Source organism: Polypterus senegalus, chromosome 10 (assembly GCF_016835505.1).
Source record: "Polypterus senegalus isolate Bchr_013 chromosome 10, ASM1683550v1, whole genome shotgun sequence".
In the NCBI taxonomy this organism is placed as follows: domain Eukaryota; kingdom Metazoa; phylum Chordata; class Cladistia; order Polypteriformes; family Polypteridae; genus Polypterus; species Polypterus senegalus.
In genome coordinates this window covers 30,379,374-30,523,552 of record NC_053163.1, presented here as the reverse complement: position 1 = coordinate 30,523,552, position 144,179 = coordinate 30,379,374, and the positions used below count along the sequence as shown (strand labels likewise).

The window sequence follows — 144,179 nt, the reverse complement described above, 5'->3', positions numbered from 1 at the left end:
GTGTGTGTGTGCGACTTAAAGTGAAACAGTGTGTGACCTTTACAGCATGGTGTTGATCAAAAGGTCATCGCAGCTCAGCTGATAATAACAGAGATTATTTCCTATAAATAGCGCTCAAGTTGTTCATCTAGAACTATAGAGAGTCGCTCCCTCTCGCTCTCCCTCTTTGCCTCTGCACATCCAGCTCTGTTTAACATTCCTCTTCTTTCTATTCTACTTTTCTACATTTCATTCCTTTCCCTGCCCATCATTTCACAATTCCTCAATCACTGTCCAGCCTGTGGTGTTTTTCCCTCCTTCCTCCTCAACTCTCTTCTTGCCTCAACTTTTCTTTCCCCTCTCCCATTCGGCTCCTCTGGACCCTCCTCCACTCTCTCTAGAGGTCTCCTTTCATATTTTTCCTTTGCTTTCAATCCCCATTCCTCCCTCCTCTCTCTCACTCACTCTCACTCTCCTGCTCTCTTTCTGTCTCCTTCCTTCCTCGTTCCTTCTCTTTCAGTTTTGCTCCCTCGCGTTTCTCTCACACTCTCTTTTCTACTTTCCTTCGGCTCTGGACACAAAAACTCCCACCTGATTTCCGCCAATGTTTAAAAATAAATTACACCAGCTGCAATTGACACACCAGTGAGGAAAGACAAGTTTCCATAGAAACACAAACTCAGTATGCCTCATATACATCTAAGAGGATTTATTTAAAAGTTCTAAGACCTGCAGCACTGAAGAGTGTAGCCTATGGGTACCCATGTGCCAGCTGAAGTCTCTATATAGAAACCAAAAAAAAAAAAAACAAAGGAAGAAAGCAGAAAGAAAACAAACATGCTTCTGAATGAAACTCTTCCCAGGATTTTGTAAATATGAACTTTGCACTTTATTGGTTGTAAATGCTTGAATGGATGGATTGGAATCCTAACTGGGATGGAGAGTGAAATCTTACCCAGCCTGGAGGCCATAGTGAACAGAGTACATGAGTGGAGGTGCAACCCACCCAGGATAACTCTAGGTTCCTATCCCAGATGGGAAAATCATATAACGGATGAATCGGGAGAGACTGGCTATCAAAGGCAGGAAGAAAGTTAGCAATTTTACACCCCAGTGTGGTCTCCTGCAGGGTTTAATGAGAACTTTAAATCATAAGGGCAACCCTGTCGGGATCCCTGATTGCCACCAGAGGACACTGCTGGGAGAAGGTCACCCTAGTTTGGGGAGCTTCTGCATGATCCGGAAGTGCTTCCGTCAAGCTATGTTGTGACACTGGTATTACTCTCAATTCCAACATAAAATATGATCTCATTGGAAGAATCAGAATGTGGAGGCAGAGGGCGACTCTCAAAAGAAGGAGTGTAAGGAGAGGAAGGAGCGACACTTGATTTGATTATAATGGTGGTTGGTCAATTTTGCACACTTGGTGACTTATTATAATAAAATATTTTATTTGAACCTGGGACTGTGTGGAGTACTATTGTGTCTGTGGGACTCTGTGGTGCCCCCGGGTGGTTACATGGTAAAAATAGTAACTTTTATTAATTACAATGAAAATATAAATGAAACAAACAATCTGATTGTTCAACTAACTTTAAAAAAATTAATAGTAAACACCAAATATTTGAAGAGTTTATTTACTGTTAATTATATTAAAAATTGTTTTAATTGGCCGTTACTAATTTCCTCCTATATTTGCCTTTATACGATTGTCCTGTCACACATTGTAGAACTGTCTTGTAACATTTATTTTCACCATTTCACCCTAACCCTATCCCTAACCATTTTCAATTTTCACTGATCTGGGCCACTTGGAGCCTGTCTATGTACACACACATATACTGTATGTGTTATATATACTCAGTGGCCTCTTTATTAGATCCACCTTTCTAGTTCTCCCTCCACCATCTGAAGTATTGAAGGCCGGCTTGAGTTCATGCTGTTTACACCAAACTGAGACTTTGACCTCCAGGAGACACCTCGTGCATTTACATGCATACAGAGAAATAGTATAAGGTGAGTAACATGGTAAAGGCAGAAACCTCATTTCTTAAAAACCCCATTTACACATGAAAGTCTACTTGGCACAACACTCCGACGTCGTTAATTGGCACAAATAAAGAGATAAAACATGGAGCCTGAGTCTCCTGAGATTGTACTGCTGAGCTTAGCACTGTACCTTCAGGTCAGCATAAAGTTATTTCTGAAATCTTGTGACAGATTATTTCAATCAGGAGAAGTAATAATGTGATCTCTTAAACATTTTCTTGCAGGAAATTTACCTTTGTTGATGCTTCTGCCATTTTCTACTTGTGGTTGCTGAAGCGTGTGTGAAGAAAAGGCTGGTGGAGAAGAGTTGTTTTGAAAAAACTAAAGACAATGAATAGACGTGCGCAGACAACAAAATCATTAACTGCTACCTGGTTAAAGATTTCCATGGCTATATCCGGGTTACACACAGAGGAATTTAAGTGTGTTAACCTATGTGGTCGAGTAAAGGAATTGCAAGTAAACAAAGGAAAATGTTGGGGTGCCAAACCTGTCATCGCCATTTAATTTGAAACAAAGGCTTCATTTAACTCAATGAAAATTTGGGGCTGCTATGCATGCCAAAAGAAAAAGCTTTCAAAATAAGATTGACATCAGGCTAGGTAATGGAAAAATAGTTAGGAACGAACTCCATCCTGTGTTGGGTTTGGTGCAAAACTGAACACCTTCTCCTGGCAACAGCTGGATTTATAGCCTGAGGAAGGGGCAGAGTCAGCTGACCTCACCAAATGTCTTCTCTGTGCTAAGGAGGGAACAAAAGTAGAGAATGTTAGCATCAGTGCTAACCCAGAGTGTTATTAAATACCTCTGATGAGCCTGAAGAGTGGTCCACAGACACGTATGCGTGACATTGAGTTTATGTCCACACTACTACATTTTTATTTAAACACAGACAATAGTCTCAATTTTTACCTTTTTTCCATACTACCCTGGTGTTTTTAACCTCTGAAAATGAACACTTTTGAAAACATTCTCTGTATCTTTATATTTCTGACAATGCTGGCTCAGCATTGCAATGCGGATGAGTGAAAACACAAAGTTCTGAAAATGAATACTCTAATTGCGCTCTGATTTGTTTCTGCTTATTATATGGTGTGGTTCATGGCTGGCCATTTATCCCGGCCAATACCCCCAGGCCACCAGAGGGAGCCCTCCCTGGAACATGGAGATGCCCCGGGTTCAAGCAGAGCATCATGGACCTTGTAGATTTTTATAAACAGCCCTGCTGGATACCATGTGGACCACCAGAAGTCGCTGTATGGAGGCTTGGGGAGTGCCACGTACCCTATAACCCGGAAGTACGTCCTGGTTACATGAGCAGTAGGAGCAGGACGTGCTTCTGGGGTGAAGAAAAGGACTTTGTATCTGACCGGGAAATGATAGGGAATCTCATGGACTGTTTGGTGGATTCACTTCTGGGTCAGGAGATATAAAACGACGATGGGAAACCCAGACGAGTGAGCTGAGCTGGGAGGAAGGGTGGCTAAGTGTCTGGGAGAGGAGGATTGTGGATTAATTAAAGTTTTGTACGAGTAGTGTGGATTGGTGGGTGCTTGGTGCACATAATTATTATAATAAAAATAATTATTATTGAACTTTTACCTGGTGTTTGGCGTGGTACCTAAGGGTTCAAGGGAGCAATAGCGCCCCCATCTGCTACAATGGCTTTTCTCTGATTGGATCTTGTTCATTACAATGTATCTTTCTCTGACTGGTCACCGTTCATAAAAGAAAACCCTATTCCAACATAGCAGACATAGAGGAGTTGTTTTCATGATGGTTGTTGTGTGGGTTACCTGTATGCATTTAAATTTAGCATTCTACAGTTTGAGTTCTGTATACATGCACAAAAGGCAAAATAATTACTGGTCACTACAATTTTGTGATAAATCCATGGTTGGTCACGTAACCATCCCTTCATGGAGGAAACTTCTTTCTGTTTTAGCTGATGTGCTCATGTCCAATGTTGACGAACAGCTATGTCATATAAATTTTGGGATGTTTTAGTGTGGGCAGAGATACTATTGTAAATGATATGAAAACAGTGGTCTGGACAAAGATCATTTCCATTTAAAAATACCATTTTTTAAATAAAAATAGTAGTGGGGCAATGGTTTTGGTTTAAAGAGCTGCTATCTGATTGTCTCAGTCCCCATGGGTCGGGTGACTGTGGTGAAAGTGGCTCCATGTTCCCTGACTTTGCAAAAGGTCAGAATCTGCGAATTGCTGGATCCTGGTTCCAGCACCCTGAATAAGAATAAACTGAATTTAAATATTGGCTGGAATGTCTGATTTGACAACACCCACAGGTTCTAAGTTGAGTTTTGGATCTCTTCAAGTGAGTTCTGATTAAAAGTAATTATTATAAATTTGATGTGTTTGACCCTCACCCTCACTATAAGTGATTATTAGATCAGGATACAATTTCACATCTCAAGCACCTGGCATGTGAGTGCTACATGACTGCTAAACCTCGATTTTAGTGGCTCACTCAAGACTGATAATGTAAAATATTTTAAGACTTGAACACTACTGGTGTCTTGATTTGCGACAGTTCACCACTGAGTTGTACTCTTCTCCATGAATGCTCGCACTGCCAGAAAAAGTTTAGGAAGTCAATAATTTATCTGACAGAAGCTGTGTGCACATCATCCTCTTGAGTCTAAACGTCAGGAGGTCTGGGCTGTTTTTAAGTGAGCACCTCATACTGTGACAAGGAGACCTGAGATAAAGCCAATGTAATAATTAGGCTGTCTTTTATCAAATCCTGCTATGGCGACCAACCTTGACCCTTTTGTTTATCCAAGACTTCATTAAAGTTCAGCCGCAAAAGTCAAAGTCATGACCAAATGTGGGAAAAAAAATGGTCAGTTAATGTAGGAAGATCTCCCATGAGCACAATGTGAAAGGCTCTGGCCGGCCTCAGTGAAGTGAACTCCTTTCATTTTTTTTAATCTTCATTCATAATTTTATTATGCTGGCTCTGAATCCTATGGAGACATTAACTTTGTATTCCATTCTAGCTTTGTACCAAACTTACAAGCACATCATCCAAAACTAGAGAGAAATATACAGCACCATGGAGACTCTGGGACTTATTTATCAAATAAAAGTGCTCCCAGGGCAGTGCTTTCCAAGGCAAAGCAGTGAGAGTGACAGAAGTTAAACAAGGAGAAAAAGTAACTCAGTTCATCAAACAGAAATGCACACAATACCAACATCTTGATGGTTATTCATCTGTGCATTATACTGATTAGCATTATACATGAACAAACTGTTGGGCAGAGTTAACTTTACAAAGAAAGAAAGAAAGAAAGAAAGAAAGAAACCAGTCATGACCCAAGTTCAACAAGGTGCTGAATTAGATGTAATTTTCCATTAGAAACTCAATTGTTTTAACACACAATAGTCTTCTTCTGGGCCCAAACGCATCTTTGCAAAGTAGTTGCCAACTCTGAGCATATCCATATTTGTTTGGCCAACTACTTTCACATTGATGAGGAATCATGTTGAAAACAAATTCATTTTTTGGTTAATTGTTTAGAAAACATCGTTAATCATCCGATTTTCATTTTTATGTAATGACAAAACAGCGAGTGAAAATAAGAAAACAGGCCTGAGGATGAATTGCAAGAATCCTGGAATGTATGGCTGTGTCTAAGAAGAAAGAAGCTCCTATTTGCAAACAGGTAAATAGTTCTAAGAATGGTAATATCTGATGGGACTTGCGATTATGAAATCAAAATGAGGATCAGTGTGGCTAATTCATTAAGCTGAGGAATGTTCTTTGCGGTAGCAAGAAACTAAGTTTTGAGAACTCTTTCAGATTGGACAAGAATGGCCAGTTTGAAGATGACCATTGTCACCAATGTCCCATTTGGATATGATACCTAGTACTAGTATTATATTAGTAGTTGATGACATTCAGAGTACAGTGAATGATTGTCGAAGTGTGCTAAATTAATTGGCAGCCCATCCATAGTCAGTTCTGGAATTGTGCCCAATACTAGAGGAATATGTTTTAGTCAGCAGAAACAAGTCAAAGGAATACTGGTGCAATAGTTCTTTGTAAAGATTTATTGGGAATTTGTTCATGCTATTTTTTTTGCACTGTTGAATTTTTGTTGTATGACAGTGACATCACCATAGTGCAATCTATTGTGAATAACAGTGAAAAGGATGAGAAGTCCTACTAATACCACGACCAGACCAGACCAGACCAGACCAGACCAGGACCAGGACCAGGACCACCAACCAGGCCAGGGGCCTCATGTATAAATGGTGCGTATTCTCAAAAATGTTGTGTAAGAACGGTTCCGCATTCAAATCGTGATGTATAAAACCTAAACTTGCTGTAAAGCCACGCCCATTTCCACAGTAGCTCATACCCTGTCGTACGCAAGTTCTGCGCTCGGTATTGCAGACTGGCGGCACCCAGTGTCAAAGCAGATCTACTGTTCCTGTGTGGTTTTCCTTTCTTTTTTATATCCACATCCCTGACGTGGCTTTATAAATACACTGAAATTAAGCGCATATTGTTTATTAGTTTAATGCATCTGAGTGTAATTAACCTGTAACAATATAATGGTTCGCAGAATGGTCAAACTATTCCAAATACCATAACTGCTTTAGCGTTGTTACTCTTACTGCACCTTTTTCTTCTTCTTTTTTCAGCTGCTTCCGTTAGGGGTTTTCACAGCGGATCATCTTTTTCCATATTACTCTCACTGCACCGCTTGGAGTATTTATATCACTGTATCTGAGTGTGAATCACAGCTGTACAACAGCTGATCGGAAAGAGAATTATCAGTATACAGCATCAAGCATATGCTGCCTCAGCCATGCTGTCTATTGAACTGCTCCCATACGGCAAACGATTCTGAGCCTTTCCCGTACGGACCTCGCGGTTCAGAAACAGTTTCATCCCAAGAACTCTAAACGCACTCAATCAGTCCATCAAGTGCTCCTTGTAGAACTGTTTGTACTTATAAGTAGAATTACCTCACTGTAAACATGCACTACAGTTATAATATTGCACAACCTGAGCCACTTTATAAAGCGCGTATTTACATATGATGAAGATATCATTTTTAAGATGAAATGCAGCAAAATATGTTTATTATATTATACAGATAAAACTTTAACTTCATTTAAATAATCTATATTGTTAATAATTAAACATGTGAGGACACGGTGCCGCAGCATCCGTTCACGGATTGTTCCTGCCTCACGCTGTATATTTGGATTGGGATGGATAGATGGATAGAATAATTAAACACGTACTATGAAGATATTTCAATGTTCCTTTAAAGTTTTGAAGAATCAGCATTCTAAGCTTACAGATGGCTTAATGTCTACTACAGAGCTGATTGTGTGGCGATTGGGTATTTGGAGAAAGAAAAGTAAGGACAGGAATTGGAGGTTAGTACGTTTGAAAGAGACAGTACTGCTACAATAAAGTATTTCATCGAAGATTGCGCACGGCACAGCAAGCATCTTGCGTGAGGCATGAACAATCAATGCGCCACCGTGTTCCAATGTTTAAAAACATGCTTTAACTCCTATCATCATGAAAATTATATCATGTATACATCTCAGTATTTTAATTATTCAGTGAGCTGTAATAACACGAATGTAATGGATTTTGTGTCCTGTCAGAGGAAGAGAAAGCTCGGATTCATGTAGTGATTCACACACATGGAGCACATTAAAGATCAAATACAAAACGAAGCATTTAACTTGCTACTTTAATTATGATGGGATTTGAGAAACTAGTCAATTAAACGATTTTAAGATTAAGTTTATGATGTTCTACTTTAATGACAAAATAAACCTTGTGATTAAAGTGAAAATTTCGAAATTAAAGTTGACATTTCGTGTTTTTTCCCCACTGTGTGCCATTTTATTTTCTCTGTACCCTAATAAGTTTTCATATGACACTCAGATGGTGGGCTATGACTCGCCTTTTCACTGTGACTTTGTTATCTGACAACTTCTTTTTTATTTCGGGCACTGTGCGACTTTGTGAACTTGAGCTTTCGAGTTTCTCCGACACGCTATGTCACTCAATTAACTTCCTTTTGTTGTTTACCACTGTTTAAGCCAACAAATAGTATGGTTTTCCTTGCCTCCACTTGGTATTCGCTGAAATTCTATTTTCTCTCATTCTTTTGCCAATGGCCTTTCACAGAAAACTGAGCATAAGGGCTAGTTATATTGATTTGCATATTCAAAGAGGCGTAATTCTGGGAGGAGTTGGGGTGGAGCAGCAGGCGCGTGCGTCAATTTTCATGCTGACCAGGATTTATGTAGTGAAGGAACGTGGAAGTTGGCAAACGCACAGATTTATGCATCTGTATTTTTTTATGCATAAGCATATTTTGGCTTTTGTGCTTATGTCATGTTATACCTGTAGTGCAAATTCTACGCACAGCATTATGCATGAGGCCCCAGGACTTCACTGAGTCTGACCTTAAAACAGGCCTCACTCCTGGCAGCCATGCCCCAAAACTGAAGAGACAGTCTTTTAATAGTCCAATATGTTATAACTATTATTTCTTCAAAAATTTTTTACTTCCTTTTCCTTAATGAATTCTGCCTAGTCATATGTCTGTTCTGAGGTTTTAGAATGCGGGGATTCTATTTCTGGAGTCTGATTTAAGGTTTAATGCATTCTGAGAAATTTATAATTTATTAGTGTTTTTCTGCAAGACCAATTTAATTTTTCAATTTTGTGGATGTTGCAAGTTTATGATGTAGGTCCTGGTTGCGGTAGGAGTGGTATCTGGGATCACATCATCAAGGGGTCAATTTGTGAGATGTTAAAAGGTATCTCAACCTTCATTTACATGCAGATTTTCTGATCACAAACCTTTTCTTTGCGACATTCAAGACCTTTATTTTTTGATTTCCCAGTTCTTGAATCTGTGCTCTTGTCCTCATCATTTTATTTTTATAGTGTTTTGGCTTTATTGATAGGTCGGATTGACTTGGCTATTTTTTAACTTTACATTTGTCTTCTGCACCTTTACATAAAACCTATACTATATCACTCTCTGAGTCAGTAAACCATATTGTACAAAAAGAGTCCAAAAACAGTCTACATATTAAAAAATACACAAAAATGCCCTTCAAGGGAAAGGCTGACTGCAAACTTATGGCTTGAAAAGACAAAGATGAACCAAGATCCTTTATAAATAAAGTTTATTTATATGAAGAAAAAGACAACATAACAGAGAAAAGGGCAAAACAAGATCAAATTAGGAATCCAGCAATCAAAATCCAAGAATGAGAGACAAAAATCAAAACTTCATGAGAATCAAGAACAATTCTTACTAAAGAAATGTTCTTCACCACAGTCATTTAACCATTCTTCCTTCCAACCACTGCTGGGAAAATTTCCTTCAACCCAAGGCTGAGAGGGGTCCCACCAGTAGTGATGTTATGTTAGTCGTGCCTCTTGGGGTTCCACTCTTTAAAAACAAGTAATGTAGCTTAAAGACAAGAATCAACAATGCATGACTACTATGGAAGGCAGTATGGCATAGTCGTTTTGGTTTGCCCATGAGCAAGTCACTTCATCTGGACAGGTTTATCTAAAATGTTGCAAGTTGCTTTTAATAAAGACACCATCCAAGAAGTAATAAAAAACATTTAAATTAAATAATATTCACATAATTAACATAATAACCAAAAGACATGAAAAACAGTTCAAAATTAAGACAAATGACAAACACGTAGAGCATATAAGCTGGGGAATTGCAACCCGTCATTTGCGCGATAGACATATGCGCGCCATCAAAATCGCCCCAACAAAATCGCGAAAGTTTAATTAAATATGAATTACTAATTTAAAGCATATATAATAGTGTTTATTTTAGAAGTCAATATTATGAGACGCAGCATGCCATCAGCACGGCACGCAGATATTCCTTAAGATCACGCCCTGCATATGTAGGAAGGATTGCAGCATGGGCGTCCCACTCTCTTGGCCTCTCTCGCGATTTTGTCGGCGTGCATTTGTCGAAAACCAGTTAGCGGCTTTGTCGGGGCTCATTTGTCGGTTGCGGTTTTGTCGGGGCGCATATGTCTTATTGCGCTTTTGTCGGTGAACCCAGGGAATAAATGCTGGTTGACACTTTAGAGCAGCGTTTCTCAACCTTTAAGTATTTGCGATCCAAGTTTTCATAACAGTTTTAATCACACCCCACTAATTTTTTTTTGAAAGGAGCCCACTAATACCAACTTGTTCGTTTTAATTAATGATATATCATAGGTACATATTTTATTATACCTATACTTAACTTTTTTAACAAACTCTATATTTATTTTTCTAGTATCAGAATATACACGTAGTTTAAGTTAATTTGTTTTGGTTTCAATAGATGTATTTTTCATATTTTTGATTCTTGTTTTCTTTTTTTCACATCTTCGTGCCCCCCTTTTGTTACTTCGTGTCCCCCTGGGGGACCCACCCCACAGTTTGACAACCACTACATTAGACCATAGGTACCCAACCTTTTTTGGGTCAGAGCCCAAGTTTTCAAAGAATGATTCGATAGTGCCCCCTTTGGGTGAACTATACGATAATATATATTGAAAAACGAGGACAGATTTTTAAAATTATTTTATTAGAGTATATTAAAAATATTGGTGTATTGCTCAAAGTATGATTAAAATATATATATTATTAAAAAATTAATATAATATTATTAGTGAGAGGGCTGAGCTTGGTGTGATGACACTAATTTTTCGATGTTTGGTGCCATTTTTGTCATCAGCAATCTTAAATTGCCACATTCCACTATAGACAATCTGTTCGTTTTTTTGTTAATAGATTGTTGACCATGCTAAATCCTCTTTTGGCTAAATATGATGATGGGAGACTTGTAGGTTGTCTAATTCAAGTTGCCATCAGGAAAAAGTAGCGTTTCTTCCCAGTGAAGAAGAATATCCACGAGATTTTTTGTTTAGTGAAAGTGAAGTCCACATACGCGAGAGGCAGAGATGTGAAGTGGCTGGCGCGTTGTACAGGCCGGGGGGGTTGGCGAGCAAAAAGAGCAGGGGGTGAAGCTCCCTAGTTGGTCCATGTAAGTTTTCCTTTAAATGTGATCTCACATGTACCTCACTGTAATCTTAGCATTATACTTGCTCTGAAGGAATTCTGAAACAATCTGGTATTGATAAAAAATCTTCTCACATATTTAGAGTAATGTTCAATGAACCTGTCAAAACATGCATACAGTAGATTCAGTCCTCTGCACGTGCGTTAATCTTGTAAGAAATTGAATGATCTGAGAATGCATGACTTGTGCAAACTTGTAAATATAATGTACCAATACCTATTATTTAATACGGACGGGTCTTTTTTAATGGACATTTAGAATAATTGGTTGAAACATGCGTTCGATGATTTTTAGTACTAATCAAACTTTTCAGCTCTTTCTTGCGAGTATTGCATAAGGGGGCAACACCCCCTTAATATGTCTTGGACCAGAAATACCTCCTTAGATTTCTTCAGCGCCCACCAGTGGGCAGTACTGCCCCGTTGGGAACCTTAGCATTAGACCGTCTTAGGTGAGTTTTTGCTGCAGTTGCCACCATTGTCTGATGCTTCCTTATGTCCATGTCATTTGCAGTCAACCATAAGATGGTAGCACACATCAATTAAAATCAAAGCTTTGGATCAAAATGGATCAAAACATATACTTTGTTGTAGTACTAATTGAGAGAACAATTCCAAGATAGCTTTGGGTACTCTGGTTTGAAGACTCCCATTTTCAAATGACTTGTTTTTGGTTTTCACTCTGGTTGTGGAGTTTTGGATTTCATTCAGCTTCCAATTTTTTTTAATCCTGTCCTTTTTAGGAAGAGTTTGCTCTTCATTTCATTCTCCCGTTTTTTCTCTAGTACTGAAGATAAAAATAATTTGGAAAATTTAACACTCATTGTTTTTCTGTTGTTCATAATAATTAGAAAATAGAAAACTGACCAGTCATCCTAATAGGTAGAAACTGCTTAGGAGGGTCCAGAGATTTGTAGGTTTGTTATTTTTCTTTTTCTATACTTCTGTCTCAAAATTCCTGCAATTTTCTTATAATTTATTATTTTCTCTTACAGAAAAAAAAAATCTTGTAGTTTGGCCTACTTTCCTTCATTTGGGTCCCGGAATGTGCTCATGAGCATCACCTTAAGTTTGCTCTATATGCGTATGCATATTTAATTCTTTCTAAATATTTTTCAGATAAAGAAATGTCTGAAGAAGAAGAAGAGACACTAAATCTGAAGGGATTAGTCAGAAAGTGACTTTCAAAAATAATAATAATAATAATAATACCACTGTGATAAACAGTGGCAGTACCTCCTCATTGAAAACACCTCTGATATGATCTTTGAGAGTTCATTTGGCTGAAAGCCTCTCCAATGCAGTGCAAAATTTAAAAATGAGTCAAATAACAAAGTAAAATATGATTCATGGGCTTGCTAACACAGAATGAGTAGCAGTGATGAAAAAATACAATGTTGAATATTAACATTTACCACTGAAATCAGCTGGCTGAGGGCAACACTGAACTCCGCTTCACTAGAACCTTTAATATTTGAAAATGAGACCCAATGTCAACAGCAGAGGTAACACTGAAAATTAAGAACTTCTACTTGAATGCATTTGGGAATATGAGTTGTAGAAGGGGCTACACGGTCCACACGTCAAGCCTTCATCTAGTTACTTAATTATGTCTGAGTAGTGCGTTTCTGCAGCACAATAATGGTAAAATGGGGCGAAGGCCACAGACTTAACAAATGCCAGATGAGATTCCACTACATCTGTGCTTCAGAAGTACATTTTGCTCCTGTAGCCTTCCCCCAAAATCAAACAGCAAGGATAGGCTTATTAAAACTGTTACAGTATTACATTTTCTTCTTCTTCTTCTTTCAGCTGCTCCTGTTAGGGGTTACCACAGTGGATCATATCTTCCTGTCCTCTGCATCTTGTTCTGTGACACCCATCACCTGCATGTCCTCTCTCCCCACATCCATAAACCTTCTCTTTGGCCTTCATCTTTTCACCTTGCCTGGCAGCTCTATCCTTAATATTCTTTTCCCAGTATACTCAGCATCTCTCCTCTGCACATGTCCAAACCATCACTAGTATTCCCACATGAATAGTATGGCATGCTGTAACGTGTTGTCCCATGATACAGTCCGGTGGGATTCTTTGGAGGCTGCCGGAGGGGCTAAAGGGAGTAACAATCAATTCTTTGCAAGACTTCCAATCGGCCCAGAAGTACTAGGGTTATGCCTGAGCACATGAAATACTCCTGGATTCAAGATAAAAGAGACCATTCAAGCTCATCCAGGGAGATGGAGTCAGGAGGAAGGACATAGCTCACCTGGAAGGTGTGGAGAAAGAGAGAGAAGAAAAGAAGTGCATTATGGTTTGTTTATGCCTTGTTTAAACCTTTGCTCAAGATATTTATAAGAATAAACCTTTTATTCATATTGGGACTTGTGTCGGTGAGGTTGTGTCTGAGGTTTGGGGTGCTCCCTCACCCCCTGGTGGTCACAATTGATAGAACTTTATCTGTCCCCAGGTGGAAATTTTGACTTTTTACAGAAGCTCTTTAAATAAATAAATGCATTAATAGGTAGATAAGTGCACAAATAAATAAATAAATATAAAGACATGTTTGTTTGAACACAGACCACAATGATTATAAAGCAAGAAAATTAAAAAGTAAGAAAACTTCTGCCTTGACAGTCTCAGTCACAGTGAGTCGTTTTATTGGCGTATTGCTGTTGGTATAAAGAAGCGCCCAGTAATGTTTTATGACACACTTCTACTGAAGATTTGTTTGCTGAAAGTCCTCAGTGTTGGTGTGTCTGAGACAGGATGTGCAGCATTGTTCATAATGGCAATCAGTTTTGTTTTAATTGTCTCCTTCAGTATGACCACCAGGGGATCCAGTGTGCATCCCATAATTGAGCCTGCCCTTTTAATTAGTTTGCTGATTCAGTGGGCTGCTCTTAAAGTGGCGTTACCAGCCCAACATGACACCCTGTTGAAAATCACACTGGCCATCAGAGAGTTATAGAAGATGTGAAGGAGGTCATTTACCACATTAAAGGAATGCAATCTCCTAAGGCAGTGGTTCCCAAAGTGTGCGCTGTGGCTTTCTCACAGAGGTGCCGCAAAATTTTCATTATTTTATTTCCATTTTCAATTCAGTGAGATAGGACGTGACATCTGGTGGACCTGATGCAAACCAGTAACTCACTTAGTAACGACTGTTTGCGGAAGCCTCTACAAATGGTTACTAGATGATGTGCTACAATAATTAAGTTTCTCGATTGTTTTATTAGTTTGTCTGACGTTCTCGGTACTTTGTGTTCGTATATAAATAGTTGTCGGTTTTGCCCTGTCTTAGTGTTGATTCAGTTTTCGGCGATTGTATCAACTGTATATTGTTGTGATTAAATCAAGTGAAGTTTTTGAAGTATTTCTTCTCGTATGTTTTTTAAAAATAGATCGGTTTTTACTAAACAGTAATAAGCGTTGTAAGAGTGAAAATAAAGAGGGCATACCATCAACCAGTGGCAACGTCAAATAGAGTGCAAATAAGTGCAAATATTGAAAATATAATGACAGTTATTTGGGCTTTGGTTACACGTTGACAGAAGTCAGTGTTGAAGGCAGGCCGTATTGTGTACTTTGTATGAAAGTTTTGCCACCAGAGTGCATGCTACTAAGTAAGTTGAAACGGCATTTAGAAACCAATCATTCCAACATGATTAGCAAATCTCATGACTACTTTACCAGAAAGTTAAAAGAGTTAAATCAACAAAAAGGTAGTTTTTATAAGCAGGCATCAATACAAGCAATTCATTGCTAGCATCTTACAAGGTGGCACATAGAATTGCGCTGACTTCTCTCATTCATGCTGGCTGGCTGGTGGGCTCGTCCTCTTTCTTTCACCCCAAATTCCACGCTCTCACTCTCCAAGCCTTTGTCTTTTCCTTTTCGTCTCTTTTTTTTCTCCCTCTCCTTCTATGCCGGCCCATTCTTATATGCCTCCGCGGACGCAGTGTCTGAATTGAGTTCAATTACATTTTTTTGTGATCTTAAATACGTGTTTTATTTATTTTTACTTAACCCCTTAATTAAAAAAAAAATTATTGGCTATTTGCAAATTAGAATTTGACAGGGTCTTGGGTGTGCACCTTGGGAAAACCTGGATTCAGCAAGGGCGGCGAGAATCGAAAAGAGCCTGCTCTGCCCTTTCTTATATAATTCCTCTGTGTTCTGAGATCAGTTCAGCCTGCCATTAATGTGAGTATTGACATGCTATAGAACTGATCTTTGGTTTTTACGTTCTGCTTGGTCACATTACTTCTCCTGGTAATTTCCCTTTAAAATTGATAACCTTTCCTATGTTATGGCTAACATTCTAGAGCAGCACTATTTTAACAACCTTACATAATGATCACCTAAATCTGTCTTTTCTTAGAATTCTATTTAGGAAATCAATGCAGCTCACTGAAACTGGCTGAAAAATTAACTCTGGACATTTTTTCATACATATACACTGTTGTTCATGTTGCTGGAAGCTAACACTCTTTCACATTAGGAGGGACTCCTAACTGACACATTTATTATTCGTCTAATGGTGGTGGCATCCATCCAGGAATGATTTGATAAAGAGCCCAGAGTCAGGCTGCAGTGTATCAGAGCGAATGGCAAATCTTTAGGTGCTGGGAATAATGTAATCACAACAGACAGACGCACAGATAGACAGGTTTCCTTTGTTACCAATGAAGTGTTATAAGCAAATTTATCCAAGAAACACCATGTCTTCCATTAGGTCATCTATGTTACCATAGTTGTCCCAGCAGCAGGGAGCATCAATTCAACAATATAGGCATAAGCAAGGGCTTTGGGCCAATTTAATGTTATATTCTAACATGAACAATTAAGTTTTTAAATATAGCAGGAGCCAAAAAATTCAATTTAATTAAACTACATGCTCTCTGAAAGTTCAACATAGCACCTGTATAATGTGAATAAACAGAGCCTTTGTATTTTTGATTATGAAATGTACAATATTTTGGACAACTGTTGGCTGCTGGTTTGAGTCACTAAGAGTTCTAGGGGAGTAAGACTGAAATGTGAAGCTTGCCCTGGAGAAATCAAAGGAGATAGAAACATCAGGTTTCCAGCAAGAACCTAAGGATGTCTTTGCAGCCATTGTGTGTTGACAAAATAGCCTCTGCTGGATAGAAGTGTGAAGGAGAGTCAAAAGATTCTGGAAGGAAAAGGATCTTAATCTAAAAGGCAGTTGAGAGAAATGAAGTGATTGACAACCACAAAGTTGACATTCAACAGCATTCCCAACACTCCCAAAATATGCAATAAAGTTCCTACACTTTTAAAAATGCTGTTTATTTAACTCTTTTAGGACTGATGTCAACAGCAGGAGTTGAGGCTGGATGTTGACTTTAGCTGACATCCTGGGGCAGAAGGTAATAATCAACATTCCACAAAATTCACCATCACATTACAGGTAGACCCTCTTTGCTAGGAGGACTGTTAGACTCATTGACTTGACATCGAATCCCTGTGTATGTGTGAGTAAACAACGTCCAGAATGGCATTGATGTCGGGCAAAAGAGCAAAGCGAATGTACAAAGCAAAATACTCTGTTGCCATTATTCATTTTTTGTGTTTTGCATATTATTGCTAAATCAGACTCTGATGTTGATGCAAGTGATCTGGAAATCATAAACGAAAGGCAGGTAGCTGTTTCTTTTCCAGAAAGTGCCTTTCAGAATATAAATAGTTAGACAAACAGTTATGTAGTAAGTATGTAAGCAGTGTTGCAGCTGATCTTAGAAAGCTAATGTTTAATATTCAGATCTGAGAGAAAATTAAAAAAAATAATTAGCCTTGAAAGAGTTAACAGCATTTTATTTTTCTTTACTGGGCTGTGTGGTTCCTTGTGGAATCATTGCTTGACAAAGCACAATTTAATTCTGGAAAGGGTTCCCTGTATATGAATTTGGTCTGTGTGCGTTGAAAAACTTCTTAATAGAAAAAAAGAAAAAAAAAACTAAAATCTTTCTTGCATGGTAGGCTACCATCAGATTAAGGAAACCTGGATTGTGTAATTGTATGCAGCAAGTGTAATTTTAAAATCATGAGCCATTAGTATTTCACTATGAAGATAATTTCATGGTTATTTACTACAAGGACCCTGTTACAGATCTACAGTAAATACATTGAGGTGTTCTTTCTGGAACTATTATGAGGATGGGCTTTGTGGGAACCAAAAAGGGTTCCTCCATGGCATTTCTCTGCAGAACCACTCTGGCACCTTTATTTTTAAGAGTGTGGGATGCTCGCCTGGCAGAAAGGACAACACGAATCAGTGGAGAGACCCATGGCAAAATGCTTCCAGTGAACCAAATAAGTGATGAACAATCCTAAATTGAGTGTTCTGAAGACTGATATGTTTAGACAAAAATAAAGTATTACTTATAATAGATTTCCAAGAAAGTAGAGTTGTTGAGGAAAAGTCCCTCTGCCAAGCAGAGATAATTAGTAAAGGTCAATTTGAAGCTTTACACAGAAGATAATTTGGAGATGCCACAGGTTTCATGGTAGAGGATAAAAAGTTGCAGAAATTATTAAATGGATTTGGGCAAAGGGGTGAAGATAGTGATACATTGCATGTTTTGAGAACAGGCTTTAGTTATCAGTAAAAAAAAAGGAGGAATTCCAAAAATAGACATCAAGGACTGGAATCTCCACAGCCCAGTATTGTTAAAAATGTCACCAACACCACAGAGACCCAGGAGGGAAATGAAGTGGGACAAAGCAAGATTGTTGAAGATGGGAGTCTGCAAGTGCCACCATCCTCAAATGTTTCTTCTTCTCCTACTTCTCATATACTCGCTACCCTTGTGACTCTAGACTGGATAATATGGTTAAAATGACATGAATGGATGGATTAGAATGATCTGAGACTACAACTGATAATTATGAAAACATCATCAACGGACTTAATAAGATTTGTTTAAAATAATATTTTTGGGGTGCACTGTCACAGTTAAAAATAATTTTAGAGCAAAATAACATTCAGTGATTGCTTTATTATTTAAAATTTGGAAATATAAATAATATTAACTTGCTTAATTCAATTCAGGGTCATGAGGGAACAGCATTTATTTCAGCAGTATCAGGCTCAAGTTAGGCTCAACTGTTAATGGAGGTCCAGGCTGCCGCTGGGCACACTCACTCATTCGGTGTCAATTTTGAGTAATTAGGACGAAGATGGAAGACTGGAGTATCCAGGTAAAAATTCAGTCAGACAGGAAGAACGTGCAAACTTCACACTGACAATGACTAGGCTGCAATCTACACCTGTGCCTGTAATTATAAAGTGTTTCAAAGTAGGAAAATCAGTCTGAACTGGCACAAAAATCTCAGAGTGATGCAAATTTGGGTAATCTTAAAAGTATGAGTAAAAGCATTTTGTGAGGTTTTCTAGTTTAGGACACAACTTCTAACTTCACTAGGATTTAGGAGAACTTGTGTGCTGTCCTAACTCACTAGGAGCTATCAGAAGATGGTATTCAGGTAGAGATCAGCAAGCACATCCCAGAAAGGGGTGAATATTTTGCAAAAAAAGCAGCTGCACTCTTAAAAATGTTGATTATATGTCTCATTCATTTTGTGAGCTGGAATGTTAAAGGTCTCAATCACGAATTAAAGAGAAAGAAAGTATTCTCTCATTTAACAGGTCTAAACTCTAAAATAGTATATTAACAGGAGACCCACTTATTAAGGTTATTCTGGCTGCACAGAGATTGGACTGGTCAAATATTCCATTCCACACTAGAGGTGTGGGAATTCTTATACATAGAACAATCTAATTTGTAGTATCAGATGTAGTATCTGATCCTGAAGGGTGATATGTCATCGTCATGGGTAATTTATTTAACTGTAAAGTAATTTTGATAAATATCTATGCACCAAATGTGAATGATAGGGACTTCATCCAAAACGGATTTGCATCCATTATCAATGTGAACACTCATAACATTATGACAACTGGTTACTTTAATTGTGTTTTAAATTCATACCTAGATACTGTAGGTCTCCTGCCATATTCCTTCTACTCACCAGTGCATCACTGTTACTCAAGAATTGATCATTTCTTTATAGATAATAATTTCTTCCCAATGATTAAATCTTGAAAGTATGACACTATTGTTATTGCTGACCATACCCCTTTGATCATGGAGCTCAAATCATTCTTCCCCACATTCTCATCTCGCAGCTGCCGTCTTAACCAACTTTTATTAGCAGATAAGAACTGTAAAGATTTTATATCCAAGCAAATTGTTTTTTTAGAGACAAATACATCCTTAGATGTCTCTCCAGGAATAGTCTGGGAAACTATGAAGGTTTTCTTAAGAGGACAGATTATTTCATATGTTTCCCACAAAAATAAATCAGAAAGTAATAAGGTATCCAAGCTAATCAGTGAAATTACTATAATAGATCAAGAACATGCCAGGTCTCCAAATGAGGCACTTCATAGGAAAAGATAGGCTTTGGATTCAGAACTCAACCTCTTGGCAACAAAAGAAACAGAACAACTCATTTTTAAGTCAAGACATCATTACTGTGAACAAAGAGAGAAGGCTAATAAGATCTTAGCTCAACAAATCCACAAGCAGGAAGTTTGCAATGCAATACCAGTAATCAACAATAAAGATTGAGACAAAATCATTGACCATAAAAATATAATGCACATATTTAGAGACTACTATAAGTCCTTATATTCTACGGCGTTTAAAGAAGACAAGACACAACTTAATGCATTTTGGAACTATTACAGATACCACAACTAAATACTCTCAGTGCAAAGGAATTGGAATTAGATTTTTTTCCAATTTCAAATAGTACATAACATCAGTTACCCACTGACTTAAAAGAGGTTGGCTAGGATTCTTCCAGTTGAGCAAGATAAGTCTACGTGCTAATTAAGTAAAAGCAATGACCGTTTGTTTATCCTTCTCCAATTTAAGCTCATCTGGGAGTCCACTAAACACAGCTGTTAATGGGTTAGGAGTGATTTTGACACCAAGGTTGTCTGATAGGCATTTTTGTTCAAAATGATGCCTTGCACCCTGTACTGACTGGGATTGGCTCCAGAAGACCCCCATGACCCAGTGTTAGGATATAGCAGGTTGGGAAATGAATGATGTTAATTTGGTACACACACAAAACATGTGGCCTAGTGAAGCTGGAGCTCGATTGCAACGTTCGCAGGTTGGATCTTAACCTGGAAACATTTTGGACAATTGTAAGTGAGACAGATGTGCGCAATAAAAGATTTTAAGTTGAATAATTGAATGTTCTGCACATATGTAGCTTGAGTGAATTCTGTGCCTGGCTGCCTTCTAGTCCATTTCTGAAATGTTGAGTAAAACAGCGTTTCTCAACCTTTAAGTATTTGTGACCTGAGTTTTCATAACAGCACCCCTAACATTTTTTGAAACGTAGATGCATATTTTATTAAACCTACTTAACTTTTATCAACATTTATCTAACTCTATATTTATTGTTCTAGTATCAGAATGTAGTTTAAGTTAATTTGTTTTAGTTTCAACAGAAATTTTGCTTTTTTCACATCTTCTTTTTGATGGGTCCCCACAGGTTGAGAACCACTGGAGTAAGAGATACTTTTCCCACTGTACTCAGATCTTTAAAAGGAAGGGACTTAAAAATGTTTTTTATATTATAGAAATGCTGTCTGGAAGTATCTCTTCTGGAATAGAAATAGGTGGGAGGTGAGGAATATTGGGCTGATTTCGTTTAGCAAAGTTTCTAATTTGGAGGTAGTAGAAAAATTGTGTTGATGGGAGACTAAATTTGGAGTGTAATTGTTCATAGGATGCAAAGACATTATTTATATGCAAATCTCTAAATGATTTAATCCCATTCGTTTTCCAAACATTAGAGACTGTGTACGTTTGAGAGGATGGAAAAAGGTGGTTATCATGTAGAGGTGCCACAGATAAAATATTTTCTAACATGAAGTGCTTCCTACATTGGGTTCATATTCTGAGTGAATGAAGGACAATTGGGTTATTAGTATATTGATGATACCTTGTATTTACTGGTGTACAAAGCAAGGAATATAAAGAAGTACTGCAGGATTTCATTTCTATTGCAGACCAAGCTAGTGTGTGTTCATCTATTTGTGTCAATGTCCAGGCTTTTATAGCTTGTATATTTGCTGCACAGTAATAAAATTGAAAATTAGGTAGAGCCATGCCACCTTCTGATTTAGGTTGTTGTAGGGTCACCTTTTGAATGTGTGGGTTTTTCAAATTCTAAATAAATAATATTATGATTAAATCTAATATCTTAAATAAAGATTTGTTAATGTATATGGGGATGTTTTGAAATAGGAACAGAAGCTTAGGGAGGATATTCATCTTGACAATGTTAATTCTCCCTGCTAAAGTAAGGTGGAGGAAAGACCATCTATGCACAGGTTTAGTTTTGTCCATGCAAACAGCAAAATTGTATTGAAAAAGAGCTTTATATTTACTTGTGATTTTGACCCCTAGGTATTTAAACTGATCTGCAATGATAATAGGGATGGTGTCCAATCTAATGTTGTTTGCTAGAGAATTCACTGGAAAAACCACACTTTTGTTCAAATTAATTTTGAGCCCAGATATATTTTGAAATTCTGAAAGTACATTTAGGGCTGTAGGCACAGAATTTTGTGGGTCTGATATTAAATACAGTACTATATCATCTGCATATGATATTTTCTGTTCAAGTCCTTCTCTGAAAATCCCATTTATCTCTGATTCATTTTGAAAGTTAACAGCCAAATGGTCAATGGCAATTGCAAATAGCAGTGGTGACAAGAGGCATCCTTGTCTAGAACCACGTTCTTGTTTGAAGTAGTCTGAAATAATGTTGTTAATACAATCTGAAGCTTCTGAAATGGTTTACAGTAGTTCGATCCATCAACATATGTTCGAGCCAAACCCAAATTTATACAAAGTGGTGAACAGGTAATCCCATTCAACCATTTCAAATGCTTTTTCTGCATCCAAAGATAATATGATCTCTGGAGTGTTAGACTTTATGGTTGAATATATTACATTACATAGGCATTTAAGATTGGAAGCCAAATGTCTACTTATAAATCCAGTTTGGTCTTGTGATATTACTGCAGAAAGCTCTTTCTCAATTATTCTAGCTAGGGCTTTAGAGAGTTTCTTAACATCATTAATAAGAAGTGAGATTGGTCTGTATGTTGCACATTGTACTGAGTCCATATTTTTCTTAGAATTTATTGTAATCAATGCTTGGAGAAAAGTTTGAGGTAGAATCTGTCTTTTATAAATGTTGCTAATAAGAGGGGAGCTTTCTTAACTGAAATTTGTTTTAATTAAAATCAGCAGGGTAGCCATCAGGGCCTGGTGCTTTCCCACTCTGAAGTGAGTTTATAGTGTCTAGTAATTCTGATAATGTCAGAGGTTTATCCAATTACTCTGCGCTTAGAGTATCTAGCTGTGGTATCCGTAATGTATCAAAAAATGCATTAGATTGTGTCTTGTGTTTTTTAAACTGAGTAGAATATAAGGACTTATAGTAGTCTCTAAATATGTTAATTTTATTTTTATGGCCAATAATTCTGTGTTGGAGATTACTGATATTGCATTGCAAACTTCCTGCTTATGGATTTGTTGTACTAAGATCTTGTCAGCCTTCTCTCCGTGTTCATAGTATTGATGTTGCGATTTAAAAATTAGTTGTTCTGTTTCTTTTGTTGTCAAGAGGTTGAGTTCTGATTGCAAAGCCTGTCTGTCCTAAAGAGTGCCTCATTTAGAGACCTGGAGTGTTCTGGCAATTTGGCACTGATTAACTCTGAGGCCTTCTTGATTTCTGATTTATTTTTGTGGGAAAGATATGAGATAATCTGTCCTTTTAAAAATGCTGCCAGTGTTTCCCAGAGTATTCCTGCAGAAACCTCAGAGGATGCATTTGTCTGTAAAAAAAAAATAATTTGCTTGGTTTAAAATTCTGTACAGTTCTTGTCAGCTAATGACAGGGGGTTAAGACACCAGCTGCGAGATGAGTATGTGGGGCATAGTGATATGAATATTATGATTAGAGAGGTAGGGTCGGAGATAACAATAGCGCTGTATTTGCTAGATTTGATCATGGGCAAAAAATTGTTATCTATAAAGAAATAATCAATTCTTGAGTAACAATAATGTACTGGTGAGAAGAAGGAATATGCTCTTAAGAATGGATTTAGTAATCTCAATGGGTCTGATAAGTTATGACCAGTTTAAAACTGTGTGATTATTTTTGCAGTGTTAGATGTGGTCATCCCTGTAGCTGAAGACCTATCCAGGTCTGGATTTAAAACACAATTAAAACCTCTGGCCATTATAATTTTGTGAGTGTTCAAGTTAGGAATGGATACAAATACGTTTTAGATGAAGTCTCTATTATCCACATTTGGCGCATAAATATTTATCAAAATCACTTTATAATTAAATAAATTACCCACAATCATCACATATCACCCTTCAGGATCTGATGCTACATCTGTTACTACAAATAAAATTGTTCTGTGAATTAAGATTCCCACACCTCTAGTTTTCTTTGTATAGCTGGAGTGGATTATTGGCCAGTCCAGTCTCTTTGCGATCGATACTGATCCTTGATTAACTGATTCTCCTGTTAAAATACTATCTTGGCATTTAGACGTGTTAGGTGAGAGAAGGCATAATTTTTAACTTCACCAGTATTTAGGAGAGCTTGTGAGCTGCCCTAACTCACTATGAGTTATCATAAGATGATGTTCAGGCAGTGATTGACAAGCATATTCCAGGAAAGGCTGAATGTTTTGCAAACACAATGTTGAACTCAATAAAAGATATCGATTTGACAGAGATGGGATAACATTCATAACAAATCGTATATGCCAAAATGAAAGTGTTGATAACATTGCACATTCTGGCCACAGGGAAAATGTAGCTTTGTAAATGCAATGATTTAGGCATGTTACAACCAACCGTTTCTTGAATTTTACACCAAAAATTGAAATTGAGGTAATATGCAGGTTTATGCATTTCCAGTACTCCATGTGAAGTAATATTAAAGCAAGTTGCATTCAGGTAATTGCTGGTTTTCCTGGAGTTGTTAGTGTGATGGACAGTGTGCACATAAAGATCTTTGCCCCAAAGTGTGGGAGAGTGGACAGATGTGAATTGCAAGTGATATCACAGTATCGATATAGAGGTGAACATGGATGGCAACAGAATTATTCTTGATGATGCTGCGAAGTGGCAACAGTTACGTGCAGCTTAACCCAATACCCTTCCTGATTATGTTTTCCTTCTTCTTTTTCTCTTACTCTACTTTAAACATTATTATTATTATTATTATTATTATTATTATTATTATTATCTTTGTGGTGAAGTCACAGACTTGTTTATACTTTCCAAATGATCCCTTCGCACAGACCACAATTCAAAGTGTACTTGCATAATCAGTGACCAAAATGCATTTATACTTGTTGCTGCCCATCTGAATGGCAGATTGATAGTCTCATAGTCAGTAGGTGAAAGTGTTTGGTCAGTGTTGCATACCTAAAAATGTCACAGAAGAAGAAGAGAAACTCTGCTGATGGAAGAAGCGTATTGCCTGATATTACTGACCAAGAGGAGAAAAACGAGAAGGTGAAGTGTCAGACCCATTAACCCAAAAATGGCGAAGGGAGGGCAGTATAACACACTCATGAGTGAGTAACCTACATGATGAAGAGATGATCTACATCTATTTTTGCATGTCTTCCTTGTACTTGGATAACCTGTTGAGTCATATTCAGCCCTTCATTCATCATTCTGGCACCCATGTAACCAACCACTTCTTGAAATTGACCACTTTTGAAAACATGGTGTAATGTCCACATCACTGCATAGATAGAAAAAATTTTGTGCATGGGGGCATGTCTCCATGTCTAAGATCATTTTGGTCATTTGACCCACAGGACCAGCAAGGACAAATCAAGAATTAACCAGGCTGAACTGTTAGTATAAGAAACTGCAAAACATCATCATAAGTGCCATTTTGTGTCTCAGGATGCTGAATAATCACAATATCATTCATTTTTAAACATAACTGCTGCAAGTGCATGTAGGACACTTCATAACTGTGTCTCCTGTCCTGCTCTTGGGTAGGACAAATTGTGATCCTAGTCAGACTTTTATTGACATTCCTAGGAATAATTCTGACATCATACAGTATATAAAATCCAATGTCTGTCTGTCTGTCTGTCCGCTTTCCATGCGAGAACTACTTAACGGTTTTGGATTGGGTTTTTTTCTATAATGTGCTTGAACATTCCGGTTGATTTTGCAACTTCTCTTATTGTGCTATGTATCATAGAGAGACATGCAGCGGGCAGGGGTGGTTTGTTGGGGGTAATTGGGGCCCTCCTCACTCACAAGCCAGCCTCGGGCCGTATCTTACATCCACTTAGCTAGCGAATAAGAGAACTACTTAACGGATTTAGATCCAGTATAATGGTCTCCCGGCTGAATAAAGATCTACAGTACAGGCCAAAAGTTTGTACACACCTCCTCACTCAATGTGTTTTCCTTATTTTCATGACTGAAGGCATCAAAACTATGAATGAACACATGTGGAGTTATGTACTTACCAAAAAAAGGTGAAATAACTGAAAACATGTTTTATATTGTAGTTTCTTCAAAATAGCCACCCTTTGCTCTGATTACTGCTTTGCACACTCTTGGTATTCTCTCGATGAGCTTCAACAGGTAGTCACCTGAAATGGTTTTCACTTCACAGATGTGCCTTATCAGGGTTATTTAGTGGAATTTCTTGCTTTATCAATGGGGTTGGGACCAGCAGTTGTGTTGTGCAGAAGTCAGGTTAGTTGGACGATCATTTATTTTTCAACAGGACAATGACCCCAAGCACACCTCCAGGCTGTGTAAGGGCTATTTGACCAAGAAGGAGAGTGATGGAGTGCTGTAAATGGTCATGAAAATAAAGAAAACACATTGAATGAGGAGGTGTGTCCAAACCTTTGGCCTGTACTGTATGTTTGGTCCTGGCCTGGGTACCAGTCCCTGCACGCTGTCCATCACAATCTATATCTCTCTCTATATAAAATCTAACGTCTGTCTGTCTGTCCACTTTTCACGAGAGAACTACTTAACGGATTTAGATCAGGTTTTATTTCTATAATTTGCTTGAACATTCCGGTTGATTTTACGACTACTCTCATCGCACTAAGAATCATAGTCCGCTTGCAGGAAAAATATATTGACGCTAATCCTAGACAGAGGCTGCGGGCCGAAGGGAGGGGGAAGCGTGACGTCAGGAGTGGGGAGTCGGGCAGGGCCCTCCTCAACGTTCTGTTTCACTAATACACACGTAGAGCTGTGGGGCACGGCTAGTGCTTGATAAATACGGGCACTGGTCTCCTGGAGCTCTGAGGCAGCAGTGCTACCCACCATGCCACCTCAACAAATAATACAGAAGACTAGAAAGTGCATGAAAATATAAATAATATTGGCCTCCGTGCAAATTGGATCATTTGTATGAATCAATCAAAAGGGCTTTCATTCATTTACTGTCTCCTGCAGTTTCACTGCATGACTCCAACAAAGATTCAAAGGAAATGACAAGAATGAGTAGAAAAAATGAATTTGACAAACACTAATTAAAGGCCAGACAATGCAGTACATGCAATGGTTAATCTTGATTCCTCACAAATGCAGGGACATGGGTTCAATTCCATGTGTTTTTTTTTTTGGGGGTTATAAAGTGCATATTTGATTAATGGTTGTTTCAATTACCTTATTTCTACAAAAATGCAATGCATTTGTATTTATAGGCCTTAAGCAGTGAACTTTTGAAACAAATATATTGGTGGAAGACAACAGAAAACAGATTAGAAGATTATGCAATTTAAATGTATTTGTGTTTCCTTGCTATCTCTTGCAGAAACTTCTGATAGATACAGTAAATAGATAGATAGATAGATAGATACAGTAGTAGCTCTGCCAAAAACAGTACAATGACAGACAGTGAATCTCTCACTGGCTTAAGCATTTTATCTGCCAGTGTTTACAGCTCTCACTGTGTTCCAGAGAGCATTTCATATGAATTCCAAAGAGGGTTTTTACAGCTCTTCTCTGTCCCTACCTGAAAAATAGGTGCTTAGTCATGATTAGCAGAGTTATATAAAAACATTTGACTAAAGCAGTTGCCACGTTGGTCATCTGCCTCGTTAATTAAATCCTTGCCGTTACAAGATATGTCTCACTTTGCTTTTCAATTTAGAAACTGTTAGTACAGGAAAACAATGCAGTGGGTAGATTTTAGCTTACTAAAGAGATTTTTTGAAACACACACACAGAGTCCTAGATACACTCAGGAGCACACACACCGAAGCAATGTGACGGTTACACATACAGAGACACAGAGGCTTGCACGAGGATGCGCGTACACATAACTAGGCAGGCTATGGAATGCACGCACACGCCTGCACACGCGCGCCCGCGCGCACACACACACACGCAGTTTGGCTCGCACGGCTGAAAGTCTCACGCTCGCTCCCTCACTCACTCAGCCACAAGCGCTGGCTAAAGCAAGCATTTGTCATTGAGAGACAGTTAACTGTGGAAATAAATTTAAAATAAGACAATTTAACGTTTTAAGAAAGGATTGTCGCACAATGAAGACTAGATTGGAAATTAAGAACGGAAAACTGTCAAAAAAGAAGACAGAAAAAGAAAATTCATCAAATATTCAAAGGGGAGTAAAGAACCCTAAATCTACTTCTGCTTAAGCCAAGTGGAGACAAGCTGAGCGTACATCGAACAAGGAAACCTAACGCACAGAATAAGTTCTAAACTAGGTCTGGATTTGGAAAGGGTTCTGTCTCTTTATGTTTGCTGGAGGTTTTTCACTTTCTGCCTCATTTCGCTAGCGTACCTGCAGCGCCTTTCCTCGAAATCGGAATAAGGATTGACTTCGCCGACTGTGAAGTAAGCAAGGTAAGTGAATTCCAAGTAACCTACATACTATTTACATAATATTTAATAACTGACGAATAGAGGTGTTTTTTAAGAGGGGCTGTAATAATGGGGGATTATATCGAAACCCACAGAAACCGATGTCCTCATTGCCACACACAGTCAAAAAGTGACCCCAAGGTACGGCCGCTTTAAAAGAATAAGCAATGAACTCATGCCATCCACGCAATCGGACCGCATGCTGTAACCTGCATCCGCGTTTCTAATGTAAGAGCTGAAATGCCAAGGCAATTTTGTTTCTTTTAAGTACAAATTCCTGTAAATGAAAGCCGAAATAACGGGGGTTATCAATTCTGCATCACTTTATAACGAATCGAGAACAATCATTTTCTTGACACAAAGGAGCCCCCGCAGCTTAACAGCTCACTTAGGAAAGTTGGGCAAAATTTCCTAACGCATTTTGTTGCCTAACTTGAGTGGAAGTGGAACTGAGGAAAAGCTTTGAACAAAAGTTGTATGGAAAAGGAGTGGATGACCTGAAGCGCTTCACATGCCCCATATTTCCATCAATCAGTTTTGAGGATACTAATTTAGGGGCTCTTTGACTCTTTTTGTTTCCTAGTTTAAAATAACATTCCACGGTGGGCTTTGGGGGCTGCAGGTTTTTCCCGAAAGCGCTAGGTGAAAGGCAGCATATAACATGTAGCCCACTCAAGCATGGCAGATTTCGCCTTGTGCTTCTAATGCCAGTTATTCTTTAATGCTGTCTTGTAAGAAACTTATATTGGGTGGGGGTATAATTTTATTTATTTATTTTTCTTTTATATAGAGACTAGCCTGAACTTGACATATTTAATGCGCTGTCTGCAAGCTCCACTGTGTTCCCATGGTGACAAGGCTATTTTCATCCAAATACAACACTTAACTGAATGCAGTACCTCTTCATTTTTCTCGTACCACTGCAACGAATCCTGGTCAGCTTGACATGTGCACTTGAGCTTGTTATGTCCTATTTCTACCACTTTGAACATAATTTAGATTAATGTCAAATGCAAATCTCCTATTGCATGCAGTGCCACCTGCTGGGAAGATTTTCAGCTGAAATTGCACTTCACTGCAGGAATGACCTTACCTCGTGCTCAGAGGAGCTACTGCATGTGTATTGCGCTGGATCCTGAAACCTTAAGCACCTGGGCAATATATATATATATAACGAATTTTATATATTTTTTAATATATTATTATTATTATTATTATAATTATAATATATATATATATATATATATATATATATATATATATATATATATATATATATATATATATATATTAAAAATGCTACTGCAGTTTCCTTTCCTTTTAATTAAATACAGAATTTTAAAAGCCATTATATGAAATTGTTGTTTTGCCTTAACCTGGAACTAAAGAACTCTCACTACTAGTAGATATTCCACCACATTTGCAGGCTGGGAAGAAATAATATAAATATATTTATATCTTTATGCGTTTTTTTTTTGTTAACAGTGAAACACTTTTCTCTGTTTCATGTTTTGTTTTATCCATCCATCCATTTTCTGCGTCCACCCTATCCTGACGTAGGCTTTATTATCCCAGAGGGTAATATGGGGGTCAGCAGGAAAGTACAAAACTCAAGACAGAAAAATGACGACCAGTGTTATCATATATTCATATTCAACAGTTATACAAAGATGAATAATTACCTTTTACAGTACACAATAATAATAATAATTCAGAATTCAAGAATTCAAGTGGGTACAGGGTAGTAATGAAGTGGATGTTAAGCTAATCCTTTAAAAGGCACAGTCACGCATAGACTTTTATTCTCTTATCACCAGGCCATTTTAGATTATGCATTTAATGTAACAGACATCTCTTTGGGATGTGAAAAGAGCTCACACATGGGGAGAAAGAGAACAGGCTAACTGCACACAGACCTTGACTGATGATAACATGAAATTCAATATTTCTAAATCTGCGACATCTGCGGAGCCTGAAGTTTACTTCTCCCTGCCCCAACTTCAATATGACACAAATGTCAAAATGTGAGGAAGAGAGATCCCCTCAATTTTTTCTTTGGTTTGAGAGCTGCTTATTACATATTTAAATGTTACTGAGATTTAATTTAACATTATCTTGATCTTTTTTATTATATAATTACAGATTCAATTATCTCCAAAGCTGGCTTTTCCATTATAAATTCAAGAGGAGACCAAGTTTATATCAGGGCTCATGAAATTGCATGACTCTTATTGTGGGAGCATATACACTTAAAAAGGATTAATTTAACACAGCAATTATACAGGAACAAATCGTGGACACAATGCCAGTCCATCACAAGACAGACTCGCCCTCATAATTTGCAAATTTAGAGCTTCCAGTTGGCGTAACTTGAACACATTTGGTAGGCAGGAAGAACGCTGGAGCATTTGGGAAAATAAGAGCTGGAGAACATGCAACTCACCAAAAATCAGGGATCATGCAAACTGCTGCACCAACCTCTCATTTTCACATTTTTATAAATTTCACTATTTTAAAGAAAAACACAGACAAATAACCATTCCTGCACATTTTTTAATATTTGTATTTCCAGACTGTAAGAGTAAGTATCGATTGTTTCTGAAATCTTTCAAATGCCGTCACTGCCTTTTAGATATCATTACATGTCTTTGAAGAGCTGCAACAGTTCTGCAACGCAGCTACCTTTAGACATTTTTGTCCTTGTTTGTTGATGTTGTGCTGTTAGTGGATTTATAAAAACTAAAGTGAATTTCTGAACCTTTTTCTTTTTCTCATGAGTGAGTATCATTCAAGTGTGTGTTTTGTTGGAAATCCACAAAAAAAACAAACACCGACTACCCCTAATTGTGAAGCACTTTGAAATTGCACAATCCTTTAAAATATTTTGTTCAATTTGCTTCCTATTGCAAATGAAATCAAATTTTTACCTTCGAGTTGCACATTATCTGCTATTACCTGTTCCAGTTTCTGCAGACTGCTTCTAAATGACTTAAACCTTCCTAAGTACCCGTTTAGCGCTGATGGAAGGAGATTACCCACAGTTTAAAAGGTTTCTAATTCCAAAGTGCTTACGTCTCCAAATCAAAAACCCAGTTTTTGTCAGGGGAGAGCCTAGCAGATAGGCTTCTCCGGTTAGGACATGTCCACATACGACACATCATGAATGCAAGAGAGGGTGCAAAGTGGAGCTGACTGCTTTGTCCATTTGCTTGTTCGATGTTCTCATCTCAAATCATCCAAATGTCCAATCCAGATTGTTCTTGACATACGGCCTTATACAATTACACTGGTATGCAGACCTTCAGTCCTGGTGGTCTTCAGCGGCCAGACATTTTCATTACGGCTAATCATTTAATCAGGGTTTATATTTTGCCAGTAAAGGAACAGTTAGTTGTTTTTTTAGATATATTAGGCTTTGCTTGACAAGCTTAAAGAACAAACTTTGCAGTTTTAAATCATTATTCGACTATATATATAATAAGGGTGCATTAGATCACGTCATTTTCTAATAGCAAACTGCTTCGTAAAGCTCAAAGGTTGATCTTTAACAAGACTTAACAGAGTTTCTCATTTATCCATCCATCAATTATCCAACCTTCTATATCCTAACTACAGGGTCACAGGGGTCCGCTGGAGCAAAACCCAGCCAAGACCGGACACAAGGTAGGAAACAAACCCCGGGCCGGGCACCAGCCCACCACAGAGTTTCCTTAAGGAAAACATCCTTAGACTAACAAGAGACATGATATACAATTGAGGTGAAAGGAGTCAAACTTAAGAAATTGGTTTGAAGTCTGCCTGAAGAAGGTGCCTTGAAAGGCTTCATATTGTAATCTGTTCAGTTAGTGTCTATGCAGAGGTCACGGCAGCCCGACTTTTCTCAAGGAGGCACACGGAGTCTCAGGAAGGCAGCAGAATCGGGCTTTAATTACATGTTTCATACGCAGACTCAAATCATGTGCAATGAGCAGCCATGGATGGGCAAACCATACTTTTATTACAATTCTTATCTCCTAACACATTTGTCTCTGTCATCTGACTCCCTAACATTCCATTCCCTGCTATCCAGCCTCCCACTGGTTCCCAGTTCACCGGGCGTAGCGTCTTTCCTACATCAACATATGCTTGACAGTGCCTAATCCTGCCTAGTACTGGTCCAGTTGTCGCCACCAATATTTATAACCTCAAGTTCATATCTCTTATCTGGAGTAGTGGAATTCACTCTCCTCCATCCTTCAGTCTATAATATATTGGTGGTTTCTAGCTTATTCAGATACATCAAAAATAACAGACCTAAGCCTTTCCAGTTTAATTCTTACAGTGCTTGGGCTTAATAAAATATAATACTTATTTCTTTTATGTGCTCATGATTCATTCTGAATACATATTAATCAATAGTAAGTTGAATATATCCCTCTATATTAGCTAATAAAAGGTGTCATTTTGCTTGATGCCTCACAAATGGTCATTTCTGAAATTACAGAGTGCCTGTTATACCGGTACTAAGAGCAATGTAAGAAATTGGTTAGAACAAAATATCTCCAACTCTCCGATGACAGCAGGCTGAGTCTTCGGGATTTATCGTGAGATCGCCTTCTAGTTTTTGTATTAATCTCTTTCAAGACTTCATATTGTTTTACTGATACCTTTATTTAAGGTCACTTACAATGCAGTCAGTTACATTTCTTTTGTTTTTCCAATCAGAGCACAGAGAGGTGAAGTAACTTGTTTGTGGTCACACAGTATCAATAGCAGGATTCAAACCCACAACCACTATGCCATTCTTTTCTTCCTGACTATGAGCTAATTGGAGCACAGCAATAAAATGAGAGCATATAATCGTATTCTTCAGAAGCGAGGACTACCGTTTTGTAGTCACAGTGAAGTGTTTTATTACCACAAACAACTGTCCTTTTGTTTCACCACTTATTACTGAGCACAAATACTTTCAAACTGCAAAAAAATGTCAAGGCACTACTTGGAAAATCAGAGCCCATTGTGCGACTTTACTGAGATCTCAGCTCAAACTTATAAGGAGACATTTGTGAGAACACGGGTATTTTTTTTTTCTCAGGAGAAAAATCTGAGAAGCAGGGGACAAAAGAACATGTCTCCATTTTATTTTGTTCTGATCTCATTGTTGTCTAGAAGAAAGCAAAAAGACATTAAGGAGATCTCTTTTTCGATCTCTCATTCCTGTGGGTTAAGATTAATGGTCTGTTTGTATGGTTTTCGCCAGGAGTAGGTCACTTTCTGTGACAAACTAAGGGTAATACTGGCGGATGTGTCTGCTACTTCTAAGGAGGGCAGATCACAATTTGCAGCTGTGAACTGCCAGAATTAGAATTGATCCATTTTTCAACAGAAGTAAGCAATGAGGTTCAAGCTGAAGAGTCTGGATGAACTCCTCAGATTTCATTTGCTCTGCTGTAACTAAGAAAAGGTAAAACACACAGATGCTAAAATTCTTTTAACAAAAGATGAAATAAGTTAGAGGGTGCAACTAATTAGGGAATTGACCCCAACTGAAAACAGCAAGAAGAGGCCAAGCTCTGAGGTAGATGGTGCGCTCTTCACCTCTTTGCCTTTGTTATATATTATATTATATTATCTGCGGTGGGCTGGCACCCTGCCTGGGGTTTGTTTCCTGCCTTGCGTTCTATGTTGGCTGGGATTGGCTCCAGCAGACCCCCGTGACCCTGTATTCGGATTCAGCGGGTTAGAAAATGGATGGATGGATGGAGACCCCCTGTGACCCTGTAGTTAGGATATAGCAGGTTCGGTAATGGATGGATGGGTGGATATTATATTATAGTTCTTCTTACTTTCTATCAGTATCTTTGGGAAGCTGAAGAAGATGGCCGATTTGAAGTTCTCATTACCTTGGACGGATTTAATTTGGCCACTTTGATGACTTCTATCCTCGAGACCAGAGTGTTGCTTGTTTTAAAGCTAAAATAAACAAGAAATTCTTATTATTTCTCTTTTCCAGTTATCTATTTTTCGAAATCACTAATTCCAACTAAGGATCACGAGGTAGTTTAGTTAAAAAAAATAGATTATCAGTAATGCTAAATACAGTAAATTGAAAGTGTTAAATATTAATGTAAGCAAGATAATCACTACTAGCCAACCCACGGCGTACCATATGCCGCATAATCAGGCCGGTTTTTTAATGATTTTTAAGCACAGGGAGAAAATTAACATTTGAAAAATCGGTAATGTAATAAATCGGCAAGAAAAGCAACATTATAACAATGCACAGAACGAACCAACACACAATCGTCCGTGACTGAAAACTGGCGGACCGCCATCGCTCATGTGCCCACCTCTAACTCGTCACTTGAGTCGTTGTCATCTTTGCACAGTCCAGATGCACCTGTGACTCACGTAGACTTTCCGTGTTCCTGCAGGAGCATCTAAGAAGACGCATGTTTGTCGCAGATGCGAATTGCTGTATGTAGCGTGTAAAACAGTTTGCTAGGGTGCACACGGTCATGCGTCATAACCGAAAACTCGGTTTTTAAAGACTGCTTACTTCATTGTGTTTTAACCTCAGTTGTAAAGGATTGTTTTAAGGATCCCATGTGATACCCCTCGCAAACCGTTTTACACGCTACATATGGCGATTCACCTCCGCGAGAAACATGCCTCTATGAACAGTCAACGTGGCTCGGAGGTGCCAGGAGTTGGTGGGCATGGCTTCTTCCTGTGTGCACCATAGGTGTCTTACTTGTCGGCGGCTCAGTGAGTCCACGCCCCTTCCGGCGTGCTTTCCATGGTTGTCTTGCCTTAGTGAATTATATATATAGATTCTTCAAATAATAGCATAAATATAATAATAAACACCTTTGCAACAAATATATATTAACAAATAATTATTAGTTTAATTCACCAAATAGCGAGCTAGTGGGTGCTTTCAAGAGTTAACTTTTGATTTATTTTAGGGTGATTTAGAATGATGTCTTGGAATTTACTGTGGAGTCTACATCATATATATGAATACTTTTAAAATGGAGGATAAAGTGCATTACTTTCATCATGTTGTTAGCTGGGCTGTGGCAGCATCAACATTCTCATTCTGGTCACCATCATGTGTACTACTCAGGCTGGTGTCACGGGTGCCACAATAAACAAAGTAGAGTTCAGCTCCCCAGAAATAAGTGAGCACCACAGCTGAGAGTGATTTTAATAGGCATCAGACTCCATATGTCAAATTCATTCATCTATCTTTTTTCTAAATCGGCTTAAACCAAATTTTGAAAAGTCAAAACGTATTACAGTGTAGATTTCTGATTTGAATGTTTTCATGCAGCTGGGTACTTTTCTGATGCAAAATCACTATCACTAACATAGCTCAGCAATAAAAAAGTGACAAGATAGGCCCTATTATCATTGTTAGAGCTAATTCAGCAGATGTCTATATCCAGGGCGACCGATTAGTGTTATAGATTAGGCAGGCTTTTACTTAAGGTCTGCTTTTAGCCACTTCAATTCATTTATTAATACTGCATATTTCCATTCTTAGTCAGACGCCTTTACGTTCTTCACATTTTGTTACGTTGCAGCCTTGTGCTAAAATCATTTAAATTCATTTTTCCCACATCAATGAACACTCAATACACCAGAATAACGAAGCAAAAATTGGATTTTAGAAAGCTTTTCAAATTTATTAACAATACATAAGTATCCAGACCCTTTACCTAGTGCTTAGCTGAAGTCCCTTTGGCAGCAATTACAACGTGGAGCCTTCTGGGGTTTGACGTGCTAAGCTTTACACACCTGAATTCTGGGATTTCTGCCACTCTTCTCCTTCGATCCTCTCAAGCTCTGTCGTGTTAGATGGACTCCTTTGGTGGACAGCTGCTTTCATGTATCTGTAGACCAGTGGTTCCCAATCTATACCCCTAAAAGATGTTTGATTAAGTTTTGCACCCCCTACAAAAGTAATATCTTATTTGAAGATGAAGAAGTCAAATTTCTCATTTTTGAACCAGAAATTGAGCCACTTATAGTACAGCAGGTGAGCAAACTGAACACAAAAAAATAAAGTTTTAACTTAGTGCATACGATTTAAATATAAATTGGGAAATTTACTTTTATAAATCTCAACAATCATGTAAAAGTGTCCCCCGTGAAACTTTGATGCTTTATTAACGATGTGGCATGAGGAAATGACACACGATCAATGATTGAGGGGTTTGGAGGATTAGAGACCCCCATTAAGCAATGGGTGCTGATGCGTCACAAACAGTCAAACACAGTTAATGAACTTTGTCCTCCAATAACACCTTCACTGCAGTTCAAAAACAGATTCAGTTCAAATTGTTGTGCTTCTGCTTGGACCACTAGCAGGAGAGATGGGCTTAGTGTAAGCAGCAAGTGTTACATATAAATTAGTCCCCTTGTTAGTGATGTTTCTAAATCAAGGCTTGTACAGAAGTCAATACTAGACCTCACCCTTCTCTACAAATCATTGCAAGGCTCAAATTGCATTATCTTAAAAAAAATGTATTCATTTTTACAAAAGGAACCTTCTTGAACATGGACCTCTGTGGCTCATTCACAGGTGACAACACATTCAATTCTTTTCATATCATAGAACAGGAGCACTAACTCATAAATGACCTACAATGACGGCACAAAACAAGGCACCGATTGCACCATGATAAAAGTTACACAATGCACCTCACTCAATTTCAGCAAATCTCAACACAACCTTCCTCTTAGTTGCACCCCTTGAAATGCCATCTTGCACCCTCTGGTGGTGCGGGCAACCCAAGAAGGGAACCCCTGCTCTAGAGATGTTCAATGATGTTCAACTCTGGGCTTTGGCTAGGACATTCAGGGACATTTCTAGAATTGTCCCAAAGTCACTCCGGTGTTGACTTTGCTTTGTGCTTAATGTCATTGTCCTGTTGGAGGATGATCCTTCAACCCATTTTGGTGTAGACAGCGCTCTGACTTTCGATTAAAGATATCTTTGTAGTTTGCTCTGTTCAGCTTTTCCTCAACCCTGACTAGCCTCTCAGTTTGCCATTATGTTGCCACCACCATGCTTCACTTTTGGAATGGTATTTCCTATATGATAAGCAGTAACCGTTTCCTGTAGACACAACACTTAGAATTGAGGCCTTACAATTCAATCTTTGTTTCATAAAACCAGAGAATCTTGCTCCTCATAGTTTGAGAGACCTTTATCTGCCATTTTGTAAACTCCACGAGGACTTTCATGTGTCGCCTGGCCACAATCCCATAAAGTCCAAGGTTTGTGGAGTGCTGCAGTTGTGGTTGTCCTTTCAGAAGTTTCTCCCCTGATTGCTTATTTTGACCAGACAGCTAGCTCTAGGAAGAACCACAGTTGTTCGAAACGTATTCTATTTAAGAATTACAGAGGCCACTGTGCTCTTGGGAAGCTTCAATGCTACAGATTTTTTCTGTAGCCTTCTCCCGAACTGTGCCTTGATCCAATCCTGTTTCTAAGCTCTGCAGGCAATTCTTTCGACCTCACAGCTTGTTTTTATTTTCTCTGATACACTTTGTTAGCTGTGAGATCTTCCACACAGAGGTGTGTACCATTCCTAATCATATTCAATCAATTGAATCGACCACAGGTGGACTCCAACAAGGTTTAGAAACATCTCAACAATGTTCAATAGAATGGGATGCACCTGGCCTAGATTTCAAGTGTCATAGCAAAGGCTCTGAATACTTGTGTCAATACATATCCGTTTTTTACTCTTATTAAACTAGGGGGCTTCGTCCCCTGCTCGGCCTGCGCTACACGCCAGCCAATTCACCCCTCTGCCACTCGCATATGTGTATTTCACTTTCACCAAACAACAAATCTTTCAATTCTCATGGATACGCCTCTTCATTGGGAAGAAAAACTACTTTTCCCTGATGGCAACATGAATTAGACGATCTACATGTCTCTGAACAATATATTTGATCTCTTTTCACTGTTCCATTATTTCACCGAGTAATAATTTCCATTTGTTTGTGCTAATACGATCTTTACTCTCATTTTTTTTTTGAGAATTTCAATTTTTAGTACTTTCATTATCTCTAACCTGCTCTACATGTGTATCATGCCAATGTTTTTGAATTCCTTACGACATTCTACTTTGTCATCTACTGTTTGACTTTTATTTCCAGCCCCGGGCATGGTTAAAGCTCGGCGCAAAGTCTCATCTCATGGAACGTGAAAATATCTCTCTGTGAAAGTCACGTCTCGTTATCCAGGCTTAAAAGTCTTGTCTCGTCCCAGGATTTTTTTATTATAATAGAGAGATTTACAAAAATATCTGATGTCCTATTTTTGCTTTGTCATTCTAGGGTATTTTTGTTTGATAAAGTAATGATTTTAGCATATGGATGTAATATAACGAAATTTGTAAAAAGTGAAGAGGCCTGAATACTTTCTGAAGGCACTGCATGTCATAACATATTTCTAATATAACAGCTTTCACAATGAAAATGTGATGAAAGATTCTTAGAAACCTTAAGATAACATTATATAGTTAAATGAGTCTAAGACAATGTAGTTAGTATCAGACAAATAAGGTTAGAAAGAAATTGAATAATACAAATTAGAAAACCGTAGGCTGTTGATTCTGCGATGGTTTGTTCTATTGCCAGTTCGGGTGTGAAAACCTGAAGCTCACTTTTGCATGTTAATTAGTGAGAAACAGGTTAGCATTTCTCATCTGTGTTTTTAACATCATTGTGATCAGATGTTGGGTGATTTATTTGTTTTATGATGTCTTCACTGAAACAGCGTTTTGCATGAACGCATTGCATAATGTCTTCAATGAAACAGTAGTGCTTGCCCTTATGAGGGTGGAGGTCTCATCGCTGCAGGCAGTCAAGGTGGAAGTTTTAATGGGGAAGCGGTTCTCATCACTAATCCGCTACTTACTGGCAAAGGCACATTAATCTACATTTGAAAGATGGAATGCTAGAAACGGTGAGAGATCACTCTGCAGAGTTCTTTACTACAATTTTTTTGTCAAATTATTATTTATAGCTATGTATGTCTACCATAAGTTACTTTGCTTAAAGAAGAAATGGTCAAAGGGGCCAAAAAATGCAAACATATGCTTTCTAGTCTGAATAACGGTAGTGATCAAAATATCAGAAAGATACTTCATAAAGTTTATGTAAAGGTTAAAGTGGATTGGCTGGACAGAGCAGCTTGTTTTTGACATAAATTACATGATCTAGATTTCTGTAGTGCAGTGGATGTCATGGATAAGTAAATGGACTCTGAAGCACATGGTTTCTGGTTGAGTTTCTATCACCCACTGACTATGTGATCCTGAATCTTCGGCTGGTGTTCACTACAGCCAGATGTTACATAAAATAAAGTTTGTTGGTTTCAATCAGTGTTTTTGTTTTTGGGGATGAAATTATGGTGGGTACCTGGAAGAGAAAGAGATGCTGTAGATGGGAAGGAGCTATCTAGAAAAGTCATGCGGAGTCTGCATGTGTATGAGTGAGAGAGCAAAACTTATGAAAATTGAAATTCTGATTAAAACATATTTGCTTGAGTACATGTCTGTGGAAGCCTTGGGAATGATCTTGGCTTTGATCATCTCGTTGAGTTGGGAAAAAGGAATGCAGATCATGTTGCTCCTAACTTGAAGTAAGCAGGCAGTGCATCTGGCATAAAACAAGCTCATTGGAAACACATAGAAGGAGGTGTGGAAGACTAGAGTAGTGACAGTGGTGATGGATGTCAGCAGAGAAAGGAGATGGCCACTAGTAAACCTTATGTGAGTAGAGCACCATGCATTCAAAATATATTTAGCTTCAAGCACCATGATGAAATGATGGCTAAATAATTCCATAAAAATTACCCAAAAAGACAATAATATTTTCATATAGTACAACCACTGATGGACAGTATTAAAAGACATATCAACATTAACATGAAATACTCAACACCAAAAGCAAAAACACAAACGAATACTCAGAAATTACCAATTGCTTTACATTGGACAAAGTGCTTAATTATATAGTACATAAATAACTGACATGATTCATGATAATGATAATAACTACTCAGAAATATTGAGATGTACTTGCCTCAAAATATTTGTCTTACTTGAAAAAATCTAAGAACATAACTAAAACTCTTAGACCACACAGGTTATTGATTTGGAAATTAACTAATAACAACAACAAAAACAATTTATCTCCAGTATATTCCAAAATCACACAATGAATGCCTCCATGGGTGTTAACAGGCCCTGTTTTTTGACAGCCCACCAGCATTAACTCCCGAAGAAGACAAGAAAAAAATTCCCAAAGAATCTTGTAGGGAAAAAACATAGAAGAAATCTTCAGAAAGGCAATTCAAAGAGAGACCCCCCACCTTCCAGGTAGGTTAGGCATGCAATGGGTGTTTAAAATGGAGTAAATACAATACACAAGGCAGAATATTAGAAATCCAAACAGAGCTAGATGGCCAGTCGATCATTGCTACCTCAGAAAAGCAGTACAACAGCACAAACTACTTTGTTCTTGCACAGCACTCCTCACAAAGCGCAGCGTCAGGTCTCAAGGCAAAATACAAGAATAAACAACACCTTTCACTTAAAACAGAATTATCACATATGAGGATACAGATTTGTTCTAATACATCAAAAAACAAGTAGAAACAAATTAGCATAAATAAAAAAAACAACAATATCTGTCCATCAACTAATTGTAGAACCACCCACTGCCAGATTGTAGAAAAGAAGTCAGACAGGCCAAACACAGTCAGATAAGGTTTAGTGAGTCTCTGGTTCGGTCCCTTGGGCTCAGTGTGGCTGCAGGTTTTCATCCCAACCAATTATTTATTTGAATCAGTCTCCAATATTAATTGACCAAACACAGTAAAACCTCAGTTAATAAAACAGTTGCATTCCAGGATTTTAAGTTGTTATAAGAAACTTTGACAGAGTGGAGACATGTTGAGTGCTAACTAGCACGCAAGGAAGAATTTTAAAGTATTCTGTTCATATGGAAATAGTAACCCTACTGTATAAATCACATAGACTTACAAGTTTACACATCCTTTAAATCGTCTCACAAGAAAATCAACCAATGGGTGACGTGACAGAGCTCTAGCCTTCAAGACCTGAGGTGTAACTGAAAAGTTCAGACTACATGAGCACACAAGAAGAAACTCTGCCAAGAACACAGGAGGATCCAAGGGCCTGCCAAAGCAACCCAGAAACAGGCTACCCAGGCACAAAGAAAATGTAATATTCTGCAAATAAAATATTATTCTAGGTAAGAAACTGCATTGTGTATCATGGAAACATTTGACTAAACTTCAATTTTAAGCAAATGTGTCGTCTTCTGGGTAATGGGGTGGTGGGATGCCCATGAAAGCAGTGCTCCAACCAGATGCAGTTGGGTTTGCCCATTTTCCCTGTTTCTCTAGGTTGTCACATTGGTCTTCTGTATCTCTAAATCATGCTTACAATGTTAATTGGACCTGCATGATTTACTATGCCTTTCTATGCAAAGGTTCCTTGTTTGGACTTGGTCTTTCCTTGGTCTTCCATCCAGTGGTGGCCGGACACTCTCTAGCCCCTGCAACCATGAATTTACGTTGGTCTGATAATGGCCTGTTAAATGTTTTAGTCTTATGCAATCAACAGTTCTGAACTGTATATAAAAGGTGTAACTCTGACCTCTTCATTATATGTGTGTTCTGTCCAAACTTCACATCAACAGGTTAGCAGGAAATGAAAACAAGCTTGTGTGGAATTTTATATTTCTTTGCTAGTGTTCTTGCAATACCTTGGTGAGCACAGTTATCACTCTGTGATTGTTGCAAACACCAGAGAAACATATTGAATTTGTACCTGCTGTGATTGAGAACCCATATGCTCAGGTCCTAAAAGACCATGCAAGCTGGCTTATGGCATCCACATGAACTGCAGACTAAACACATAGTGCTTAGTGTGACTATACAAAATGAAGCTTGATTCAGTTTCCGTTAATTTGTACTTACACTTGTCTTATAAACCATTCTACTTTAGTTTTTTTCTGCAAAACTGAGTATTTCACAAGGATGTAGAGATGATTCACCTTATCTAGCCTACTTAAGACCATGTCACATTAGACAACTTCTCCAGTGATTTTCAGCCTCAGACTTCATTTACATAATCTTAGTGATTTGGCCTAGTCGTGTAATGTGACATACCTAACGAACGATACAATCAAACCGGTTTGATTTCATTTTAACTCTTTGAGGGCTGAATATTTTTTCGTCAGTCAGCAGAAATGTGCAGCACAGGAGCTGCTGGAGCCAAAGGTGGATCTGACAAGAGAAAGAAGCAAATGTGGAAAGGAAAATACTCTGTAGACAGTGTTTTGTGTATTATTGCTGAATTAGATTCTGACTTACTGATACTCCGATTTTGATGCAAGTGATGTACCAGCATCAGATGATCGGCCCCCAGCTGATCGTAGTGCTGAATGCGTTTGTGTGGTGGATGGCAGCAGCATGAAGACACTGCTGTATGTTGTAATTAGTGGACATCCCACCTCGAAAAAGTTAAGCTGTAGCGGCAGCCTTGTGTGTGTGAGAGTTGAAAACTAATGAGCACTCAACCAGAAGTACATTCCATATAATGTAGGGATGAAGAATAAGGCACACAAGCATTTTGGACCTTGCAAGCATTGGAATGGCTTGTCTGTGTGATGTTTAATGTTTTTACGTCCCATGATAGAATGGAACAAAGAAAAAAACAACACCTACATGGTGGCTGAACTTGCCATCCCTGTAAACTCTTTGCATGAACACCAGATCCAAAAGGCAGCACAGCGTTGTCCATCACAGAAAGAGGTGAACTCATGATACTTTGTGATACTGTCCTGGAAAGTAATTAGACAGTTGTGTAATTTGATATCTCCGGTGATATCTCGTCTTATAAATTGGCATATTCAGATCACCAACGTCACTCTTCGAGTTTGTCATCACCTCTGACTAGACGTCAGGTAATGTGGCATCAGCTTCAGTTGGCAAAATTATCTTCCATAGGGTTTTGACAAACATAGTCTCCATATCAACTACAGTAATGACTTGATAGTCTGTTCCAGATTTCTACAGCCCTTTTTCTTTGGAATTGCTTTCTGGTTTCATTGTTCAATGCACTTCCATTCCTCCATTTTTATTCCCTTTAGTGTCTACAAGTGCATGACTCCAAATCTAACTGAATTAATTCATCTGTATGCCTTTTTCATCTTTTGAAGACTGGTCTGGCCCCACTGGACTGCCTCTGTTCTGGACTAAAGTGGTCAACTGTCAGTACAGAAGGTCCTATAGCCCAATGACACCCTTGGATACTCTTCTCTGGTCAACAGTTAGAAGTTCTATACCTAGCTGGTAGAACTGTGGTCATGGTAGCAGGCAAACACATTGCAAAGTTTGAGCAAAATGTCCCTATATTAAACGCGTTTTCAATAGAACCCTTAAACAGGTGGATGGGTGGCTAAGGCTAAGGATCTGCACTGGTTTCTGGAAGGTTGCTGGTTCAAATCACGTTAGTGCCAGAAGGGATCCTACTCTGTTGGGCCCTTAACCTGAAAACTGCTCCAGGGGTGCTGTACAATGGCTGAACCCCTAGTCTGAGCCCCAAAGGTCATGCAAAAAGGCAATTTCTCCTCGGTGATTAATATAATATATCAAATCAGTGTTTTAAATATCAGTTTTTAAAAATTATTTTCAAGATAATCTTTTGATTAAACTCTATACTCCATGTTTGTGTCATTTTGTCTTTCCCTATGTTAGAGTGTCTGCCCAAGTCTTCCAGATGTGATTTTCCTCCTTCCTGCCATATTTTTATTTCATCTCTAAATCTCACAAGTATACTTTATTATGTTACTTTTTTTAGACAGACTTTGTAGTGCTTTGAGCGTAGAAAGATACTGTCTTTGCTTTGGGGGCTGGCTGAAAGGATTGCACACAAGCTTAGTTATCGTACGTGTTTTGAAAAAAAGGCCTTCACTGAAACCAATGTGAAAATTTAGAATTGTTTGTCAAAATTCAGAGCATAGTTGTAACCAAAAAAATTGGATTCTTTTGTTTGTTTTTCTTGAGCTGCTCGAGTACTAAGCTGTTGTAGATCACTGCTTTGTAGACCCAAAGTTTGGAAGTCCATTGTGTTTGTTAGATGGAGGTGGTGTGCTGACTTCACACTTTACTTCATTTTTGGCTCTTCAGACAGTCGTCTGGACTGCCAGACGAGGACAGGGATGGCCTGCTCTGTGTTAGTCCAACGCGCCGATAACAATTTCAGAGTGACGATAACTCAGAAATGAACTGATGACACTCAAAGCAAAACCTTATATTTTGCTGTGGTACACCTGCTTTTTATTACCAAGTGTGATGGAGATAACCCAGGATAACACAGAGCAGAACGAGATTTTTTAGTGTATGCCAAGTCACTGTTCAATATATGGTAGAACGAGAATGACTATGGGTGGCATTAATAACTTTTACTGTTTTTACTTAATTCTTTATTCACATTCATTTTATAAGTTTGTGTTTTGATGCCGATTTTCTTCTTCTTCTTTCGGCTGCTCCTGTTAGAGGTTGCCACAGCGGATCATCTTCTTCCATATCTTTCTGTCCTCTTCATCTTGCTCTGTCACACCCACCACCTGCATGACCCCTCTCACCACATCCATAAACCTCCTCTTAAGCCTTCCTCTTTTCCTTTTTCCTGACAGCTGCCAACATGCCATCATAATCTAAAACAATTTTAATTCAACATTGAATAATTCAACTTTTGAATCAACTTTATAACATTATCAAAAGCCACAACTGGTGCTCTCTTCTTTAATAATATGGAAACCCTGCAGCACCGTCCGTGAACACCAGTCTCCCCAGCCATCTCTGCTGCAGGAGCTTCCCGAGGTCCATAAACTGAAATATTCAACAAGTTTATTAATTTGTGATTAAGCATCCATTTCTGAAACCACAGTAAACCAGGACATACAAACAAGTAGTGTTCATGGTTCCAGCCCAGCAAAGAGATACAGCAATTATGGAAATCTATCAATCAATCAATCAATCAATCAACATTTATTTATATAGCACATATTCATACAAAAAAAATGTAGCTCAAAGTGCTTTACAAAATCAATATAAAAATAGAAGACACAATAAAAAATAAACATAGGTCAACATTAATTAACATAGAATAACTAAGGTCCGATGGCCAGGGTGGACAGAAAAAACAAAAAAAAAAAAACTCCAAAAGCTGGAGAAAAAATAAAATCTGTAGGGGTTCCAGACCACGAGAGCACCCAGTCCCCTCTGGGCAATCTACCTAACATTAGTCAAACAGTCCTCTTTGTATTTATGGTTTTCATGGAAGGACCTGATGATGATGGTCACGTAGACTTCTGGCTTTCAGTCCATCAATGTTGGTGCATCATGATGCTTTGAGTAGGTGGTGGTGGCTCAGGCCGCCACCACAAAGAAACCGGAAAAAGAAACAGAAGAGAGAGTTGGGGTCAGTACGGATTTTAGAGCCACTGTGAATAGTTATTATGAAGAATTGAACATACAGAGTATCAGGATTAAGATAAGTATATCAGACATAAAGAAAAATAAATTCTCAACTCATGAGAGCAAAGAAATCGACAGACAGTGGATGATGGATGGTTACACTTGTATTTCAGCCAGCAATGACAAAAGGGTGAACATTTAATAAAACATATAACTCATTACACAAATATATCCAGACAAGGCCAGCTGCTTTGGCTTGTATGTTATATTAATGTTGTTTTGTATTACAAGGTTCCAAAAACCCAGAGTGTATTTTGTAAAGTATAATATAATATAATCTATCTACTATATAATAAAACACTAAGGCCAGGGTGTCCAACCCCTCAGACTTTGGTTTCATTAATCAGTTTGGCATTGGTGATGTGACAAAAGTGAAAGTGCAAGCATGAGACACAGCACTCTTGGGATGTGGATCACAATTCTCAGATTCCTTGAGAAAGCTAATGCCAGGGTTCCTGGAAAAGAGAATTGCAGAACTTCAGATCCAGGAGGAACTGTATGGATTATGGATTCTGTCCAGGTGCTGGAACTCATTACTGCTGAGGATCCTGAAGGGGACATGGGAGTATGCCCAACTGGTGTACTTTTCTTTTGTAGACTTAAAGAAGGTATATGAGCATGCTCCTCAGGGGATTCTGTGGGGTGTGCTGGGAAAGTGCAGGATTCTAGGGCTATTCAGACCATGTATAATCCCAAGGAGAGCTGTATCCACAAGGAAAAACATCAGCACTGTTCTCAGTGGGTGTGGGACTTATATTATATCTATATATATAAAATTATTTCCGCGTTTGAAATGGAAATTATGTATGATAACGCGATATGGAAATTACGCATTGCGTAGTGCGCCCCTCGTTGTCCTCTCCCAGCCCTCCTCTCTGGACTCCAGTGCTTAAAGACAGACAAAACTGCCACACTGTAACTTTTTTTTAATTCCCAGTACTTGATAGTAGAAAACAGCTTTGCTTCTTTCCACTTTTTAACTGTGCCGAGCTGTAAACCAACTTTAGCGGCAATGGGTCGTAAGAACAAAGTGGACGCTGGGAGCCGCGGTTTAAATTTGAATCACGTGGGATGTGCTGTTCAGATAGCAATGTGAAATTAACAACTTTAAGCCATCCACCTGTACCGTTGTTGTCTCTTAGTTCTGGCGCAAATCCACATTCAGCTCATTTTCTACAGAACATTACGAAATACAATTCGTGTTTTCAGATGACATCGTTTGACAGCACGGCTCCTACCGAACAGTCTAGGTTTATGCCGACATACTGGGGCAAATCCCAAAAAAAAAATGTATTGGGGAACTTAAGGAACCATCAACATCGACAAAAAGAGTCAGGTTACACAGAGAAAGTGAGACAGAAGCAGATCGCGAGAGAAGGCTCGCTGATCAACGTATACGACAATCACAATTGAGGGCCTCGCAAACACCCGAACAACGTGCTGAACAGAAACGGATTCGACGGATGCAGTCTTCACAGGCTACCACGTCACACAGGCGTCAGTTGCCTGATGCAAGACACAAATTCCTCCAGATTCTGCATTTTATTTTTTTCCCTTCCGCTCAGTGAGTGAAGCCACTGGGTAATCTGCTAATTATATTATATTATATTATATTGTATTATATTATATTATACTATCTGTGTAAGCACGTGCTGTAAAAAGCTCGAGCTCCTAGAAACTATCGAAATCATCAAAAAAAAATTGAAATGCAAGTGTTTCATTTTGCAGATGTGCTCGCCCCCCTTGTCTATCAGCGACTAAGCAAGTTTCTCTCTTGTTTGCCTTTTCTTGGCAGTTTCACTTTGGCAACGGAGGTGCTTTCTTTCATCTTCATGCTGTAGCCTTCGACTTCTTTCTTCTTCCGACTCGTTAACTTGGGGCCACCTTGCCAGCTCTTTAAGCTTCATGCTGTAGCCTCGTACTTCTGGGCCAGACAGACAGACACACATACGTATAGACGTTTATATATTACTAGCTGTGTAAGCCCATGCTGTAAAAAGCCTGGGGTCCTAGGAACTATTGAAATCGTCAGAAAAAAATTGAAATGTAGTTGAAAGGAACTACTCTGGGCATCTCTCTCTCCTAGGAGGTTTAGAGTTGTCGATGTGCTTGCATTGTTTGTGCAGTAATGGCTAAGCGACTGTCTTTCTTCTGAGGTTCTGCTATGCCAACGTGCTTGCCTCGCTTGTGTATTAGTAGCGGGAGGAAATGTAAAAAGGATACAGTTTTGCCGAAGTGCTGGCCTCACTTGTGTATCCTCGGAGGTGGAGCACTTACCCCAACTCCACCTCTCATTTCTGGGACAGACAGACAGACTGACACACACACTTCCACGTGTAGACATTTATATATAAGTTGTTATATTATATTATATTATATTATATTATATTATATTATATTATAGTCCTCTTCACCACCCATCATCATCACCTGAAGTCAATTGTAGGAGTATATAAGCAATGTGGTGCCATACAATTAACTTCACCAACTGTTCCAAAGCTGCCATTGTTGTAATTGGAATTGCTGTCACAGAAAGAAAAACTATGCATTTATAAAAAAAAATGCAGGAATGATGAGGATGGGTGAAGTCATCTAGGCTGTAGTTTGGGTTCCAGAAAAAGCTGGTGGCTACCTAGTCCCAATCCTGGTCAGCCTATTCTAGTAGATCATAACTGACAACTGGCATCGCCATTGAAAATAACTCAGATTGGACACTGTAGTGTCTCAGAAGATCTTCTATAGCAATATGACACCTGATAGATCAGCATGGACTTCCAATCATCTTTTCTTACATGTTCTGCTTTGGCCACTACCGAATCTACAGTACTTTTGACAGACAGGCAAAGCAGAGCTTTTATTTATATTATTATATCTGGTTCTGTTTACCTGATATGCTTATTCTGATCAGCCAATTACAGCGAGTCACAGTCTGTCAAGGGAACAGTGAAAAGCCTTTCACAAATGAGTCACTGGGTGCTGTGAGCAGGTGGATTGAACACTTGTTGATCTTACAAAGTGTTGGGGTGCCAACCGTGCCATCCCATCCCTTATAAACAAAGTAAACTGGCATTCGATGGCAATGAAATAAATGTATATCACCTCTATATTGCTATTAAGGATTTCTTCAAAGGTCTGGGGAGCTCGATCCTTTTCTGAGGTTCAGGTCTTTTAAACCAGTCCCACTGGAAGGGGTTTGGTCAGTTGCCCTCAGGGGGTGTCTGGGCTGAAGAAGAAAAAAGAGACAAGTCTGTTCACTCCGAGGTTGCTTGGGGTGCTTGGTTGATCATGCATTCATGTGCAAATGCAAGTGGATCAGTCAGGTGTCTCATTCAATCAGGGCTATATAGAGAGTCTGCACAGCAGAGAGGTGAGATGAAAGAAAAGAGAGAGGAAGAAAGAAATAAGTGAATGGAGGTTAAGGAAGGAGAAAGAGGCAGGATTGTGAGAAGCCCATGTTGTAAAGAGTGGAGGCAGGTGGTGGGGAGTATACCCCGAGGAACTGAGCTGCAGAGATATGCTTCAGTGCCGAACTGAAGAAAGGACGCTCCTTAGAGGGGAGTAGGAGTGGCCCTGTCATGCAGCATCTCCCTTACGAACACCAACAGACTGGCGGAGGGAGATGTGAGTGAGGTTTTGCTATGGATGCCGATGAGCTAGCAATAGGAACCCGAACCCAGGAATAATGGAAGACTGCACCTGTCAGCAGGCGTCTCCTCATTCTACAAGGTCCTGATGGAGGACTCCAAATATTTGAAAGAGACATTGGGTCTCATGTCTGTTTTTAAGAAGAACCTCACAGGGATTTTTAACTCATTTTATGGGAATTATTTATTTGGATTTTAACCTCCACATGGCACTTTAATTTTAATGAATTATTTATTTATTGCCAGACTATTATGAAGCACTTTTGAAAACACTGTGTATTTGTCTGTTTGATTTTAATAAAAGGACTTTGCAACAACCTCTTGCTGGCTGTGTGGGTTTTCATTTACCCGGCTTGACCCTGGGTATAAACAGCTCTCAGAAGTAACTTGGGAGCTTGGAGCCGACCTGGACCGTCACAATAACTATTATTTTCATTCTCATATATTGTTCTATCTTACATACTAATTCCATAGTCAAAATGTGTTATTATCATAGCTAAAGCTATTATTATTATTATAATTATTATTATTGTTGTTGCTGTTATGGATTAAAGGTATCACATATATATCATTTTAAATAATCAGTCAAATTGGTGTCCAAATTTAAGATTAAACATATTTGTTATACCTTATATAAATCTTTTAACTCTAATTAAGCTTTAATTATAAAATACTTTATGCATTCACACTTGTGGGAAGAATATTTCTAAATGTATAGGCCCATACATTCCTCTGTTTATCTGATAAGCCCCAGCTTGGATTCTCAATGTGTGGTCCAGTAAAAGAGTCTGTCAATCTTAGTTTGGCACTCAGTCCTCTGGAAAAATGACAGCCTATAAAAGGATCTGTCCATCCCAGACTAGCAGTAGATTATATTTAAATGTAGTTACATCTTTGAAGTACAAACATACCTGCTGGTGCCATACATTGTGTTCTATCTCCTTATCTTTCTTTTTATGGTAAGCTTGATTGGGATCTATTTTAGTGCAAACTTGCTTACTGTCTGTTTAGAATTTTTATTCAACATCTTGCACCATTACTTCATACTGCAAATGATGCCACTGTGACATTCTCCCATTAATCCATCCATCCATCCATTATCCGACCCACTATATCCCAACTACAGGGTCACTGGGGTCCGCTGGAGCCAATCCCAGCCAACACAGGGCGCAAGGCAGGAAACAAACCCCAGGCAGGGCACCAGCCCACCGCAGCTCCCATTAATCCATTGACCCATATTTATTTACGAGTTGAGCTTTTCTTAGAAGCGCTGAATGCAAAGCAGGAGCCAACCCTAGACAGGACTCCAGTCCATTTCAAAGTTATTTTAGAGATAATTTGCCTGTTTTTAGCATGTTGCAGGATACCAGAGTACTTGGAGAAAAATTACATAGATATTGAGAGAATGTTTAAGCTCTTATACTGTACCAGTAATGGAGCACAGCATGAATACACTTGACTTGAGCATTCCTAGTTTTCATCCTCTTTCTTTCTCTGTCTCTGTTTAGCATTCGTTTGCTCAGAGGTTGATGCGCTTGCTGCTTCCTGAGCAGCTCTTCTTTTCTCCACTCTAGCAGCCCGCTTCTTCTCTTCTTTCTTTGGCATCTTTTCGCGTCAAAACTAATTAAGTCAGTGTTTGTGTTGCAATTACTTAGTACGTTTTCTTTAATTTTTCACTCTATAAACTTCCTTTTGCTGCTTATTCCACTGCTTAAGCCAACAAATAGTATGTATGCTTTTGCCATTGTCTTTTAACAAAACACTGAATGGAAGGGACTATTTATATTTATTTACATATTCAAATATGCAAAATTCTCGGAGGAGTTAGGTAGGTGCATGCATGCATGTGCATTAAATTTCATGTTCATTGGGATTTATAATGGGGCAGTGCGTGGAACTTGTGCATACACACACTTCCAGTTTTGTCTGTATGCCATGTTTTATTGTGAATTCTATGCACAGTGTTATACATGATGCCCCTGGTGACTTGGAAGACCACTGAAGAACATTGAACTCATTGTCATTTTCAGAAACCAATCTGAAGTGACTTTTTATATGTGTCATGGGGCACTATGATGCTGGGAGCAGCCATTAGTGAATGGGTAAATTGTGGCTATGAAGGCATATACATGGCATATACAAGTATATCATGTCATTCAAGCAATGATTGCTTGGTATTAACAGGTCCAAAGTGTGTCAAAAAATTTTTGCGCACCATTACACCAGCAAGGCAGCACGGTGGCACTGCGGCCTCACAGTAAGTAGATGAGGGTTCACATCCCGGGTCCTCCTCCCGTGGAGTTTTCATGTTATCGCCATATCTGCATGGGTTTCCTCCGGGTGCTCTGGTTTCTTCCCTGTGATGTACTGCCACCCTGTCCAGGGTTTGTTCCTGCCTTGCACCCTATGGTTAGCTGGGATAGGCTCCAATACCCCCCGTGACCCTTTGTTAGGAGAAACCGTTTAGAAAATGATTGACATTACACCTCCTCCACCAACCTGGACTGTGATGTCAAATTCTTACCCTGTCATCTGTGGCTCTCAGCAGAAATCGAAATGCATCAGACCAGGCTTTTTTCCAGTGTTGAACCATTCAGTGCTCGTGAGCCTGTACCCACTACAGACTCAGCTTTCTTTTCTTGGCTGAAAGGAGCAGAACATTACAAGGTCTTCAGCTGTTGTGGCCCATCCACCTTAAAGTTCAACGTGTTGTGCATTTTGAAATGTTTTCCTGTTGGACAAAGTGGCTATTTGACTTGCTGTAGCCTTTTTGTCAGCGTGAACTGGTCTTGCAATTCTCCACTGACCTCTTTCATCAGCAAGGTGTTTGTTTCCACAGACACATCACCATCATCATGTTCACATCATTCTTTGTAAACTCTACAGGCTGTTGTTCATGAAAATCCCAGAAGATCAGGAGTTGCAGTGAGATCACATTTATTTCCCCATGCTGGTGTTTCATTTGCATTAGCTGAAGCTCCTGACCTATATCTGCAGATTTTATGCACTGCCCTGCTGCCACGTGATTGGCTGATTAGATAATTACATGGATAAGCAGGTGTACAGGTGATCCTAATAATTCGTCCAGTTAGTATATAGCACAGTATATCCATCTATCTGTCTTCTAAGTGGTTTATCCAGTTCAGGGGGCTTCTGGAGCTGGTGTTTGTTCACATGGCCACTGCTTTTATAATCCTGCTTTTGGAGTACAGTAAATAAAGTCACTTATTCAGCATCCCACTGCAATGCATTGGTAGGATTTATTGATCTATGCCTTCACCACCTGTCTGCTCTGCCTTCCAGAAAAATGCATGAAGTCAGAGCTTTGAACCCAGCGCTCAGGAGCTGTAAAACTGACATTTCTTCTGGTATGCTACACATCTGTTCCAACAAGATGATGCTTCAGCTGAATTACAGCCTAGTCAGATTTCTGTGTTCTAGTGCATGTAAGGCAGTGTGGTTTGACTAATAAAGCAATGAGAATCCACCCCCTAACAATACAGGGGCCAGAACAGAAAAAAAGGAGACAATTCAGCGATTCACACAATGACTCGATCCATTTTAAAAGAACACTTTATGAAGTTTTGTAAGATAAAAATATGGGTCATAGCTATTTAACATCAGTCAGAGTTTTCTCCTTTCTTTATCTCATTGTCAGGGGAGGTCTTTGTTGTTACATTACCACTCAAGCTCCTTTATTTGAAATGATAATGGAAAATGACTATTTTTGTGACTGATGACAAGTATATTTATTCAGTTTATCACTGCATCATATTTTTATATTTAACTAGAAAGATAATGTAATATTTGCGAATCCTATGGAAGATTGGTATCTCGTTTACGGGGGAAGTTAAGCCTTGTGAGCTTGTAATGGGACAAAAGAAGGCACAGACAAAATCTAACAATTCAATTTAAACAGACACAGTGGCATGGTAGTTGGCATTAATAATAAATCCACGTTCTAAAGCAGGGGTTTGAAAAGTCAGTCCTAGAGGGCTGTAGTAGCTACAGCTTTTTGTTCCAACTTAGCCCTAACCCTAACCCTAACCCTAGTTTCTTCAGTGTGAAGTACTAATTGCTCATTCAACATTTTTACACTACATTTCATTTGTCTCACTACATCAGTATTCCTATTTGTATCTGTATTACTTATTTATAATTGTTCCTTATTGCAAATGACAAAGGGACAAGCAGTTCTCCAATTAAATTGTTTCCATTTACACCTGTGTGTATTCAGCATGAACTATCTGGTTTAATAAAATATTTGGAAGGAAACTGAAAAGGAATAAATGAAGGATTGAGAATTACAGATCCGCTTCATGCTACAAATCATTTGGATGATATGTTTGGCAAGGAACAATCTACAATATATTAATAATCTAACATGGCAGAATGAAAACACTAAGAAGCCATACGTTATATAAGATTTTGTTTTGTCTTGGTTGTGACCCCTGTGTTGCTACTTTCCCCTCTTGTACGCTTTATTGTGTAGACTTTATCAGAATGCCTCATATTCCATTGACTTACCACTGTTTATAAGGTATTGTACTTTAGCACTTCTCCCCAGCTTCCCTTCTACATCAATAACCTCAGGCAATTAGACAGAGTGAAAAAGCAAGCAGGAGTTAAGTTACACAATCTAATAATGTATTATTGGTGATATTCATAAAATAATAATAATGAAGCAAAGTACATGTGAATATTGGCAACCATACAACCTGATAAATACTAGATGTGTAGTTTCAGGCAGCACAAAGACTTGTAGTTATCCAAATGTTTCTGGTCATGTCATCATTTCTAGTCAGCTTTCTTCAGGACAGGCCACATGCCTGTTCCAATATGGCTGCCTAGTTGTGCTCCTTATTGTCTTCTCTTCATGGCCATGGTGTGTGTGTATGAGAAAGAGAGGGGGTAAAACGACAAACTCCATACATTCCTGTCCAAATCCTTAGGCCAATAGGGCATCATTGTAGAGAATGGCCTCTGATTGAAAACCAATCCCCAACAGCCACACTTAGGATCAATGGCTGCACACGCCGCCCTATCACACCTTCCCTCAAGTAGTGGATATCATTTGTTTAGATGAAGCTTGTCAGCCTAGTAGTTTTATAGTCTTCCTGTGGGCTTGGCATTTAAGAATTTCCTGTTCTGAATCACCCTTGAGAAACCAGTTTGCAGCACCCTGCAGTAAAATTCACATCCTGAGTCAGCCCTAAAGACTTGGGGATTGGTTAGTCAGACATAAAAGTACACCAGGCCTAATGAACACACTAAAATTACAATTGGTATGTCTAGCTTACAAATAAAGACATACAAAATATTTTTCAACTTATATAAAAATATCACCCCCACCACAGATTTTTTATTGACAAGGATTAGTTTCTAACTAAAAGTAATGGTAAAGTGTAATATATTTGGCAAATAAATATGACTTGTAAATATCTTAAAAAAAAAAAGAAATTGTGTTGGAACAAAAATATGTAGCCATTTCGATTTGTTCTTAACTTAATTTTTCTTTTTGTAAAAACTTGATTGATTTGTATGGATTGTAATAAAATTAATAAAAAGGAACAAAAAAAAAATATGTAGCCATTTTAGCCCTTTAGATCCAACTTTGCAGACCCCTGTTCTAAAGTGTTTCTTTCTATGTTTTCAGGTTTCTTCTCACTGTCACTACACATGTCACAAAAATAGTTTGCATGATGAAAGAAGATTGACCCATCTTGCTTGTTAGGTTAGCTTTCTATAATCCAATTTTCTCATTTACTGCTTTGAAGAACATTAGGCAGTTTGTTCCAAGTTTAACTCCCCCCAGCAGTAACGGTATGTATTTTCTGTTATTCTTTTTAGTCTTTAGTTATACGTCTTCCCTCTTCTCAAATTTGATGTTTATGTGAATATGAGTATCCATCAACAGAGGGATTTGATTTGAAAGGGCTAGCTCCCATCACACATTTTGGATTCACAAAGTTAGGCTCTTGTACATTGCAATATTATTACCCTTTAACAGATAATAAAATAGTTAGAAATAAATCAAAAAGTCGATAGAAGAATATTTTAGTCACCTTACACACAACTGTGAACACTACTTTACACTGTAGTAACGTGTTTGGAATCAAATTTTTTGCAGGATCATAAGCTTCTGTTTGTCACGTTCATCAAAGAAGAAAATACACTTAACAGTTTTCAATGATTAGCAAAGACTGATTCTTATTTTTAAGTATTTTTGGAAGACATGTACTTTTTAAAATCATTGCATATCATCTCGGGGCATTCAATCTGCTTGGAAATTATAGAACATCAACCATATAGTGTACTTATAGCCTTGCTGTATTAGCTTATCATTTGTTGCAGACTTTAAGCAGTATGGTAAACCTTTAGATTAGAAGTTGCACTTCTTAGTGCACTTTAAACGCTATTGTTTTTTACCACTATAATATCCATCCATCCATTATCCAACCTGCTATATCCTAACTACAGGGTCACAGAGGCCTATATCCTCTCTAGGAGTCACTGTCTTATTGTGGTGAAGAGGGATACACATTTTTTAGGAAGGATAGACAGAACAGAAAAGGAGGTGGGGTTGCTGTTTATGCCAAACAGGATTTAAATGTAAGTCATCTTCAGTTGGATGATGAGCCCCATCTTAGTGAGGACATGTGGCTTCGCCTGGAAAATATTAGGGAAACAGGTCTTATTTTAGGAGTGTGTTATAGACCACCCAATTCAGACAGTAATTTCAACACACATCTTTTTAGTAATATCAAAAGGCAAGTTTACAGGGGGATATTATAGTCATGGGGGACTTTAATTATACAAACATTAACTGGGATAACCTTGCAGATGGAGGAGCACAAGAGTAGGGGTTTTTAGAAGTAATCAGTGACTGTTTTTTAACACAACATGTTAAAGCACCCACACGGGGTGAAGCCTGTCTGGATTTAGTATTCTGTAATAATCAGGATAGAATTGAGGGTGTAGAGGTGATTGAACCACTAGGGTCAAGTGACCATAATGTAATACAATTCTCAGTATTTTGTAAGAGTACAGATGCAAAGACTAAAATTGTTAAGTTGAACTTTAGTAGGGCTAATTTTGAGCAGATGCGACAAAGTCTAAGTAGGATAGACTGGGATAAGCTTTTAAATGTGGAGACAGTCGAGGAGCGGTGGAACAGGTTTTGTTTTACATGTAATGCAGGACAGATACATAAACCTAAATTTGGAATTAATAGGAAACTAAAAAACTCCATGATGGATTAATAAAGATTTAAAAAAGAAGTTGCAAAGGAAAAAACTGCTGTATAAGGCATATAAGACTAATGACTGCAAAGAGAATCGTAGAGCATATGAGAACATGAGGGCAACCATTAAGAAGGATATCAGAGAGGCTAAAAGACAGTTGGAGAGGAATATAGCAGATAAGGAGAAAAAGACCCCAAGAGATTCTTTCAGTATTTTAGTAGTAAAAGAACAGTTAAGGAGGAGGTCAAGTGCATCAAGAATAGTAAAGGGGAATTAAAAAATACACACAATGAAATAGCAGATGCCCTAAACTTACATTTTTCTGAGGTGTTTACAAGTGAGCAAGTGGATAACCTCCAGAGGTAACAGACTACTAAGGAGGTACTGAGGGATTTGGAAATTGTAGAGGGAGAAGTGCTGCTCAGATTAAATAAGATGAAATCAAACAAATCACCAGGACCAGATAATATTTATCCTCGTGTTCTTAAGGAGGCTAGTGAGTACATATATAAACCCTTGACACATATTTTTAGGAAGTCACTGTGCACTGGAGAGATTCCGAAGGACTGGAAAATGGCAAATATCATCCCATTATATAAAAAGGTGACAGGGCAGATCCAAGCAACTATAGGCCAGTAAGCTTAACAAGCATCACAGGAAAATTAATGGAAGGAATTATTAAGGATAAGATTGAGCAACACATGCAAGGACAGGAGTTATTCTGAACAGTCAGCATGGGTTCAGAAGAGGGAGGTCGTGTTTTACTAACATGTTGGAATTCTATGAGGAGGCAACAAAAGGATACGATCAAAGTGGAGCTTATGATATTTATCTGGACTTTCAGAAAGCATTTGATAAGGTGCCACATGAGAGGTTGGGCATCAAGTTAAAAGAAGTGGGAGTTCAGGGTGATGTTTTTAGATGGGTGCAGAATTGGCTCAGGAAGCAGAGGGTTATGGTGCAAGGGACCTCATCAGAACTGGCCATGTTAAGAGTGGTGTTCCACAGGGGTCAGTGCTAGGGCTGCTGCTATTTTTAATATATATAAATGATTTAGATAGGAATATAAGTAACAAGCTGGTTAAGTTTGCAGATGATACCAAGATAGGTGGATTAGCAGATAATTTGGAATCTGTTATATCATTACAGAAGGACTTGGATAGCATACAGGCTTGGGCAGATTTGTGGCAGATGAAATTTAATGTCAGTAAATGTAAAGTATTACACATAGGAAGTAAAAATATTAGGTTTGAATACACAATGGGAGGTCGGAAAATCGAGAGTACACCTTATGAGAAGGATTTAGGAGTCATAGTGGACTCTAAGCTATCAACTTGTCAACAGTGTTCAGAAGCCATTAAGAAGGCTAACAGAATGTTAGGTTATATAGCATGATCTGTGGAGTACAAGTCCAAGGAGGTTATGCTCAACCTTTATAATGCACTGGTGAGGCCTCATCTTGAGTACTGTGTGCAGTTTTGGTCTCCAGGCTACAAAAAGGACATAGCAGCACTAGAAAAGTTTCAGAGAAGAGCGACTAGGCTGATTCTAGGGCTACAGGGGTTGAATTATGAGGAAAGATTAAAAGAGCTGAGCCTTTACAGTTTAAGCAAAAGAAGATTAAGAGGTGACATGATTGAAGTGTTTAAAATTATGAAGGGAATTAGTACAGTGGATCGAGACTTGTATTTTAAAATGAGTTCATCGAGAACACAGGGACACAGTTGGAAACTTGTTAAGGGTAAATTTCACACAAACATTAGGAAGTTTTTCTTTACACAAAGAACGATAGACACTTGGAATAAGCTACCAAGTAGTGTGGTAGATAGTAAGATGTTAGGGATTTTCAAAACTCGACTTGATGTTTTCTTGAAGGAAATAAGTGGATAGGACTGGCGAGCTTTGTTGGGCAGAATGGCCTGTTCTCGTCTAGAGTGTTCTAAAATAAGTGGATAAGACTGGCGAGCTTTGTTGGGCTGAATGGTCTGTTCTCGTCTAAACTGTTCTAATGTTCTAATGTTTGTGTGCCTTGTGACACTGGCAGCTTTGTTAGTAAAGTAGTAGTTCGAAAGTAGACTCTGCCGAGTTGTGGAACCACTGATGCAGAAGGAGCAATGTGGATTGTGTCTAGGCCTTAGAATAGCTAACCATCTTGAAGATCTTGTAGGGCTTGGAGAACATGTGTTATGTGGACTTAGAGAAGGCTGAGATAGATAGTAATATAATATAATGAGGAGGGGCAGAGATGAAGTGGTTTGTGTTTCTGCATCTGACTTTGTCTTAGGCTTTGTCTGTTATAACTGATCATGGATCCCCCAGAGGTTTACTTTTTCTCTAGGGATGCTATTGACTGGAGTTTTTTGTTTTCCTCTCCTCTCTAGTTCAAGAACTTCATTAACAGACTATTGCTGATCCCATTTTTGTTAATCAGTTTCAATCTACTTTGCTTTCCTGCCTGTTTAAGCAAATCTGTGTCTGCTTGTAGTGAAAAGCACTACTCAAAAGTAAACTGAATTGAACTGATTTCTGCTTAATGGACCCAGCGTTCTGGAATGAAAATCATGTGCTGGGTCACTTTTTAAATATAGTTTAATTTGGTTGATTAACCATTGTAATTTGGATCCTCTTTGAGTGTGAATGGACCCTGCAATAGACAGAACACCTTCTTCAGGGATTTTTCTGCCTTGCGGTCAGTTCTGTTGGGATAAGTAACATCTATGGCCACTGGGTCCCTGAAGCAGGTTTGTTTTCTTATATATAAACGTCTAAGTGTGGAAGTGTGTGTGTATCTGTGGAGTCGGGGTAAGGGCTCTACCTCCGAGGAAACAGAAAACTCACTTATCCGGTAATAACATAAGGGAGGCCAGCACGTCAGCAAAACAAAACCTCAGAAGAAAGACAAAGTCGCTTAGCCGCTAACATTGGCAAAACGGTATCCCTTTTACATATTCTCCCGCTGCTAATGCAAAAGCGATGCAAGCACGTTGGCAAAATAAATCCTCCTAGGAGAGAGATGCTCAGAGTAATTCCATTCAATTGCCTGACATCTCTACATTTCAGTTTTTTGTGACAGTTTCAATAGTTTCTAGGACCCTGGGCTTTTTAAAGTATAGGCTTACACAGCTAGTAATATAATATAAAGGGTAATGGTAGTACTGTAGTTAGCATTGCTGCCTCACAGCTGTGTAGTCCTTGGGTAAAGTCATTGCCTGGTCATTGTCAGTGTGTGGTTTACTGTACATGTTCGCCTAGTGTCTCTGTGGGTTTTCTTCAGGTATTTTAGTCGCCTTCCTCATTCTAAAAACTGCAGATTTGATAATTATAAACTAGTCCAGTATATTTCCGTGTGATCTGCAGTGGACCATCACAATGTCTAGGGTTCATTCAATACTTACATTTTTTGTTGTTGCGATAAATTTTTCTTCTTCACAACTCTTCAGTGGATCCAGGAAATTAATGTAATGGAGAGACTGAGGGTAGATTTTTAAAGTTCATTTATTTTAGTTGCAGTAAATTGATTATACTGACGAAGTATTGCTTAAGGCTCTCAGTCAAGGTTGTCCTCTCCTGTGAAGCCAAATTGGAAAGAGTCTCATTGGCATTCTTATCTTTTAAATACCCTTGATTATATTTTTGCAGGACTCGTTCCTTTTAATACTGACCACTAGTAGTCAGGGTCTTTACTGACAGGAAATTCTGCAAAACAGCATCCATCTCTAGATGAAATGCTAATCCATCACAGAGCTCAGATTAACATACAGTTATATCAAGTGAGATTATAGTCACCTTTTCAGCATACAGTAAAAATGCTCAGGGATCAACTCGGGTACAATCCATTCAAAGATGAGGAGGAAGTCCAGACTCCACAAAGACAGTGACTAGGCTGGAGGGGGAAGCTGTAAGGGGTCTTCACTATCTACCAAGCGTCTATGCCAGTACTTGTGTTTGCTATACGATGTACGTATTTAATGAGCTTTCCTGGCTCATTCTCTTGGTATTCTTTTAAGCTCTGGCTGCTGTTCATCAGCTAAAAGAGAGAAGGAAAAAGTGTAATAATAAAAATAACATATGTGTGCAATATGTGTAATTTTGAAGAATGATTTTTATCATCTGGCATTCAAAGTGAGGCTATCGTGCTTTAGTAATAGAGCAAAATATAGATTACTGTATGTGTGGCATGCTGGCATACTTCCACCCTGTTAGTAATGCCTTCTGTGTGGTGTTTGTGTGAAGTTTGTCATGTTTATGTGGTTTTTCTCCAGGCACTTCAGTTTGCTCCCACGTTCTAAAATCATAAAGTTAGCGTGATTAGTATCTGTAAATTGCCCTGGTCTCAGTGTGTGCATCCTCTTCTTCTTCTTTCAGCTTCTCCCGTTAGGGGTTGCCACAGCGGATCATCTTCTTCCATACCTTTCTGTCCTCTGTATCTTGTTCTGTCACCCCATATCCATCATATCCTCTCTCACCACATCCATAAACCTTCTCTTAGGCCTTCCTCTTTTCCTTTTACCTGGCAGCTCTATCCTTAGCATCCTTTTCCTGAAATACTCAGCATCTCTCCTCTGCACATGTCCAAACCAATGCAGTCTCGCCTCTCTGACTTTGTCTCCCATCCGTCCAACCTGAGGAGCTTCAAAATCTTTTCATGTAAGGTGCTTCACTTCTGGAAGCAGGGATAGGTAAACATGTATGAGAGGGATAATATGTTCAAGTAAAATGAATTACTAAAATATATTACAAAATAATATTTGGGGCAGCCACCCATGTAATATCCCCGGCTGCAAAAGGCTTTTTAGTAACAGAGATGTTCACCAGACTGAGTGCAAAACAGAACTGATTACATTTAGCAAAGATGGTGGCTTTAAAGGCCCGTATAGGAAGTGACATCATCAAAGGGCCCGGAAGTGACATCATCCAGGCCAAACCAACCCCCCACCCTTCCACCCCCCATTTATATACATAGTGCCTTCAGAAAGTATTCAAACCCCTTCACTTCTTTTGTATTTTGCTCTGTTTCAGATCTTTGCTAAAATCATTTACATTTATTTGTCCCCACCTTAACCAACAATAAAAAACCTAGAATTATAAAGCAAAACCAGGATTTTAGATAATTTTGCAATTTCTTTAAAAAGGAAAAGCTGAACTATTGCATTGACACAATTATTCAGACTCTTTTCTCAGCAGTTCGTTGAAGCTCCTTTGCCCGTGTTTCTAGTCTGGAATAATCTTGGGTATGACATGACAAGCTTCATACACCTAGATTTGAGGATATTCTTCTCTGCAGATCCTCTCAAGCTCTACCACCAATGGACAGTTGAGATTTTCGATTGGGTTCAAGTCCTTGCATTAATACAATCCATACTCTGAGTTCTGCAGGCAATTCATTCAACCTTATGTTTTGGTTTTTGCTCCGATGCGCATTGACACCCATGGAACACTCTATTGAGAGGCATCTGCTTTTCCTGATCATGTACAATCAACTGAATTGACCATATATATATATATATATATATATATATATATATATACATTCATAGATAAATACAGTACAATATATTGTGACCGCCAGGAACTCCCAACACAATTGCAAAGACAGAAATATCAGTGGTAACAAAAATTCTTGTGAAGACCTTGTACACAGTTTCCAAAATGGCACAAGTAAGCACAAAACACTCTTCAAACTCTTTTTTTCCTCTCCTCCCCTCCACTCTGCCAGGCAAGCTTCATGTGTTTCCTCCTGAGTTTGGCTCCCTAGATTAGGGTGGAGTTGCCTCTTTTATACTAAACCTGGGAGTACTTCTGGTGTCATGAAAGTGTCCCTCTGGGTAAGGCTGAAGCCCCACAAACTAGAAATTACTAATCCTTGCAGCTCCCCCTGGCGGATCCCATGGCACTCAACAGGGCTGCCCTGTGGGACTACAGTACCCAGAATGCTCTGTGGGTGTCCATGTGGGAATCCTAGCCTGGGTAGACTGCCACCCAGTATTTTGGTTAAGAAACCAGCCCAAATAAATTATCTTCCCCTCTCCTTCCAATTTAACGGTCTCCTAGCTGAATAAAGATCTGTGTTTGGTCCTGGCCTGGATGCCAGCTCCTGCAGGCTGTCTATCAGAATATATATCTTTATACATATAAAATCCAACGTCTGCCATTTTAGTACAGTGAACTCATTGTCATGTTCAAGAAACCAATTTGAAATGATTCGAGCTTTGTGACATGGTGCATTATCCTGCTGGAAGTAGCCATCAGAGGATGGGTACATGGTGGTCATGAAGGGATGGACATGGTCAGAAACAATGCTCAGGTAGCCCGTGGCATTTAAACGATGCCCAATTGGCACTAAGGGGCCTAAAGTGTGCCAAGAAAACATCCCCACACCATTACACCACCACCACCAGCCTGTACAGTGGTAACAAGGCATGATGGATCCATGTTCTCATTCTGTTTATGGCAAATTCTGACTCTACCATTTGAATGTCTCAACAAAAATGAGACTCATCAGACCAGGCAACATTTTTCCAGTCTTCAACTGTCCAATTTTGGTGAGCTCGTGCAAAATCTAGCCTATTTTCCTATTTGTAGTGGAGATGAGTGGTACCCGGTGGGGTCTTCTACTGTTGTAGTCCATCCGCCTCAAGGTTGTGCGTGTTGTGGCTTCACAAATGCTTTGCTGCATACCTCGGTTGTAACGAGTGGTTATTTCAGTCAAAGTTGCTCTTCATTCTCCTCTGACCTCTAGCATCAAACAGGCATTTTCGCCCACAGGACTGCCGCATACTGGATGTTTTTCCCTTTTCACACCATTCTTTGTAAACCCTAGAAATGGTTGTTCATGAAAATCCCAGTAACTGAGCAGATTGTGAAATACTCAGACCGGCCCATCTGGCACCAACAACCATGCCACGCTCAAAATTGCTTAAATCACCTTTCTTTCCCATTCTGATATTCAGTTTGGAGTTCAGGAGATTGTCTTGACCAGGACCACGCCCCTAAATGCATTGAAGCAACTGCCATGTGATTGGTTGATTAGATAATTGCATTAATGAGAAATTGAACAGGTGTTCCTAATAATCCTTTAGGTGAGTGTATATATATATATATATATATATATATATATATATATATATATATATATTTCAAAGGCTCAAACTTATGGACATCAACAGCAAGTAGTTAGTTCTGTTCAATATTTAAGTTTTAATTTTTCATATTTTTTATGCCAATTTAATAACTCAAATTCATAATTAAAAGCAAAAAAGAAAAACTGACTGACACCTCAAGAACATTAATTTCTTTAACTTTTACAGGATGTTTCAAAATGATTTCAAAGTGCCATAGGTTTACAACCATAAGGTGCCTAAGAACCAATCACATACCAATTCAAAGAGGAGGCCATAGAGTTTCTGACTATCACTGGAAGATGGCTCCCATCAGTCTACACATTTCTTAACACTGAGATCCCTCATCACTAGATTAGCTGTAAAGTAGCCCATGATTTGTCACTCCTCAGCTGATCCTCAAGATCACCAGATCTCACGCCATGTGACTTTTTTTGTGGGGGTGTATTAAGGATTCTGTTTATGTGCCATCACTCCCAACAACGCTGGATGATCTCCGAAATTGCATTGAAAGAGCTGCGAGTACAGTGACACCCGACACGCTCAATCGAGTATGGGATGAAATTGACTATCGCATTGATTGAGGTTATATTGAGCACTTGTAAAATTACATAATAAACTTTATGCTCACCTAAACCATTTACAATTTACTGCATTGTTATATAATGATTTACAAGTGAAATAAATCATTTTAAAATTGGATGGATCTTTTTTGAATCATCCTGAATTTTATCTTATATATAAACGTCTACGTGTGGAAGTGTGTGTGTCTATCTGTTCAGCCAGGAAGTGCGAGGCTACAGCATGAAGCTCAAAGAACCGGCAAGGTGGCCACAATTTAATAAGTCGGACGATGAAAGAAGGATAAGGCTACAGCACGAAGGTGAAAGAAAGTGACTTCATCGTCAAAGTGAAACCGCAGAGGAAAGAAACTCTCTTAGCCGCTGATACACAAGCGAGGTGAGCATATCAGCAAAACAAAACCTCCGAGAACAGAGAAACTTGCTTAGCCGCTGATAGACAAGGGGGTCGAGCACATCCACAAAACGAAACCGCCGACTCTGCATTTCAGTTTTTTGTCTAACGATTGCAATAGTTTCTAGGAGCCAGGGCTTTTTACAGGCTTACACAGCTAATAAAATATAATGTCCCTCCTTTCATTCACCTACTCAGAGCAGCGAGGTGCTACTGTCTATCTCAGCAGTATGAAGGACAAAGAAAAAAACAATTTTAAGTGGAGAGTCATTTTTCGAGTCATTTCGTTCAATTCTGTTTCCGGCTCAGACTACATAGGTTAAGCTCATGGGGCTGTCACGTGATGAACGAACTAATCGAAAAACCCGAAGACTCGAAACAAGTGAATTCCAATACAGAAACTATAAGAAGTTGCGCAAATGCGCATGCACGACTGAACGAATCACACCCACGAGACGACTCGTTCTTCCCGAGTCACATTAAAGATTCGCTCAAAATGAACGAATCGTTCAAGAACAACCCATCACTACTGAACAGAGACTGGACTTGGCAAATATTCCATTCCAGCTTTACAAACAAAATTAGAGATGTGGTAATTCTTATACATATTTGAAACATATTAGATACATTTGTGGTATCAAATTTAGTAGCTGATCCTGAAGGGAGATATGTGATCATCATGGGCAATTTATTTAATTGTAAAGTGATTTTGATAAATATTTATGCACCCAAAGTCGATGATAGGAAATTATGTATTTGCATCCATTCCCAATGTGAACACTCATAAAATTATAATGGTTGGAGACTTTAATTTTGTTTTAAATCCAGACCTAGATAGGTCTCCTGCCACAGGGGTAATGACATCTAACACTGCAAAGAACCCATATAGGCACAAAAAGAACGTTTGTCAGAAATACGCACTATGAGACTTTTCCAATATGAATAAAGCAAAGTAGTGGTGACATTACAAAAATTAAAAATGACAACCTTCAATATTTTGCCCAGCATCTGTGTTGTGACCCTCACATTCATACCACGTTGATTACTGTAGCCCTCCTTTTCCAGAACAGTGATATTCTGATTTTTACATTTTATGCTTTGAAGAGTTATTTCCAGTCTCATTCAATCACCTTCAAATTTTCATGAAATTTTCAGTCTTTCTGAAGTTCATATATAATTGAGATGACTACCAATAAAGCCTTCCATGGTGTACTCCATGAGCTGGTGCCATTAAAAGGTATTGATGTCTATGATATTTTACCACTTTCAAAACATCTCATAGCCAAACCAGCACAGGTAGACTTATTAGAGTGGCTTTGCATGTCTGCAATACCAATGTCACATAAGCCTTAAATAGGATCCTACCCTGTGGGCATTTTGGGAATTAGGACTCGACTGTCCACTAAGCAATACTTGTACTGCTTGAAGATAGCCAAGTCCAAAAGATTTTAAGATTTTACATTTTGAGACATTTAGCAAAGCCTGTTGAGTAATGACTAAGAAGAAAACAATTGGAAAGGCTGCCTATTGTAAATACCGGTGTTGAATAAAATCCCCCCAGAGAGGCCTATTAATGCTGAGAGATACACTGTACAGCAAACAATAGAGCTGTTGGAACAGACTGTTAAAAAAAAGACAGCAGCTGAATCAAGCTGGAGATTAATAAAGCACATTTTCTGTTACTTAGGAGAACACTGTCAACAGATACTATTAAAGCTTGAGAGCAACATCACAGGTCCAAAGAAGAAACTCATGAAAAACGGGAATGAGTAAATTAGAAAATAAAACTGAGTTATAACCCAGTGAACACCTGTTACGGTTACTGGGTGAGCCTCAGAACATTAACTTTTCCTTCCATTATGCTTTTGCTCAAATGAATACATGGATATTTTTGCCGGAGAATATGAAGATCATAAGCTAGGCAGCCAGCCATTGTCCAACCCGCTACATTCTAACTACAGGGTCACAGGGGTCTGCTGGAGCCAACACAGGGCCTAAGGCAGGGACATATCCTGGGCAGGGTGCCAGCCCACCTGCAGGGCACACACACACTAGGAATGCCAATGCACCTAACCTGCATGTCTTTGGACTGTGGGAGGAAACTGGAGCTCCCGGAGGAAACTCACGCAGACACGGGGAGAACATGCAAACACCACGCAGGCAGGACCCGGGAAGTGAACCCGGCTCTCCTTACTGCGAGGCAGCAGCACTACCCACTTCGCCATCGTGCTGCCATCATAAGTCTCATATAAAATATAATTTTAAGCTAATTAAGAAGTACATACTTTTCAACCAAAGATGAGAATCTCTTCAACACTTTAATGATAATTTTTCACTGTGTTTTGATTTGCCTATCATTCACCAAAAGCCAGCATTTTTGTTCATTGTGGAAAAGAAAAATTCCATAATAAAAGATTTAGAAACAATTTGTTACATCCAGTAATTCAAACAGTACACCCATTCTTCCTCCTGTTTAATCAATTAAGTATTCCTAAATTTTACAATGACATTAACATATTGTATTGCATTATATTTTCATATCTGAAAATTCATATTACAGCCCAATGACTTTATGGAAATTTTAGCTCATTGATCAACTTGAAAAGATTCTTTAATGTCAAAGTGAAAACAGATCTCTGAAAAATGGTCTAAATTAGTTATAAATATAGAACTCAAAATAATTGTTCTCATAAGTATTTACCACCGTCAAGTCAGTATTTAGCCGATGCACTTTAAGCAGACATGGCAGCCTTGAATTTGTGTTCTCAGGACTCTATCAGCTTTGCACACTGGGACACTGCACCACCTTTTCACGATTCTCTTTCCCAAACTGCCCAGGCTCTGCCAGAGCAAATGGAGATTGTGAGTCAACAGTCTTAGATTCATAGATTGAAATCTGGACTCTGACTTGTCCGCTCTGGAACATTAACATTGTTGTTTTTGGGCCATTTATGTGTAGCTTTGGCTTTATGCTTGGGGTTGTTGTCTTGCTGGAAAACAAATCCTCTCCCAAAATGCTGGTTTCTTGCAGACTGCATCAGGTTTCCTATCAGGATTTCCTAGTGTTTTTCTACCTTCATTTCCCCTTTCTACCCTCAAAAACCTTCCAAGGCCTGCTGCAGAGAAGCATCTTCATAGCATGATGCTGCCACCATCATACTTCACAGTGGGGATAGCAATTTTCTGCTTATGTGTAGTGTTCAAACATGGTATTTAGTCCAATGCTAAAGAAGCTCAGTTTTGCTCTCATCAGACCACAGCACCTTTTTCTAGCTGACTTCAGTCTTCCATGTGCCTTCTGGCAAACTAGAACTGAGATGTTCCCTTTGCTACTCTTCCATAATGTTGTGACTGTTGAAGCACCTGGGAGGTTGTAAACTGTTTTAAACTGCCCAGTCTCTCCAGTCTAAGTCACTGTAGCTTGTTGCTCCTTCAGAGTTCTCCTAGGACTCTTGGTGGCCTCTCTCGCTAGTCATCTTCTTGCACTCAGTTTTTTTGGATGATTTGCTCTTGGCAGATTTACAGCTGTTTTATACTCTATTCATTTCTTAATGATTCATTTAACTGGACTCTGAGGGGTATTGAGTGATTTGGATATTTTCTTGTCTCCATCCTCTGACTTGTGTATTTCAATCACCTCTTCATGGAGTTGTTTGAAGTGTTTTTTTTTTTGCCTTCCATTTGTCTACTGACTCACAACAACTTAGACCTTCCAGATAAGATGTGTTAATACAAAAATCAATGAAGACCTCAAATAGGTAATCCATATTGAACTAATTCTGGGAGTTCTATACCAGTTGATTTAGGTGTGATGATTTGGGTGTGACCTATTCATGGAGGCAAAGGCTTATTTGATCAATTATCTTGTGTTTTATATTAGTAATTAATTTAGAACACTTTGTTAAGATCTGTTTTCACTTTGATATTAATCTGTCTTTTTTAGTTGATCAATGTCAAAAACACAAATTAAAACTACTGTGACTTAATGCTGTTTAACAAAAATATGTGGACACTTCCAAAGGGGGCAAATTATTTTCATAGGCACTGCTCAGGCAACAAGGCCTATTTATCCTTTTGATACAAAATTGGGACGTAAACCACAAAGTGCCTGCTCTGTGTCATTCAAATAAAGGATATGATACATTTAGTGTGTTTGTCTAAATAGGTTTTACAGCATTTTATTTTTTTAATACGTTTTAGAATAACATAAATAATGTGTAATACAATATAATATATTTTAATTTATGAAATTTCATGTTGCAGCTCAATGAGTTCATTGAATGTTCAGCTCGTGTACTTTAACTCAATTATACAACTTCATTCTTTTGCTTTTTCGAGTTAAGTGTGTAGACTGGAGAAAATGAACAATTTTCTCTTAAGTCATGAAATACACAATCATCTCTAAAAAGACATACTTCACATAGAAATTGTGTGGGCAACAGATAAATATGCTTACTGTACATGAAAGTTTAATTTTTAACATTGAGGTTTTTTTTTGTCCAATTCTCTTTTGTAAATGACTCGACAAGGTTTTCATTTTCTTTCCAGTTAGATAGCATGATTTTTCAATATTCATAGAAATAGTTTAGTCAGATAGATAGCTTTTATAGGCACTATATGATAGATAGATAGATTAAAATTTTAGTATAGTCATATAAAATACAGATGATAGATAGATAGATAGATATGAAAGGTACTATATAATAGATAGATAGATAGATGTGAAAGGCTCTATAAGATAGATAGATAGATGTGAAAGGCTCTATAAAATATATGTAGATTGATAGATAGATAGATTTGAATTTTAGTATAGTTATATAAAATAGAGATAGATAGATTTGAATTTTAGTATAGTAAATACAGATAGATAGATAGATAGATGTGAAAGGCTCTATAAAATATATGTAGATAGATAGATTTGAATTTTAGTATAGTAATATAAAATAGAGATAGATAGATTTTAGTAGTAGGCAGGATAGCATGGTAGGCAGGATAAACTATATAGATAGTATTAATAATAATAATAATATTTTGTATGGGAAAAGCAATTAAATTTGAATGAATACATAAAAGTATACATTTTCTTCAAATGAATTTCCACACCTCTTACCTCTAAGACACATATTTTTAAATTCAAAGTTTAATACGTTACAACCACTGCTCCCCCAGTACACTCCTTCTACTCCACACATTAATTATCTGATATATTAAATTAGTTTATCGTCACTACTCCCCAGTACGCTGTTCCTATTTCTAGCAACTAATTGAAAAATTCAGAACTAAACAATGTACGGATTGATACACATAACAATGTTTTCCTAAAACAATCAGTTTATACAGATATTCAATATACATTAAAAGAAACAAATCAAATTATGAAAGCATAACATCAAACAAAGCTGTTGATGTCATGTTAAAAACACATTTTAAAAGCAATTTCAGCTGCCACATTCATTCCCAATTACCAGTTCATGTGCAGTTTTCCTCCATCAACAGAACCCAACACTCCCTCCACTCCCCTGTCACTACTGAAAGTGCAGGTAGCATTAATGAGTTTGTAATATGAGAGCTCCACTTTCACTCGGCTTTTAACCAGTGCTTTCAATATTAGTAAAGCATAAGTTGTTAATGTGTTTTCTACAATTGCTAGTTTTGCCTGTCCTAACAATTAATTTCCAAGTAAGTAATTATTTTTAATTGCCTTAGAAATCATTAAACCAAAAATAAAAATTATTTGTTGTAAATTCAAATTCAAGTTTCCTAAGAATCTTAAAGGAATTAATCTGTGACAAAAAATTAAAAAATGAAAGACAATTCAATACATGAAAATGTAACACCTTTACACACATGTCATTTAAATCTTTTTACCCCTAAACATCCATGGCCCTTCAGTATTGGGAATTCTTAACACTTTCCCAGGAGAATCCACCTAATTATCAATGTTTTGTTTTGCAAACTGTTCATAATCAGAACTGTCTTCTTGTGCACAGACCTCTCCTGACATATAAGCTGCACACAAAAAGCTCGTCACCCAAATTTGTTAACATGTTGACTGCCACTGTTAGGTCAGGTTGGGCAGCGTGCACTGGTACAGCGTGTCGCCACACCCACCACACGACAAAAATGTTTGGGATCCTGGTTGGCAACGCCCCAGGCAGACACATGTTGTCTAGTCCCACTCTCTGGAAAAGACCATCTATATGCCGCAGCCAGGTGTTACGTGGGTGTCCCCTTGGCCAGCTCCAGCCGTTCAGATCCTGTTATCACCCTTAGAGAATGGTGCCACGTGGCCGTAGTGCCGTAACTGACATTCCCTCACTATGCGGGTAACGTGCCTCATTTGGAACTCTGTGAGCAGCCACTTGTGTGACACAAAGTCAAACTAACAGTGCCTCAGTGAGAAAAGGTAAATTTGTTTCTGACGCCATTGAAACATCAGAGTGCTATTTTTGCATGCTATTTATATGCATTTTGTTATTGAGCGAAATTCACAATAAAATGTATTTTCTCTTAACTTTGAGTTAACTCGTGGTTGGCTCATGACGCAGACAATTCTCCCAGCTTGTAGATAGCCATCACTGTGTTAAGGCCATTTGTATCTGGGAAACTTATAAGGTATACTGACCAGACCCCCATCTCTGAGGCAATGTCATGCTCACTTTTCCATTTTTTTTGTCATTAAGAAACTGACTTTTTAAATTCCTTTTTTAACCAATACTACAATATAACTGGCTGATTTCAACAGTGGGCAATTTAGGGCTGTACTCCAAATGAGAGGTTCTTCTAACAAAAATATTTAAGAGTCTACATTTATGCCAGTCCTCCTTATCTTTGACTGCCAAATTAAAAACATGTTATGGAAAAATAGAGAGGCAGTGCTGACAAAGCATCCTTGTTTAAGTCAATCAGAAAATGAAGTTGATCAATATTCACACTGCCCACCAAATGGAATAAAGAAAAAGCCAGAGACCTTCAAGGTAGTGACTCTGTAGTGTGATGACTCTAAAGGCCTCCACTCTGCAAAAAGCAGCTATCAAACCTTGATCACCCTCACCAATTCCTTCTCCTCACCCAATGCATTCCCTCCCAATAAAACCATTTGTGTTTGTTTCTATAGGAAAATTTGTGGAACAGCTCTCTGGAATTTGTGCCACAGTATTGAAGAAACAGACTATTAATAATAAGCAGCCTACCACAAAAAGAGATTAGAGAGTAATCATCTCCCTTTGTCCCATGAGCTTCATCTAACATTCTTTTCATTGACTGCACCTGATCGTCACATAATTTTAAAATGGTCTGCTCTAGCACAGTCCCCATAGAAGTCCTGGAGGAGACAATCAAGAAGGCACTACTTTTGGTCCAGTGAGAGAAGGACGCATCTTCAGACACTGAAAAACAACAATGTAGAATACTGACACCACAGAAATATCATCATCCTAGGTGACCACCTTAAAAGACTCCCTAGGGCGGCTGGGAATAGTCAGGCCCTAAGCTGGTGAAGTAGTGGCTCCATGGATAAGGAGAACAGCATGCCAGGAAAGGTTGAGACTTGTCAAATACTCTGTGACAATGGGAAGTGAGAGAGTAATACACCATTAATTTTAAGAATGCCAAATACTTTGAGTATAGAAGTTTGATCAAACCCATAAAAGAAGGTCCAAACCCTAAAAATGTGAACATATTGATGATGAACCACGTCAAAGGCTTTGTCCTTTGTCCTTAATTGATTAGATAAAGCCATAGAAAAGATTTTATAATAACAGCAGCAAAAGATGACAAGTCGACACTTCTTTAGGCAACAAAAATCTTCTTTCTTTAGCAACAGTTTCTACACATCATGGTGACAACTTAAAGGAAGCTCTTAATATTTTACACATTCCAATAAAACTCCCATGAAGTCAACACCTAGTTTATTCCAAAAAATTTCATTAAATTCAAAAGGGAGTCATTCAATAAATGGGGTCCATCCAATCTTGAGACTTTGAAAGGCAGAAGCAAGGTCATCAAATGTCAGTGGCACATCTAAAATCTCTATCTATCTATCTATCTATCTATCTATCTATCTATCTATCTATCTATCTATCTATCTATCTATCTATCATATCCTGCCTACTATTCTAAAATCTATCTATCTATCTATCTATCTATCTATCTATCTATCTATCTATCTATCTATCTATCTATCTATCTATCTATCTATCTATCTATCTATCTATCATATCCTGCCTACTATTCTAAAAACTATCTATCTATCCTATCTGTTTTCCTTTTCCCATTATATATCTATTGCATTATCTGTCATAGGTATGTCACTGTTTTTCATTCTCATGGAAGAATTTTTGTCCTCTTCTTGTCTTTTCTTTTTTTTATGATTTTTATAGTATTACCTGGGGTTAAAGGAGTCCAAAAATATACAACATTGGTTGATACCACCTAATTTAGAGTTAAATAACAAGAAGAAACGGAATAAAACTGGCCATTGGTCCTATAACTTTAGGAGTACTTGGTATACCTGAAATAGCAAAAGTAGTTGGCTGTAGTGGTAAAGAGATGCTGGTAGATAAATTAGTAAAGGAAGGCTTATGATATACAGGTGCTGGTCATAAAATTAGAATATCCTGACAGAGTTGATTTATTTCAGTAATTCCATTCAAAAAGTGAAACTTGTATGTTAGATTCATTACACACAGACTGATGTATTTCAAATGTTTATTTCTTTTAATTTTGATGATTATAACTGACAACTAATGAAAGTCCCAAATTCAGTATCACAGAAAATTAGAATATCAATTAAGACCAATGCAAAAAAAAGGATTTTTAGAAATGTTCTCCAACTGAAAGGTATGAACATGAAAAGTATGAGCATGTACAGCACTCAATATTTAGTTGGGGCTCCTTTGGCCTGGATTACTGCAGCAATGCGGCGTGGCATGGAGTCGATCAGTCTGTGCCGCTGCTCAGGTGTTATGAGAGCCCATGTTGCTCTGATAGTGGCCTTCAGCTCTTCTGAATTGTTGGGTCTGGCGTATTGCATCTTCCTCTTCACAATACCCCATAGATTTTCTATGGGGTTAAGGTCTGGCGAGTTTGCTGGCCAATCAAGAACAGGGATACCATGGTCCTTAAACCAGGTACTGGTAGTTTTGGCACTTTGTGCAGGTGCCAGGTCCTGTTGGAAAATGAAATCTGCATCTCCATAAAGTTCTTGAAGCACTGACTCCAGCTGCAGTCCACTCTTTGTGAATCTCCTGCACAGTTTTGAATGGGTTTTGTTTCACAATCCTCTCCAGGGTGCGGTTATCCCTATTGCTTGTACACTTTTTTCTACCACGTCTTGTCCTTCCCTTCGCCTCTCTATTAATGTGCTTGGACACAGAGCTCTGTGAACAGCCAGCCTCTTTAGCAATGACCTTTTGTGTCTTGCTCTCCTTGTGCAAGGTGTCAATGGTCGTCTTTTGGACAACTGTCAAGTCAGTAGTCTTCCCCATGATTGTGTAGCCTACAGAACTCGACTGAGAGACCATTTAAAGGCTTTATAGGTGTTTTGAGTTAATTAGCTGATTAGAGTGTAGTACCAGGTGTCTTCAATATTGAACCTTTTCACAATATTCTAATTTTCCAAGATACTGAATTTGGGACTTTCATTAGTTGTCAGTTATAATCATCAAAATGAAAAGAAATAAACATTTGAAATACATCAGTCTGTGTGTAATGAATGAATCTAACATACAAGTTTCACTTTTTGAATGGAATTACTGAAATAAATCAACTTTGTCATGATATTCTAATTTTATGACCAGCACCTGTATAGCACCTGCAAAGAGAGTTACAATTTTCAACATGCTGCCCTTTCTATAAAATCATTTAAAGAAAGAACTTTGCCATTATGGAGAGATTATTTCTGATATTTTGATGATCTTGTAGAAGTTTTTTGTTTTCCTTTCCTCCGTGTCAGCTGGTCAGACCATCAAATTCAAGAATCAAGAACTTCATCTCCAGCCTAAATCAAATGAAACTACAATGGACTGTTTAATTTGCTTTGGTATCTTTTACTAAAATTTAATAACATCAAACTGTTTCTACTCATTGGGATGCCATGTACATATGCCTAGGTAAAATGTAGATATATACTGTATATATGTATTTTTATATATATTAACTAGGAGGGCAAGCCCCCCTGATGCCTTCGGCACCTAACCCCCAATTGCAGCCAGAATATTAGTAAAATCTGTAAATGTATAAAAGAAAAATTATTATTTATAGGGGGTTTGCTTGCCAAACCACTTTGCCTCTCTGCTTCTTGCATTGTGAAGAGAGGAGCTGAATGCACCCTAAGGAGACGCAGTAGGTCCTCTGAAACCCCTCTTAAATGGTGATCCAATGGGAAACAAGTGCAGTGTTTTTTTACCTCCTCTTTGCTCGATCATCTGCTGGATTGCTGCTGCTGCTGCTGCCGTGACACATGATCTGCATCTCGCACGGCACTTCGAACATTTTAAAGCCTGTACAGCAGCTGTCCTACTCTTTGTCTTTTATTTCTGGCCCCGGGTGTTATTATATTTCTTTGGTACTCTTGGTTAAGTCTAGTCTCGCGGGACAGGAGTTCTTGATATTTTTTAGTTTATAATTTAAAAACGGAATAAGAATCTGAGTCTGACAATATCACATTAAAGTTCGATAAATTCTCAAAAGAATGATACCAAACATATATATGTAGGTTTTAAAATTAGCCTGATTTAAAGCATGACAAAAAACGTGACATAAAATTGTTGCACAAAAATCGTTGCCCTTTTAGGCTTAGGATTTTATATATTCATCTCTACAGACTGGTAGACTGACTGCATAACTGTGCTCGCCACCCCAATCCACCTACCATTCTCACCATTTCTTTTCCCTCAGTAATGAACAAGACCTCAAGAACTTAAACTCTTCCGCTTGAGCCAGTAACTCACCTCCCACTCTGAGAGGACAGTCACCTCTTTCAAACTAAGGACCATGGCCTCCGATTTGGAGGTGCTGATTCTCATCCCTGCTACTTCACACTCATTCACAAACTGTCCCAATGTGTTCTGGAGTTCACACCACAAGGAAGACCACAGGATGGATGGATGGATGGATGGATAGATAGATAGATAGAAATAAAGCTACCAGACTGGTTCCATGGGGAGCCATTTTTGTTTCCCAAAAGACCCATCCACATGAAAGTTCCAGAAAGAACCTTTAATTATTTAGATCTGTAACAGGCTCCATACAGTAAATGACCATGACTAGGTGGTAACAGATTTGTGAAATACCAATGGCTCACAGTTTTAAAAGATCTCTTGCTGCATATATCCAACGACACAGGCTAAGTTCATCCATCCATCTATTATCCAACCCGCAATATCCTAACTACAGGGTCACAGGGGTCTGCTGGAGCCAATCCCAGCCAACACAGGGTGCAAGGCAGGAAACAAACCCCCAGCAGGTCGCCATCCCACCGCAGAGGCAAAGTTCAAGTTTTCTTAATCTGTTAGGGTCCTGCAGCCTACCATACATTAAAGATTTCATGTTTTTTCTACATATTAGGAATTTTTACAAAAACTTGAAATGCAAAGAACCTGTGCAGAATGAAATGGTGCTTTGTCAATCAATAGTTTAATGAGGAACCACACAACCCTGTAAAGAATCAAAAGGTCCTATTTAATAACCATTATTTTTAAGAGTGTAGATAGATAGATAGATAGATACTGTAGATAGATAGATTTTAATTATAGTATAGATAGATAGATACTGAAACAGGAAATTAACATAATACAAAAAAAAAAAACTCATAACAGAATGAAAGCAAATAAGTAAATGCAAGACAAAAATGATGACAACATGTCAATGTACTCTCATCAACAATTTCCAAGAACACATACAAAATAAACACATAATGTTTAATAAAGAAATTCTTATTTTATTGTATTATGGTTAGCTGTACTCTCTCAGAGCTCAACAACATGCAGTACATGTCAGCCAATTTCTCTTAATTGTTCTGTATTCAGCCCCCCTACAAAGGGTTTGCTGTGACTTTATTTGACAAAGTAAATACAATTTTCATGTTGTGGCACAAATTATGCAATCCAAAGTCAGTCAGTCATTTTCCAACCCGCTATATCCTAACACCGAGTCATGGGGGTCTGCTGGAGCCAATCCCAGCCAACAAAGGGTAGAATTCAGGAACACATCCTGTGCGGGGTGCCAGCCCACCACCGAACACACACAGACGCACACACACACACACCAAGCACACACTAGGGACAATTTTTAGGATTACTAATCCACCTAACCTGCATGTCTTTGGACTGTGGGAAGAAACCAGAGCACCCGGAGGAAACCCATGCAGAAGCAAACCCAGGTCTCCTTACTGCGAGGCAGCAGCGCTACAACTACGCCACCGTGCTGCCCGCAGTCTAAAATGTTTCTAATAAATCTTTATCCCACAAAGTAAATCATGAATTATTCTTTAAAGTTCTATTCTGTAAAACAATATAGAATGTGAAGGATGCTTGCAATTGAAACCCAGTTAAAATTTTCAGGTCAAACATAATTAATTATAAAACAAAAACAACAAAAAAGAACAAATCTAACACTAATTAGATGACCTGAGTCTGAGATTCAAACCATCTGTGATTTCGTCTTAGTATGAGGCTGCAGTGATATTGCCCACGACCAAATAATAAATGAGAGGCGTATTGTATGTGCTGGAACATTTGCTTCAGCCTGCAGCAGGGGATTTTTAGAATGGCGTGAGACCGAGAGAAGGGCACTACATACAGTACAATAGCAGAAGCAAGACCAAAAGATGAATAACTGTAGTGCAAACTAAAAGAACCAGTAGGCCACAACCTTCTGTTCCATTTCCCAGCTGCTAACTCAGAAAGTCTATACTACTGGTATTAACCATTCCAATTAAACAAAATCTGTTCTTTATTCATTCCAAGCCCATTTATACTTGTATGGTGTTGTAAGGGAAAAACACACTTTATTCATTTAAAATTTTCCCATATGTTACATATAACTGAAGAAAATGTGCATTTGCATTTTTTAAAAACAAAATACAACACAGAATTCATGAAAGATTGCTACAGTGGTGTGAAAAACTATTTGCCCCCTTCCTGATTTCTTATTCTTTTGCATGTTTGTCACACAAAATGTTTCTGATCATCAAACACATTTAACCATTAGTCAAATATAACACAAGTAAACACAAAATGCAGTTTTTAAATGATGGTTTTATTATTTAGAAAAAAATCCAAACCTACATGGCCCTGTGTGAAAAAGTAATTGCCCCTGAACCTAATAACTGGTTGGGCCACCCTTAGCAGCAATAACTGCAATCAAGCGTTTGCGATAACTTGCAATGAGTCTTTTACAGCGCTCTGGAGGAATTTTGGCCCACTCATCTTTGCAGAATTGTTGTAATTCATCTTTATTTGAGGGTTTTCTAGCATGAACAACCTTTTTAAGGTCATGCCATAGCATCTCAGTTGGATTCAGGTCAGGACTTTGACTAGGCCACTCCAAAGTCTTCATTTTGTTTTTCTTCAGCCATTCAGAGGTGGATTTGCTGGTGTGTTTTGGGTCATTGTCCTGTTGCAGCACCCAAGATCGCTTCAGCTTGAGTTGACGAACAGATAGCCGGACATTCTCCTTCAGGATTTTTGGTAGACAGTAGAATTCATGGTTCCATCTATCACAGCAAGCCTTCCAGGTCCTGAAGCAGCAAAACAACCCCAGACCATCACACTACCACCACCATATTTTACTGTTGGTATGATGTTCTTTTTCTGAAATGCTGTGTTCCTTTTACTCCAGATGTAACGGGACATTTGCCTTCCAAAAAGTTCAAATTTTGTCTTATCAGTCCACAAGGTATTTTCCCAAAAGTCTTGGCAATCATTGAAATGTTTCTTAGCAAAATTGAGACGAGCCCTAATGTTTTTTGCTTAACAGTGGTTTGCATCCTGGAAATCTGCCATGCAGGCCGTTTTTGCCCAGTCTCTTTCTTATGGTGGAGTCGTGAACACTGACCTTAATTGAGGCAAGTTAGGCCTGCAGTTCTTTAGACGTTGTCCTGGGGTCTTTTGTGACCTCTCGGATAAGTCGTCTCTGCGCTCTTGGGGTAATTTTGGTCGGCCAGCCACTCCTGTGAAGGTTCACCACTGTTCCATGTTTTTGCCATTTGTGGATAATGGCTCTCACTGTGGTTCGCTGGAGTCCCAAAGCTTTAGAAATGGCTTTATAACCTTTACCAGACTGATAGATCTCAATTACTTCTGTTCTCATTTGTTCCTGAATTTCTTTGGATCTTGGCATGATGTCTAGCTTTTGAGGTGCTTTTGGTCTACTTCTCTGTGTCAGGCAGCTCCTATTTAAGTGATTTCTTGATTGAAACAGGTGTGGCAGTAATCAGGCCTGGGGGTGGCTACGGAAATTGAACTCAGGTGTGATACACCACAGTTAGGTTATTTTTAACAAGGGGCAATTACTTTTCACACAGGGCCATGTAGGTTTGGATTTTTTCTCCTAAATAATAAAAACATCATTTAAAAACTGCATTTTGTGTTTACTTGTGTTATATTTGACTAATGGTTAAATGTGTTTGATGATCAGAAACATTTTGTGTGATAAACATGAAAAAGAATAAGAAATCAGGAAGGGGGCAAATAGTTTTTCACACCACTGTATGTACTTAAATGATACCTTTCCAGAGCCAATCATAAGATTTTATTTGTTTCATTTAAAAATTTGGTGAATAACAAGCATCAGAAACAGGTTATCATGTCACACTCACAGGCAGTGCAGCCTCTTCAAGCTGAAGGTAAAAATGAGCTGCAGGACGACATCTCAGCGCGGCCCTCTGTGAAGTGAAGCTAGTCCTGTGCACTTTGAAAGGTGTGCAGATAAAGCAGCATGAAGTGATTAAACAAAAGCAGTGGTGTTTGTTAGTAAGTCATGACTTAGTCAAGTGTTAGTCTTGCTGGGCTACACGTGGTTCTTGTATAAAAAGACACATCCATGGACCACTCACTAAATCATTTATTTGAAAAAATCGGCAAAATGTGCCACTCCAAAGGCTCTACCCACAGGGTTTCCTGCTAAAACTGTTCCTCGGTTTCCACCAATCATTTCACAACTGATGACTTGGTTTGCTTAAAAATGTGTATGTGGTTGGAGCGATCAGAGAGGGATTACATTGCTTCCGAAATGTCCAAATGGAGTATAAGTCCACAGATCTGAATAAAGTAAAGTCAGGGTTAATTTGTGGAGCAAACGAACAATAAAACTTCGTAGTCCTATGGGAATATACAGCATTACTGACAGAGAGAAAGAGAGACAGACCTTGGCTTTTATAAATGTGATGAGCTTGGCAGGAAATTCTCTTGGGCTAAAAGGTAATGGATTTCCTATCTACTTACTGCAAGAAAGTAATTGATTAAAAAATGTAAGAACAAGTCAAACATTAGTTCTCATTTTTATGAGTGAAAATTGGTGTAAGTCCAGCTTTAATCCTACAGATAGGCAATTGTTCCCAGACTGTCAAAAATGAAGAATTATACACATCTAGCCAAAATACATTTTTTTTTATTTCCTCACAGTCTTGCTTGTTCTGAAAGCAGAACAGAAAAATGCTTACAGAATCATAAATGAAGGCGACATATTTGGAAACTGAATATTTGTTTATAATAATTTTCTGACTGAAAAAAAAAATCAGTTTCTTTCCATAAAATGACTGACTGCCAATGTTGACATAAAAGGATGTCATGTATCTGATCACTCAGAGCTGAAGGTCGGAAGTACAGAACTACCTGTGTGCACGTTGACGTTGGCTATGTGAGTTTATTTTGTTTTGTTGAAGTGATAGGATACTTTAGGTCAAAAGGTATTTTGTGTTTTCTTCCTGTAAAGGAAACAGAGATTTGTATAAAAAAAAGAAACTTTATTAAGCGTTTGGTGACCTTTCACAAACATTTTAACGGAAAGCTTGTAACCGACAACAGAAGGAAATGTGAATGACACAAAGCTGGCACTTTGGTGTTTTTTTACCTTATGAATTACTTAAGCAATTGTGTGTCATTATGCTAAATGGGCCTTGTTGCCTATATAGGGACTATATAAAGTATCTGTCGAGCTGGACGTTTTCTCATTTTATTACTACACAGCACTGAATTGCAGTGGATTTCCTTTGGCATTTTTGAAACCGATTAACTTAATGTCAGAGTGAAAACAGATCTCGACAAAATGATCAAATTACAGATCGAAAATATTCACCCTCTTGATGGCACCTTGAGATTATGTGCACAGGTCACTCTCTGTGGTTTTTGCACATCTGAAAACTGCAGTTTCTCCCCATTGTAATTTACAAAACTGCTTAAGCTCTTTGAGGTTGCATAGTGATCATGACTGAGCAGCCTTTTTCAAGTCCAGACACAAACTCTCAGTTGGATTGAGGTCTGGACTATGACTTGGTCACTCCAGGGCATTCACATTGTTGTTTTTAAGCCATTCTTGTGTAGCTTTGACTTTATGTGCTGGAACACAAGGCGCAGGTATTTCCCTGGATATTTCTGTTCCTCAAAGTCTTCCAGAACCTGCTGCAGACAAGCATCCCCACAGCATGACGCTACCAACACCATGTCCCATTTTTTTTTGCTCTTTATTTCACCTTTTACAATGTCTTGTATTAGGAATTTGTTAGTTTTCACATTCCCCTAGAGGTCAGAGCTCAGGGTCAGCAGAGTAGGATCTCTTTTGGCAGTAATGGGGATTTGAACCAGCAACCTTCTGGATACCACTGTAGATCCTTAGCATCAGAGCCACCACACATGCATGAAGGACCCGGGATCGTACCCGCAGCCTCTCAACTTGGGGAGAGCAGTTCTTACCTCTGCACCAGCCAGGCAGACAGGGATCATGTGTTTTTGATCATGTGTAGCGTTTGGCCTTCAAAATGGAATTGAATAAGAGATTTTAGATGGCGAATTTATAAGACAGAAATAGGAAGAGGAGGTGTCTTGTGGGACATCATCAGGGTGCACTGTCTTGAGAGGCAGAAATGATGTCATTGGGAGGTGGGTTCTTCTGATGGTCTGCAGAGGAAAAAAGGGTGACGGCATCAGAGGACAGAGCCAGCCCCTAGCTCAGCTGAGAAGCACATGTTCGAGCCTATAAACCGTGACCCATTCACATGTGTGTGACAGCATCTACTGGTGTTGTTAGGCAGACTTGTTGATTCGGTTGTTTTGAGAACTGAAATCTGCATCTCCTGTGGCTGTTCATTCTCAATTCTCTGAATGGCAGTGCTTTTGATGGAGTGTGACACATACCATTTATCATTGTAATGCATATTTTTCAGTTCATATTTTTACAACTATAGGTGCCATTTTACTCAAGCTTACATCGACTCCTACACTATCGTCATAATGCTGAACAATAGAGCGCACTCAGAGAGCGACAACTTATCATTCGCTCTCACTATTTGTCCATTGATACCATTGAACACCAATTTATAATCCGATTCTACAGAAAGTTTTTTTCCCTCAAAACATTTTATGCTTATTTTTAAGACATGCAATGTGTTCTCCACACACACAACACACATTTGTTAAATAGTTTTTTTTTGGAGACTTTTCAGCTGTAGACAGTTCCTCGTAAAACAGATGCTTGCTCTCTGTTGGACCAGGTTAGCGAGAACACCTCTGATCTTTGAAGTTCGAAGTCAGCACCCCTGCTTTGAGCGCCACCTTAGTAAGGCGTTCAGTTGGTTTAGAAATGTGACATTCAATGAGCCATCTAGTTGCTCCCACCCGGTTTTATGCACAATTCACTCATGGTTGTCTCCAGATGTATATTTTACTGTGCTGTAAAAAGCCAGAGCTCGTAGACACTATTGAAATCGTCAGAAAAAAATTTGAAATGTATAGAGGTCAGGTAATTGAAAGGAACTACTCTGGGCATCTCTCTCCTAGGACGATTCGTTTTGCCGATGTGCTTGCATCGATTGTGCTTTAGAGGTTAGGATAAAAAGTAAAGGGGATACAGTTTTACCAATTTTAGCGGCTAAAGGACTTTGTCTTTCTTCGGAGGTTTGGTTTTGTCAACGTGCTCACCTCGTTTCTGTATTAGCAGCGGGACGAAAAGTAAAAGGGATACCGTTTTACCAATTTTAGCGGCTAAAGGACTTTGTCTTTCTTCGGAGGTTTGGTTTTGCTGATGTGCTCACCTCGTTTGTGTTATTAGCAGCTTAAGTGAGTTTTCTGTTCCCTCGGAGGTGGGGCCCTTACCCCGTCTCCACCTGTCTCTTCTGGGCCGGACAGACAGACACACACACTTCCACACGTAGACATTTAGTTGTCTGTTTCCTCGGCGGTGGAGCTCTTACCCGGACTCCACTTCTCACTTCCGGGCCGGACAGACAGACACACACACTTCCATGCGTAATGACAAGCTTCATTCCGTTTATGATTCTATTTGTGCTTCTGCAATTCTTTTTCTTCTGAGGTTATGTTCTGCCATGGCTCGTAACAACAGACAGATGCCTACTCACATTGCATGATTATTTTTTCCTAAGCAGCGCTGACTTTTTCCCTGTTACATTTTGTGTTGTTATTTTACAGAGCCTACTGGGTGGGGTTCACACATAGAGGCAGATTAGTGAAAAGAGCACAAAAAGAGTTAGAATATCCTCTTTCATTGGAAGACACATGTGTAATATCAATACAGCGGCAGAAGGGAATATCTTTTGGAAATAATGAAATAAGGTCCTGGCCATCAGCTTCATCATAATTTTCTGGGGTGAATCCAAAGCTACCAAGAAGGAGGACTAAAGTGGAAATAAAATGCACAGCCTTTTGAAATGGCTGAATATCACAACAATGTTTTGGATTTTTTCTCTTTCTTAATTTCAAGATGTGGATCAATCCTCGAATAGATTTTTGGCTTGAATGATCGATGTATTTAGCAAGTTTTAATGCTTTTCTTAATGATGGGACTCCAGTACCGATCCTTTTCAATTTGAAAGGCAAGACAGGGGCAGTTATTTTTTAAACTTTATAAAATTTGCTTCACTTTAGAACACAGTTTCATGTGACTAATTTATACTTTGACTATGAAGGAATAACTTCAACTTGGAAAAATACTGAACATATACTTTAATCGGGTCAGCAGCTTTGTTGCTACAGCATGTCAGGGGTTCACTGGTGTTTGGGTCACAGAATGTCAGAACATGCTAACAGTTTTTATAACTTTAGGATACTATTGTTTATGTACAATAAACCAATCAGTGTCTAACTGGAAGCTTTGCCACCTCCTTTCTAGATGTCTCTGCAAAACAAACAAGTTTCTTGGTCTCTCGCCTGGTAGAGCCCAAGAAATTCTTTCAAAGACGTGGCTCAGGTTAACTTGGAGTTCTAAATTTTCCTGTTTATTATCAGAGTGAATGTTCTCTAAGTTAGGCCAGTACACTGACCAGAGTCGGTTTCTGCTATCCTGCTATCCCTTCTACCATAAACTGAACAAGGCGGATTTGAGAAAGTTATGTTATATTGTGTTACATTATGTTACAAATCCCTTATGTCTGATTGTTAACAATGATGGCAGCCTGAATCAACAAACTCATTTATGTTGCGTTACAGGCAAGCTTTTTCCCCCTTTTTCTTCAATAAATATCCTCTTTCCTCAAAATTCTCATTCCCCTGTTGATTAGAAAAAGAGTTTTTTTTTTTTTTTTTGTAATGTACGTTTGTGAAATTTGTGTGTTTATTGAATTTTTGAACTTGTGCTCCATTTATATTTCTGTCTATGTCAAAGCCTACCAATAGTAGTTGGGGACTGGCTCATTTGAGGTGAGCCTCTTTTGGCTGGCCAGCACTTTTGGGATTCTTTTTGGTGACGTCACATCCTTTTGCTATGTTTAAAACTTCTTCTCACAGCAAATGTAATTGTTTTGTGTCATGAGTTGGAATTAAATCTATAGCAATAAAGGTGTGAGATGTCGGAAAGCCTTCACAAGCCAAGCCAAGTCTCCTTTACTTTCCTGGATTAGGCTTCACCCCAATGGGCTTGAGTCCTAACCTTATAGGCCAGCTTCAGCCTACAAAGAACTAAAAGGGATAAAGCTTTAAAAGTATCCAAATACCTTCCAAGAGAAGGAGAATCTGTAAAACCTTGGCCTGGAGGGGCAGTCTACACAAATGATCTTTACAAAAATGAAGGTGTTTATTTAGCCAGATTCGAAAAATTATAAACGCTCATGAAAGGAACAAAAGAAGAATTGCCTAAAGAACAATCCTTATGTAACAAGTCCCAATACATGATTCAGATATCATAAATCAACGACAAAGCAGTAAAGTATTTTTAAAGAGCAGCAAATTGAAAAACAACTCCAACAGACTTTACAGACTTTATAGACTCAGCATCATGCCTGGGCTCTCCTTCTGCTTTGACCTAAATAGCCAGAATGAGGGCACACGCCTGGTGATGATAGGGTGGACCAACCTATTAGAGTACAACCCACAAAATACAAGGGACACAGGAGAACATAGATTTACAAAAAATTCTTCTTCTTCTTCTTCTTCTTCTTTTCCCAACATTATGCACTGTTCCTTATCTTCTGTACCATCTGCATACAGCTCGGTCCTGCACTTCCTTTCCAGTCAAACCCTTTTCCCTTCAGTTCTTCTTTTATGTTTTCCATCAACCTCCACTTTGACTTCTCATGCTTTCTCTTCCCCTATACTTCCATTCCCATCACTTTTTCAGACATATTTATTGCCTCTTTTCATCACATGTCCATGCCACTTCATCGACTTTCCTGTACCTTTGTAGATATCTCTCCAACTTTTGTTATACCTCTTATTTATTGCGTTTACATATACACACAGAAATGTGATACGGTGAATAACCCAATTAACGACAATACTTGTCACTTCACAAAAATCTACAGTACTTCTAAATACTATAAAGATAACAAAGAGAGAAGATGAGCTTAATACAAAGGTTAAATCAAAACACAAAAAAATACTGAGAAGTGCAACAATTGTATTCACAATAATATAGAGCTGTATCAAGCTTGAGCAAGGAGGAGACAACCATTCAGATGACCAAGCGGTGCCTCAAGGATTTCAAACTTTTAGGAACTTGTGAAGAAGCCAAGTTCAACCACCTTTGGTAATTGACTATATGAGATCGACTTCTCCTATTCACTTAAAGTTTTTAAATAAGCACATTGAAGTATATGACTGCTTGTTTAATTGTTGCTCTATTTAATAGTGAATATAATTTTTGTGCTGCACAGTATTTGTTTGTGTTTTGCTTGAATATTAGGAGTAAGCCAGTTAAGGCAAAAACCTGGTTCCTTAAAAATCTCCATTTACATGCTCGGATCTTCTTATGGAGTTTTACTTTGGTAAATTGCTCTGATGTTATTAAACTGAACAAAAAAAAAGAGCTAAACACCATTATTGGCCATTATGAATCTGAAAACAAGCATGGAGCCGGTGATAATTTCCTTCTGTTTAATAAATACATTTAGTCCTTCATGTGCTGTGTAACATCCATCACCTTTTTACAGCTCCGACCTGAGGCCCCACAGGACTGATGCATGGACACTGGCTGCAATATCATCCAATCACACGGTTTCAACATGTACACTCACCGGTCACTTCATTAGGTATTCAACTGATTGTTAACGCAAATGTCTAATCAGCCAATCACATGGCAGCAACTCAATGCATTTCGGCCTGTAGACATTTTCAAGGTGACCTGCTCAAGTTCATTCAGAGGATCAGAATAGAGAAGAAAAGAGACTGAAGTGACGCTGAATGTGGTGTGGTTGTTGGTGCCACACAGGCTGGTCTGAGTATTTCAGAACCTGCTGATCTACTGGGACTTTCACAAACAACCATCTCTAGGATTTACAGGGAATGGACTGAAAAAGTGAAATTATCTAGTGAGCGGCAGTTCTGTGGGTGAAATTTGCCTTGTTGATGCCAGAGGTCAAAGGAGAATGGCCAGAGTGGTTTGAGCTGATAGAAAGGCAACAGTAACTTAAATAAGCACTCGTTACAACTGAGGTATGCAGAAGAGCATCTCTGAATGCACAACATGTCAAATCTTGAAGCAGATGGGCAGCAGCAGGAGACCGCACTGGGTGTCAATCCTGTCAGCTAAGAACAGGCAACTGAGGCTATGATTTCCACAGGCTCACCAAAATTGAATAATAGAAGATTGGAAAAATGTTGCCTGGTCTGATGAATCATAATTTCTTCTGGGACATTCTAATGGTAGGGTCAGAAGTTGACGTCAACAACATGAATGATCCATCCTGCCAACATTCAGGCTGGTGGTGTTGGTGTTGTAAAGTTGTTGAGGATATTTTCTTGGCACACTTTGGGCACCTAAGTACCAATTGAGCATCATTTAAATGCCACAGCCTACCTGAGTATTGTTGCTGGCCATCTCCATCCCTTTATGACTACAGTGTACCCATCTTCTGATGGCAACTTCCCACAGGGCAACGTGCCATATCACAAAGTTTAAATCATCTCAGACTGGTTTTCTGAACATGATAATGTGTTCATTGTGCTCAAATGGCCTCCACAGTCACCAGATCTCAATCCAATAGAGCAGCTTTGGGATGTGGTGGAACGGGAAATTCACATCATGGATATGCAACTGACAAATCTGCAGCAACTGCGTGATGCTATCATGTCAAAATGAACCAGAATCACTGAGGAATGTTTCCAGCAGCTTGTTGAATCTATGCCATGAAGAATTATGGCAGTTCTGAAAGCAAAAGGGGGCCCAACCCGGTACTAGTAAGGTGTACCTAATAAAGTGGCCAGTGAGTGTATACAGCAAATAGCTAGATTAAAACTAAATTGATCATTATATTAATATGTTTCTCTTTTTGGATTGCATGGGGCACACTCGTTTCTGCTTGGCTGTGTGATTGAGCCCTGCAAAGATGCAGCATACCGGCTCACGTGCTTCTTATCTTACATCCAGTGCTGCTGCAATAATAAAAACACAGTAAAATAAGAATTGTTTTAGGTTACTCTTAAAAAAAAAAAAATAATAAGTAAATAAATAAATACACTTCTCCCCGTGTCTGCGTGGGTTTCCTCCGGGTGCTCCAGTTTCCTCCCACAGTCCAAAGACATGCAGGTTAGGTGAATTGGCAATCCTAAATTGTCCCTAGTGTGTGCTTGGTGTGGATGTATGTGTGTGTGTGCCCTGCGGTGGGCTGGCACCCTGCCCGGGGTTTGTTTCCTGCCTTGTGCCCTGTGTTGGGATTGGCTCCAGCAGACCCCCGTTGACCCTGTAGTTAGGATATAGCGGGTTGGATAATGGATGGATGGTTAAATAAATACACACACTTTGATATGAATACACACCAGAATGACAATTAACCAGGAAAATTTCATAGAAAGAAAACATCTGCCTTGGCTGTTACAGCCCCAGTGAGGCTTTATGCTGGTGTACTGCTGTTGGAATAAAGGACCCCCAGTCGTGTTTCTTGACACACGTCTGCTGAGTGATTCATTGGCTGAAAGTTCTCAGTGTTGGTGCGTCAGTGAGAGGATGTGCAGCATTGTTCATAATGGCACCCAGTTTTATTTTCATTATCTCCTTTTCTACGACCACCAGGGGGTCCAGAGTGTGCCCAATAACTGAGCCTGTAATTTCACCTGCTTTGGTCATTCAGTGGGCCTCACTTGAAGTGATGTTCACCAGCTCAGCATACCACAGCATGGAAAATTTCACTGGTCGGCACAGAGTTATTTGAAGATGTGAAAGATGTCATATACCACATTAAAGGAAAGCGAGGGTCTCCTAAGGAAAAAGGGACATAATACATAAATAGGACACAATAAACCTAAAACAAATAATTACAATAAACTTATAAAAATACTTTAAACTAGATAACAGAGATATAGAAAAAGAAAAACAGTGATCAGGGAAAGCAATCTCCTAGACACATAACATGTAGAATGTAAAAATGCTTCACTGACCTTATAAAGACAATCAGTTTTATGTACCTTTAGTTAATTTATTAGAACAATACTAAATAAAGTGCAGATAGATTCAGAGTCAAAGTGGAAGTGTGTTATAAAATGGTGCATCCGCATCGACAGCCCCACAGTGAAGAGTAATGAAAGCCTCTCCTGCCTACTACAATACTCTTTTAGCTCAGCAAGAATGTTGCTTCAGCACTGTGGGAGTGAATGACATGCAGAGGGTTTGCAGGATTGATTCCAGAGAAAAAAATGTTCATGACAGGCATAATGCAAATGTACCACAATATATTCTTTGCTAAGGATATAAGGGATATTTTAAAAAAATAATGAATAAAAGAAATTTGACAAAATGAGAGGAGACACATCAGTCCATCAAGACTGTTTTGTTTAGCTAACAACTACTCTGTCTTGTTACCTCATCCAGATTCTTCTTAAAGGTTGTCAAGGTTGTTCATGCCTCAGTATTTCGTTCCAGACTCCCACAATTCTTTGCGTTAAGAAGTGCTTCTTGGCTTCAGTGTTAAATGCACTTCCCCTGAATTTCCGCTGATGTCCTCGACTACGTGATTCCCCCTTAAGCTGAAAGAATATTGTTGGGTCTACTTTATCAATGTCTTTGAGAACTGTAAATACCCGGATTAGGTCCCCACACTGTCTGCTTGAGACTAATCAGTTTTAATGCTCGGAGTCTGTCACAGTTGAACAAGTTATTAAGGCTTGGGATGCACTTGGTTGCCCTTCATAGTGCTGCTATGTCTTTCTTGTACTGTGACGACCAGAGCTGCACAGAGTACTACAGATGTGCTCTTACTAGGCCATTAGTTAACATAAATGTAATGCAAACACTAGTTTCTTTTTAACAATTCTTGTGCCTTGGACCGTGGATGAGCTTAAAGTTGCACACATAAGGTTTGAAGTCACACAACACCGAATACAATTGGAGCAAATGTACAAAACATCGATCTACTTTCCTCTAAACTCCCTTAGAATGATGGCATTCCTTGATGAACTACAAGTTGTGCATATGAAAATCAAGATTTGCCATACATTTCTAAGTAAATTATGATGTTTTTGATATTTTGATTTATCTTAACAGGCTTTATTTTCTGCAGGGTGTTCTGTATTGCTTTGTTCCTACATACAATTTTACATTATAAGGAGGATAATCTTTCCCTTCTTCCTCTTAAACAGTCAATCATCAAAATAATTATAAAAGTTACAATTGTGAACCCGGCCCGGACACAGACAGGCGGACATGTTGTTTATCACCACCACACGTTTTTATTTTCACAACTATTTACAAATGTTTTATGTCACTCAGACACAGTCCGTGTACAACAAACCCCAATCCACAGTCCTGGCTACTCAATGCCTTCTTCTCCGGGCCGCTTCCACACTCCTCTCGTGCCTCGTCCTTCTTCCACCTGACTCCCGCCTTGAATGAAGGAAGACGGCCCCTTTTATTCATATCCCGGATGAGCTCCAGGTGTTCCCGACACTCCCCCGTTGGCCACGCCGGCGGAAGTGCCGGCTGTTCTCCCGGCAGCTCACCGGGTGTCCTTTTAAATCTTCCCCCCAGCACTTCCGGGTGTAGTGGAAGTGCTGAGGTAACAGGTCCCCAAGGCATTGGGGCGCCCCCTGGCGGTGACCATGGGCCCCTGCAGGGTGGGCCTTCCATGCCCTCAACCCGTAGCCCCCAAAGCAACCAGGGTGGCGGCCCCCATGTGATCCAGGGTGGGCGCAGACCCACATCCGGCCGGGTCGTTGCCCCTGGCATCCCTGACACAATGCAATTCTTGAAATGCTCCTGCCCTAATATGTGTTCAGTTTTTCTATTTTTTGTTTTATGCACAATACATTTGGTAAAAGAAACGTCTCTCTTTTGGACATATAAAAGCGCACACTCTCTGTTATTCTGACTGCCTCCTGATTTATGAGTACCAAAAAATAACTTCTCATGACAGCCTTCTGCATTCAGCAATATTTCCTTTCCCAACCTTAGAGCGTTTCACTGTAAGTACCTTATTCTGTCAAAGCTCTCATCCATACTTTTTAAAGGTGCAAGGTGCTTTTCTTTTGGAACATTTTCACAATCTGTGGTTTTCCCAGACTTCCCTCCGCAGACTACGTGCTTACATTATGGCCCACCAGTAGACTTTAGGACAGTCACTCATTGTGAGTGATTTTACCTTCTCACTGCCTTCTGCATTGCATGGAGGTGCAATCACAACACATGCGGTGTCTTTGCAGTTTTAAGGTTTTGCTTGACAACAACACCCCACTTGCCTGAGTGTGCCATGATATTCCTAAGGTGCAACATGTCAGCCCCCGAAAAGTGGAGAAAATCTAAAATGGAGACATCATGAACAACAGGTTGGAGGAAAGTGCAACGTATTGAGGGACGAGGCAGGCACCATAAAAAGAAGCCTGGGTTGCCTTGAAGCCTTACCGAAGGCCGCTTGATACTCATGGCTATATAACTTTAGAGGCAGCTTGCAGCCCAGGAGTTGTGTAGGTCTTCTAAAATTCTGTTTTTTCGATTTAATTCAGGTTATTTTTGTATAGTGCTCTTCATTGAGTACAGGCACATAGCACTATGACAAGTAAACAGGTAGATACTGTAAGGGCAAAGGGAGCATCCTGGTAGGGATAAAGGATGAACTCATACCCATTCACCTGTTCCTTCCATTATGGCCTCCTGACCGGGTATGAATCTGTCCCTTATCAAGGCCAGGAGGCCATAATGGATTGATTGGGCCAACAGGCTTACTGGGAGCAGTTTATTACCCCACATGACAGGTGGCAGTATTTCTCAAGGGTGAATTAAATTAAGACACTCACAGGGTGGCATGGGTGGTGGAGTCTGGAAAACGCAGCACTGTCAGGGTCTTTGGATACCGCCAGAGGGAGCTGCTGGGGGAGGATTTTCCTGGTTTCCAGATGACCTGAACAGAAAACCAGAAGCAGTTCCTGGGTCTATTTAAAAAGAGAGCCCACCGCATCATTTAAATCAAATCAAAGTCGCGTCGCTTTTTTGGAGGAGGAGGGAGGATTGTGAATGGTTTATTTTGCTGATGGTTTGTATGTGGAAGGCATTTTGTCAAATAATAATCACTTATTTGAACCTGGAATTGTGTTTTGTATTGCTGTGTCTGTGGTTTGTGGCTTAGTGATGTCCCCCTTGTGGTTTTCAACAATTTGTTGTACAGATGGCATTATTCCTGCTCAGTATTTGCCTAAAGCACCACCACCAGCACCAGCCTCTGCCCTGTTTAGGCTCTCCATGCATTTCTTTAAAGACACAGAGATTACTTTTCAATTAAGGCAATGTAAATTAATTTCAGTTTCAATACAGTAAGATTACAGAATTTGCATAATACTGGTATAGTTAAAAATCTGGTAGTTTGTTTAGTACTGGCTGTGGCCTGCAGTGGGCACCCCAGCTCCCCAATCCTGACAGACAGACAGACAGAGCCACAAGTCTCTGCACACAAAGGCTTTTTATTTAGCTGTGGGAAACTCTTCTCTAAGCGTTTCCCACATACACAAGCCCAGTACAAACAAAGCAGCACACAGCAATCCCCTTTTTCTTCTTTCTCTCTTTCTCTCTTTGCTTTGGCCTCCACTCTTCCCAGCAAGCTTCATCCTCCCATCCTCTTGGCTATGGCTTCTGGAGCAGTATCAGCTGGCTTCTTTTATGTTGCACATGGGAGTACTTCCATTGACCTCTTAGTGGGGTCTGGAAGCACTTCCGAGTGAGGCGGAAGGCCAACGATGTAGATGCTAACATTACTCAAAGTTCTTGTCTGCTTTTTTATTTATTTATTTATTTCATTTTTGTTACTATTTAATTTAATATTGTTTCTTTGTATCAGTGTACTGCTGCTGGATTATGTGAATTTCCCCTTGGGATTAATAAAAGTATCTATCTATCTATCTATCTATCTATCTATCTATCTATCTATCTATCTATCTATCTATCTATCTATCTATCTATCTATCTATCTATCTATCTATCTCTGCAGTCCCTGCAGCATCCCCTGGAGGCAATGAGATGGAATCCAACAGGGCAGACTAGCAGAATTCCATCTCCCACAAAGCATCCCAGGGAGGCTGCCACCTGTGCATACCCTCTCTCCCAGATCCTTCCAGTAAACAGGTTTACCAGCCGGGTAAGGAGGCTGACAGTCTGTCACATGGTATACCGTGCAAGTCTAGTATAGCCTAAAGTGGTACGTCTTCAGCCGGGATTTAAAGGTTTAGACTGAAGGGGCATCTCTTATATTAGCAGGCAGATTGCTCCACACATTTGGGGCCCTGTAACTACAAGCTCGAACTCCCACTGCTGTCTTGTTAAAATGAAAATAAGCCTGTGATGGGCTTTCAGGGTTGCCCCTTCTCATTGGTAAACTGGGAAAAGACTTACTGACAGAGTAGAAGAAGAAGGGAGTCTAGGCTGAGAGAAAAAGTGAAGGTAATGTGATTATGAGATTTTGGGGGATGACAAAGCGGGGAAAAACACCCCAAAGAAAACCCACGGTCAAAGATCTGTGGAGACAGGCCTAACGGGGAGTCAAGGCTTTCATTTCTGTTGTTGTTTCTGTGTTACCTTTTGTTATTCATGTAAAATGTTTCTCATTTGCCCCATTCTTAATAATTCTGCATTTTTTTTGTGAAGTGGCCAACTCCAGGGGGGGGGTACATATTATATTTAAATGTATATAGTGTTGTTATAGACTGGTAGTACTGCTTCACAGATTCAAGATTCTTGGTTCAGCTCCCAGCTTGGCTTCCGTCTCTGTGCCATTTGCACATTCTTGCCATCCGTAGATGGAGATGTAATGTCTTGAATAAAGCTACATAGGGTAGTGGGTAGGGAGAGTTCTATCAAGCACGATATGTAAAGGCAATTAACAATGTGACATATTTACAAAAATAAGACACACTTTGCAATTTCTTTCCTTGGTGCAGCGGCAGCAATTCCACAACTTCAAATCATTGTATCTATTGTATCTAATTATGTTTCACCGCTTGTCATATAATTGTTAAGAGTTTTGCTTGTTACTGCACATACTGTACAGTGCCTTGCATACATGAAAAGCAGCCCAAAAGTGAAAAAGAAATTAAAAATAATGTTATAACTTTGAGGAATCTGCAAAAACAACAATTTCAGTGGATGTCTCCAGTGGGTAAAAGGGTTGCCAGGGGAAGGGCACCACCTGAATGGTACAGTGTACTGCAGGAGAGCGTCACAGGAGAAAGAGCAAGAGAAACAACAGCAGAAGAAGAAAAGGTCCTGGGATTACAGGGACCACTAGGCTGGTAATGGTCTGTATGTGTAGTGAATCCAAGAAAGGCATAAGAGAAGTTAGGAGCAAACAGTGATACAGTGCATTGCCGCACCCACCACATGACAAATCAACTCAAAATCTCACATTGGTACCCGAGTGCAACCATGCAATGGGTGATACCTCAGCACCACGCTAGTTCAGATGGAGTGGAACAGTGTGAGGTTTCTTAATGGTGGCTGGAGTGCCAATTCTGCCACCAACCCCCAAGTTTTTCCCTGCAGGTTGGAGGGCCTACATGCAGGGCTTTCTGTAGGTTAACGTCACACCCAGGACGGCATAAGAATGTACAGAAGGCATAATGCAAGAGCACATACATGAGTATAGGAGCAAAATGGCATTGGTGGAAGCATGGAACACTTTCTGAGGATGTTAGGGAACAAACAATCCAGCAATGGCCCTCTAACTAAAATGAGAAAGATGTCAAGCAGGGAATGGTGGAGCTGGCAGCACGTCTTAACCACTAGTAGACACACATGGTGTGTTTAGGCAGCCTAAGAACTGTAACTGTTTGAGGGCTGAATATTTTTTTCCAAAAAACACAGTTTTTTGAAAAGCACACATACTGTAAGTCAGCATGAAACATCTGTTGCTTCATGCGGTTGATGCCAGTTCACCATCTCTTGTGGCTGTCTTCACGTGGTGGAAGGCGGGTGGGGCAACAACGGCAGTCGCAGTGCAATGCTGTCTTGTTTTGTACCTCTTGTCATTGTAAGTGCAGGGGCTCCAAGGCAAACATCGCTGTAGGCGCATCAACTGCACAAACCTGTTCAGCTGGGGATCGATCAGCTGATGCCAATACCTCACATTTGCTTTCGATCACTGGTATCAACATTGAAGTCCGACAAGTCAGAGTCCAATTCAGCGATAATATGCAGAACGTTGTCCATGGAGTATTTTGCTTTACACATTCGCTTCGATCTCTCACCAGATTTCGATACCATTTTTGCCATCGTTTGATCCTCGCTACTCACACAAGTGCAGGGAATCTCCCTCAAATGATCACAGCTAACATTCCTTCTAGCAGACAGAAAGGAACAAAAACATAATGGCGAGGTTTGTCACTGTGTACTGTTGATTACCGCCATCAGCCCCTCCTGTTGACAAAAGTTGACATCCGCCCTGAAAGAGTTAAGGAAACTAATACTCTTAGGGGAGCAGGACCAGCGGGGGTAACGACAGGGAGAAAAATAAGGTGACCACTAACCCCAAAAGGCATTTTGGGGCTTAGCCTAATGTGAACCAAGAGATAGTAGCAATGGGGTGCTCAGTTGGGAGGAGAAGTGGGCAAACATTCAGCTGGTGGAAGGAAAAGAGGCCAGAGTCTGAAGTGTGAATGAGAGTGAAGCTATGCCAAGAGGTGAATGGAGTCCGTGTAGTGAAAAAGTAGGTAAGCCACCCTATAAGGAGACTGAGGGGTAGAAGGGTCCTAGATAGATAGATAGATACTTTATTAATCCCAAGGGGAAATTCACATAATCCAGCAGCAGTATACTGATACAAAAAAAAAATTAAATTAAATAGTAATAAAAATGAAAAATGAAAAATGAAAAAAAAAAATAAAAATAAAAAAAGCAGACAATAACTTTGAGTAATGTTAGCATTTACTCCCCCGGGTGGAATTGAAGAGTCGCATAGTGTGTGGGAGGAACGATCTTCTCAGTCTGTCAGTGGAGCAGGACGGTGACAAAAGTCTGTCACTGAAGCGACTCCTCTGCCTGGAGATGACACTGTTCAGTGGATGCAGTGGATTCTTCATGATTGACAGGAGTTTGCTTAGTGCCCGTCGCTCTGCCACAGATGTTAAACCTTTCATGATATTGGCCGGCCCACCACTGACTCAGCTGTCAATTGGCCAGTAAAGGGGAGGCAGCTTGCTGGCCGAGGTCTCCAGAACTCTGAACAAATTGTAATCCTATTATGTGATATCTTGCATTTTGGTCTGAACTTGTAATGTATTGTATTGAGGATTACTTGTGTTCTGCTCTGTGTATTGTATTTATTTATTGTATTTGCCCCTCTTTTTTGACACCGACTGCACGCACAGCCTACCTGGAAAGGGGTCTCTCTTTGATTTGTCTTTCCCGTGATTTCTTTCTTTTCCCTACAAGGGATTTTTTAGGAGTTTTTCTCTTGTCTTTTTAGAGAGTCAAGGCTTAGGGGGCTGTCAAAAGACAGGGCCTGTTAAAGCACATTGCAGCACTCTTTGTGTGATTTTGGCTATACAAAAAGAAATTGTATTGTATTGTATTGTATTCAAGACCTGTGTATTTAAAGATACTATTTAAATAAAGTTCAAATCTTGATATGTCTTAATATAATAAAAAATAAAAAAAACATCCTATGGGGTGTACTTACCTTTTCATATGACCAAACCATGGATTTATATGGAAACCCTGTGTGTTAAAGACATGTCTCCATCCATCTGTTTTCTTAAAAGTCTTGGGAGAACCCAGCCTTACAGCACTTAGACTTGCTGACCCGTTCATTTATTTTTACTTTTGTGTATTTAGAGTGGTTTAGCATTTTATTTACAGTAATTTTCAAATTATTATAAATATGTGAACCACTTGGTTAAATGCCCTGTCTACTGTGATGACACACAGCAACATGTGCACAAATTTAAATCTCAAAGATGATGATGTCTCAAGGCCCTGTCACATTAAATGACTTTTCCAGCGATTGTCAGTCGCAGACTTCATTTACGTAATCTTATCGAGTCAAAGTCACACTTCTGTGACTGCCAGTCATGTAGTCCGACATGCCCAATGTCTCAGTCTCACCAGTCTGTGACTCACAGTGGGGTGCTATGTGTGCATGAGAGCTTACCACCAATGAGAAGTACAATGCATGTACTGTAAATTAGTGTCGAGAACAGAGGAACATGGGTGTTTTGGACCTGACAAACAGCAGAGAAGCCATCTGTCTAATGTCTCATGTTTTTTATTCTACAATACAATGAAGAATTGAAAAAAGAGTCAGAGATTGCAGCTGAACTCGCCATAGCTGTAATCATTTGGCATAGGCACCGGCTCCATCAGGTAGCTCTTTACTGGCCGTCAGATAAAGATGACAAGCTCAGGATACTTTGGAAATGTGAAACTGTGCCAGAAAGACATTATGCAGTCACCTTATTTGACATCACCAGCAACTAAAAGTCATGTAATATGACATACTGAAACACCAAGATCAAGTCTGACACCCCCTGTGTCTAGACGTCATGAAATGTGACATCATCTTAAGCAAAGACTAAAATGTACTGAGTAGCCTTGATGATATCATCAGTGCACCCCACTCAATCTTGAAACATGAGCCAATAATTCAATTAAAACAAAACAAGTAAAAATAAAATAATAATGAGAAATAATCATGAAACATCACCATATCCTAAGTGACTGGACATGATTATAGGCTAACTTTTTGCCTCTGTAGAATCCACAAAGTGAGCTGTCTACCCACAGTTAAATGGCAAAAATTCATGCAGATGGCCATAATAGAAAGCACATGGAATTGTGGGAGACAGCGCTTGGCTGTCTACTGCAGCAAATGTGATCAGCTATTTCTCCATGATCTCTCATTTAGGTAACAGCTTGGTACAAACTAAATCTGCCACTAGTAAAAATCAATTCACCTAACAATTTTCTGAACTGTGCTATTTAATTATATGGTTACAGGAGGCTAGAGATTTTTCCATGCAGCCTTAGTTCCAAACTGACTGGGACATCAGCCTACAGGTGACACACAGGTCGAGTCAGACACTCAGGTAGCGCTCAGAGAAAGGCAAAGCAAACATAATCAGAAACTCTGTCAGACATGATGCATGTAAGTATTAAATCAGGATCTCTTGAGATGTGAAGCAACAGTATTTGCAGCTGTACCATAGTGCCATAAAGAAAACAACAAATTCACAATTTCATTAACTAAACAAATCCCAAATCCAACAAATCATTACCTTCCAAACTGAAACTTCCTTTCCTCTAGACTTCAGCCTATTATTGAAAATGCTAATCACTCACTTCATAGTGTTGTGGTTGGTCAGAGGAGCGTTTTCAGTAGTGAACTGACTAGCATAAGGTGCTCCACTGAACGTCACGGGAAATCCTTCCTACCCTCAGCCATCAGACTCTTTAACTCTTCTTCCAGTCACTCATCCAAACAATAAGCTGTTCAGGCTAACTTGCCCACCATGGCCTAGTCATTCTGGCCCCCTAATCATCCCATGTCCCCAATCGGCTATTTCTCTCACCCGTTCATCACCTAATAGCTAATGTGTGGCGAGCGTAGTGGCGCAATAATGGCTGCATCATGCAGATGGGTGTTATACATTGGTGATGGTTGAAGTGGTTCCCCTCTCTCTATGTAAAGCACTTTGAGTAGTGAGAAAGGTACTACATAAATGTAATGAATTATTATTATTATTACTAGGGGGCTCCACCCCTGGCTTGCTTTGCTCGCCCACCCCCCCGGGTTTGGTTAACCAGATATATAATTTAAAGAGATTGTTATTTTCATGGGAATTGTTACGTATGCATTATTTTCACTTTTACTTTAAAACTTTAGTAAAAACAATACTTATCCTTTATTTCCAGCCCCGGGCGTGGTTAAATCTCTTTCTCGCAGGACGTATAACGCTGCTCATGTTGTGAAGGGGGCTGAACGCATGCTAAGGAGAATCGGTCTGATCATCTGCTGGCTTGCTGCTGCTGCTGCTGCTGGCAAGCTGCGTGTTCTGCTTGTTGCTTGTCGTTGTTTTAAGAGCTGGGAACTTTTCTTCAAGATTGCATTGAATTTTGATTCGGTGTTTGGACTTACATCGTGACAACACAACGTATAACTGCCTTTGAGTGAGTTTCTTTCTTTCTCTCTAATAAATAAACCGACTTTTTCGAATGTTTGTCCCTGCTCTTTCTTCTTCGCTTAGTCATTGACGTGTCATCTAGAACGTATAAAAGTATTGTCCTGATAAAATTTATAAGAGCTGAGTGCACAGGAAGTTTGTCTGACAAAAGCATTCACACAACTGAGTGGTTAGATGACCGTGGTGTGACTTGAAAGAATCTCATGTTAGAAGTCTCTGTCTCACAGGACTTCATTCCAAAAAGTCTCTCTGAAAAAGTCACGTCTCGTATCCCAAGATTTTTTTATATAATACAGATATTATTATTATTATTATTATTATTATTATTATAATGCTTAGCGTGGTAATGCTGATATGCAAACTAAATGTTTTATCCTTTTTTATTGTAAAGAAGGAGAGAGAAAAGCGTTGCATCTTGCATGTAACCACATGATAGCTCTCTTAGCCAGATATGTCAAAAATCAATATTTCCTCCTAGTCTAGTCCGGGGTACTCAACTCCAGACCTGGAGGTCCGCAGTGGCTGCAGGTTCTCATTCCAGCTAGTTTTGTAATTAGAAGCCCGGTCAGGCAGATAATGAAACTTTGTATTTAATTATAAGTGCTGTAATTCTTCCAAGACATACTGTATCTTTATCACATTCTAGATTTCGGACATTATCCAAATGTTTTGTGGTCCAGAACAGATTTGTATCGCTTGGTACTTCCCTTCTCTCACGTTTATTTCAAAACATTGCATTAACACATCTACTTCCTGATGCATGCACACAGGTTTAGCTGGAGAGCTGCTCCTGCCTTTGTCCAGTTCTCTTTTTAGTGATTATTATAATCTGTACTTGTATTTTAACTGAGAATTGTTCATAGCATCTGCACTAAATGAAGCGCGCTACACAAAACATAAGTTATAATTGTAATTATAATTTGAACCTCATTATTAACTGATACAAAGTTAAGAAAACAGGCCACAGCTAAAACCTTAATGCAGTAGTTTTAAACTAAAGTAGGCAACTAAGTGTAACAAACGAGTTAAGTATAACTAAGCCTGAAAAACCTTATTTTCTTAATAAATAAATACATTTTCATTAAAAATTTGGATAAAGCAAACACTGTTTGGTAGTTCAGCCTCGGCACAGACAGTCACAATGTTCCAAAAAAAAACACTTTTTAATTTCTAAGAGTCCAGCACACAACACAGTGCCCCTGCACCAAACACCTTTCTTGTCCTTTTCTCTCCCTTCTGGACTTCTCCTGCCGGCTTTCCACCTCTTCTCCTGAGAGTTGCCTTCTTCCTCCCGACTCGGCTCTCTCTCTTGGAGGAGGCGGCCTCTTTTATAATCACCCAGATGTGCTCCAGGTGTTTTCTGATGATTTCCGACAGCACTTCCTAGTGGGGCTGAAGTGCCGCATGAGCACCCGGAGGCACTCCGGGTGTCCCTGGAATCTCTTCTGCCAGCACTTCCGAGTGTGGCGAAAGTGCTGACACCCAGGGCTCCACAATCCTCCAGGGCACCCCCATCTGTGGTGGCCACGGGCCCCAATGGGGTTGAGCTTCCATGCTCCATTCCCGTGGTCCCCAAATAGACCAGGGTGGCCGTCCTCTCATGGCCCATGGGAGGTATAATCCCTCTCTTGGTCCTTCTAGGCATCCTGGCCGGGCATGGGTGCTGGCCGTCCGCCACAACTGGCAAGACTAGAATTGAGTACCCGTGTACTAGAATGGCATAGTGACAAGCCAGCAAGCAAGTGAATATGGCAGGTGACTGTTCAGTCCACTTTTTGCCAATGTTGTGTATGTTTTTCTGTTGACACATTCATTTCCTAACTTTTTTTTTCTTAGACGGCTAACATATTAACAAGTAAATAAATGTTGACTTAGCATTGTTAATTTTTTTTTCTTGCTAGCTCTCCCATTGTCTGTCAGAAGATGGCAATGAATGTGTCAGTGTACAGTAGCTATCAGAGGAAGCCAAAGTTTTATAGGCAATCAAAACATGGAGGTCTGTGCGTGTCTTTATTGACACCTCTTGATGTGCAAAACATTGTAGCCACTGTCAAATGAAGGACATTCATTTGAGGCCAAAATGCTATGCATGAGCTGGTGGCTGACAATCCACTTCCCTCTCGTGAGTAATAAATAATGGAAGAGCAAAACAAACGCATCAAAATACAATGAGAGGCATTTGTGCATGATGGGTGGCTCCTAGATGGATTGACTAATATCGTCGAGATGGCAACAACATTCCATAAAGCAGAGACAACAGGGGTCAATTGAACAGATTAACTTACATTAGTGCAAAGGACAACAACCTTATGCAATAAGAGGCCGGCATGAGCAGGTCAGTGAACAAGTACGTCAGGCAGCTCCAGGGATTTCTTTTGTTTACCCAGAAAGCATTTTTAAAATCAATATCCTGCCCATCATCTCTGGCATCCAGTTTCCATTAGCAAATCACTCTCTGTGTTTCTAAGCTCACATGGCTGGACCCCTCTTCAGTTTTCGCTCACACGTAATACTGCCCTGAGCTGTGCTTATCAGACTGCCACAATGGGCCGCTCAATAAAGTGCTCTGACAGGACTACAGTAGTCAACACTCATCAGCCAGTGTTCCCAGAGCAGTTTTATTGAATTATAAGTCAGGAAAGACATCATCACTCTGTAAATGCTTACAGCATGTACTGATAAAAAGGAAAAGCACATGTGCCTCTGGTTTGTTTTAGGGTGGACAAAACGTCTCGGTAGGTTCTGCAATATTGTTAGGATAAAAAGGGCAAAAATGTGGCTTTTGAGAATGAACTGAACAATACAAAATAAAGAACTGAGTCAAAGCTAAACCTCAAGCTTCTCAAACAGCATTCTCACGCCACGCTTTAAATGAGCAGCTGCTGCACAAGTCACTTTGACCTTCTGTAAAGCCACTCATCAGCTGTGTCTTCTTGTAAAAACTCTCGTTCTTTATGCTGCTTGGCTTTACGCTTGGAGTTAGTGTCTTGTTGAACAACAGATCTTCTCCCAAGGCGCAGGTTTCTTGCAGACACCTTCTGATTTTCCCTGCATTTTGCTGCAAACATTTATTTTAGCAAGACTAGGGGGCTCTACCCCCTGCTCGCTTTGCTCTCCCACTCCCGCATTTGGTTTACCGGATATACAATTTAAAGAGATTGTTATTTTCATGGGAATTGTTACATATGCATTAAATTCACTTTTACTTTAAAACTTTAGTAAAAACAATACTTATCCTTTATTTCCAGCCCCGGGCGTGGTTAAGTCTCTTTCTCGCAGGACGTATAACGCTGCTCATGTTGTGAAGGGGGGGGCGGCTGAACACATGCTAAGGAGAATCAGTCTGATCATCTGCTGGCTTGCTGCTGCTGCTGCTGGCAAGCTGCGTGTTCTACTTGTTGCTTGTTGTTGTTTTAAGAGCTGGGAGCACATGAATTGTGTCTGCCAAAAGTATTCCAACAACTGCTAGGTTAGATGTTTGTGAACTTGTTTTAAACATTGTCTCACATGACGTTAAAGTGTCTCTCGCGGGACATCAAATTGTCTTTTGAGAAGATCACGTCTCGTCTCCCTAGCCTCCCTCCCAAGATTTTTTTTTTTATAATAAAGAGACAGTGAAACCATGAAGGCTGCAGGCTGGTACAGTGCCTTCAAAAAGTATTCACCTTGACATAAGAAATTGTGACAAACAAGGGAACAGTGTTGTGCATGAACGAGTTCAAAAGAGTGCGTTCATTGAACAAGCTCATTTTTCTAAGAACAGTCAACATAACGTAACGTATTTGCAAGTGAAGAACTTGAACGTGACATTCTGGATCTGGTTTAGGTCCAGATTAAATGATTTGCCTTACCCTGTAATGTATGGGTGGACCTGAGTTCGAAATATGGTACCTGGATAAGCACAAATAGTGGATTTTTACGAATATTTATTTCGTACAATTTTTTTTGCCATTTATTTGTATTCAGAAAAAATAATGAAAAATCAAATAGGCGCTGTCTGTGTCTGCCTGCTTGTGCTTAAGTTGCACCCCTGCTGACATGAGCACCCAGTGAAGCTCTGCTTTTGCTTTTCAGAAAACGTTGTACTTAGCAAGGCCACTTTATATTTTTCCCCATTGGACATGCAATATTTGACGTGAATTTTGACCGGCAGTGTAAAAGGTTAGCTCACCTATACACTGGTTCTACATTCGCCATTTGTGTCACATGATTGGAAACAGAGTGGTAATTTATATGTATACTTGCATCTGTTTAATTTCTTTTTTGACTGGGAAGATATTAACATATATAGTTATACAAGTTTTTTGATGGGTAAAACACAATAAAGTGTATTTAAATTAAAATGACTTCATAATTATTGTATTTTATTCAAGAACACTGTAATCTATACTAATAAAAGGAAAAGCCCTCACTGACTGACTGACTCACTGATTGACTGGCTGACTCACTGACTCATCACTAATTCTCCAACTTCCCGTGTAGGTAGAAGGCTGAAATTTGGCAGGCTCATTCCTTACAGCTTACTTGCAAAAGTTAGGCAGGTTTCATTTCCAAATTCTACGTGTAACGGTCATAATTGGAACCTACTTATGTAAATATATATGGCCATAGCCTTCAGCTCGGTTGTCGTGTGAGGTGGTGTTGCGTCGCTCATCATCACGCCTCCCACGTTATTGAGTGCCTGCCCATATAAGGCCGTCCATCAGCAGCTATCCAATAGACATGCTGCCGCAAAATATTCGCGGGTGAAGGACTGTGCTTATGCAAATGAAGATGAGATGGTCAGGGACAGACTAGTGTTTGGCACAGACTCAGTGAAAGTGCGAGAGAAACGTTTAAGTGCCGGGTCTTAGCTAACATTAAATAAAGCCGTGGACATCGCAAGATCGCACGAGATAGCACAAGCACAGCTGAGAACCTTCGATGCATGTACTCCAAGCGGCTCATGTGAACTGACTTTGCAGGACAGGGAAAGGTAAACCCGTGCATACAGTGTGTGATGTCTCAGATAAAGAGGAAGACGAGCTGCTTATTGATGCAGTAGGAAATGAACAACCCTCTGACGCTGAGAAAGCCTTTGTAGACATATCAATAGGAAAGAAGGTGTAAAGCTTAAGTTTAAATTACGTTCATAGACACACTGCCGCTAAATATTCGCAGGCAAATCGACAACTTAATACCGGGAATGCCCGTTAAACATCTTAGATTCACGAGTACCGATTTGGGTAGTGATCACTTCAATTAATGAAACCTGTTCAAAAAACACATTACACAATTGAGAAGGCAGCAAAAGAATATGAAGCGAGTGACGCATACAAGCATATTCATAAGTGCAGCTACTGCAGAAACAAAGCACGGTGTAAACCTTAAGTTTAAATTAAGTTCATAGACAGGCTACCGCTGGCATTTGTCATGCCTACGACGAATACAATATTCGCGAGATACAAGTTTAATGAGAATACGCAGGGTAAAACGAGACTTTTGATCACTTTAAAATTGCTGTAACGGAGTTAAAATTGCTGGTGAAGGACTGTGCTTATGCAAACGAATAGGAAAGCAGGGTGTAAAGCTTAACTTTAAATTAGGTTCATAGACACGCTGCTGCTGGCGTTTGTCATGCCTAAGACGAATACGATATTCGTGAGATACAAGTTTAATGAGAGGACGCACGAGATAGCACAAGCACAGCTGAGAAGCTTCGCTGCATGTACTCCGAATGGCTCACATGAACTGACTTTGCAGGACTGGGAAAGTTAAACCCATGCATACAGTTTGTGATGTCTCAGACACACTACTTCTCTGCTGCGAAGCGCGGCTATTTTGCTAGTAGCCTAATATAAGGCATGCAAAGTTGTAAACTCATTGGTCATTCATTCTCACTCCTTAAAAAATACAAAATGAACTCAACATGAACTAGTTCAAAATTGAAAAGGTGAACTATGAAAGTAAATTTGTTTGTTTTACTCTGTGTGAACTGAACTTTGAACAAGTTCTTGTGAGGTGGGATTCTGCACAACACTGCAATGGGAGACCATTCAGCCCATCAATTCTATTTGTTTAGCCGACAGCTAAACTGTCCCAATATCTCATCCTGATTCTTCTTAAAGGTTGTTAATGTTTCTGGTTCAACTCCGTGTCTCTGTAGATTGTTCTAGAGTCCCACAACTCTAGTGCTTCCTAGCTTCAGTTTTAAATGCACGTCCCCTGAATTTTTAGTGATGTCTTCGACTACATGATTCGCTTTAAGCTGAAAGAATATTGCTGGATCTATTTTATCTGTTTCTCTGAGGATTTTGGATTAGGTCCCCATGCTGTCTTCTCTGCTAGAGACTAAACAGGTTTAATTCTCTGACTCTGTCAGAGAAGGACATGTCCTTAAGTCCTGAGATGCACTTGGTTGCTCTCCTCTGATCAGCTTCAAGTGCTGCTATGTCTTTCTTGTACTGTGGTGACCAGAACTGCACACAGTACTCCAGAGTGGATCTTCCTAATGAATTATATAGTTTGAGCATAACATCCCTTGACTTATATTCAACAGCGCTTATGATATTACCTAACACTTTATTTTCTTTTTTATTGCTTTCGTTCTTTGCTTAGTCAATAAACAATTTGCACAAACATAAAGATTGAATCCTTTTCCGAGGTTGCTTCATGTAGGACAGTGGCTCTTTTTTTCATCTATAATCGATATTCCTTTTGCCCACATGTACAACTTTGTACTTTTCTACATTAAACTGCGTCTTTTCAGTGTTCGCTCAGTTCTGAAGATTGTCCGGGTTATTTTGAATTCTTTATGCTGCCTCCTCAGTGTCTGCTATCCCTCTAATTTTCAATAGACTTGAGCTGTGGACCTCTAGAACTCCATTCCATTGAGGAGATTGCCACTTTATATTATACTAGCCATTCCCCACGGCACCGCCAGCAGGGTTGGACTGGCCATTAGAGCATTTGGGCAATGCCCGGTGGGCCACAGACACTGGTCTGGTCATGGGCCGGCTGTTTCATGAAATACATTTTATGTACTGGTTACTGTTTGACATTAAAATTAATTTTCTAAACTATTAAACCACTAAACATCTGTTCTGTACTGCAATTTATATAGTCCTATTTAATATACCGTATTGCGTCATCAAGTTGTTTTAGTTGTTAGTACACAACGTTGCAGTGAAAAATTTGGTCAAAACTCCCTTTTGCCAATTTCTGTTTCGATATCGCTACATTTCGGTTAGTATATACATTATTGTAATTTATTTTATCTCATATCTACTATTTAAATTCTTCAGTACTAATAATTAGTTTAGATTATGTATTATGCACTTTATTGTTCTGTGGTCATTGGCGTGAGCGATAATTAGTGGTTTTCAGCTGCATTTATTAGTATGATGAAATAGTTATAAAGCACAGGATAGGAATTTTTCATATTAGGATGGAACATTTATAGTTTATCGTTAAGTTAATGACATTTCAATCATGTGAGGTTTTCATTATAACCTTGGTTATAATTTAATCCTTTGAAAATGAGCAGCTACTAGCCTACTAGCGTACTGGCACTTGGACATGACATTGACATGTGACATGTACACTAATAACGTGTAATCTGTGTTACTAAATTTTTGTTTTCATTAAATTTGAAATGTCGTGGAAAGACCTGAAGCGAGCAGTTAATGTGAGGAAACCCACCAACATCCCAGAGTAGAAGCTGTTTAGTTGCAGTTATTGCTGCAAAGGGGCGTTACACCAGATACTGAAAGTAAAGGTTCACATACTTTTGCCACTCACAAATATGTAATATTCGATCATTTCCCTCAATAAATAAATGACCAGGTATAATATTTTTGTCTCATTTGTTTAACTAGTTTCTCTTTATCTACTTTTAGGACTTGAGTAAAAATCTGATGATGTTTTAGGTCATATTTATGCAGAAATCTAGAAAATTCTAAAGGGTTCACAAACTTTCAAGCACAACTGTACACAGAGTTGAAGAACAGTGCATTTAATTTGACTTTTTGACATTGATCAACAATTAAACAATTAAATATGGAAGTGAAAGAAAATTTTGGCAAAGTGGTCTAAATTAATTACAAATATTAAACACCAAATAACTGACCACATAAGTATTCACCCCTTTCAAGTCAGCATTTTGCAGGTGTACCTTTGTCAGCCATCACAGCCTTGAGACTGCATGCACAGGCCTCTATCAGCTTTGCACATCTGGACATTGCACTTTTTCCCATTCTTATTTACAGAACTGCTCAGGCTCTGTCAGGGTGCATGGAGATTATGAATGAACAGACTTTTTCAAGTCCAACCACAAACTGGATTGAGATCTGGACCCTGGCTTGGACCCTTCAGGATTTTAGCAATGTTTTGAAGACATTACTTTGTAGCAGTGGCTTAGAATTAGAATTAGAAAGCCTGTATTGTTGTTGTAAAATAATTACAACGAAATTACGAGTGCCACTCCAACTTTATGTTTGGAGTTGGTGTCTTGCTATGTAAAAAATCTCTGAAGGCATAGGATTCTTGCAGACTACGTCAGGTTTTCCCTGTATTTGGCTGCATACATTTTACTCTGCTTAAGAGGAGAATCCCCAAAGCATGATGCTTCACAGTGGGCATGGTGTGCTTTCAATGATGTGCAGTGCAACATGACGCTTAGTCTAAAGGCCAGAAATCTCAATTTTGGTTTCATCTGACCACAGAAATTTCCTGCAGCTGAATTCAGAGTCTGCCTCACAGTTAGGAAACCCGAGTTCGCTTCCCGGGTCCTCCCTGCATGGAGTTTGCATGTTCTTCCCGCGTCTGCGTGGGTTTCCTCCCGGTACTCCAGTTTCCTCCCACAGTCCAAAGACATGCAGGTTAGGTGCATTGGTGATTCTGAATTGTCCCTAGTGTGTGTGTAACCCTTACCCTAACCCTGCGGTGGGCTGGCACCCTGCATGGGGTTTGTTTCCTGCCTTGCGCCCTGCATTGGCTGGGATTGGCTCCAGTAGACCCCCGTGACCCTGTAGTTAGGATATAGCAGGTTGGATAATGGATGGATGGATGGATGGATGGATGAATTCAGAGTCTTCCTTGTGTCATTCAGCAATCTCTAGTCATGAGTGTTTTTTTGAAAAATGGAAGTCTCAGTTATTGCAGATTGTAACTTTCTTGGAATAATCCCAGATGACATCCCTCACTAGTCTTCTGTTTGCACGATCACTCTTACAGTTGTGCCATATACTCTTTCCATTTCTTAATGACTGATTTAGCTTAACTCCAGTAGATATTCACTGACTTGGTTATTTTCTTACCTCTATCCCCTGACTTATGCTTTCCATGGAGTTGCGTGAAGTATTCTTTTGTCTTCATCATGTAGGTAAGGTCACCACAAGTTGGTCCTTCCTTTTAAGGTGTATTTAGACTACAATCACTGGAAACCCCAGACAGGTGATCTCCATTGAACTAATTCTGTGACCTATAAAGCCAATTAGCTTTACCAATAAAGATTAAGGAGTGACTACTTATGCATATTGCTTATTTTGTGTTATATATTTGTAATTAATTTAGACCACTTTGCAGTGAACTGTTTTCCCTTTGACATGAAATCATTTATAGTTCAATGTTTTATATGAAAACTTTCAACTCACTAATGCAGTACATTTTGAAAGATGTGTATAAAATAGAACAGGTTTACCATGTATACTCGCATAAATGTCGGGTCTTAAAACCCAAAAAATTGATCATAAAATCAGACCCCGACTTATACGCCCGTTCAAAAATGCGACATTTATTTTTTTTTTCTTTACATCTTCTTGCTTCCTCCAATGTCACATCAGTTTCTCATTGAATTTTGTTGCAGCATCGCAGTTACCAATTTCTTTCGCTACTTCAATGACTTTTAATTTTAAACCCGATTCATATTTTCTTCTGATCGAACACTCCATCGTAGAAAAGGGATGCTCTTAAGATAAAGGTGTATGAGGGTGTGAGGTACAAAAAAACACAAATCAGTGCAAACGCTCCTGAATAGTTTGGGTATCACCGTGTGGTCACGTAGGCACAATAGAGAGACAGAGAGAGAGGTTAGAAGCACACGCTGATACAAAGCATTGCTGCACCCACTTAGAAAAAGAAGAAGTGTGATCTGAGGTTACTCTCTCAGGTGGGCATTAGCGTATCAGAATCCCTTCTACCAATAACGTGAGTTTTCCCCATTCGACTTATATGACCGACACTATAAAATATAAGAAATTATACTGTAAAATCAAGTCCCAACTTATCTGCGAGTATCTACGGTAATTTTGTTTATAGCACTCTTTATATCATACATACAAATAAATGTAGTCACCCTGACCAGCAGTTTATTTGTATTGTTCCTTATTAGTGTAGTTTCAGAACATAATATACCAAATTAAATGCACTTCAGTTCAATGTTGTATAACCATAAAACTTCCAAGGGGGTTAATACTTTTCATAGGCACTGTATTAGTTGGTTTTGAAACAGCTAGAAATAAGAAAATGTAGCTGGACCCTTTGCGTAGCTAAATACGAATGCCAAGACAAGAAACAGGTATTGTAAACAGGGAGTCTATCCATTTTCTGAAGGGACTCATTCTATTCTGCTTCTAGTAAGGCCATTTCTCCCACAGTATGCTTGCCACCACCAACTACTGGAATCTACTCAGCCTACAACAGTGAGTCATTTGAGCTCAGCTGGTTTTGCCATTTAAGCTGGCTTGGCCGTTTTTGATTTTTCAATTTTTTACCTAATCTTTCGGCAGCATTTTATCCTGCTTTCAAGTTCTAAAGAAAAGCAGTAGTAATGGGGAAAATTATAGTCACTAAGAAAATTTGAAATACTGTCATCAGTTCAGCGATGGGGTCACCCCATTTATGTGAAATAATAAAAATAAAACTGAAAACAATAGGCACATGGTAGCAGAGAGTTAACAAATGTTAAGCTTTTGGCCGTTGGCTTCACAGTGATATGCTCTGGAGAGCGGTCTTTTCACAGGATTGGAGCTCCGTAAGGCAGTGCACTTATCTCCTGAATGAGGTGCCACCTCACTTTTATAGCTTCCACACCCAAAGGGGCATGGTCAGTTACCGTCAATGGGCACCTTCTTGAAACTGTGGATGATAAGAGCCCCCTGGTGTCCCGGAGCACTAGCACTTACCTCAGATGAGTCTGGAAGGTGACCCTGCACATGTGTGGCAATATGCATGTTTTAGATGTAAAAGCCAAGAAAAATATCATGTAGCCATAAAGAGAAGGTCCAAACCCCAGTGATTCTGGGAGTCAACTATACTAACCACTGCATCACAGTGCAATCCAGCAGGGAAACAAAAATATCACGAAAAAAGGTTTTGTTTAAACAAGGAAATCATTCTCAAATAAGAGGATTTTTGCAAAAAGCAGCACATGATGAATTATGAATGCCATCTTTAGAGATTAATTAAGTTAACTTTGTTCTTTTTAAATAGCTGATAGGCATTTTGCAAATATATTTTAATCTACATTGTGCAGTTCATTGATGTCTGTGGAAGTGCAGGACAGTAGTAATACTACAACAAATCACAATAATAGAAAGTAATATAGTACATTTGAATTATATATTTATATATATATATATGTATATATATACTAGGTGGGCAAGCCCTCCTAATGCCTTTGGCACCCAACCCCCAGTTACAGCCAGTCTGCCACTCGCATTGTGAAAAGGGGGGCTGAACGCACCCCAAGGAGACGCGGTCGCTCCTCCGAAACCCCCTCTTAAATAGTGATACAATGGGAAAGAAATACAGTTTTCTTTTACCTCCTCTTTGCTCGATCATCTGCTGGATGCTACTGCTACTGTGCCACATGATCTCCATCTTGCATGGCGCATCGAACATTTAAAAACCTGTACAGCAGCTGTCCTAGTCTTTGTCTTTTATTTCTGGCCCCGGGCATGGTTAAATCTCTTGGCACTCTTGGTTAAGTCTCATCTCACGGGATGCGAGTTCTTGATATTTTTTAGTTTATAATTTAAAAATGGAATAAGAATGTGAAAATCTAACAATATCACATTAAAGTTTGATAAATTCTGAAAAGAATGATGACAAACATATACATGTAGGTTTCAAAATAAGCCCGATTTAAACCGTGACAAAAAATGTGATATAAAAATATTACATGAAATCGTTGCACTTTTAGGCTTAGAATTTTATATATAGAGAGCAGAGACATATATAGTATATTGTGAGGTGGCCAAGCGGTTGTCTAAACAGAACCGTGACAAGAGAAGAATAGTTGGGACACTAGTTCCATTTAATTCTCTGCTCTTCCTCTTTCTACTTAAACTAGTGCCTTCTGGCAACAATGGGCATAACCCTGTATGGTAAAACATAAAAATAATTTAGGGCTCTGGTTGGCCTTCGCAACAAACAACAGGTCTCCCGTGGAGCTCTGAACTTGTCAGGTATTTGTCCCAAAAAGACAACTCAGTAAAGTCAGCTCAGTTGGGCTTCTTATAATGGGTGGACTGGAAGTGGTGGAGCTAATTTCCCTCACTGGGCAGTTTCTCAGAGCTGTGGGGAGAAAAGGAGACAACACAGTTAGCAACAGCACCCCCTCTCACCCCTGAAGGTTGCCACCTACCTCGAGTGAGCCAGCAAGGAGATCCGTGGACACGCATGTGTGACTATTCACACACAAACACATACACACACGCACACACATACATATATATGTATTGTGAAATAGGACGGCCCGGACACACACAGGCGGACACCATTTTAGCCATCACCACACGTTTATTTACAGTTACTATTATATACAAAGTCTATGTGCACCGCCACCAAACCCCCAGCCTCCCCAAAGTCCATAGCCAATGTCTCCACACACAAATCACTCGGGCCTCTCCTCGCCTCCTCTGCACTGACCTCGTCTTCCTCCTCACCCGACTCCAGCCTTGATTGCAGGGCGGCTCCTTAAATAGGCGGCTGATTGCCGACCGCACCCAGCCACCTGTGACAGTATATATATATATATATATATATATATATATATATATATATATATATATATATATATATATATATATATATATATATATATATATATATATATATATATATATATATATATAAATAGTGAATGCAGACCCCAACATGAATACACCAAGACAGTCCCAGGCCCAAATAAATGGTATTTTATTACAATACCTCACAAATAGAGCATACAAAACACAATTATCTCTCCTCCAATTCACCTCTACTCTCTTCATCACATTGCCCTCTTCCAGCTGAGTGTTGCTTGTCCCATTTATTGAAGACCTAGGAGTACTTCCAGTGCCAGGATTGTTACCCATTGAAAGCACCTCTGGGTCACACAAAAGTCCCATAAAATAGGGAGTACCTCTCCCTGCAATGCCTTCTTGCGGCACTTTTGGACCCCAGCAGGGCTTTGCTGCCGGACTTCAACTCCCTGGTTGTTCCCAAATGGGCGCTGATATCGAGGGCCACTGCATCCAATGATTGGGGGAAATTTACACACCCCAGAGACAGTCCTTCCCTGTCCTCCTTTTTTGCTATGCACATGTCCGGTCGGAATACCTGTCCATTTGTCTGGGGCTTCATCTTTTTTCTGGCTGGGATGTTCATACATCCATTAAGGAAGTCTTGTCCTCTCTTGGCTGGGATGCCTTTTTGTGCACATGGGGCCTGCAGTCTGGATAATGGTATCTTCCCAACTCCTTGCCAGGATACCTACCTACCTAGATATCTACCTATCTATTATGGGGGGTGGCTGGGTCCCCTTCTACCAATCCTCATTCCCACCCAGAAGTGCAATTGGAACCAGGTGGTCAAACACCTGGAACACTTTTGCGGGGTGGGGGGGGCTATAAAAGGGGCCAGCCACCACCATTCAGTGCCCAAAATCAGGAGGAAGAGGACAAGGTTGCCAAGGAGGAGTGATGGTGCCAAACGGGAGTATTTTGGTCGTTTGTTGAGTGCTTTTGGGACTGTGTATTGCCTGTGGGGTTCACGGGGAAGACGTGCCACACAGGTGAAGAAAATAAAGTCTTCTTGTGTTTTTACATGAGCCTCTGTCTGAGTCTGTGCCGGGTCGGGCGCTATACAGTGTCCAGTATCACACTGTCTATCTATCTATCTATCTATCTATCTATCTATCTATCTATCTATCTATCTATCTATCTATCTATCTATCTATCTATCTATCGTGTGTATATTTAGTAAGCAACTGGTTATACTTTAAATGGTTAAGCATTCTCATATAATGTTAACTTCTTTATGTTTTAACTTTTTCATTATTTTAATTCTTGCTAAATCATGAATTCTTTATTAACTTCTTATTTATTCTTTAACATCCATCCATCCATCCATCCATCCATCCATTATCCAACCTGCTATATCCTAATTACAGGGTCAGGGGGGTCTGCTGGAGCCAATCCCAGCTAACACAGGGCACAAGACAGAAAACAAACCCTGTGCACACATACACACACACACACACACACACACACACACACACACACACACACACACACACACACACACACACCCACACACCAAGCACACACACTAGGGACAATTTAGAATCGCCAATGTACCTAACCTGCATGTCTTTGGACTATGAAAGGAAACCGGAGTACCCAGAGGAAACCTACGCAGACACAGGGTTCTTTAACATCAAGTGTTCTTATTCCATATTATTTCTGTCTTGTTTATGTGTTGGCAGTCCAGTGGAGAAGGTCATGAGAGCACAGGGTTTAGCACCTTCTAGGTTTCTAATCCCATCCTGGGTCTCTCTGTGTGTACTCCGAGTGTTCTCCTGGTGTTTAAATGGTTTTTTTGCAGGTATTGTGTTTTGCTTCCATGTCTTCATACATTCCGAATGTGTTCCTGCCTTCTGGTCTGCATTCAGATAATGAGGGCCTCGTCTCTAACCCAGCTGTGTATTTTGTGTTTGATCACTATATCCATTTTCCTTATTTATCTCCTACATTTATGTTTTCTCTCCGTAGGGGTGGAAGAGCAACACTGGCGACCATGCCAATCCCAAATCTTTTCAAATAAGCTCTGCCTCTTCGAGAGGCTGACTCACAGCCCACATAAAATCCAGGTCAGAGACCCTCTGCAAACCCACCTCTTCTATGTGCTCAACATCCTCATGATTACAACAGCAATGGGAGCGGTGCGTGTAAACAGGTAAGCGTATCAAACCTTTTTATTCTTTGGAAATGCTCACTGAGGACAGGCATCTGCAACTTGCTCTTAATAATACAGCAGTGCTCACTAAATTATATTAGCCAGGGCTTCTTAGCCAAACCACAGTGTTTGACCTTTAATTTGGCCAACAGCCAGGGCACTGGGCTCAAAATACAAACTGTGCTTTATTATGACTCTGTGGAATCTTTAGTAATTGTATAATGCTGACAAAGTAGACAAGACTTTGGTATAATGTTTCATATGTAAGATAGTATCTTCAGCACCTGGAGCTGTCCATCATGAAAAACTGAGCCAAATGCAAGAGGAGCTATAGATTCATGGCCTGAGTGTGACCTTGGCTGAGATGAAACAGTGAGTCTCCTAAGTTATCTCTCAAGGAAAAACTGCTAGAGATTCGGATCAAGTGACAATAATGGGATTCTATCCAGCCCCCCATTCAGCATTATTGTAATGACCATCTGATGGGCAGATCCAGGTGTGAGTTCTGTTTTCCCTATCAAAAAGAATGTCATGCCAAACCTCAGTTTGTTATTCACCAGGGGTCTCATTTAGAAAGCTTGCATACGCTGAAAAGAGGCTCAAAATGTGCATACGCAATTTCCTACGCAATCGTCGGGTTTTATAAAACAAAACTTGACGGTGGGAACATGCATATATTTACAGCAACCCTGACCAATGCATACATGACATTTTGGAGAAACGACGAGATAAAGAAGATAAATGCAGCCAATCTGGCTAAATGGCGACTCGCGAGTATTATAACTCGTATTACTGAGCCGTTATTACAATATATGTTGATGTGACAAACATTTTATACCTCAAAAGTGGTGAAAATGAGGCACAGACCGCATTTTAGTGCCATTTTAAGAAAGCCAATGCTGTGTATTTGCACTGAAGAACGTTTTTGGGGTTTTTTGTCAGTTAATATCTGCTACTTATTGCCACTTCTCAGGGAACTTCCCGACAGGTTAGAAATATCTCAGCCATGCTTCACGCCATCATGTCTGCTGTGCTGGAAACCATTAAGCAAACAGTGAGGCACTGCATCCAGTTTTTGTCTGGTGTGGGTGTACATACAACATGTTTTTGCAAACATAAAATGGAAATTTGAAGCTTCTTAATGTAATCTGCGCAGTTTACTGTGCTTATATTGCAATCAGGACAGCTAGCGAGAAGGAAGGAACGTTTGTTAATTGTGACATTCCATTAATGCACAAGGCACCTGTGATATCAAGATGTGGCTGACAAGCATTGTGTGATGTAATGGCGTGTAACAAAAGGCGCTATATAGGCGCCGTCCCAACACTGACAGACACAGGAGGCACACTTATAAAAGAAATAAACTTTTATTTTCTTCGTCTGTGGGCTACGTCTTCCCCGTACCCACAGACACAACACAGTCCCACACTAAGCACAAGCACAAATTAAAATAAACAAAAATCAAATCTCTCTTGTCTTTATCTCCTCCACTCCTCTCCAGCAAGCTTAGTCCCTCTCCTCCCGATTCTGGCTTTCGGAGTAGTGTCTGCTGGTCCCCTATATAGGTCACCCAGGTGCTCGTTGACCCACATCCTGCAGCACTTCCAGGTGTGGCTGAAGAACCACCCACACAGGCTCAGGGACAGTTGCATCACATCCTGGCGGCACACCCAGAACCAAAATGGGCTGTAAAGAACTCCAATTCCCATAAAGCCCTGCTGGAGTCTGAGGTATTGATGCCATCCAGGGGGTTTGCGATCTAGTGTTCCGGGGGAGATGATACTCTGTCCACACTTGCTCCCCCGGTCCTTCCAAGGGGCCCCAGTCATCCATGACAGGCACTGTACGTGGTGGCTGGCTCGTGGGCAAGGTAACTGGCTGAATGCCCAGCTTTTGAAATGGCTTATCCTGTACTATTCATTTTAACAGCCATCATGTCATTCATTACATGTGCCAGGTGATAGTAGCTCCCCACTCAGACGCTGGTGCCTCACGCTTTTCCTGGACCCCCAGAACACAGAGGAGAGGTGCTATAGTGCTGTGAATGATTCTGCACTTAAATTTTAAGAGCACAGCCAGATACTCCTGAAGGCAAGTGGTGGGCCAGCCAATCAAGTTCTCAAGTTCTGTAGTATGGTGATTGCATATGTATGAGGTTGATTAGCATGTTCCTTATATGGCTGTTTCAGGGTGGCGTTTGAGGCAGATTCACAAGGGGATTGTGATTTAAAAAGGATAAATTGAGTAGTAATGTGCGTACCCCAGGTATTACACATCTGATGCTTCTGTCATACTCCTTTCCTGTTTTTTGCTTTGCTGTGAGCACATTTTCACACTCGAATCCAAGCAAAGCTTTATAAATGATGCCCAAGGTTCTTTCCATTATTGCTAATATATTTTGGATGAATTGTACAGTTCTATAAGTCGGTCACTTGTTTGACCCTTTGATGTGTGTAGCATATGATTCTTTTTTATTTTAAATAAAATTTAAATAACATTACAGTCTATTTTTTTCTTTACCAACTCCTCCAAAAAGAAAACAGAATTTTTAAGAATGCTCACATTCCCAAGCAGTGTGGAATAAGAAAATCAAGACAGGGCTGAAATAAACAGAAAAGGAAAGAATAAAAAAGGCTAATGATCTTCAAGAAAGATAGGACACGATACTTTACCTGGAGCCAAAGGTATATGGTTTCAACTTGGAGGGGATGTCAAAGTTGACGACTAAAATTGCTGATCTCGTCACCTAAGGATGTCAGATTATATGGCTAGGAATTGCAAGGGATGACAACTCCATGATGACTTTTCAGTACACTTTTCACATTTCCAAAGTATTGTGAGCTCACTCCTTTTTCTGACAGCCAATATTACGAATGCTTTCCAGGTATGGAGAGGTCAGCTGCTATCTCAGCCCGTTTATTTTTCCATTCTGTCAAGTAAAGCCAAACACGAGACTTCAGAGAGATGAGTTTCTCTTATGTTTGCAAAGTCCAAAACACCCACGTTCCTCTCACATGCTTACAAGCCGGCCACTAACAAACTTCAGGCAAAATCAAACCTGTCTGTTTTGTCAGTACAAGACGCAGACTGGTTGGATTGAGTCACTGGGTATGTCACACGACACAAAGGAATGTCACGGGAATGCACAGTGACACAGTAAGAAGAATAATTACTGGAAAAGTAAATGTGACAGGGCCTCTATGTAAATCAAGTGGGTGTTATTGTTAAATTAAAAGGTATACGTTTCACTTTAAATATCTTTTCCAATGCGAAATTCTTACGTGAAATGGCTTAACCACTGTTGGAATATGAAAAGAGCCGAAGTGCAATTTAGATCTGGCCTCATTCATTTTTTATTTATGGCCAAGGGAAAAACACAGACGATTTCAGGGTTAAATGTTGCAACATTATTTTATCATCAGTACCGAGAGTACTATACATCAATATGCTTTTTGTTTCTGCTCTACCTGATGTAAATTAAATCAAGACCTCTGTGAGGCAGACAAAGATTTGGAGATCCAGCAGGCCCCCATTTAATGATGAAGAATGTAGGAAGAGAATGAGCATCCTGGCTGAGAAGGAGGGTGATTTATTAACTGAAGGAAGTGGGCAACACTCAGTGGAGGACGGAAGAAGGAAGAATTGTGTATTTATTGTGTAATTGTGGCTGATGTCTGGAAAGTTGATTGCAGAAAAGTACTTGGTTAAAGTATTTTTTATTTATTTTATCATAGTAACATGTTGAATATTAATGTGTCTTTGGTTTTCGGCTCAATCCTGCCCTCTTGGGCTCACAGGGATGAAACTTGAGTAAATAAACAAGCACACAAGGGTGCTAAAACAGTGAAAATAAAACAGGGCTTCTGAGTGTAACAACCATCCAAACTGATTCCCTCAGAAGTTGATTGCTGGTTCCCGGATGGGGCAGGACTATGCAGTCAAGAACTAGAAGTGCTACCCTTCATCCTCCAGGTGACATCTCTCTGAACTGCAGGATGAAAAAACGTCTCGTTACAGGGTTATATAGCGGATCTCATCAGAGCCTTGAAGATGAATCCTACTTGTGTGTTCCAGACATTTTCATATATTGTTTCACTTTTACTTCACTACATTTTCAAACACAAATGTCTACTTTTACTCTGAAACATTTTGTTAGAAACTACAATATTAAACCTGAAAACAAATGGGCTACACAATGCTGAACAACTGGTTTCCAATAAAGTTCTATGTATGTATGTATGTATGTATCTATCTATCTATCTATCTATCTGTCTATCTATCTATCTGTATTTTATTCTGCCGACTATACTAAAATTTAAATCTATCTATCTATCTACAGTTGTGCTTGAAGGTTTGTGAACCCTTTAGAATTTTCTATATTTCTGCATAAATATAACCTAAAACATCATCAGATTTTCACTCAAGTCCTAAAAGTAGATAAAGAGAAACCAATTAAACAAATTCAACAAAAATATTATACTTATTGAGGAAAATGATCGAATATTACATATTTGAAGGTGGCAAAAGTATGTGAACCTGTAGGATTAGCAGTTAGTTTGAAGGTGAAATTTGAGTCAGGGGTTTTCAATCAATGAGATGCCAATCAGGTGTGAGTGGGCACCCTGTGTTATTTAAAGAACAGGGATCTATCAAAGTCTGCTCTTCACAACACATGTGTGGGAGTGTATCATGGCACGAACAAAGGAGATTTCTGAGGACCTCACAAAAAGAGTTGTTGATGCTCATCAGGTTGGAAAAGGTTACAAAACATCTCTAATGAGTTTGGACTCCACCAATCCACAGTCAGACAGATTGTGTACAAATGGAGTAAATTCAAGACCACTGTTACCCTCCCCAGGAGTGGTTGACCAACAAAGATCACTCCAAGAGCAAGGCGTGTAATAGTGAGCGAGGTCTCAAAGGACCCCAGGGTAACTTCTAAGCAACTGAAGGCATCTCTCTCATTGGCTAATGCTCATGTTCATAAGTCCACCATCAGGAGAACACTCAACAACAATGGTGTGTATGGCAGGGTTGCAAGGAGAAAGCCACTGCTCTCCAAAATAAACATTGCTGCTTGTCTGCAGTTTGCTAAAGATCATGTGGACAAACCAGAAGGCAATTTGAAGAATGTTTTGTGGACGGATGAGACCAAAATAGAACTTTTTTGGTTTAAATGAAAAGCGTTATATTTGGAGAAAGGAAAACACTGCATAAGAACCTTATCCCTTCTGTGAAACATGGTGGTGGTAGTATCATGGTTTGGGCCTGTTTTGCTGCATCTGGGCTGGGATGGCTTGCCTTCATTGATGGAACAATGAATTCTGAATTATATCAGAGAATTCTAAAGGAAAATGTCAGGACATCTGTCCATGAACTGAATCTCAAGAGAAGGTGGGTCATGCAGCAAGACAACGACCCTAAGCACACAAGTCGTTCTACCAAAGAATGGTTAAAAAAGAATAAACTTAATGTTTTGGAATGGCCAAGTCAAAGTCCTGACCTTAATCCAATCGAAATGTTGTTGAAGGACCTGAAGCGAGCAGTTAATGGGAGGAAACCCACCAACATCCCAGAGTTGAAGCTGTTCTGTACGGAGGAATGGGCTAAAATTCCTCCAAGCCGATGTGCAGGAATGATCAAAAGTTACCGGAAATGTTTATTTGCAGCTATTGCTGCAAAGGGGGGGTCACACCAGATAATGAAAGCAAAGGTTCACATACTTTTGTCACTCCTCAAATACGTAATATTCGATCATTTTCCTTAATAAATAAATTACCAAGTATAATATTTTTGTCTCATTTTTTTAACTGGTTTCTCTTTATCTACGTTTATGACTTGAGTGAAATTCTGATGATGTTTTAGGTCATATTTATGCAGAAATGTAGAAGATTCTAAAGGGTTCAGAAACGTTCAAGCACAACTCTATCTATCTATCTATCTATCTATCTATCTATCTATCTATCTATCTATCTATCTATCTATCTATCTATCTATCTATCATGAACTCTTAAGGAACAATTTTTTTGTAGAATTATTGTCATATGTGGAGAATGTGGGATGATCTTCAAACATGTGCTGCTGGTGTTAACACCCACTCACCTAACCAGTCATTTCAAATACTCCTCGCTGCAGTCTGCAGTAGGCGGGGCTGGATTTTTGGGGCGATGTCAATGACGTCCAATCCCAGTCTCAGTTATCTGCAATGCTCATGCCACTGCATTTGCTCTCTGTCTTCATGGCAACCTGCCGAATGGGTCAGAGGTTGATCAGCAGGCTGCGATAAGGTGGGCTTGTACATTCATGTGCTGTGGTTCACTCACCTTGTCACGTGTGTTGCTCACTGTATGTTCTGGGCATCACATCTTTAAAACAGATAATGAACTAATTAGAAAAGCTCAAGAAAATTAAAAATCCACTCTTTTGTGACACTAAAAGGGCTAAAGTCTAGGTAAAGAGCTATATTAAACATTATTTAACCTTCTCATTGTTATGCTTACCTTTAGAAAAATGAGTCATAAACAATATTAAATGTTATTATGTGTAGCAGAAACATGCATACCAAAACATCAACATACAGTAAATACTGTAAATACTGCAGGAAGGTATGTCTAGTGTTTACTGCTGTACTGAGACAGATTTAGTGCACATCCCTTGTGTGACATGTTTTGAATCAGTCACCAATGCTCAGCCCGAGGTTGCAGTTGGGACAGTAGAAGCCTATTTCTTTGTGCACTTTTCTTGTGATATTTATTCTGTTCCTTGTGTATGAGAGGGTAAAATGTCAGCATCTGATGTGGACAATTGACGTGACTCTTGTGTTATTGTGGGCTCCCACAGCACAAGTATTAGTGACTTCCACATTTTCCTGACACGAACATTGATAGTTGCTGCATTGTTAACAGTGCTTCGGGGGCTAATATCATTCTTGTCATTCTATTTGATTGTAATAATAATAATAATAATAATAATGATGATGATGATGATGTGCTAAAGTGGCATAGGGGGCAGTGGTGCTGCCTCATGAATCCAGACATGGTCTGTGTTGATGTTTGTTTAGGATCTCCCTGTTATAGTCCAGTTTTCATCCTACATACCCAAAGACATGCAGTTTAGGTTAAATAGCAATTGAAAGCTGGCCCCTGTGACCAACAAAGATCACTCCAAGAGCAAGGAGTGTAATAGTGAGCAAGGTCTCAAAGGACCCCAGGGTAACTTCTAAGCAACTGAAGGCATCTCTCTGATTGGCTAATGCTCATGTTCATGAGTCCACCATCAGGAGTACACTGAACAACAATGGTGTGTATGGCAGGGTTGCAAGGAGAAAGCCACTGCTTTCCAAAACAAATATTGCTGCTCGTCTGCAGTTTGCTAAAGATCATGTGGACAAACCAAAAGGCAATTTGAAGAATGTTTTGTGGACGGATGAGACCAAAATAGAACTTTTTTGGTTTAAATGAAAAGCGTTATGTTTGGAGAAAGGAAAACACTGCATTCCAGCATAAGAATCTTATCCCATCTGTGAAACATGGTGGTGGTAGTATCATGGTTTGGGCCTGTTTTGCTGCATCTGGGCTGGGATGGCTTGCCTTCATTGATGGAACAATGAATTCTGAATTATATCAGAGAATTCTAAAGGAAAATGTCAGGACATCTGTCCATGAACTGAATCTCAAGAGAAGGTGGGTCATGCAGCAAGACAACAACCCTAAGCATACAAGTCGTTCTACCAAAGAATGGTTAAAGAAGAATAAAGTTAATGTTTTGGAATGGCCAAGTCAAAGTCCTGACCTTAATCCAATCGAAATGTTGTTGAAGGACCTGAAGTGAGCAGATAATGTGAGGAAACCCACCAACATCCCAGAGTTGAAGCTGTTCTGTAAGGAGGAATGGGCTAAAATTCCTCCAAGCCGGTGTGCAGGAATGATCAAAGTTACCGAATGTTTATTTGCAGCTATTGCTGCAAAGGGGTCACACCAGATAATGAAAGCAAAGGTTCACATACTTTTGTCACTCCTCAAATACGTAATATTCGATCATTTTCCTTAATAAATAAATTACCAAGTATAATATTTTTGTCTCATTTTTTTAACTGGTTTCTCTTTATCTACGTTTATGACTTGAGTGAAATTCTGATGATGTTTTAGGTCATATTTATGCAGAAATATAGAAAATTCTAAAGGGTTCAGAAACTTTCAAACACAACTCTATCTATCTATCTATCTATCTATCTATCTATCTATCTATCTATCTATCTATCTATCTATCTATCTATCTATCATGAACTCTTAAGGAACATTTTTTTTGTAGAATTATTGTCATATGTGGAGAATGTGGGATGATCTTCAAACATGTGCTGCTGGTGTTAACACCCACTCACCTAAGCAGTCATTTCAAATATTCCTCGCTGCAGTCTGCAGTAGGCGGGGCTGGATGTTTGGGGCGATGTCAATGACGTCCAATCCCAGTCTCAGTTATCTGCAATGCTCATGCCACTGCATTTGCTCTCTGTCCTCATGGCAACCTGCCGAATGGGTCAGAGGTTGATCAGCAGGCTGCGATAAGGTGGGCTTGTACATTCATGTGCTGTGGTACACTCACCTTGTCACGTGTGTTGCTCACTGTATGTCCTGGGCATCACATCTTTAAAACAGATATTGAACTAATTAGAAAAGCTCAAGAAAATTAAAAATCCACTCTTTTGTGACACTAAAAGGGCTAAAGTCTAGGTAAAGAGCTATATTAAACATTATTTAACCTTCTCATTGTTATGCTTACCTTTAGAAAAATGAGTCATAAACAATATTAACCCCTTGTTGCCTGAATTTATTTTCAATTGTATAAAAAAATAAATTATTTGTGTTTTTGCTGTCAAATAGATGCTAAATTAAGTGGAGATTGTTAATTTGAATGTAGCACATATATTAGATATAAATTTAGGTATGATGCAAATTAGCGACATTAGGCATAATTGGGAATAATAGTAATTAAACAAATTTTCCACTCTCAGGTATGTAGATTATTTTATTGATGCTGTTATTGATCAGTTCCTCCAGTCAACAATCCAAATTACAAAAATTTTCCAAAAATCAGTAGAATGTCATGAAATTAACAACAAGTCATATGAGGAGAAACAGTCTTACTCATGGAATTCTCGAAAGCAGTTGTTGTTCTTGTTGAGGCACAGGTGAACATTGCACTTTGAACATTTTATTACAGTCTGGCCCTTACAATCTGGCGTTTGCAGCGTTGCGTTCACTTTCAACCACTGGCCAGTGACCCACAGCATCTGAACGGACTTCCATTGTTGGAATAGCCTTAGCTGGACCTCGATGTTTCTTCTTTTCAAATCCCTTTCAACATCAGATGAAGGCCGCCCCCTCTTCTTCCTTGACATATCCTTGCCTTGCATGCAGAGTGCCTGTGCAATTGATGTTCTAAAAGCAAGCAAATCCTTCTGCTTCTTTCTTGGAACATCCAGTGAATCACAATCACATCAATACAACAACCAGCTGTTTACAATGACCATATCAACAAAATGAAAAAAGAACCTATGATGGTACTTTTTTGACCTTATGTGGATGCGATAATATGCAATTAGTGCATCAAGAGCATCAACGCCACTCACGAACTTGTTGTACAGGCTGATGATGTTTGGACATTCTATCGACACTTTCTTTTCGACTTTCTATCCCATCTTTCTACATTAGAAGCAGGCTGGGCACTGGCAAAAGTGCTGGCAACAATCACCCCTCTATTATCAAACCATTTTACTGCTCTTATTTCTACATTGACTACAACAACCTTTTTCTCTTCAAATGTCCCTCTTCCCTTCTTCTTCATATCGGTGTCTACGCTGAAATTGCACCCTTGCAGGTGACTTTGCTGCACGGTCCCAAGGGCTGGTATTCCCTTGTTTGTAAGGGCAACAAACAAGTCCAAGGAAGAAAACCAGTTGTCAAAATACAGTAAGTGATTGAGAGCACCACGAATAACTTGTGCAAGCTTCAGCACAATGTTTCCACTTGCACCAATGTTAGGTTCTCCAGGCACAGGATCTATTTTCCCTGCAAATATATCAAATGAATGCACCAGTCCTTTTGTGTCACAAAGCACAAAGATTTTGTATCCCCATTTGTTTGACTTCTTGGGGATATATTGCTTTAGACTAGCTCTACCTTTGAATGGCACCATTTGCTCATCAATAGACAACATTTGATCTTGTGGGAGAACCTGAAATTTTGGGAGAAGTGAATCAATAATTGGCCTGATTTTGAAAAGCTTATTGTAATTTCCATCATTGTTGCCTGGCATGTTGCTGTTGTCATTGAAATGAATGAATTTTTTAATTTGTTCCCATCTGTCTCTGGATATCACATCAGCCACCTGTGCTACTTGACATTCACTGGACCAGTACATTCTTGACTTTGGTAAATGTACAACACTCATGTACACTACAGTAAACTGCTCCAATTCATTTTGATCCAATTTGAGGGCACTATTTGGATTTTTGTGTGCAATACAGATAACTTTGTTGTGCAATACTATCCAAAAGATCAGCATCAAAAAAGTCTCAGGAGTACTGAATTGGCAGTCTGATTTCATCAGCATCTGGAAGAGCAGCTTGCCAAATTGAAATGTCTTTTGCAGAATTCTGTTGTTGCACCGTCTTCCACACTACCTTTTGCTGTGTTCTCCTTGCAGTAGCAGCTGGTCGCCTTCTTGCACTATTAGCACTGGTGCTAGTAGGTGCTTCATGATTGCTGTCAGAGTCTTCATTACTGTTGCTTTCTTTGTCAGTACTCTCATTACTGCTGCTTTCATTTTCAGAAACATCACCTTGTGATAATGGTGTAGGTATGTAGACTTCATCGCTCTCCTCATTGTCACTGAGAGAGCTGTCATCACTTTCAACTGGTGGAACCCTGATTTGAAGTCCACCAGCTCGCTTCCCATAGAAAGTTGATGTGTTCATTTTGTTCTGCCTCAAAATGAACGGCAGAAATCACATTTATATCTCAGTATGCTATTTTTACATTAATTCTAGAAATAAACTAGGATAAAAATGCAAAGCATTTGAAATCTATGCACAGGAATTCGAATTTCTATGATATTGCATCTAAATACAATATTTTTCATATGCAGCCATTATTGCCGAATGTAGCGAAAAAGCGACATAGCAAACGCGTCTAACTTCCGAATTTTCGTCACATGTAGTCTATTCTGAAATATCAGCAATAGAAGAAAACTATAAGCTTATATGTATTTTTATCTTAGCGCAATTTACCTCAGATATGGAGAATTTCGCGAAGTAAGCAGCCAAAATCCACGTGCATGGAAACGCCAACGCCTCGCTTCAATCAGGTGGTTGTAGTTTCCACTAAGACCGCTAGATGGGAGCAGAAGCACTTTCAATTCAATCCTTGGAACGTATCGAATACGCAGCAACCGGCATTAGCGGGATACGCATGCCACCTCGGCTGCATTCAGCCTGCAAGCGGTTTGATGCGAATTCGCGACAATCGTCTACAAGGGGTTAAATGTTATTATGTGTAGCAGAAACATGCATACCAAAACATCAACATACAGTAAATACTGTAAATACTGCAGGAAGGTATGTCTAGTGTTTACTGCTGTACTGAGACAGATTTAGTGCACATCCCTTGTGTGACATGTTTTGAATCAGTCACCAATGCTCAGCCCGAAGTTGCAGTTGGGACAGTAGAAGCCTATTTCTTTGTGCACTTTTCTTGTGATATTTATTCTGTTCCTTGTGTATGAGAGGGTAAAATGTCAGCATCTGATGTGGACAATTGACGTGACTCTTGTGTTATTGTGGGCTACCACAGCACAAGTATTAGTGACTTCCACATTTTCCTGACACGAACATTGATAGTTGCTGCATTGTTAACAGTGCTTCGGGGGCTAATATCATTCTTGTCATTCTATTTGATTGTAATAATAATAATAATAATAATAATGATGATGATGATGATGTGCTAAAGTGGCATAGGGGGCAGTGGTGCTGCCTCATGAATCCAGACATGGTCTGTGTTGATGTTTGTTTAGGATCTCCTGTTATAGTCCAGTTTTCATCCTACATACCCAAAGACATGCAGTTTAGGTTAAATAGCAATTGAAAGCTGGCCCCTGTGACCAACAAAGATCACTCCAAGAGCAAGGAGTGTAATAGTGAGCAAGGTCTCAAAGGACCCCAGGGTAACTTCTAAGCAACTGAAGGCATCTCTCTGATTGGCTAATGCTCATGTTCATGAGTCCACCATCAGGAGTACACTGAACAACAATGGTGTGTATGGCAGGGTTGCAAGGAGAAAGCCACTGCTTTCCAAAACAAATATTGCTGCTCGTCTGCAGTTTGCTAAAGATCATGTGGACAAACCAAAAGGCAATTTGAAGAATGTTTTGTGGACGGATGAGACCAAAATAGAACTTTTTTGGTTTAAATGAAAAGCGTTATGTTTGGAGAAAGGAAAACACTGCATTCCAGCATAAGAATCTTATCCCATCTGTGAAACATGGTGGTGGTAGTATCATGGTTTGGGCCTGTTTTGCTGCATCTGGGCTGGGATGGCTTGCCTTCATTGATGGAACAATGAATTCTGAATTATATCAGAGAATTCTAAAGGAAAATGTCAGGACATCTGTCCATGAACTGAATCTCAAGAGAAGGTGGGTCATGCAGCAAGACAACAACCCTAAGCATACAAGTCGTTCTACCAAAGAATGGTTAAAGAAGAATAAAGTTAATGTTTTGGAATGGCCAAGTCAAAGTCCTGACCTTAATCCAATCGAAATGTTGTTGAAGGACCTGAAGTGAGCAGATAATGTGAGGAAACCCACCAACATCCCAGAGTTGAAGCTGTTCTGTAAGGAGGAATGGGCTAAAATTCCTCCAAGCCGGTGTGCAGGAATGATCAAAAGTTACCGGAAATGTTTATTTGCAGCTATTGCTGCAAAGGGGGGGGTCACACCAGATAATGAAAGCAAAGGTTCACATACTTTTGTCACTCCTCAAATACGTAATATTCGATCATTTTCCTTAATAAATAAATTACCAAGTATAATATTTTTGTCTCATTTTTTTAACTGGTTTCTCTTTATCTACGTTTATGACTTGAGTGAAATTCTGATGATGTTTTAGGTCATATTTATGCAGAAATATAGAAAATTCTAAAGGGTTCAGAAACTTTCAAACACAACTCTATCTATCTATCTATCTATCTATCTATCTATCTATCTATCTATCTATCTATCTATCTATCTATCTATCTATCTATCTATCATGAACTCTTAAGGAACATTTTTTTTGTAGAATTATTGTCATATGTGGAGAATGTGGGATGATCTTCAAACATGTGCTGCTGGTGTTAACACCCACTCACCTAAGCAGTCATTTCAAATATTCCTCGCTGCAGTCTGCAGTAGGCGGGGCTGGATGTTTGGGGCGATGTCAATGACGTCCAATCCCAGTCTCAGTTATCTGCAATGCTCATGCCACTGCATTTGCTCTCTGTCCTCATGGCAACCTGCCGAATGGGTCAGAGGTTGATCAGCAGGCTGCGATAAGGTGGGCTTGTACATTCATGTGCTGTGGTACACTCACCTTGTCACGTGTGTTGCTCACTGTATGTCCTGGGCATCACATCTTTAAAACAGATATTGAACTAATTAGAAAAGCTCAAGAAAATTAAAAATCCACTCTTTTGTGACACTAAAAGGGCTAAAGTCTAGGTAAAGAGCTATATTAAACATTATTTAACCTTCTCATTGTTATGCTTACCTTTAGAAAAATGAGTCATAAACAATATTAAATGTTATTATGTGTAGCAGAAACATGCATACCAAAACATCAACATACAGTAAATACTGTAAATACTGCAGGAAGGTATGTCTAGTGTTTACTGCTGTACTGAGACAGATTTAGTGCACATCCCTTGTGTGACATGTTTTGAATCAGTCACCAATGCTCAGCCCGAGGTTGCAGTTGGGACAGTAGAAGCCTATTTCTTTGTGCACTTTTCTTGTGATATTTATTCTGTTCCTTGTGTATGAGAGGGTAAAATGTCAGCATCTGATGTGGACAATTGACGTGACTCTTGTGTTATTGTGGGCTACCACAGCACAAGTATTAGTGACTTCCACATTTTCCTGACACGAACATTGATAGTTGCTGCATTGTTAACAGTGCTTCGGGGGCTAATATCATTCTTGTCATTCTATTTGATTGTAATAATAATAATAATAATAATAATAATAATAATAATAATGATGATGATGATGTGCTAAAGTGGCATAGGGGGCAGTGGTGCTGCCTCATGAATCCAGACATGGTCTGTGTTGATGTTTGTTTAGGATCTCCCTGTTATAGTCCAGTTTTCATCCTACATACCCAAAGACATGCAGTTTAGGTTAAATAGCAATTGAAACTGGCCCCTGTGTGAGTGTGAGTGTGGGTTTGCTTGTAAGTGGGCCCCCCAATGCACTGAATGCGTTGTGCCCAATGTTTCTGAGACAGGCTCCTCCACACTAAATTGGACTAAGTGGGTTGAGAATGTCATGTTATTATAATAATAAGGTACAAGCAAGTATTGGAACAGCCCATACTGTTTGTAAAGGAGTGTAAAATATTTAGTAAATAAGAAGCTGATTATAGTCTAGATTTGTAATATCAGTTGGCACATCCAAAGAAATTTGTGAAAAAATAATATACAAATAAATATTATTATTACATTACATTACATTACATTTACTTGCTTATCAGACACTTTTATCCAAAGCAACCTGTGAAAGAGGTCAAGCAGACATCATCTTGGAGGTCTCTTTGGGAACAAACGCTATAGGACAAGGGTGCAGAAACCGATCATCGCAAGTAAAGAGTTTAGAACAAAACACAAGCGAGTTACAATTCTTGAGCTAGTATCGCTTACACAGAAATGTCCCAAAGAAGAGCGTCTTCAAATGCTTTTTAATTACGTTGAAGAAGTTGGAATTTTGAATAGAAATGAGCAGACTGTTCTCACAGCTAGGAACTGCCAACAAAATGTGATGGCACCACCAGACGCTGCTAAGTATTACATTATATGCTAAATTTTAATCTTTCTTCTTCTGACAGATTTCTTCTGATGATTTATCAAGGTAACACTGCTGACCAAAAGCTGCAGAACTCATGGTTATTGATGTTCTTCTCATGTCTGAAAAATGTACTTCTTAAGTTAATTTACGACAGTGAATTCCCCTATTGATCTTGTGTGGTGGTGTGTATGAATGAGGACTGTTTACTTTTGGTTCCTGCCTTCCCTTCAGTGTTTTCATATCAAAGTGGATTTAGAAGGTTAGATGAGAATGATGACAAGAGTAAAATATTAATAATAATTTACTGATACTCTATAAACTCTACAAGAACATAAGAAAAAAGGTGAGAGGAGGCTTGCCAATACAGTCCAGGCTATTTTCCAATTTAAAAGTTATAATTCATCCACCAGCAAGAACAGGGGATGTGAGGGGGTCCTGCACAATCAAGTTAATATCTCTAAAAACAGTAACTGATGACCGAGTCTTCTTTTGAGGATTTTGCCAGATGATTTAAAGTTAGTGCTGAACCAAATTCTAATCACTTAGCAAACCTAACAATGATAGCTTCTTTATATCCAATGCTCTGGGCTTGAATCATATGCCTGGACATTATTCGTGAATCTGGGTGGGTTCTGCCCGGTATGATCTAGCTTATTATCACAAAGGTAAAGCACCGCCACACACAAAATGTTGCATGTTTGCTGGTGGTCTGTCTGGTCTGCTTGTGCGCCCATATGTGCTGTTTTGGGAATAGACAGGAAATTGACAACGTCAGCCCTTATGGTTGGACGTACGGTTTCAGAAGTAATTTTCATAAATCACACTGATTTCTTAAAGGAGAGGGAGGACAGCAATCAGAGGAAAAAGACTGGCAAACAAGATAAATGGATCAGCATATGTATTGGCCAAATAAAAGGAATTACAGCAACAAAACCCTGTCGAGATGCAATAGGTGAAGGTCAACGTCCATCTCCAGGGATGGGAATCCTGCATTTAGTTATGACTAGCAGACGCGGATGAACTCGTTGAAAGTCCTTTTTTATGATGGTGCCGCCCTGACTGTGGGAACATTTTACATTTAAATATTCAGATTTCATCTACCCATTAAAATATGACAACTCAAACTCTGGACTGTTGTGTGAACTTCAAGATTGGCTGGGTTGTACATTTCACTGCATGTATTTTCATTCACCAAACTTCTGCCAGTAGTTTGACTGATTTTATTATAAATGCACCTTATCTTGAATGTCTAATTTATGGTGAGTCAGTATGGTGGTCTAAATCAGGGGTGTCGAACTCCAGGCCTGGAGGGCCGCAGTGGCTGCAGGTTTTCATTCTAACCCTTTTCCTAATCAGCGAGCAGTTTTCACTGCTAATTCACTCCTTAATTTTAATAGCCCTGTTTTGGAGGATTCAGTCCTCTGAATTGATTTCTTTCTTCATTAAATGACAGCCATACAGAAATGACATGTGAAACGAGCCAACACTTGACTAGCTAAACTGGGATTTCAAACTCCAACCAGTCTCTTGATGAGAAGCTGATTCTTGCTGTTGATTAAACCCGTTATGTAATTCCGTGGCTTGTTGCTGCTCTCATTCTGCCACTGCAGACATTTCCAATGCTGTTGATTTTTCTGTTTTTTCTAAGAACACCGTCAAAAAGTTTTGGTAACCTAAGAGATCAACTTTACCGAGACCTTCACCCTTCTTTATTTTTAGATATTGTGTGATAGGCACAGGTGAGCTGGTCATGTGATGGCTCGTTTTGTGTCTCATTATTATTTGGCTGCTAATTAAGGAAAAAAGAGACAACTAAGGGGCCTGAGTCAAGTTAATTAAAACTAAGACAAAAGAAGTTAATTATCAGCCAAAACTGGTCACTAATGAGGAAGATGATCAGAATGAAAACCTGCAGCCACTGCGGCCCTCCAGGACCGGAGCTCGACACCTGTGGTCTAAATTACACAATTAAGTACACAATGAACAGAAAAGGACTCTTCAAGGAACTCTGTTGAAAAGGGATTGAAAAGCACACATCAGGAAATGGAGACAAGAAAGTACCCAAATGCACAGGAAACCAGAAAGGAAAGGGTCAGTGTCAGCACCTCCTCTCGACCCGGAGCAGTAGCACATACAGTACATACCACAGCTGAGCCTGGCGAGTGGTCCAAAGGCGCACATGTGTGACAAGTGATTTGTCCTAAAGCTCTTCAATGAGGCCTTAAATAGTTTACTAACAATCACAAAATTAGTTAAGTGTATGGGTTAGAAGATGCTTTATAAAACCAGGAGAAGAATGAATGAAAATGGGATGAAGAAGACTGAGTGAAAGGGAGTGCCAATGGCTGTTTTGGAGAAAGCACACAAGGAAACCCAGAAAGGGCTCAAGTTTTAGACTCTCATAAATAGCATTGTAAAGACTTTGCGTTGTGCTTCAGGACACTGGGGGATGAAAGGTTGCTGCATAGGAAGAATAAGTGAAGAGCTTTTGAGCACAGCTGACTTCTTCCAAAATAACTGCAACTCATAATATTGGTGTTTATCCATCCATCCATCCATTTTCTAACCCGCTGAATCCGAATACAAAGTCACGGGGGTCTGCTGGAGCCAATCCCAGCCAACACAGGGCACAAGGCAGGAATCAATCCTGGGCAGGGTGCCAACCCACTGCAGGACACACACAAACACCAAGCACACACTAGGGCCAATTTAGAATCGCCAATCCACCTAATCTGCATGTCTTTGGACTGTGGGAGGAAACCGGAGCGCCCGGAGGAAACCCACGCAGACACGTGGAGAACATGCAAACTCCATGCAGGGAGGATCCGGGAAGCAAACCCGGGTCTCCTAACTGCGAGGCAGCAGCGCTACCACTGCGCCACCGTGCCGCCCTATTGGTGTTTATTGTTCATAAAATGACATGTGTTGACACTTTTTCTATAGTGTCGTTTGTTGTGACTGAAGACAGAGAGATATAATTAAAGTTAGTAAAAAATCTTTTATTAATACACACTAGGCAAAGGTAAGATGACAGAGAAGCACAGTCCTAGGACACCTGCCCTTCATCTGCCTCGAGGGGTCGGTGTCCCAAATCTTTTATAGGGCCTTTGTCTTATGACTTTAGTTGCACAAGAATTTCAAACCGTTACATCTTACAACATTTTGCTTGGATCAGCATTTACCACATCCTTTAAGTTCATTTAGTTGGTCACTTGTGGTTTTAGTTCATCAGTTGGTCACTTGTGGTTTTTTGTTCGTTAGGAGAAACAAGAAGTTGTACTTGTCATGTGCACTATAGACAAGACAGGGTCTGCATGGATTTTGTCATGTACACCAGATTGATCAAACTATTTATTATTTTTCCACACATGTATAAATGATTTTACAATATGTATGTAATCATAATACGTGGATCAATATTCAACAACTGTGTTTACAAAATGGACGTATTTGGAAAGGTTTTAAACTGTTCCCCTGTGCCCCATAGCCTCCAATGTAAAGAATCAGTGTGGCCAACAGAAATTTTTTTATTTTTAGAAAATGTTTCCCTTTAGAACAAAATGTCTTGTGGTAAATGCATTTACACATGTTTGTGAAGAATTAACTTTGACTTGAAAAGTACCAAACTTCAATAAAGTTTCAGAAGTGAAAATAAAAACATATTCAATTGGTCACATGCATTCTCTGATTATTTTATTTTTATTTCCCCCTGCAGGTACAGCATTGTCTCAACAGATGAGGATGGTCTAAAAGTATCAACCCTTGGATTGCACAATGGAGGTGGTGGAGTCCAGGCTGGTAGCCTTCTACACCAGTATGGCAGCCACAATGGAATGGGAAGTAAGGTTTCAACAATGGGGCGTGGACGACTCAGAAGTCGATTTGTGAAGAAGAATGGCCAGTGTAATGTTGTTTTCACCAATATGCATGACAAGCCCAGACGGTACCTAGCTGACATCTTCACTACTTGTGTTGACATACGTTGGCGCTACATGCTGGCCATCTTCTCTGCCGCCTTTCTCATTTCCTGGTTACTCTTTGGCCTGGTGTTTTGGGGAGTTGCTCTAGCACATGGAGATCTTGACCTAGTACAAGACCATAATGGCTTAGTAGGAGGCCTGGGGAAAGAATGGAAACCATGCATTCTTCATGTTCATAGTTTTGTTGGGGCCTTTCTGTTCTCAATTGAAACTCAAACAACAATTGGATATGGCTTCCGCTGTGTAACAGAAGAGTGTCCAATTGCTGTCGCAACTGTAGTTGTCCAGTCTATTGTAGGCTGCATCATTGACTCTTTCATGATTGGTACCATAATGGCCAAAATGGCTCGTCCAAAGAAGAGGGCACAGACTTTACTGTTTAGCCACCATGCAGTGATTGCTTTGAGAGATGGCAAACTTTGCTTGATGTGGCGTGTTGGAAACCTCCGGAAGAGTCACATTGTGGAAGCCCATGTCAGAGCACAACTTATAAAGCCATACATGACAGCAGAAGGTGAATACCTCCCTTTGGATCAGACTGACCTAAATGTAGGTTATGATGTGGGTCTAGACCGCTTGTTTCTAGTCTCTCCTTTGGTCATCGTTCATGAAATTGATGAACAGAGCCCACTGTATAGTCTAAGCAAGGAAGATCTAGAAGCAGAAGACTTTGAAATAGTTGTGATCCTGGAAGGGATGGTGGAAGCAACTGCGATGACCACACAGGCAAGGAGTTCCTATCTCGCTCGAGAGATTTTGTGGGGTCACCGTTTTGAGCCAGTGGTTTTTGAAGAGAAGAATCGCTACCAGGTGGACTATTCTCGGTTCCACAAGACATACGAGGTGCCATCTACCCCACGTTGCAGCGCAAAAGATTTAAGTGATGCAGCCTATAAGGTTACAGGATCTGTAGTGTCCCATCAACCTTCTCACCTCACACCTCCTTCTATTGTCCCACTTCCCCCAAGTGCATTCTGTTATGAAAATGAAGTCGCGCTACACTGCAGGGAAGATGAAGAAGATGAAGACGAGCTCAACCGGGGAGCCAGCGAAGTCAGGGAGTTCCGTGAGCCTGATGAGGTCATGCGTGTGCTGGAGGTAGAAAACCGATTAGAATTTGATCGGCTGCAAGCCGCTATTCCTCTTGATGCACTGTCATATAGAAAGGAATCGGAAATATGACTGGCACCGAACCTCCCTAGGATATCATAGGCCTCCAGATTGTGTTGGTGAGTTAAAAAATACAATCGCATATAGGTTGTCAAAACTATCGACTCCTATGTTGATTTTTTTCTCCCAAGTACATCTGGATCGGAAATGGACAGGGTGTTTTCGATTGCAATTAATCCACCTTCCTTAAGACTGTTTACTCAGATTTATCAAATTCTTGTGAATTTGTCCATTTCGCATTGAAGACTAAGTCTTAGTAAGAGAGATTAGGTGAAGTAGAAATCCTCTCCATTTAAGCAGACTTGTTTCGAGGCAATTGAGTTGAAGTTTGAGAGCAAACAACAATATTTGTCAAATCGGCAACTATTATTCCAATTATATGTTTTTTCAAACAAAGTCAGCATTTTTAAAGTTACCATCCTACGCAGTTCTATAAAAATGCCAGACAATCTTCTCAGACAATCTTGGCTTATGGAAAAAAAATAAAACAAGATAACAAAAAAAGAAAAATCTTCTAGACTTCTGCACAGCTGCAGTTTTTTTTTTTTTTTCTTCTTCTTGTTTTCAATATTTTCACCTAACGGAATGAGAGAAGTGATGTGTTTAACTGCAATGGTGACGGGGAGAGGAAGAGAGGAGGGGAGGCAGGTAGAACTGCTCACTGCTCTTAACAGTGGCTTGCTTTGACTGCATTTGAAATTACAAAACAGGCAGATTTTCTCTCTCTTTTTTTTTGTTTCTTTTCTGGCTTCCAGAAAAACTGCCAGGACGCTATACATAAGGCTGCCGTTCATTTACTTAAAACAAAAAAAACGAAAGAAAAAAATACTGTAAAGTTCGGCGTTGACAGTTTTCCAAAGGACTCTTTAATTCTTTGTCTCCAATCAATGGTTGGCAGTTTTTAGTACCAAATTAGCTTTCTTTGGAATCCAAATAGCTGTTTTCTCTTAATCCACTGCAGATTATTAATTCACTATCCATCTCCTTCTGTTTATTTTGTAAACTCTCTTGTCAACAAACAATGGGAGGCGACTTCCTTTGTTCACTTTTCATTGCATGCATTGTGAATTCTGTGAAGAGGATGTTTTTGTTTTAACTTCATTTAGACCTTAGACTTTGTTTTTTTTTTTTTTTATAAATATTTTTCTGGGCTTATTTATACTGTATATGTTTGAATGTAAAAAAAAAAAAAAAAGAAAAAAAAAATTCTGTTTCATAGCATGAATTGCACAATGACCTTGTACTTGAAGAAAAACAAGTAAAACTCTAAATATATTTCAGTCCCTGATCCCAAGGTTATTCCTATTAACCAAATATTGTAAATGGAAATTGATACAATAATACATATGGTTCAGAGCTGTGTAATAAAATTGGATTAACATATTTAAAAATGTGTCTCTGAAAATTCAAAGAAAATATGTGATAGGCCTTAAGCTGAAGCTTGACAAGCCTAAAATTGTACTGTTTGAAAGCCGAAGGATGTAATTCCAGTGAGCAGATGTTTGTGCAGCCTACAAAGTGATTAGGCTCCATTCAGAGACTCCCCCGTGACTGGGAAGGCCACACTCATCATGTCATTTGCTTTGCACAATTCTTAAGAGGAACACCCAGGGACTGAAATGTCTTTGAGGGGTAGTGATTGTTTGGGTATTGATTTAGCATTAGGTGGTTTTTTTGTTTGTTTATCTGACTTTCGTTCTCATTAAATTACCTTTTTCCCTTTTTTTGATAAGTAGCATTGAAATATCCCACTTCACCTCACCATCACACCATGCTCCCCGCAATAATCAAATTATATATGAAATGAAACTATATACTTTTTAAAAAAAAATTTGGATTGGATTTGCATTGTTTTGCAATAGCTTAAATAATGATGGCCAATCATTCACTTCTGGTTGGATCATGCAACCATTGCAAACATTTCTAAGCTGTTGTTATCACAGTCCCTAAAAAGTGTGGCTCTGGTTCCGCACCCAGTGAGCCTGTCATAACCAAATACAAAAAACAGTTCAGTGAACACTGCGATTTCCCTCAATATGATTTTAAAAATGCTTTCAAAATTCAAATAATAGCTTTAATGTTGCAACAATAATTTTTGTGCCAAATAGACAGATAATCAATGTTTACTTTGTGCTGCACCTTTCCACTTCTCTAGTTTAACACTAAAGTTATACACACACATTATCTCCATACATATATACACATACAGTGGTGTGAAAAACTATTTGCCACCTTCCTGATTTCTTATTCTTTTGCATGTTTGTCACACAAAATGTTTCTGATCATCAAACACATTTAACCATTAGTCAAATATAACACAAGTAAACACAAAATGCAGTTTTTAAATGATGGTTTTTATTATTTAGGGAGAAAAAAAATCCAAACCTACATGGCCCTGTGTGAAAAGTAATTGCCCCTTGTTAAAAATAACCTAACTGTGGTGTATCACACCTGAGTTCAATTTCCGTAGCCACCCCCAGGCCTAATTACTGCCACACCTGTTTCAATCAAGAAATCACTTAAATAGGAGCTGCCTGACACAGAGAAGTAGACCAAAAGCACCTCAAAAGCTAGACATCATGCCAAGATCCAAAGAAATTCAGGAACAAATGAGAACAGAAGTGATTGAGATCTATCAGTCTGGTAAAGGTTATAAAGCCATTTCTAAAGCTTTGGGACTCCAGTGAACCACAGTGAGAGCCATTATCCACAAATGGCACAAACATGGAACAGTGGTGAACCTTCCCAGGAGTGGCCGGCCGACCAAAATTACCCCAAGAGCGCAGAGACGACTCATCCGAGAGGTCACAAAGACCCCAGGACAACGTCTAAAGAACTGCAGGCTTCACTTGCCTCAATTAAGGTCAGTGTTCACGACTCCACCATAAGAAAGAGACTGGGCAAAAACGGCCTGCATGGCAGATTTCCAAGACGCAAACCACTGTTAAGCAAAAGAACATTAGGGCTCGTCTCAATTTTGCTAAGAAACATCTCAATGATTGCTAAGACTTTTGGGAAAATACCTTGTGGACTGATGAGACAAAAGTTGAACTTTTGGAAGGCAAATGTCCCTTTACATCTGGCGTAAAAGGAACACAGCATTTCAGAAAAAGAACATCATACCAACAGTAAAATATGGTGGTGGTAGTGTGATGGTCTGGGGTTGTTTTGCTGCTTCAGGACCTGGAAGGCTTGCTGTGATAGATGGAACCATGAATTCTACTGTCTACCAAAAAATCCTGAAGGAGAATGTCCGGCCATCTGTTCGTCAACTCAAGCTGAAGCGATCTTGAGTGCTGCAACAGGACAATGACCCAAAACACACCAGCAAATCCACCTCTGAATGGCTGAAGAAAAACAAAATGAAGACTTTGGAGTGGCCTAGTCAAAGTCCTGACCTGAATCCAATTGAGATGCTATGGCATGACCTTAAAAAGGCGGTTCATGCTAGAAAACCCTCAAATAAAGCTGAATTACAACAATTCTGCAAAGATGAGTGGGCCAAAATTCCTCCAGAGCGCTGTAAAAGACTCACTGCAAGTTATCGCAAACGCTTGATTGCAGTTATTGCTGCTAAGGGTGGCCCAACCAGTTATTAGGTTAAGGGGGTAATTACTTTTTCACACAGGGCCATGTAGGTTTGGATTTTTTCTCCCTAAATAATAAAAACCATCATTTAAAAACTGCATTTTGTGTTTACTTGTGTTATATTTGACTAATGGTTAAATGTGTTTGATGATCAGAAACATTTTGTGTGACAAACATGCAAAAGAATAAGAAATCAGGAAGGGGGCAAATAGTTTTTCACACCACTGTATACTGTATGTGGATAATGGAATAAGTGTAGGGTTTACATTTAAGGTTATTTCCAAGCTGAAAAGGAAACAAGTGAATAGGCGCAAAGTTTCGGCTGTATAGTCTTCATTAGGTGTGCCATATAAACATATAAATTGTAAAAAAAAGTCATAAAACAAGGAGAGCTCAATTGCAAATCCCATTAATGTCCTGCTAAAATAATAAAGAAAATGTGAAAAAGTCCACATCTATCTTTGGTTCCATTTGTCCTCTGAGCTGGTTGCATAAAAAGCATACTTTTAAGGTGGAGCTGCGTCCTCTTCAAATGCAGGTCCCCGACTGAAGGCAGACGTCTGGGTAGTCAGTGGTCTAAGTAGGTGTGTGACCAGGAGGAGTAATACCAGAAGTGATGCCACTTGTCTTTCAGGGCATTCTCATTCTCTCTATGGAAAGTGAATTCCAAATTAGTGCTACACCCTCTCACTTCCCCCTGTTGCTCTGCAAAAAGAGCAAGACACTCCCCATGTTTACACGTATGACTAGATATTTATTACACAGTATATACGTAGATATACTTATATACAATATATATAAATATAAGTAATGCTCAGAAAAATCCTGTTTTTGAACTGGAAGGAACAATATTGGAGTCTTTTAAAGGCACACAGCAAGCATGATAAACTTCCTCACTTGTTCGGCTCCAGTCATCTCTCCCTGGAAATTAAAAGAACTTACAGGCATCTCTATCAGCTCCATCAAACTCCACGAATGATCTGAAGATAGAAAACTCAGCTGGGTGTTGTACTGTTTGTATTGGCAATTGACAAATCATAAAGTTTTTTGTTACCGTGAGATACAACACTTGTTCAATACTGCAGGACATTGTGCATTAGGTAAACACTTATATGTCTGAAAGTGTGTCTTCTCTGTAATTGAATCAATTTAAAAAAATTACTTATTGCCCATTGCTCACCAGATATACCGTATACAGCATCATGAGTTAAAGCCACTCCTAATAATTACTATCAATCACTTGATTATTACTAGGATATACCATTATATAGGTCTAAACTTCCTTATAGCTGAAGCAAACTGCTCATTCATATACCATAAAATGAGAATTCACTTGTTTCTTTTGTTTACACATCAAGGTCAGCCCTTTAGCCATTTTTCATGCCCAAACTTATAGTGAAGATACAATATTGTTTCAGTATTGTATTATTTATTAATTCATCTTTTAAAGGACAGCTGCACCTATTTCCATCAAACTCACTAGTCAGTTATAGGCAGGTATAACTTACTATTGCACTGAAATAATTTTTCTCAGTCATTATTGCTGGGTTATGTTTTTGTTAAGTTGATTATTTTATTCTGTAGCGCTTTTCACCCTTTAGAAAAATCTCATGCATATTTGCTCTGAGCCACACTGTTCACATGGAGTGCTGGGAAATAACTTCTTAACTACTGCATATATATAATGACTGAACACACAACAAAGATTTGGGGCAGCCACCCGTATAGTTTCCCTAGCTGCAAAAGGCTTTTAGTTGAGTACAATGTCTACAGGTTTGAGTACAAAGTAGAACTGATTAGATATGAAGGATGATGGGTCTTTATAATCTGTTTTTTTAGGAAGTGACATCTTCGGGACCAGAACAGGAAGTGATGTCCTCAGGGCCGGGACAGGAAGGATTTCCTGTATTTGGTCTGCTGAGAGAAAATAGAGAGGTTTAGTGCAACCCGCCGGCCCCCCGTCTGGTGTGGGATTGAAGTTTTCAGGTCCCTTCGGGTTGACTCCCAAGCACAGTTGTGTGACTATATATATAAATATAATGGAACACAGCCTGGACACAGACAGGCGGACAGCGATGGTTCAAACCAAACACATTTATTATACATAATTTACTATTTACGACAGTGCACACAACCCCAAACAACTCCCCCAAAAGTCCAGGCCTCTACCCAATGCCTCTTTCTTCAGGCTGCCTCCACTCCTCTCCAACAAGACTTTGTCCTCTCTTCACCCGACTCCAGCCCTCGAATGGAGGGAGGCGGCCCCTTTTATCATCACCCGGATGTACTCCATGTGCCTCCTGATAATCTTCCGCCAGCACTTCCCAGTGTGGCGGAAGTAACAGCTGTGCACCCAGAAGCACTCAGGGTGTCCCTGGTCTTCCTTCCCCTGGCACCTCCGGGTGTGGCGGAAGTGCCAAGGGCCAGGGCTCCTCAGATATTGGGATGCCCCCTGGTGGTGACCACGGACCCCTACAGGGTTCAGCTTTCATGCTCAGTTCCCGTAGTCCCCAAAGCCTCCTCCGGTCCTTCCAGGCATCCCAGCTGGATACCACCCCCAGTGGCTTGCAACAATATATATATATATATATATATATATATATATATATATATATATAATCTTATGTCTGAATTGCAATCTGATTATTTAGATGGCTACTTACCAAGTCACATTTGTGGTTGGCCCACTATGTCCTCCCAGTTACGAGAAGCAGATCATAGCTTTTGCTATCTTTTTATTTATATTATATATATATATATATATATATATATATATATATATATATATATATATATATATATATATATATATAGTTAAAAGGCACTATAAAGGCACCCAGCCCAACACAGACTGGACTGGAGGAACATGTAATATAAAACAATTGTTTTTGTCTTCAGCTTCTGCTGCAGCACTCCCTGGTGGTGCCTGTGGAACCCAACAGGGCTGCACCAAACTCCAACCCCCATGAAGCCCTGCGGGAGTCCGAGGCACCGCTGCAACCCAAGGAGTCTGCCATCTAGCGTCCAGGGGGAGATGTTGTGTTTCCCATGCTTGCTCCTTTGGTATATATGCTGCCGGGGCTGCCCGACTGGCTGCCACAGTATGTATATATATATATATATATATATATATATATATATATATATAAAGCATGGGGTCCTAGAAACTACTGAAATCATCAGAAAAAAATTGAAATGTAGCAATGTCAGGTAATTGATGTCAGGTGTCTCTCCTAAGAGGTTTCATTTTGCCGACGTGATGGCCTCTCTTGTGTATCCTCAGAGGTGGAGTCTTTAGCCTGACTCCACCTCTCACTTCCGGGCAGACAGACACACACACTTCCATGCATAGACGTTTATATATAAGATATACAGTATATATATATATATATATATATATATATATATATATATATATATATATATATATACATACAGGGGTGGGGAAAAGCAGGTTTATCATTGCACTTACAAGATTATAGCTAAGTGTACTGTGCCATTGTGACATTCTTTTGAGTTAATGAAGTTATTGAGTTAATAATAATAATAATAATAATAATAATAATAATAAAGCTATTGTGTTAATAAAGCTATACCAATATTCATAACCTGCGGTGGGCTGGCGCCCTGCCGGTGGTTGTTTCCTGACTTGCACCCTGTGTTGGCTGGTATTGGCTCCAGCTGAAACCTCGTGATCCTGTAGTTAGGATAGAGCAGGTTGGATAATGGATGGATGGATAATATTCATAACCTTCATAGTCTTTTTCCACATGAACAAATGTAAGCCTACTATTTCCCACCTTTGTATATATATATACAAATATATATATATGGGCAGCACGGTGGTGCAGTGGTAGCACTGCTGCCTCGCAGTTAGGAGACCTGGGTTCGCTTCACCGGGTCCTCCCTGCGTGGAGTTTGCATGTTCTCCCCGTGTCTGCGTGGGTTTCCTCCGGGCGCTCCGGTTTCCTCCCACAATCCAAAGGCATGCCAGTTAGGTGGATTGGTGATTCTAAATTGGCCCTAGTGTGTGCTTGGTGTGTGGGTGTGTTTGTGTGTGTCCTGCAGTGGGTTGGCACCCTGCCCAGGATTGGTTCCTGCCTTGTGCCCTGTGTTGGCTGGGATTGGCTCCAGCAGACCCTCGTGACCCTGTATTCGGATTCAGCGGGTTAGAAAATGGATGGATGGATATAGTATAGATGGATAGATAGATATAGTATAGTGGATATAGTATAGTATATATATAAAAGAAAACTGCCTGCTTTCTTGTGTGGGTGAGGTAAATTGTAAATAGTTAATGTGTGATGTCATTTTGTGTAAGATATAATCAATCTTATTAAAGCAGATACAGTATATATGCAAAAAAGTGGTGTGATGCTTCCAGAAAGTTCAGGAAAGCAGGCCAGAATCTCAACTGATCTCCCAGAGAAGGAGCACACAAAGGCAGCCTGAGAACATCCAACACTGGCAGGCATCAGCATACACCAGAACAAAAATGTGTTTCTAAATAAAAGTTCTGGAAATATATTTGTAAAAGTCCCAATATATCAAAACAATGCCCACTAGAGAAGCAATGACTGCAAACTCTTGCCTATGAAATGGAAAAGGCCAAACAAGGAATGTTTATAGATAAAATATTTATTTCAAAAGTACTCTATAACAAATGAAAGCTCAAATAGCAAAAAGGCACCAAAGAAGGTGCATATAAAATCAATTTAATTGCAAACATAATCCCAATGTACAATCCAAGAAAAAGAGGTCAAAAAACAGAACAAAAAGTTCAAAAACCCAATAGAAACAAAGAAAAAGCAATACAGAACAGCAAAACAGAAACACTCACCAATCACCAAGCACGTACACAGTGGCCACAGAGGGACTGCAGTTCCCATGAGTCTTTATAGGCCTGCGAGGCATCCTTTAGTGGAGATTGAGAAGTGGCGCCACCTAACAAATAGAAAGGACATGGCAGAACCATCATCCACACATGGAAACCAAACAATTAAACAAACTGACAAAAATACATAATTACATAAAGAATAAACATAAATAACAATATCAACATAAACATTCACAACCAAATAATTTTTAAATGAATGAAAAAAAGTAAACTCCCTGGCTTAAACATTACAATCTGATGAGCTCCTGGTGCTTATTTCAAATGACAAGTGTGAAAATTCACATATTAACTTACTTTAACGTTTAGTAGAGTTACTTTTCTCCAGTCTTGTTTATGGTCAACTGAGATATGAGGCATTATGTGCTAAAATCAAAATATCTCCATGATGGTTTAACAGTAGAAATTTGAACTTCAAACAAAAGTACAAATACAAAGTATAGCATATGTATAACGGTGTAAAAGCAGCAGCAGATAGGTTATTGCTGTTATCGCACAGGTTAAGAGTCGTGCAATTCCTGGTTTAATTGATTAACCCATCACTACTTGTGAAGTACCAGAGTTGGTCCCAACTGGAATAACGTGGCTTCTCCCACCTACTGTAGTGCCATAGCCAGGAGTGATTATTTAGCACAAGAATGCAGTGGCCATATATGTTTTGATGACATTGTTTCTGCTGTCCTATGTTTTATTTGAAACTTTATGGAATAATAATGATGGGTGGGTCATGGAGTTAATATTTTAGCCAATGTTAAAATCTGTGGGTAGTCCAGAATATTGTTTTAAGAATAACACAACTGTAATTGTTTTTGGAAACAAGCAACAAAACAGCCAATGCGGAAATTATTTGTAGTAACATGGTTGGCTTTTCTGCCTCAAAGTTATAGCATCCTAGCTGTGGTGTACGCCTTATGGTCATGCCTCAGGGAAATTAGACCTCTCTTACTGTATAATCGTATAATTCCACAGTCGCCATTAGTGACGGGCAAAACACATTTCACATACCATTTTGTAAAATTACCCCTAAAATTAATTTTACATGCAGTTTCACAATTCACTAAAATTTGTTTTTTTGTTATTTTTAAAGTTGTTACGGGTAGAAAGGAAGACATATTGGTACCTAAGAATTATTCCGCAACTGAATCCATGGTCTCCTTCCTCAGCTGCTCTATAATGGTACACAACTTCTACCATGCAGCTCCGCAACCCTCTCATCTGCCTCAAGCGCTGCTTGCCTTTCGCTTTGCACCACTCATTTC

The 144,179-nt window shown here is 39.3% G+C and overlaps 1 protein-coding gene across 1 annotated transcript; it reads left to right on the top strand.

Annotated features, from left to right (window-relative positions):
* The first annotated feature begins 27,665 nt into the window (after window positions 1-27,665).
* Window positions 27,666-135,584, top strand: LOC120537014 (ATP-sensitive inward rectifier potassium channel 12). The gene is made up of 3 exons (XM_039765608.1): window positions 27,666-28,164; window positions 114,012-114,195; window positions 133,004-135,584. The coding sequence occupies exons 2-3, from the start codon at window positions 114,158-114,160 to the stop codon at window positions 134,448-134,450; spliced, it is 1,485 nt and encodes a 494-aa protein (XP_039621542.1). The 5' UTR covers window positions 27,666-28,164; window positions 114,012-114,157; the 3' UTR covers window positions 134,451-135,584.
* The last annotated feature ends 8,595 nt before the right edge of the window (window positions 135,585-144,179 follow it).

Bases quoted from the DNA above. Each gene is read 5' to 3' on its own strand.
- LOC120537014 (XM_039765608.1), top strand. From the start codon at position 114,158: ATGATTACAACAGCAATGGGAGCGGTGCGTGTAAACAG. The intron at 114,196-133,003 runs GTAAGCGTATCA...TTCCCCCTGCAG, and splicing joins GGAGCGGTGCGTGTAAACAG to GTACAGCATTGTCTCAACAG.